The 144,179-nt window shown below is 38.4% G+C and overlaps 1 protein-coding gene and 1 non-coding gene across 2 annotated transcripts; both read left to right on the top strand.

The window, feature by feature from the left end:
* The first annotated feature begins 48,896 nt into the window (after positions 1 to 48,896).
* On the top strand, positions 48,897 to 139,197 carry CSRNP3 (cysteine and serine rich nuclear protein 3). The gene is made up of 5 exons (XM_037044559.1): positions 48,897 to 49,054; positions 64,273 to 64,443; positions 112,510 to 112,769; positions 127,332 to 127,628; positions 128,972 to 139,197. The coding sequence occupies exons 2-5, from the start codon at positions 64,296 to 64,298 to the stop codon at positions 130,028 to 130,030; spliced, it is 1,764 nt and encodes a 587-aa protein (XP_036900454.1). The 5' UTR covers positions 48,897 to 49,054; positions 64,273 to 64,295; the 3' UTR covers positions 130,031 to 139,197.
* Positions 124,470 to 124,601, top strand: LOC118986047 (small nucleolar RNA SNORA51). Its single transcript, XR_005066282.1, has one exon. It is a non-coding gene; the product is annotated as a small nucleolar RNA SNORA51 (small nucleolar RNA).
* Positions 139,198 to 144,179: the final 4,982 nt, after the last annotated feature.

The raw sequence follows: 144,179 nt of genomic DNA, 5'->3' as shown, positions 1-144,179 counted from the left end.
CTATGATGCTATTAATGCTCTTCAACGATGTGCATGTATGTGAGTATGTAAATACATGTGCACACATGTACACACATACATGTAGTAAAAGTGGTTGTGCCTGGGTGGTTAGTTGTAGATTTAATTTATTGGCTTCTTAGAGTTTTTCAGTAGTCTCCAAGTTTTCCCAAAATGTATCTTATTATTATAAAATAAAGTTAAAATATGAACTATGAAGGTATGAAAAATTATAAACTACTTAAACAAGTAGTCAACTATTTAAAACATTATTTCGCAGGTGACAGTGAAGGGTGATTGGCCTTTTATTTAAGAACATCTACAAATTAATAACGATAAGACTGCAGTAGAAAATGGGCTACAAGACATGAAAAAACAACTTGCATAAGAAAAATATAAGCAGCTAATAAACATAATGTTATTATTTTTGTGTATCTAATTAGCAAAGGTTGTTATTGCATAGCTGTTTCATTGTCATAGACTGTTGATGGAAATATGATAGTAGCAAAATATGTTAAGAAATTCACATGCTTATGCTCTTGTCTTAAACAAACAATAGATTTCCAGACAAAAAGAAAATCAATTATAGCCTTGTATATAATTGTTTGAAACATTGAAAGTAGCATATATGTTTTATATTAAGAAAATTGTCTTAAAATTTTTGGTACATTCAGAAGACATAGTATTACACAGCACTAAAATTTTATTTACTAGAAATTTTAATGACATAAAAATACTAAGAATATGTTACAGAATAAAAATTGAAAAGTGGAGATAATATAAACTATATAAAGGAAGCATTAAATAAATAAAAGTCTCAGAAATTAAACCAAAATTCTTGCAAATATTTTATAGTAATGTAAACATTATAAATAGTATTTGAAATACAAACATTTTCTTTCAAACAAATGAACAGCAAGTGATTTGTTCTGTTTTCTTTATTCATTTCTAAATGCTTATAATTTTCATGTAAATTTTCTTAATTTAAAAAATGGGAGGGAGGGGGGAGGATGGGGGTGGGATGGAATGGGAGTAATAGACAGAAAACTGTACTTGAAAAATAATTAAATTAAAAAATTGGAAAAAAATAAAAAATATACTGTTTCCTCCCTGTGCCCATTCTTTTCCTGCTACTGTGTTTACCACCTCAGTTCAAAGTAGCCAGTCATCTAAGTCAGGATGCTGCAAAGTAAATGAGATTATTCCTTCTCACTCATTGTTACTTCTGGAAAATCATGATCACATTCTCCTGATTTTTTTCTTTATGCTCCTTCTCATCCCCTCCTGGGAGTTGTATTGTCAGTACCACTGCTTGGATTCTGTTGCCCTTCATCTCTCACCTGGACAAAGTGAGAGCCTACTGATGTACTTTCTGATTCTATGTGTGTCCCTTCAAATCCATTCTCAATGCAGCTGCTCAGACATTCAATCTAAAACAAATATCTGACCATGACCTTCGTTCACTCTCTTAACTTTCTTCAAAGATTTCCCATACATTGATTAAAGCCAAGCTACTTTTCTCAATTGCATGCCTTCTGTATTCTTCAGCTTCTTCACTCACCATGCTTAACCTGGCTTCTACATTTCATCAGTCCTGAACTCTGTTATAGTAACCCCCTTGAATTCATATTTTGTGCCTTTACATAGATGCTTTTTCTGGTTGAAATGCTCTTCTTTTCATCTCTTCCTCTCTCTTCTTTGCTTCCTAAATCCTTTTTATTTTTAATTTAATTTTTATTTCTATTTTTAAATATCTTTTATTTATTTATCTTTAGAGGGGAAGGGAAGGAGAGAGGGAGAAAAATATCAATGTAGGGTTGCCTCTGGTGTGTCCCCTGCCAGGAACTGGCCTGCAACCCAGGCATGTGCCCTGACTGGGAATCGAACCGCGATCGTGTGGTTTGCATCTTTATTTTTAATTTTTAAAAATGTTATTAAATTTATTTGGGTGATGTTGATTAATAAAAGTATGTAGGTTTCAAGTGTACAGTTCTGTAATATATCACCTGTATATTGCATTGTGTGTTCACCATCCAAATCTCTCTTTATACTGGCTTAGAGCCCCCACCAGAACTTTCTCTGAGCTATTACCATCTTTTATTTAGCATCTTATGTTTACTGTGTATGAGATAATTGATCATGTTATTCAAATTATCTCTTTACATGTTATCTGCCCCTCAAGACCAGTGACCTCAAAAATATTATGCATATGACCTGTGGGGCGAACAACAATATCTTCTGAGAAACAAAGTAAAATACCACTATTTGTGTTTATGTTTCTTCATCATTTCCAACTTCTATGTTTAGATGATAATTTAGATATTATATGTATATAGTAATACATTATATTATATATAAATGCATGCGTGTATAGGAGTGGAATACATGTAGAGACATCTGTTTACTGGGGGGTGTATAATGAAAATGCTTGAAGATCACTACACTGAAGCTTCGGAAAGAATGGACAGCTTATTACCCAGAACATGCAGCAAAGTGCTGGCCACATGGGGGCTTTGTTGGATTTCACTGAGGTTAATTTTTTTAAACTATCCACATTTGTGAAGTTAGTTGTGAAGTGATTTAAATTTGGATTAAGGTGGAACTTGTCTTTCATTTTCTAAATTTAAATGTATATGAGAATTAGAGGGAATTTGATAGAGAAAAAATGCAATAGAGAAAAAGTCTATACCGAAACAATTTTCATGATTGCTAATGGTTTTAAACAGTGAGGAATAAGAACGATGCATGCTTATAGTTTCCCAAAGGTACCTGAAAATGCATCATTGTCCTAGACTAGAAAATCTACGAGTATTTATAAAAGGGAGTATGCATTTTCAAACTAATGAAATTTTGATGATACAATGCGTTTGTTGACCCCAGTTCTAAAAGCTCAGAACTCAGAAGTCCTTTAAAAATTCCTTTTATAAGGAGCTGCTCAATTCATATAACATTATGATAGTTGTCAATTAGTTCCACTACTAATCTGGTAGAAGGGCCATAGTCTCAAACAGAAAAATTCCATTAAAAAAAGTTTGATTATCTTACATTGAATGTCTCTCCTGAATTTCATAAAATTATAGTTCTAGTTATCTATAATTACAAAGATGTAGGAAAAATTGTATCAGATATCTCACATATGGCCTCATATATTAAGAAAAAATAAAACAGATGGAACCTATTTCAGAACACCTTTAAAAATCTCTTACTATTGAAGTTATTTTTCTCATCAAAATGATTTTTCATCACAGGATCATATGCCCCTGATTGGTATGGCTGAGTGGATTGAGTGCCCAGCCTGTGAGCCAAAGAGTCACCAGTTCAATTCCTAGTGAGGGCACGTGCCTGGTCTGTTGTTGGGGGCATGTGGGAGACAAGCAATCAGTGTCTCTCTCCCTCTCTTTTTTCCTCCCTTTCTCTTTGTCTAAAAGAAAATAAAAATCTTTATTTTAAAAAAGGATAATATGACATGCATTGAACGCAAACACTTAAGAAATTGTCTTTAACATAGGTTGGGTTTCCAGTTGTCAATATAATATAACTATTTCTTCTACCTCCAGCCAGGAAAACTTTATTTTTTTTAAATACAATGTAAATTATTAAGGGTTGAAAAATTGACTGCACTTTGATACTTTACTTTATTTCTAGATATCTTACTTTTTGGATCTTTAAAGAAAGAAATGTGCTGTAAATAACAGTCAACAGTACAGAAGTACATTTAGAATAACATAACTGACTCATTTCCAAACTCTCCGTCCTGGTCATCATCGCCTGAATCTCAACTGAAGAAGCGTTCTGCTCTGAGATCCATTTTTCAGTGCAGTCCATAGTAATGGGAATCCCTTACTTAGCATCTTACTTGACATCTCATAAGGCGAAAGGGCAGAACAAGTGCTGAGGGGCCAAGCTGCCGCGTGCTCCCATTCTGTGCTCTGTGTCGAATGTCCGGAGATTTATTGATGCAGTGGGACTGGCAAAATGAGAGAAGCACCAATTTTCTCCATGGCCTTCACCCTTTCTCACAGCCCACAGAGAACCGCTACTATCAAAAGGAAACTAGAATTTGCCTCTTCTGTGTTCTTGTCAAGCCAAAATAATAGCCTTTTTTCTTCTTCTCAAGGACGGTTTACTAGGTTAAATTATAAATCTTAAGGGGATATTGCTTTTAATCAAAACATGTAGTGTATTTCCATTTTTTCTGTTTACTGATATGTGAATAATGATTATCAGTAATATCAGTAATAAATATCAGTAAATATCAGTAATAAGGATTATTCACATATCAGTAACAGCTGTCAGCTTTATGTTTGAAGTTGAAGGCTTTATACTAACTTGACAAGAATTAGAAATTGTGTTTATAAATAGGCAAAATATAAGACAATATCTTTCATTGTTTTTAACATACCTATTATAGTGGTTTCTGTTTATAAGATCAATACAACATACAATGAACCCTAAATCTATGCAAGAATAATTCTCCCAACTGTAAAATTTGGAAAGTATATAAAAATGCCTGTAGTAAAATTAATTAGCTCATCAAAGGTTATACTGCTTTTCCCGGTAAAGGAACATCTGTGATTTAAGATGAAAGAACCAAAACTAAGTGTATTCCATTTAGACAAGGCCTGAAAACTTGTTGTCTGAACACTGAAGATGTATTTTGTTTGGCCCTCATAGGTTTCTTTGTTTGTGTGTTTGTTTCTTCTAATTACATTTGCTGAACTTCTACCCACTGTCTTACTCTGTGCTATTTCACTTTTGTTAGTTGTCTGCTCCTAAAGTCATCTGAGTTTGTTACCCAGCTTTAAAAAGTTGTTATGGCATGATTTTAAAACCACTGACAAGTGTATACGGCAGATTTTCTTTTCTTTTTTTTTTTTAGATTTTATTGACTTATTTTTAGAGAGAGGAGAAGTCAGGGAGAAAGAGAGGGAGCGAAACATCAATGTGCGAGAGAAACATGGATTGGTTGCCTTTGGCAGAGGATAATACCTGCATCGCAGGCATGTGCCCTGACCAAGAGTTGAACCAGTGACCTTTCACTTTGTGGGACATACTCAACTCACTTGGGTCAGGGCCAGCGCAGGTTTTCTTTCTTTTTTTTTCTTTTTAAAGATTTTACTTATTTATCTTTAAAGAGAGGGCAGGGGAGATAGAAAGAGAGGAAGAGAAATATTGATATAAGAGAGGTACATGCATCAGTTGCCTCTCACACACTCTCAGCTGGGGATCTGACCTGCAACCCAGGCATGTGCCTTGACTGGAAATCGAACCTACAGCCTTTTGGTTGCAGGCCGGCACTCAGTGTGCCACACCAGTTAGGACAGATTTACTTATATACTATAGACATGTAAAATACTCTTGGAGGTATTTGACAATATTTACTACAATATAATTCCTTTGATCTTGTATCTTTCTGAAGTTATTCTACAGAAACATTAATATAGTAGCATAAAGGATGTTCACTGAGAAGAGTAAAAAATTAAAAATTTTCCAAATGCCTGTAAATAATTTATTAGTTTAATAATAAATTATAGTAAACCTATATAATGAAGTGTTATATAGCTCTTTAATAAAAGAATGAGATAGTTCTAATATACACTGATATGGAAAGACATCAAATAAATATTAAATTGTAAAAGAGTGGCGGATAGTTTTATTTTTCTGTAACTAATTATCTCATTAAAATAAAAATAAATTATTATATGGTTAATGTACACCAAATGGGTGATGGTAGCTCTCCTTGATGGGGTGGGATTATGGTTTGCTTCTTATATCCTAAACACGTATTTTCATAAAATTCAAATTATAGAACAAGAATATATGATACAATAAAAAGCTAAACTGCAGACACCCAAAACACTAAAATTTTCTATAAAATATATATAGCACAATATTCCATTTTCCTATATTTATACCTGAGACATATATTGGCTATTGATACAGTAAGAATGATGGTATATATAATACAGTTCAAATTGTAAATACTCAGTGGATTAGATTTAGTAGCTTTTTGGTACTTTTATATAAAGGAATAAAATTCATCTTAAATGTGTAAGTGAAATGGTTAAAATCTGATTCATTCTCAGGAAGAAGAAGAAGACTTCCATATTTAGGTAGGTATTTTTCATAGACATGAGAGTTGAGACACATTTGGATATTTGTGAAAAGCTTTACGCTGGGAATCAGGTCCACTCTAAATGCTTTAGATATCTCTCTGTCTGACGCGCCTTTAAAAATTCTGGAGTAATCTGTTTTGAAAGGTAAGAAGAAATGTATTCTTCCTACTGTTGAGAAGACAAATTTGCTACCTCTGCCTTAATCATGAACCAGACACTGGGTTGCAAAATAAACTTGGCAAAATTTAGAAGCCCTGTCCTTGTAGACCATTTCGTCTGCAAATGGACACATGATATACAAGATGGCCCTCCCATCATCAAGGATAGAATCGAGAATGAGGCTAGCTTGCATACAGGAGAAGACATTCGTGTGCTAGCCTTGGAAAATTTTATGTCTGACCTGATCACAGTGACAGGTTTACTGCCATGATGAGAGAGAATTAAAACCTTGCTGGCCTGGAGAGGAACTTGACGATGAGGAGCAGATCACAGTCTGGAAAAATGAGATCATGGCTTGGACTATTTTCATCATTATCAACAGCAAACATATACTGAGCACCCAGCAGATGAAAGACATTGAATTAAGTGTGGTGAGGCTGATGTTATGAAACCCACATGAGAAGCTGACAGATTAATACATATATATGCAGTTGGTCCAGTGAGATATTTAGTCAGTGTGCCCATCACCAGAATTGGTAACATTCGAAAGTTTCTGTTTCCTATGAAACTACAACTCCTCCGAAAAGTACACACAAAACTTTGCATGTTAAATCAAAGATCCACTCATCCATAGATCCCTGGTTTTACATTAAATTGATTTTCTCAGGTTAACACTAGAGATGAAAAAAACAGTCGCATTCTGAACTCCAGGGTATACACACATTTGTGTGCTGGTAATATGCTTCCAAAGTTCAGTTTGATTAAATGACCAGAATATTTCGATAACCTTTACGAGCATTTGTCACTTTAAATACAAAGTATCGTATATTGTAGTTGCTTGTTAAGTGGTAGTAGTTCTGTTGTTGTTGTTCTAATGTTAGTTAAGGACAGACAGTCTCAAAGTTTTAAAATGCAAGTTCATTTGTGCCCAAATTGCTGATGTTTACTTATTATTAATCACGCTGAAGCAGTTTCCTTCAAAGTGCATCTGAGAATGCATTCTACTTCTTCCCTAAATGTCCACTGACTAAGATTTCCACGTCTTCCTAAATTTTAGCTGAATATGGTTTTCACATGGTTCCAACTATCAGGGAGCCTGCCAATATGCAATGAACACGTGAAAATCAGACTTATCACCTTAAAGGTGACAGATAATAACTGTCTTTAAGTCTTCTATGTTTTTCCCAGGCTTTTATTGGCCTTGCCTTTATGAATTTATGCTTAGAATTTCTCGCGTGTCTAATGTTAAACATGTGTTAAGCCTTTCATTCAGTTCAGTACAGTAAGCAGAAATGTGTGTGAGGTTGTTTGAGCTCAGATAGTGCTACAGGGACACAGGTACAGATGCAGATTCTAGCAGAATCTACTCATCCTTCCAAAATTACACATTTAACGGAGACCCACTATATGGAGTTCTTTCATGTGTGTCAGTAATGGGACACATGAAATGTTACACTACAGGAGATCAAGATTTTAAATTGTGTTTCCAACTACATAGTGAATACACAATATCCCTTAATATTAGTTAGTGTGTATTAATTTAATATTCGAAATAAGATCATATGTTGTTATCCTGGCTATAGCCGTTGGTTCGATATCGTATCAGATGTATGGTGGTCCCCAAAGGGAAATTAAAAACAGTCAAACAGGGAACTCTGCCTTCCCTTTTCTCTATCTGTCTCAACGGACTCTCTGAAAGAGCTATCCCTAGCATCCCGATCTCCATTTTTCACATGGCACTGTCCCTGGTGCCCAGGGCAGAAGATAAATCAACTTATTCAAATGTCAGGAGAGAAGGATGGTGGTTAACAAACTCGACCACTGCTGACCCAATGAGCTCCCTGCTGCTTTTTCATTACTGTGGGGAAGGGGAGAAGCAAGGGGTGAAAAGCTGCACACTGAATGCAAGTGGTTTACAGATCCTGACTCGGGAATACTCAGCTTCAGGGATTTGATGGCCCCGTGGTAAAAACAGTCAGAGACTGAATAACTTGGTATCCACAGGCCCAAATGCCAGAAACCCCACCTTTTCCGAATGGAAATATTCCTGGAGCCTAGACAGATAATGAATGGCATCTGTCTGCTCTTTCACATCGACGTTGTATTATGAGCAGCTGAAAGGAAGACTTTCATTATTAACAACGAATGCCTTCTGTCAGTATTAAAAGTGTAAATATGAGAAAACATTATTATTGCTAACTTTAAACTCATTTGTTATGAATGATTTGCAATTACCCAGAATGCAACACTTCCTCTTGGGCGCTCATGACTCTTTTTCTCCTTTTACATTTCATCAGGGGTACCTCAAAGCAACAATCATGATGTTGCTCGCTCAGAACTGCCTTTTCTGTACCCTGTTTCTTTTGCTTTTCCTTTTCTCCACTCGCCCCTTTCTGTTTTCTTCTCGTCTGACTGATCTTGGGGTATTTTTTCTCTCTCACCTTAATTAAATTTACGACCGAGAACCTCTGTGTGCCTTCCATTCTTATTTTTGATTTGTTCAGGGCAGAAAGCGCTTATTATCTCCCACGGGTGCGGGCACCGAGGATTCTCGGTGAATAAGCAATAGCTTCTGCCTTGAGCAAACTACAGATCTTTTTCCCTTTGGCTCCTGAAAAGGAGCAAGAAAGCAAAGCTAGAATGGTTGAGGATAGAGGAGGAGGACAATGTCGACCTTTATTTTTAGCATTATTAGCAAGGGCCCAGTGCTCTAGCAGTATTCCCAGCAGTCGTGGGGGCTACAATTCCTTTAAGGGGCACAGTCTTTCATTGGATACTATAGGAATGCCAAGAAATACAAACACCCCTGAGAGAGATCTAGTTAATTAAGCTCTTCCTATTTGGGAGTCCCATGGTGCATTGTTTAATTTCTTTTATTATTATTATCTTTATATACCACCCTGCCTCTAATTGTGTGATTTCCCCCAAAACCAGTAGGAGAAAAGTGGGACAGGCAGGCCATTTTGAGGCTGGGACTCCAATTTCTGGTGACACTTTCATTGATCCTTTCAGTAGCATTCTTGCTTCTTTGAGGATGATATTAGCTGCCTCTACCTTCCCATATTCTTTTTTTAAAGATTTTTATTTATTTATTTTAGAGAGATGAGGAAGGGAGAGAGAAAGAGAGGGAGTGAAACATCAATGTATGGTTGCCTCTAGCACACCCCATAGTGGGGATATGGCCTGCAACCCAGGCATGTGCCCTGACTGGGAATCAAACCGGCGATCCTTTGGTTCACAGGCCTGCGCTCAATCCACAGAGCTACACCAGCCAGGGCCATCTTCTTCATAAAATAATTATCTCTGTGATCTCTGCCACTTTCTCACTGAATCCATTTTCTTTTTTTCATTTTGTTTTTATTTTTGATATTAGAGAGAGGGGAAGGGAGGGAGAAGTAGAGGGAGAGAGACATTGATGTGAGAGAAACATCTATCAGTTGCCTCTCGAACGCTCTCCAATGCGTACTGAACCTGTAACCCAGGCTGTACCCTGACTGGGAATTGAACTGGCAGCCTTGCAGTTTGTGGGATGATGCCCAGCCAACTAAACCACACCAGCCGGGGCCTCATTTTCACTCTGTCTCTTCTTTTCTGACTCTTAAGGAAGAGGGGTCATTCCTAGTCTTTCATTATTTCCATATAGCCTTAAAGAGCCATTTTGTGGAATTGCTTTTAAAATGGATCATTGACATTTTCAGTGACATCCTTGTCAGCATCTTGCCTTAACATTTCTTTAATTTTTTTTACATAATCAGGTCCATGGATAGAAGTAGATATTTTATTTATTTGCTTCAGAATAATTAATTAAATAATAATGAAAGGGTTTCTCTTTGCATTGAGTCTTGAAACATTTTCTGGAATGTGACAGTACAATTGTGAATACTATTTTAGGGACACACTCATTTGTGGAGGATCTAGTATCTGTCATCATTGTTAGGTGGCCTTACCAGCTTATCAAGTACAAACTCTTATGTATGACATTTCTATCACCTCTTACTTATAGTTACCCCAGAATACAGTTAGGGATTTTCCCAAATTTGGTGAGGAAATATTCTTATGATGGACTGTAGCAAGCATGATCATGGGGTAGCAGGCTTAGAGGGTGAGGTGTTATTTAAGCAACCGTGACAGGCATCGATTTTCCTGGAGTCTTGTCCTTTTTCTTTAAAATGCATGCAGTTCTTTGCATTCAACTCCATCGTGTATTTACATTTATCAAAATGCGATAGAATGCTTTGATTACTTAAAACATTTTCTCTATTTTCAGTAAAACCAACAGGTCAACATGCACAGTTTTTACTCTGGGTTTATGTTAATTCCAATATGCCTCCCCTGATAGAGAAGCAGGAATTGACAAGAATTCACCTTTTCCCTCACCCTGTTCGGCTAGGACACTGAGTGTTTTCAAGGCTAACATACTGGACTTTCTCCTTGTCATGTACTCACCCACTTTTCTCTCACTCCTAAATAACTGACAGTTGACCTGACATTCTATAGAAGCCTCACCTGCTTGTGCAAGATGTGATTATGTTCCCCTAACGCTTGTGTACTTAAAATATTTTTCATAGCTCGTCTACACTGAGGTCTCTAAGAGAATAAAGACTTTGTTCTACCTATAATTTATAGTGTGACTTGCATAGCTAGTGTATGTTTAATAACTGCATCTTGATGATGATTTTTAAATATTTTATTTATTTATCTTTAGAGGGGAAGGGAAGGAGAGAGGAAGGAAACATCAATGTATGGTTGCTTCTCGTGCATTCCCTGCAGGAACTGGCCCCTGCCGGGAACTGGCCTGCAACCCAAGCATGTGCCCTGACTGGGAATCGAACCGTGATCGTCTGGTTCGCAGGCCCGCGCTCAATCCACTGAGCTACACCATCCAGGGCTTTGATGATGATTTTTAAATTTTTGACACCTTTCTTTATAGGACCTTCTTGCTTGAATTAATGTGGGTTGATGGCACTTCAGGTGGTTGCCTCCTAGTGATTGGGTTAACGGTGAGGAAGTAGGCAATGATAACAAATGGCATAAATGTTAAAAATAAATTTAATTTGTACCTTAGCTTTTTTTGTTGGTGGTGAGACCAATGCCTAATTAGGAGTGTCAGAGATTATGCTCTGACAAAGATTATGGAGCAAATTGTAAGAAACTTTCTGAACTTAAAAGTTGAGGTGTCTATTTCAGATTATGGAGCAAATTGTAAGAAACTTTCTGAACTTAAAAGTTGAGGTGTCTATTTCAGATGAAATCAACAGGCAAAGCCTCGTTCTTGAACTTAAGAGATCTCCAGAGTTGCTGGTGTAACATCAGTAAACCAAAAGGATGGAATGCCAAAAGTGATTGACCTGTAGACCATCTTCCAATAAAACAACATGAAATGACAATACTGTGCTGTCCCAGCCTCCATGCTATTACTATTCCTGAAGAGCACAGTGCACTGTCTCCCTGAGGCAAGGTGTTGGCTGGCAACCAGTTCTCCCTCTCTTGTTGCTCTACAGTGCATTGACTAGGCTGTTAAACTTGTTTATATCATTTGCTTCAGCGGCTTGCCCTGGCAAATTACTCCCTGCCTTTATTGTTAAATTCAGTGCCCTAGTAGTGTTTTAATTTTGGTTTGTAGCCCAGTGTTTAACATTTCCATTCGTGTAAACAATATTGGATAAGTTGATATTCTCTCTGAGACAGAAGCTTGTAACACTCATCTCGTCTTCTATTTGGATGTCTTTTACTTAGAAAACTCTTTATTTTTGCACTTAAAATTATCTTAATTCTATGGGAAACATAATTAATACCTACGTTTTCATTCTTTGTTCTATTGCTGGGCCAGGCACTCTCTTCGTTATCTTCTTGGAATGCTTAACTGTGAAGTCAGCTTCTCACTATTCTCTGCTCACGAAGCTCTGGAGACGCGTGCAGACTTTCCTCCACTATTCCACAAGACACCTCATTGATCTTTCCGGTTTTATCTCACCAGTTCATTGTTTTCCCCAGGAATCCCTGCTGGCTTGTTCCTACAGTACTCTGCCTGCATTCTGAATTACATACTTTGTCTAAATCTCTGAAGCCTGAACTCTGGATTCCAGAAATGTAAAGGGGAACTCAGCTGCCCGGTGCTGCCTGCAAGGAACAATCTATTTTCATTGGTGGTTGTTTGGTAGTCTTTCCCTATTTATCTTTAACAGGGTTTCTGAATAATTTTTGTAATTTATGCATCTAGAAATAACATCACAGGAACACTCTGCATATATTTTAAAAACTTAAATAATTTTATGTGGCAGGGTTTTCTCTGAAAAGCATACCTCTCCAAAGAAAATGTTCTAAGTCAGTATTTCATATGCCATCAATCCATCAACCTCTTGTACTTGAATATCCACCTGAAGGGTTAGTTACCCCTCAGAGTTGAAATTCTAGTTCAATCAGTGTCTAAAGCTTCTGGCCTCCATCTCATCGCCTGCCCAGTTATCACATCCTTTCTACCAGCTGTTTTTAGACAGTGAGGAGGGGCTGTCAGGTTCATTTACTTCTTGTGTAATTCACGTGCTGGAGATTTCATTTTTAATCTCAGTGATGGACTAAAAGAGGTTGATTAGTTGATGGAATATAAAAATACTGACTTCAAATTCTAGTAGTCAGGACTGTACAAGATGTTATTATATAACATTGTCTTTGGAAAGACATAATTTTCAGAGAAAATTATGGACTGTATAGGCAAGGGCCCGTTTGCCTTATTCTCTCAATGTGATGGCTTTTCACATTGCTTCTAGAATTTGTGTTCTCAGTATTCATGAGCACATTACAGGTTTTCCGAGGTCAGCCATTGCCCCAAGGCCTCTCCCCTCTGTCTTTTGCAATTTCAGAACGTCCTGAATAGAGATCTGCCTACCACATAATGGGTAGTGCCTGCCATCAAAGTTTTCTGCACGTTTTGTCACAGATCCTTCTCCCTACACATCTAGAACACTGTGAGGCATCCAGCCCAGGTGACACCCACAGGGGACAGGAAGATGAATGAGATCATCTATGCCTATAGAGACCACAAATCTAGATGCAATGTCTAAACTCCCATATTGGCAGTAGACACCTCTTACCCCTCAGCAGCTGCTGCTTCTCCACCCTGAGCGGTTGTGTAGCACCCTTCCACTGTGCACTCAGTAAAGACACAGGTCTCCAGTGACCCCATGTTTAAGATGCGTGTTTGTATTTGCCAAACTAATGGAGTATCAAGTCCACTGGTCTCTTCTACAGATTTTGTATTTTTCAAAAATCTTTATGTAGTGTCATAAAAGCAAGTTCACTTAGGTAGTGAGCAAAATCACCCTCGTACCAAGAAGAAAACCGAGACTCCGTGTGATCCAGTGATCCGTCCAAAGTTGTGGCCGGGGATAGAACTTGAAAGTCTGGTCTCTTTGCAGTGTTGTTGCTGGGAGTTTCCAGATACAGCTATCACAGCCTGGAGCACTAATTCGAATTTTCAAAGACCATTTTTCAAATTGCCTGTTCCTTTCCAGAACTTTTGATACATCATCTTAATACTCCTTGCTTTCTACGCCCTCCTTTTAAAATTAGTTTACTTAATTCAGAATATCATTGATGAGATTGTTCTGTATAAGCGAATGGTATGGAAAAAATAAAAATGTTTAGAACCGATCCTTTGAGAGTTGGATGAAACATTCTAAGGAGAAAAAAAGCCCATACACAGAAATTTTTGCATATAATATTCTTGGACTCAGGTGTCTTAAAACTCACTATTACAACCAAGTGTGATCCTGTCAATATTAATAAATATATACACATATACATACACATATATTATTTATATGATGTATACACTATGAAACACAAGTGCACATATGCATAAGCATGTAAGTATGTATGTATGTATATAAAATATAACACTTAAAAGACTCCAACAATTAATAATGTAACATTAACTACTTTTTTCACTTGTCGGTATATTATGAATTTCTTTTCATGTAATTAAACATTGAATAATTGCATAATAATATGTTTATCCCATATGGCTGTATCAAATTGCATGATGAATTCTAAATAGTGAAATTGTTTATATTTTCCCACTATTTATAATGATTCTTACTTAGAGTTAAATTTTTTTTTAAAAACAGTCTTTTGGACTTGCTAATTTGTAATTTTTTTAAAGATTTTATTTATTTATGTATCTTTAGAGGGGAAGGAGAGAGGGAGAGAAACATCAATGTATGGTTGCCTTTCGTTGGTCCCCTGCTGGGAGTTGGCCTGCAGGAAACTGGCCTGCAACCCAGGCATGTGCTCTGACTGGGAATTGAACTGCGATCTTCTGGTTTGCAGGCCCGCGCTCAATCCACTGAGCTACACCAGCCAGGGCTTACTTAGAGTTAAATTTTTGAATATATATATGATTATTCTTTCTGCATAAACACCTAGAATGAATCTAAACATCTTTGATAAGAAATGCCAAATTGATGAACATTTATGTCTCTTGTACATTCTAGTTTCAAAGGATTGTAGTGTTTTCTCTTAGTTATAGATTTGTGCAATGGAATAGAGTGATCATTTAGGAGTACTCATACCCTTTAAGATCTCTTCGGACAAGTTTTTATGGCATATCCATGAGTACGTCTGAATGGTATTTTTCTAAACTTATCAAGAATCTGTGCTTTAGTAAACAGCAGCGGACCCTCAAACTCCTCTCAAACAGATCAAACGACAGTTGTTTCTTATTAACCATTGCAATGTGTTCTGGAGCTGTGTCTTCTCCCAAAGAGGCTGAGGCTGACAGTTACCTGGTTCTCTAGGAGACCTGAACCATCAGTTGACTCACATTTAATTTCAGGCCTTGGACCAGTTTGTTTCATTTGTCTTCCTTCACTGCGCCATACATCTACCTCGACCGCAGGTGTTTAGCTGCCCTTTATCACTAAGACCTTCCTAGATTCTTATATTTGTTATCATTTTGATTAATGGAATTTTTATTTATTTAATTGTTCTGCTTTTTTATAATAGAACACAATGTTTTAACAAGGACTGACTACTCAAGACATGCAACTTAAAAGTACACTTAGCTCATAAAGATAGAACTAAAAGTTTGTTAAAAATAATTCACCTAAGATCTTGTGAAAATTTAAGTTGTTTTAATCAAAATTTGAAACTAGAAATGAGAATATATCACATCTTCAATATCATTTAGTTAGATCTTGAAAAGGTCAAATACGTTATTTTCAAATATTAAAAAAAGCTGATTTACTCAAGAAAAGGGCGGGGACTTCACAGTCATCAAACTCTATTGTTTTCTTCCTGTTCAGAATTTTGTTGACGTTCTGCGGAGAAAGGTAGAAGTTGATTCAAATAGTAACATTTATCTTATTTTGAAGCGGCAATAAATATCAGTGGTTTTAAATCATTAATTCAATAAATATTGACTGAATTTTTACTATGTGCAAGTTACAATTCTATTACACATCAATAAAAAAAGAGATCAAAATACCTGCCCTCCAGAAGCTTACTTACTTTCTAGTGAAGGAAGATAAACTCTTAAGCAATTAAAGTAATACTATGTTATGCCTGTATCTTCTATATATCATCTATGCATATTATATAAAATATATCTTCTGCCTATTAGAATACACAGACTGTCTTCTAGTACTTTAAAAAGTGATGTGGGAAAGAGAAAAATAGACCTTGGATGTGTGATCTGCAGTATCACACATAAAAGTGTGGGGGCAGATTGTGGTATGAAATACAGTAGATAGTTTAGGCCTTACTGAGAGAAGGGAAGAATTGAAAGAAGTGGAGGAGGTCACCAAGGGTTACTTGAGTGAACAGTGTCCCAGGCAAGGGGGAGAATCGGAATAGAAGCCCTCAGGCGGATCTCCCCGGATTCAAAGGCAGCAGTGAAGTCATGACTGGGATGATTAAGGTGAGTGACTAAGGAAAAAGTTGTCAGAGATAAACTCAGAGTAGGAAAAGGGGCTGTTTATATGGGCCCTTTTAACTAATGAAAGACATTATTACTCTGAGTTAATGGAGAAACAAGCTTTTGATGACTTTGAGAAGAGGGTGACATGATCTGACTTATATATTTAAAAGGATCTGCCAGGGCACTGTGTTAAAAATTAATGTTAAAGCCCTGGCTGGTGGATTGAGCGCAGGCCTCTGAACCAAAGAACCGCGGTTTGAATATCAATGCCTAGGTTGCAGGCCAGTTCCCAGCAGGGGGTGCACAAGAGGCAACCATACATTGATATTTCTCTCCCTCTCTCCTTCCCTTCCCCTCTAAAGATAAATAAATAAAATCTTTTTAAAAAGTAATGGTAAAAAAAGAAAAAGTGAAAAAGAAAAAAAGGCAGAAGAAGGAAGACCTCTTAGGAGGCTTGGACCAGAATGATAGCAGCGTAGGCGTAAAATGTCTATTTTTGGATGTGTTTTGAAGGTAGTTCCAGTGGGAGTTATTGCCAGGTTATGAGTGCTACAAAAAGAGAAGAGACAAAAAAATGGAGCAAGTAGGATCAAAAATCAGCAGGTATGGAGAAAGCTGTAGATGGCAAGACTGATTGAAAAATCAGAAGTTCAGGTTAGAATATCATTTAAAATATCAGTTATACATTCAAGTAGAGAGGCAGTTAGATATTGGGGCATGGAGTTCAGGAAAAGAGTCTGGACAAAATAAGTTGTGGATTATAGATCCACAAGTTCAGATTATAGAGGGTATGCAAACCCTAAGAGAACGAGAGATAACAAAAGCTGTAAATATAAACCCAGAGAAGAGTAAAAAACTGAGACCTGATCTTCTCCACTTTAATTAAGGTGTTGGGGAGGTGTGCTGGCAAAGGAGACTGAGAAGGACCAATCAGTGAAGTGGGAGGGAACCAAAACTGTGGCACCAGATGAAGAATGCACATCAGTGAGAAGTGATTGGTTTTCTCACTTGCTTCTGATGTGTCGAAGTAAAAGGCAGATTGAGAATTTCCGGTTTCATTTATCATTATGGAGTCCACTGATGGCCTTGATAAGAGCAGTTTACATGAGTCAGTGGGATGAAAGCCCAATTTAAGTGGGTTTAAGAGTGCTCGGATAGAGATTTAGCGTGTATGAGTAGATAATTATTTCAAGAACTTTTGCCGTGAAGGGGAGGAGTAACCAGAGGGGAAACAGTGTCAGCAGAAAGTTGTGTGTTTTTGAAGAGGAGAAATAACAGCATATTTATATAAAGATGCTTTAGTGGAGAGGGGAGAACTAATGATGTGAGAGTAGAAAAGCAAGTCTGGCTCAGTGGCCTCGAGCAATGAAGATGGAATGGGATCTAGTGTGTAAAGGAAAAGGAGAATACTGGGGAAATTTTAATATATCTTGGCACTGTATTATGATAAGGTCACTATAAATAATTCAAGAAGTACAAGATTCAGAGTGCTGGTGAGAGGGATGTGGGTAGGTATCTGAGGTTATTATTACTTCTTTCTGGTTATTAATTCTTAACCAGAGTTCTTGAGAATAGCAACCACATTTATCTTATCTACCCTTCGTGCCTGGTGCCTAGGGTAGGTCCTGGCACATTGAATAAGTGCTAAATAAATATTTTCTGAGTGGAAAAACAACATATTTTCTTTTCTTCTTCTTTACCTGTATTTCTTAAATTTAACATAATGAGTATTTGCTAACTTTTAATCTGAAAGAAAGAAATGGATCCAGGAATCTTTAATTGGTGATTTAAACTGAAATGCAATATTGGGAAAACAGTCTACACTGAGTGATTCGCTAAATACTGTATAATTCTGAACCCAAAAAAATAATATGTATTGACCCTGGCTGGTGAGGCTCAGTGGATTGAGTGCCAGCCTATGAACCAAAGGGTCGCTGGTTTGATTCCCAGTCAGGGCACATGCCTGGGTTGTGAGCGAGGTCTTCAGCTGGGGGCAGGCGAGAGGCAACAGATTGATTGATGTTTCTCTCCCTGCCTTTCTCCCTTCCTTCCCCTTGCTCAAAAAATAAATAAATAAAAACTTTTAGTAAAAAAAAATATAATATGTGTTGGATGCCAGGAATGTGGTGGGGTTTCACATTTATGTAGTACGATATTAGCCCCATTTTAAGGATGAGGAAACCCGGACTCAGAGATGTTAAATATCTTGCCTGAAATCACACCTTGAAATGAAAGACCTGAACTCAACATGGGGCTGACTGACTCCCTCAGTCCCCACCACCTTTCAATGCCCTACTTCACGAACCTCTATTTTGCAATTCTGGTCGCCTGCAAAAAATATTACCTCAAAACCTAATGCAAAGTTTTCTTTGAATCAGATTCCTCCTAAGCAGTTTCTTCAACACATAAATTTAGAACTATTTTTTCTAAAAATTTTATCTTGGCTTAAAGAGTATATTTAATTAGTGGTCTTTTAAGAAATGTGGAAGTATATTTGAATTAGTTCAGAAAAACTTCCTCAAATACAGGTGTAGTCAGATTACTTTTTATATTTATAACCCAGTTGAGAGAGCAGGAGCTTATAATATTGAAATGCATCCATAATTTGGGACCCTGGAAAACATTATAAATTAGAAACTGAATTAGTTGTGCCTTTTTCAAAAATAAAATCCAACTGACTTAGAGGAAAGTACAGAATTTGTCATTTTTAGCTATGTTCTGATTTTTAAACAATTTGAGGTATATTAATAAACATTGTAAAAATCTTTTCAAATAATATTACATGTAGTAAGCAAAAAAAAAAAAATGCAGTTTCCTCCATCTCTTGCTTTGATTTACTCCCTTCCTAATTGGTAAGCACATCCAATGTTGAGTGCATCTCCTTCCAAGCCTTCTTCTGTGTCTAGTAAAAAATGTTATCTTCACGTTCTCTGATTTGGGACATACTGACAAATCACACTCATTTTTACATCTGCGGAGCGTCTCGTATTACGCATGCATCATTAGTCATTTAACTATTTCCATATGGAAGTACATTTGAAATTCCTTTCAAATGGTCACTATCACCAATGGTGCTACAGCAAGCACCTATGTATCAGTGCTTCCACAGATCTGTTCCTAGACATGGAATTACTAATGAAAAGATTTGGGTATTTGATAATTTCGATAGATAACGCCAAGTTCCTGAACAAAAGGCTGCCTTTCCAGTGATGTTAGGAAAAGCCTGCTATCACAGCGCTTTGCCAACACTGAATATTATCAGTCCTGAATTCTGCCAATCTGGGTGTGTGTGTGTGATCTGTTGGCATCTCTGGGTTTTAATTTGCATTTCCATGACTATTAAGAGAGGTTAAGCATCTTTTCCAAAGTAAACTGGCAGTTGTGATTTCTTTTGTATAGAATTCAAAACATGACCTGTTTCTCAATATTTTAAATTTTAGTGAACTACTACTCTACAGGGTACCTGAATTCCACCCTGGGAATAACAGTATATGTGCAGGTCATTATTTTCAAAATGGAAAATTTTTCTTTTTGTGGACAATTTTTCTTGACTGTACAAGTAAATCATGATAATGGTAAGAACAAAAGACCCAGGTATGCAGAAAACGAATTTACAAACTATCAAGAACACCATTAAGAAAAATGTTAAAACCAGTTACAGTAACAACAGAGGGCCCACTGTTAACACTTAGAGATTATATGTATACATGCATATATATATTTTCACATGGTTTCATAGTATGCCATTTTACAAAACTGACAAAGGACATATTGGTTTTGAAAACTGAAGTATTATTTAAATTTTTTAAATTTATTTTGTTTTTATTGTCTAATTGACTTTATTAAAAAACTGTCTTATTATTTTGGCATTGAGACCCGTTTAGAAAGCCTCCTTAAGTAATACTGAAGTAGAAAGTCCCTTGATATGTGCAGTAGTAATAATTAAAAATGAAGTTTTGCTTTTACTGAAGGGTCATGGATAAAACGTAGCCCAGGGATTTGAAGACGGGACTATGGTCCCATCTCTGCTGTGTACTAACAGTCCGGCACTCAAAACCACTTCACTCCTCCTCAGTTGTAAATGGGGTTAGTCACACATATCTTTCTAAAATACCCTGAGGATTAAATGACAATACAGGCAGATTTCCTGTCACATGGGAAAGTGCCCAATAAATATAATTTGAATTTGAATCCAAACTACTCCATATAACTATATTTCGTAACTAGATTTAAACAGGGAACATATTCCTTTTCCCTCAGTCATTGATAACTAAAAATCTTTGTCTTATCACAAAGATGGCAAAAAAGACTTCTTTTACTAGGTCATGACATTTGTTATTTTGAAACAAAGAGAGTCTAAATTGTTTGGACGTTGTTATGTCCTAAAAATTAAGAAAACAATAAACATGGGCAAGTGCATAAAACCTACCAGTTATCTCTGTGTTTTTCATTTGTTTGTTTGTTTGTTTAGGGACATCAGAGTGATGTATTTAATCTTACTATGTCAATACTTCTGTAAAGAATCTGCTGTGGAAAGGATAAAGAAAGTTTAGCCAGAATTATTTTAAAAGTTAATACATTGCATATTTGTGGCATTTTTCAGAACTACTCCTTGAAGAATTTCTACTCCAGTCTAAATAAAAAGAGTTAGCTTTAAAAAAAATATTTTTCCACTGCTTATTTTCCTATTCTTTTAACTTTTTAAAAAATTGTTTTACTGAGGTAATGTCTGAATTTTTTTTTATTTTAAGTAGTAAAGATTTTATGGCTTACTTAAGGAAAACCACTTTTGAATTCTTCAATTCTTTGAAGCTGTCTACTTAATCTACTCTTAGCTATACTGAGATTGCCTCAAAGGCCTTGAAGGAACCTGAGCTGGTGTTTCATATGGCAAAGATGATTCTTTTTATAATCTGTGCTAACAGAGACTGCATTGTTGTGAAGTCTACATCTTAGAACAATATTAAATTTGGTAAAGACCAGAAATGGTTGGCATTTTTTCAATGTGAAAATATAGCGTTACCAAATTTACAACCGAAATCTACTCATTTAATTGGGTGAATTGAAAGTCAGAGTAGGAAATGCAAATTTAAATTTGAGACTAATTTTAAAGTTTACTCCTGTAGTCAATTAATCCAAGCAAATAGCAAGGGTCAGCTTATAAAACTAGGCTGATATTGAACTTGGGCTCTCTAGCACAGAAAAGTACTGGTGTTTAGTCAGATTTTTGCTTTGCTTAAGCAATAGACCCTCATTACTTACTCAAGCTTAATTTAAGCTTAAATGTGGTAGCTCTCGATTATATATACCATTATTGTTCTCAATGAACTGTTGCATTTTCCTTCTATATTATTCCGTTTAAATCTTTACAAAATTGCTGTAAGACATCTCTTCAGTAGGACTCAAATTGGAAAGCATTGAAGGGGTGGGGAATATGACACAATTTAGCGTGTCAAGGAGATGGAGACTGTTCTGTTTCGTTTTGGTTTGTTTTACCCATTAACACCCCCCCAGCAACACAAGGCCATGCCATGTAAGCTCTAGAATACAATGAAGATTCATTGTTATGGCAGCCTGAAGGAGCTTTCAGTCTTTCAGTAGACCATGTGGTACAGATGATACATCCTTTCATATTTGTATTGATGCCTAGGGATAATAATCCAAAATGACCTTGGAAGTGTTTCGGAGGAAATAAAAAATGATCAGATCAGCCCACATCTTTCCTATATCTGTGGCTCCTCATGGAAGAATCATAACAGATTAGAGTGCAAAGCATATCAAGTCTTTTGCAATTCAACTGCCATTATTTTTATAGGACCTTGAATAATTTAAGATCTAGCTAAACACTCTAGCCTTAGCAAGGAATTCAAGATGTAGTAAAATAATAAATATTATTCCAAGACCACACTGATCATTGTTAATGATTTGAGGGCAAAAACAAAGATATTAATAAAAAGCCACCAAATTTCCATGTAATTGGCAATGCATAAACAAAAAAATAAATGGATGCCAACCGAAAAGGCAAAATGTTGCTTTGATAGTATAGAATATCATTGACCTTATTTTAGAGGACAATTCAATACATCAGTAGTTCTGTGCATGAATTACTATGTGGTCCTGTGGGAGAAAGGAAGTCCAGGAGGAACAGAGTGGACAATTTATTTTGGATAGCGTGGGANAATTTAAGATCTGGCTAAACACTCTAGCCTTAGCAAGGAATTCAAGATGTAGTAAAATAATAAATATGATTCCAAGACCACACTGATCATTGTTAATGATTTGAGGGCAAAACCAAAGATATTAATAAAAAGCCACCAAATTTCCATGTAATTGGCAATGCATAAACAAAAAAATAAATGGATGCCAACCGAAAAGGCAAAATGTTGCTTTGGTAGTATAGAATATCATTGACCTTATTTTAGAGGACAATTCAATACATCAGTAGTTCTGTGCATGAATTACTATGTGGTCCTGTGGGAGAAAGGAAGTCCAGGAGGAACAGAGTGGACAATTTATTTTGGATAGCGTGGGAATGGTATTAACAGCTCAGTTAAGTGCCAACAGTTTGAAATTAGCTAAGAGTCATTGTCTTCCTGGGACGAATAAAGTGTAGCTGTTCTAACTTGCTTTATGTCTCACATAGATGTGTGCTTTCATCATTCCTGTTGAAAAGAGAACAAATCAGAAAAGGCTTCATTTGCTGAGTAGAAATAAAGATTTACCCACCCTTGTTTTGTAGAACACAGTCAAGGAACAACTTCTTTTACTGTATTTAGACTAACGTAGATAAATGTTCACTGGAGAAGTGTGGCTGGCCTGTGCTGAACGTTTTCCATTCCTCGCTGCCCAGCTTTCCGGTCTTGCCTCCGGCATGTGTTCGCTGTGTCTTAGGAGGCCACCCTCACTCTGCAGGTGAATTATGATTTCTCCTCCATTCTGCACTGGGTTTAAGGCTCTGACAAAAACCGTTGTTTGATAAAATGACAGTGGCCAGCTTTTCCTCAAACACGGTTTCTTTGTATTTTTAATTTTATCGCGTAGCCTCTCGCTCTCTCCCTTTCACCTCCTGAGGAAGACCTCTTTTCTTCCACCTCTGAAGCTTCTCTTTCAGATCTGCCTTCTCTTGCATTTTCCTATCATCTGCTTGCAGAAGTAGACAGCTTTTACAGTCCCTTTCTATGTGATCATTCTTTGATTCCAGATCTACCCGAGCTTTCGGTGTAATTCCAAGGTCATTCCCACACAGAGTGTTGATGCTCATGTCAATACCCCTAGTCCTTTCATGTCTATTCAGAGCCCTGGGATAGACATACTATTATGTCTTCCTCCCGCTTGATATGAGCTCTATACAAGGATATTAAATTGGACATACAAAAAATTCCCATTAAGAGAAAACGAAATATCCTTCACACCTTATTTCCTAGTGCCTTATTGCCCTCAAAATCTTTTAGTCTCCCCAAGACCCAAGTGAATAACGGGAATTCCCACCATCTGTCTGTCTGCTATTTCTCTACTGTTGCTAAGTGCTAAATCACAAGTAGAGATGGAGAAATTACACACTGAAAACTCTTACCTGTACCCAGCAATGGCAAAAGTCAGTTTCACAAGCTCCTGCAGGTCTTGAAAATAGTGATTCCTTTCTAATTCTAGCTATTGATTGCTAAAATCAAAAGTTGGGAGCCAAGAAAAGTTGTATTCCCAGAGGAATCTAACCAGTAGCACTTCATAACAAAGTAAAAATTGTGTTTACTAAAGTGCTGACGTGCAAACTCTATGGCTATACCGTAAAATATTGCGTTATCAATCTGCATCTGAGAGCAAAATAGGAATATGTAGATTATTTCAAAGAGAGCATTCAAGTTCAGAACTCCATAAGTTAAAGATGTAATGTCAGCTGGTTCTCAAATGAGCCAGATACATAGAAGGAAGTCTGCAGAAAGCATTTTAAGAGTCACTGAAGAAATACAGAAATTCAGTAAATATAAAACATTTGAAAAAGCATTCATATTTTTAATGAAGAATCGGGCATTCATTTTCATGATAGGATGCTAAACCAACAAGAGAGCCTGCATCCTTGGTTTTTGGATTCTCCGTGAAGAGCACCATCCTCCCAGGTTTGGGTACACATGCTGCTGGGAAGGCCAGTGTTCTGGCATCAAATCACTTCCCTTGGCTCACATCTTTAATTTATAAGCATGGTGGGTGTGGGGATTCAAGTAAAGAGGAACTTAACAAGGAAAAGAGCTATTTGTTGTCCTGCTAATAGGTAGATCATAATTGTATGGAATTCCTTGTTAATATATGTGTATTATTTATCAGAATATTCTCATCACAGGAATTACACTTCCAGTACTTTCAAGCCCACCCCCTTCAGACCCCTGCAGCAATCTCGGTCAGTAATCTGGATAGAAAACCAACCATCCCTTCTGACACAAAGCTCATCCTCAGTCATAATATTAAGGTGACTTATTCTTTGATGTTGGCAACATAGTTGCCAGTAGTATAATAAAAGTTGATCTCCTTTAAGTCTCAGCAACCTGAAAGGCACAAATTACCATGATCTCCCTATACAGTCATCTGCAGACCACATAACACCTCCTCCTTCCTTGATAATTTTAGCTCTTGTCTCACTGTCACTCTCCCTAACATCACACCTTCATAATTCTTGAATATCCATATAGATGATTCTTCCAGTGGTAGTTTTATGACTATCTCCTCCAACAGAGTTATCTTTCCCTTTCCTTCAGTGTACAAACAATACAAATCTTCATAACCAATCATTGTAACTCTTCCAATAATCTCTTTCCCAAGGAACCCACTCCCCAACCACTACTACCTTCTATCTACCTCTCTCCCTCGGGCAATCTGATTCTTCTAACCCTTCCCCCTACTGGGACCTACCACGCATTGATATCACCACCTGTCACTCACATCTCCCATTCTTCCTGAGATAAACTGGGTTCCATGTTTATCACTGTAATTGTTTCCCTGTATTTCCCCTCACCTCCCTTTGCCCACCGCTCCTGCTTTATAGTGCATACCTGGCTTGACCCCAGTCCAGGTTCAGTCAAACCCTCTGCCTATTGGACACTGATTTCCAGCTGAACATGTACAACGATGCTGATTTATTTGTACTTGAATTCGTAGCCCCTAATTTCAACTGAGCCTGCCTTATTCCCATCATCCATCGAGTCTCTCTCTATCCAGAAAACATATGCTCTCTCTTAAAATGAATCTCCAAGACCTCTCCCCACGATCTTCATGGTCAATTTGTTGTCTTTTTTCTCAATTCCTTGAGAAAATGATGACAGAAGAAAACGCACGTACGTTCTCCCTGCCATGTCTCTGCTTTCTGTTTGTCATGAAGAATAAACTGCTCTGTTCCTATTCAAGGCCTGATACTGAGTTTCAGCACTTAATCTCATTCCTTGTTGCCTACCCAAAGACATTGCTCCAGTGGATATCCCTTTCCTATATCAGCAGTATTTCACTCTACTATATCATTTCTATCAGCATGTAAGTGTACCTTTTTCCCATACCACCTTCCATTTGCTATACCATTCCTATCCACTCCCTTAGCAAAATTCTTCAAAAGAGCTGCCTATACTCTGGCAAGGCACTGCCCCTATCACTTCATCCAAACCGTTCATCTAGGTCACAGTGCCCTCCAGGTTTCTATACCTAATTGTAAATTCTTAGTCTCCCACTTACTTGATCCATCAGTAGCTTTTCAGACAGTTGATCACAACCTCCTATGTGCTTCCCTATTTGTTGTTTTTATTTGGACTTTTATTTTACTTTGCTCCCAGAAAAAACACAACTCTCCTATTTACTTCTGTCAAAATTTCAGGAAGAACAGAAGTAAAACCAACAAATCACCAGAGGAGTAATCAGTAAAAGTTAGTTGTTGTATACACATCAAAAGGACAGTTTGTGAGCCAGAAGCTCTCAGACCGAATTGGAATGAGGCTCGGGGGTAAATTGTTATAAAGCAGCTTGTATAGTGAGAACACAGTGACAGTTTTCTTCACAGTGATTGGTTATAACATTAGAATTTTCAGTGATTACCTCATATTAACCTTGGAAACGGATCAAGTTTTGCTTATGATTTCCAGAGGCACCAGCAAGAAATGCCCCAGGTCAAGTTATTCCTGCCAAATAAGCTAAAGTGAACTTTGCTTATATCACTGAAATGGATTTGTCTGCTCAAGGAGTTTTCAAGGTGGGCCTCCGTTTTGTTTTGTTTTTAATGCCTCTTGCCAGGTTTGTTGCTGCTTTTTAGTTTTCTGTGCCGGTTCTTACTCATCTCCCCAATCACGAGACACAGGACTCAGTCCTCAGACTGTCTCTGGAAAGTCCTCAGACTGTCTCTGTCTCTATTATCTTTAATAGAAAATTTTTATTGTTTGCTTAAAATCCTATCATGAACTTCATCTCACACGGAGAGCTAGAACTGCCCCTTTGTCATCCCTACTCTAACAGACACCTAACAGCTAATTTGAGATTACCTGCGCTTTTGCAGTCTTCCCAAACACGAAGGGCTAATGCCCTCCTTGTAATTGAACCAGGGAGATTTGGGGAGTCAAGGTCGTCTCCTCTCTTTTTCTTCACCCAACACCATCAGAACTTTTTGGTTCTACTCTAAGACATTTTCAGAATAAACCATGGTTTACCACCTTCACCTGATCCAAGTCGCCATCATCTTTCATTCAGATTATTGTAATGGCCTCTCGATTTAGTCCCTCTTTCCACCCCACTCTCCCACGCTGTATTTTCAACCCAGCAACTCAGAGTCACCTTTAACTTTATTCAGATCATTCCCTCTTCTGCTCAAGACCCTCCACTGACTCTCTGTCTGCTCCACTCAGAGTGAAAGTCAAAGTCCTGACCGGTGAGCCGCACATGAGAGCACTGTCTGCTGGGTTTCTCACTCCTGAGCTGCCCCCGTCTCTGACATCGTCTCCTCCTCGCTCCTTTCCTGGCTCATTCTTTTCTAACATTCTCTTTCCCTTGCTATTCCTAGAACATGCTAGTTCCTTTGCATTTGCTATTTCTTTTTTCCAAAATTCTCTGCACTCCAGATGTTCTCCTGCATTACTCCCTTGCCTCCTTCAGGTGTTTGCTCAAGTATTGTTTTTCAGTGAGGCCTCCTCTGACCACTCTGTTGAAAATTTGCTGGCCACTTCCTAGGACCCTTTACTCCTACGTCCCACCTCTATTCTCTGTGCACTTGTCGCTGTATAATATACTGTATGTTTTATTTAGTTACTCCTTTACTTATTTGTTTTCTTTGTTCTTTTCTTCTCCTACTTCTACTAGAATAAAAGGAATTTTTTTCTGTGCCTAGAAAAATGCCTGAGACATAGTATATATTCAACATGTATTTATTTTTTATAAAGGAATTGAGTTTTCATTTTTAAAGATGAGACTTAGAAAGTATAAGCCCCAAACCATACAGCAAGCAAGGCTGTGCTGCTAGGAATGAAATCCAGTCCATCTGACTTCTGTGCTTGGCACGCTTTCTTCATCTAGGCCTGTTTACCGGATGCTGGAATGGACCGGAGTGGCAATGACTAACCACCCCATACTTACTCATTAATGGTGAACCTGGGATAGTAACAGAGGAGAGAAGTTGTACTTTCAAAATGATTTGGTAAATGAAATGGAAGCCACCAGGAAACGGCCTTAGACCACTCTTTAAATTCAGAGGCTGAATCTTAATGGATGAGTAGGCATTAGAGAAAAGAAGAGATATATTGGATGGTAGGAATAGCATGTGGAAAGACATGGAGGTTTATGGTTGCATTCTATATCCAGTTCTCTATTACTGGGGAATAAAAAAACACGTGATTTGATAGAAGATAAGACTGAGATGGGAAGCAGATGGTGGAGGGTCTCACTGTCATGCTAAATATTCTGATAGGGAGTCATCCAGGAGTTCAGCAGGGGAATTCCTTGATTACCTTTGTGTTTTTAGATTGTTCGCCTACATCTAGAGGGTGAAGAGAGAGACTGGTAAGTAGACCAGCGCAGTAATCCAGCTGAACAAAGAAGGTCTGGACTTAGCAGCAATGGCAGTGATGCTGCTGGGGAAGCGGAACAGAAAAACTTGTGGAGGAAAAGTCAATGATTCTTCGTCCTGCTTTTACGTTACAACAACAGAGTTAAGTAGTTGTGAATGCTGCCATGTGTCTAGTAAAAGTCTAACATATTTACTACCTGGTCTATCACAGAAAACACTCGGTGACCACTGATTTATAGTACAGTCTCCGAGAAGAGAGAAGGAGCCGCTGGGATCAAGGGCACAGGCAGAGGGTGTTGGCCCCGACAGAAAAAAAGGGTAGTTTATCCTGTGAAACTGGAGGGAGGGGTGATAGGACTATGCAAATATCAACAGCTTTGTAGGTGCCAGAAGAGAAAGAGGAAGGAGCTCTGCCCCCACCACACACTCCGCACTCAAGGTGAAGTGTGTTGGTGGCCATTGATCATGACATTCTGGAGGACAAAAACTGTGTCGTGTTCATCTCCATCTCTCCCCTGGCTTTCAGCACAGTGCCTTTCAGCCACTCTCACTAAATATTTAATTGAATCCCAGGTGAAACTCTATTATAAGCACATTCCTAGAAACCTCTGCCCTCAGGGCCTTGCATTTAATTCTCTTACTATCTGGGCCCACATTTATTAAAGTTTGATGTTATGTTTAGATGTGGAACAAAAATGGAAACTGGCTTCTTATTTAGTTAATTTCTAGTTCACTAAATGGAGTCACTATACTCAGAGTTAATATTCTTACTAAAATTGGCCTGTTTTTTTTTTCTTTTTTTTCAGCCTGAATAGTTCTGTAAGTCACTAAGGGGTTTTGAGAATAACCAGTGTACAAATAAAAGGTACTAATAGTTTTTTAAAGCCACTAACAATATAAAGAAAAAATAAGAACAAAAAAAGAAAGTTGAAAATTTAGTTGAAAGAGGAAAAATGACTGTGAAGTAGCAAATGTAGCGCCTGTTATTTTCTTTTCCCAACACGGTGAGTTTTCAATTTGAATTTAACATGCTTGGCCATGCTTGGCCCTTCACGGCCATTGTCACAATGTCTTTGTCACAACGTCTACTGTCTACACCTGCTCACACAAATATATTGCCAGCCTGGACCTATTGAAGTTTGTAATTTCTAGTGAGGAGTTATCTGAAAGCATGAGAACAGTCCAGAGGATCAGCTTGAGGTTTACTTTCATCATAGCTTAAATAGGCACGTGCGCAAGCACATATGTTTAAAGAAATATACGTATATGCACCCTGATTATTCAAGTCACCAGGTATTTTTTCTTAAAACGGAATGGCATGACTGATACTGATAATCATAAAAATATAGTAAACCAACATTTTGTGCACCTTAAAGTTACACAATGTTATGTCAGTTGTATCTCAATAAATAAGCACCAGAAATTTTTAAAAGTAACAACCTGTATGAGAAAGTATCAGTGATTTTACCTATTACTCAGTCTATTTATTGTGAATACAAAAATTACTTTTCTAATCACTTAGTTATCTAATGTTCTTTAGTCCCCCCGATAAATCTTTGCATCTCTAAAGAGAGTTTTATACACGTGATGACCTATAAAGATATTTATCTTGGCATGATTATCCTTATCATTAATCTTCCAGTAAGGCACGGATTGCTGAAAGGAATATTCTAAAGTGACTAATGATAGCATTATAGTGCTCAATGACAGAGAATGCATCTCTACAAGGATCATAATGGTAACTAGGCAACTGTGAATCTACAAACTAACTCATCTACAGCATAGCACAAACTTACAGTAAAGTGATGTGTCAGAAGCTGTAGAGAGAAAGGGAAGAAAATGCACAAATATACAAACAGCAAAATATTTTGCCTAATTCATATGGGAACAAGGATGTTATAGATTCTTCTTTCTGATTGTATTGTTTTTCTACGTGTACAAAATTTTGGTTCTTTGTCACTTTTTTCAATAAGGCATTCCAGTACCAGCAAATGGAAGTGCTGTGAAGGTGAGAAAGATGACAATAAAAACAATCTCTCAATGACTGATGTCTACTGATGGAGGTGCACCTTTAAGGTCACTTGTCCTTAAATGGTATTAAACTTCTCACAGATAAAGGCTGGGAGAAGCAGGATATGGTTGACAGTTGAACATGTTTTTTACTAAGTATCTTATTTTAGGCTTTCTAACTGAATAATATTTAAATGCATTAGACCAAGATATATGTTGGGAAGCTGATATTTTTTTTGAATGAACAAAACATATTTTATTAACAGACTATTCTTTGGAAGATTTCCCAGAGTCATAATGGGACCAATAGTTGTACTGATGAGGAACATCAGATTCTGTGCCACCATTTCACTTTAAAACATTAGAATTTGAGAATATGAATTAACAAATCTATAAGAACAAATAGGAAAAACATTAAATTTGTGTTTTATGTCATCTTCCTAGTCTCCTATGGATCCCATATTATGAAACTACTCTCTGTGAACAGACCATGTTTTATTTGGCGTTAATCCAAGGACAAAAGGTTACAAACTCTCATATTATTTTTTGTGTGAAAATTTCCTCTTTGTGCCCTGGCTGGCGTAGCTCAGTGGATTGAGCGCGGGCCTGCGAACCAGACGATCGCGGTTCGAGTCCCAGTCAGGGCACATGCCTGGGTTGCAGGCCGGTTCCTTGCAGGCTAACTACCAGCAGGGGATGCACAAAAAGACAACCACACATTGATGTTTCTCTCCCTCTCTCCTTCCCCTCTAAAGGTAAATAAACAAAATCTTTAAAAAAAAATTTCCTCTTTGTTAAATGGTGGAATTAATGAATTTACCTCCTGAAAATATTTTTTTAAAATATTTTATTTATTTATCTTTAGAGGGGAAGGGAAAGAGAAAGGAAGGAAACAGCAATGTATGGTTGCTTCTCATGCATCCCCTGCAGGGAACTGGCCCCTGCTGGAAACTGGCCTGCAACCCAAGCATGTGCCCTGACTGGGAATCGAACCGCGATCGTGTGGTTCGCAGGCCCGCGCTCAATCCACTGAGCTACACCAGCCAGGGCCTGAAAATATTTTTTAATGAGAATATCACTTCTAAAGAGCACAGATGCACTCCTAGAGGCAGAGGAAGTCGCTCGGGGATTCCTGTGGAGCCTGGGTGACAATGGTGCGGGACTGTGTAGTAAGAGCACTGGGTAGTTAAAGCCCATTGTTAACACTCACCTTGACCACACTTTCCATAATCACCTGTCCTTACCTGTCCATCTTTTTTTCTGAGCCTTCTTTATCCCTTTATGAACTTGGCTTTCAGATCTGTTAGTCGTCTATCTTTCTTTTTTTTAAATATATTTTATTGATTATACCATTGCAGCTGTTCTATTCCCCCCCTTCATTCCCCTCCACCCGCACACCCCCTCCCCCACCATTCCCCCTTTAGTTTATGACCACGTTCTTTAGATTCTTTAGATTCTATATTTCCCCTACTATTCTTGCCCTCCTCCCTATCTATTTTTTACCTACCATCTATGCTACTTATTTTCTGTGCCTTCTCCCCCCTTCTCCTCCTCCCACTCCCCTGTTGCTAACCCTCCATGTGTTCTTCATTTCTGTGGTTCTGCTCCTGATCTAGCTGTCCTCTTGGTTTGCTTTTTTTAGGTGTGGCTGTTAGTAACTGTGAGTTTGCTGTCCTTTCACTGTTCATATTTTTTAATCTTCTTTTTCTTAGATAAGTCCCTTTAACATTTCATATAATAAGGGCTTGGTGATGAACTCCTTGAATTTGATCTTATCTGAGAAGCAAAGCTTTGCTGGATAGAGCAGTCTTGGATGTAGGTCTTTGGATTTCATGACTTGGAATACTTCCTTCCAGCTCCTTCTTGCCTGTAAGGTCTCTTTTGAGAAATCTGCTGACAGCCTGATGGGTACTCCTTTGTAGGTGACTGTCCCCTTATCTCTTGCTGCTTCTAAGATTCTCTCCTTCATTTTAATCTTGGCTAATGTAATTATGATGTGCCTTGGTGTGTTCCTTCTTGGGTCCACCTTCTTTGGGACTCTCTGAGCTTCCTGGATTTCCTGGAAGTCTATTTTCTTTGCCAGACTGGGGAAGTTCTCCTTTATTATTTGTTCAAATAAGTTTTCCACTCGTGGCTGTTCCTTTTCCCCTTCTGGTACTCCTATAATTTGGATGTTGGAAGATTTAAAGATGTCCTGGAGGGGCTCACACTGGACCTGGAGGTCCTTCCCACTGCGCACGAATGTGCAACCATGGTCAGCCCGCTGCTGCTGAGTTCGCCGCTGAGTTTGCTGCTGAGTTCCCGCTGGGGCCCGTGTTCACTCCTCTGCTGGTTTATCTGCACACGAATGTGTGACCGCAGCCAGCCCGCCACCCCCAGCCCTCACTGGGTCAGCCCCACGTGGGGCTGCCTGGGTGCCTGGAGTCGGGGGATCTTTCCTGCCCATCCCCACTCTGCTGCTGGCTCTGCCCCTCTTACTGGTCCGGTTGAATGGTTGGTTGTTGTCAGACTTCCGTATAGTTCAATTTTCTGGTCTTTGGCTGCGTCTTTGTTCTCCAAACCTTTGTTGTATTCAGATTTGGTTGTGGGAGAAGGCACAGTGTTTCCACCTACGCTTCCATCTTGGCGGAAGTCTTGTTAGTCGTCTATCTTTCATTTCCAAGCTGTTTGTGTCACTAGTGTTTGTGATGTGATTTGCCTCATTGAAGCTTAAACATTCAAGAGATCAAAAATGCTATTATTTTTATACTTAGTTATATATTTTATATTCAGTAATGGTTCTTCTATTTATTTGGTGTTCTTGATATCCTACAAACATCCCTTTAAACACTACCCATTTATCTAACGTATAAAAGGAAATACTTTAATTCTTTATATTAGTTACTAAGAACTACTTGTCAGATACATTTCTCCAGTAAAATAATGAAAGAGCCAAAGTACTTGAGTGAACAGAGCATTAGTTTAAGCGAAGAAAGTGGCCACTTGAAATATGTATGCCTTACTTTTCCCATCAGTAAAATTAAATAAAGTTACAAGTGGTCCTTCTACCTTCCATGGCTCTTTAAGGATAAAGAAAATGTTTCAGATAACTCAGGAAAATGCAAGTCCATCAAAGGTTGAGTAAATTCGAGTCAGGCAGCACAAACCCCTTTAAAGGCCATGTGAAATTAAACTCATGAAGGGAGGATGGTTGGGATCTTTTTTCTTTCTCTCCAACAGTAGTTTTCCCAACTCACTAATGATTCTTCTGTTTGTTCTGTGTTCTTGATATTCTACAAAATGTCATTTCAATTTTGGCAGTATATTCACTGCATCCAAGAATGAACTGTTCATTTGGATTTTATTCTCTCTACAAATATTATCAAATAACATTTATTCTCTCTTCTATAAACTTAATGCCAGTGTTTCAAAGATGGCTGCAATACAGGCCACTTTATAATTTCTTTTGTCCCAGGAAATTGCCCACAACTAAACTGAAATCTTGCTATTTTCCACAGCACAGTGTGTCCCTTGCCTCAAGAGGAAAGAATAGACAAATGTGATAGACATAAACCGAGAAAAGAATTTGTACTTTGTAAACCCTTTTTCTTTCTCGTGCATCTGCTGTCAATTTATTGGTGGTGGGTGGTGAGAGCATTCTCAGTATCAATCATTGTCTCAGTAGCATTTCTTACGTTAATGACGGCTAAAGTCCAGTGAGATTAATGCCGAATAAATATAAATAAAAAGCTCTTCTATGTGTGATATTAACACATGGATATTTTAGTCTATATTCAGACAGTTTTATTTAGCATATGCCATGGATTGACAGAAAACTTCTGTTGACAGAAATAGTATTTATAGAATGGTTTACATGTTAGCAGATGTATTGATCCAAGATGTGAAAATGCTTGTGAAGGTCCAGTAGTGAACCTGAACACAACTGCCCTGGATGTGCAAGTGTCTGTGCTCTCAGAGAAATCTCCCTGTGACTGTTAGACACTGTTGGGTAAATGAGGATGTGCAAAATCATAGGGGCTGTGCTTGAATGTGAAAGGAAGGGGGAGAAAGTGCTGCCGAAGATGGTAGCACTGGTGATCGGTACCTGAGAAAAGGCCCAAGAAGTTTGACAAGTTGGAGGAATTTTTAACACGGCTGAAGAAATGTTATCAACTGTAGAATGGGGAAACATTTCAAGATACAGTGTCTGATCCAGTTCTCATTATGCTGTTGTAAGGAATGGGTGGAGGACGTGTGCACAATATCTCTAGCTTTTCATCTACAAGTCAGTGTTAAGCAATGACTCTGTCCTCTTCATAACAACAGTCTACATGTTACCAGCATTATCCAACATTCTAAAGGCAGCTATTGAAAGGCTTGTGCACCTCATGTCTGTGTTCTAAGAACACTTTCTCAAGGACTTGTTCAACAACATTCCACATCTCTAATGTGGAAGGCTTGTAGTAGCTCTAAGGATATACATGTGAGTAAGGCAGAGTTTTTACCTTTGTGATCCCACTTTATTGGTATCTTTCTAGAAATGCAAACCCCTTAATACAGTTTGATGTGTAATGTATAGTAGAGTAATAAAACATGGAATAAAGAGCAAGGAATGAGCTTTTTCTGCCCACATGTAAATGATACAAGGTTAAGGTTTCAAGGGAGGGCACATTTGAGCTAGGACTTAAAGAGGTATCAAGAGTTTACCTGATGATGAGACTTCCGATCAAGATGGAGGTGGTGTAGGTAGACATGATTCACCTCCTCACACACCATAGAAAGAATTACAACCAGATCTCAATACAGATAACACCCAGAAACATCAGAAAATCAAGCTGTATGGAAGTCCGACAACTGGATTTAAAGAAGCCTCATTCAGCCAGACTCCAGAAAGGGTGGAGTCATAGAGATGGATGGAGAGGTATTGAGGGGCAGAGAGATGGCAGAGGTGGTGATGAAGTTGATGGTCCCAGATTCACGTGTGGTGGATAAAAATCAGGAGGAATACCTTGGGAGTGAACAATCCCAGTCCCAGGCCAGATGACACAGCCCAGGGTACCAGCACCAGAAAGATAAATCCCCATTACCCCGGGCTGTAAAAATCAGTGGAGGTTGAGGAGGCAGAAGAAACTGCTGGATTTTGACCACTTAAAGAGCCCTCAAGGACTTAAAAAACATATGCAAACCTACCCACACTGGGTCTCACCACCAGGGCAGCAGATGAGAGGGCACCAGTCACATTCAGGAAGTAGATGAAGTGACTCAAAACAGAGTGAGCACCGGGCAAACCTCCAGAAGCCAGGCAGCAGCACTGCCCCTCTTCAAGCCCCTCCCACTAACAAGAGCCACAAAGATGTGAAACAGGTGTCCCAGCCCTGGCAATTACTTAAGGCTCCACCTCAAACAATTGACAGGTGCCTTTTTTACATAGGCCATGCTACTAAGGCAGAAACTAAAAGCAACTCTACCTATTCCACATAAACACATACAGAGACACTGCCAAATTAAGGAGACAAAGAAGTATGGCCCAAAGGAAAAGAACAGAACAAAAGCCCAGAAAAAGAACTAATCAAAATTAAGATAGCCAACTTATCAGATACAGAGCTCAAAACACTGGTGGTCAGAGTGCTCAGAGAACTCATTGAATATGGCAACAACCTAAAGGAAGAAATGAAGGTTACACTAAGTGAAATAAAGAAAAATCCACAGAGAACCAACAGGGAAGAGAAGGAAGTTGGGATTCAAATAAACAATTTGGAACACAAGGAAGAAATAAACATTCAATCAGAACAGAAAGAAAAAAAAAGAATTCAGAAAAAATGAGGATAGGCTTAGGAGCCTTTGGGACAACTTTAAATGTACCAACATCCTAAACATAGGGGTGCCACCAGAAGGAGAAGAGGAAGAGCAAGAAATTGAAGACTTATTTGAAAAAACAATAAAAGAAAACTTTCCTAATTTGCAAAGGAAATATACATACAAGTCCAGGAAGCACAGAGTCCCAAAGAAGTTGGATGCAAAGAAGACCACAATGAGACACATCATAATTAAAATGCCAAAGGTTAAAGATAGAGAGAATCTTAAAAGCAACAACAGAAAAGCTGAGTTACCTACAAAGGAGTGCCCATAAGATGATCAGCTGATTTCTCAAAAGAAAGTTTGCATGCTAGAAGGGACTAGCAAAAAGTATTCAAAGTGATGAAAAGCAAGGACACAACCTAGAGTACTCTGTCCAGCAAAGGTATCATTTAGAATGGAAGGGCAGATAAAGTGCTTCACAGACAAGATAAAGCTAAAGGAATTCAAACCTTTGTTACATGAAATGTTAAAGAGACAAAGGAAAAGAGGAAGATCAAATCCATGAACATTAAAAAGTCAATAAATTCACAACTATCAACAACTGAACCAAGCAACTAAACAAACAGCAAACAACAAGAAGTGGAACAGAATCACAAGTATGTAGATGGTTTGTAGGATTATTGGCTGGGAGAGAGAATAGAAGAATAGGGGAAATGGTGCAGGGATTAAGAATCATAATTCCTAGGTAAAAAATAGAAAGGATATGTAAAAATAGTATAGGAAATAGAGAAGCCAAAGAACTTACATGCATGACTCATGGAAAGAAACTAAGGTGGGGGATTGCTGGAGGGAAGAGGGGTATTGAGAAAAGAGGGGCATGGGGTGGGGGGAGTGGGAAAACTGTAGTAGCATAGCCAATAAAATAGACTAAAAAAAAGTTTACCTGATGAAGGAAAGAAATGAGTGTAAGAAATCAGAGAACCATTCTCCAGTTACCACTGTGCTAGGAATGGCATATGGGCGTCTATTCCAGTGTCTCCTAGTTATAGTCAAGGATTCATTGGTCAATGCATACTAAATGTTGCCCCTGAAATTGTTGCCTGAGAAATGCTCTCCGACTTGGTCATGTTTGGTTCTCTTCCAGTGTACAATTAATGACTTGAACAAAACCCACTGACAGTGTGTTCAGGTTCAGAAGTCTTCAGCATCATGTCTCTGGAATACCAAGAAAGCAAGAGTTCAACTGCTAGTTTGCATCACAGGCACCCTTCAAGTAAAAGGAAGGCCGGGTATGAAGACACTAATATTTTCCCAATTAGATGCTCTCACCTTAGGGCTTCCAATTTTTCTGCTGTTAAATTTCATCTGGGCCTACATAATGCAGGGCGCCACACACACACACACACACACACACACACACACACATATTTTAATTCTCAAGATCCTCTCCCAATTTTAACATTTATTACATTCCTCTAGTGCCACTGCCATTTTTTTTCTGGAAAAATACAATCTCTCTCCTCTAGTCAGGTAAAATATTTAATCATAAATATTAGGGCTCAGTGGTTGAATCAGAGTAGAGTTGCTGAGACTTTTGTGCCACCTCCAGTCACCCACTGTGGCCCACCACCATTTAGAGACAGTGAGAATACATATGTACGTCTCTTTTTAGTGCATCGAAAGCAAATCTAGAAAAGCAACATGGTATGTGGTTACTTGAAGAGAATGTTACAAAGGAGTCTGTTCCTCGTCAAAAGCAAGTCTGTTCATCATCATCCCGCCTTTAGGGAGCCTGACATGAAGCAGTAAATCCACCCCCAGGGTGGAGAGTGCGAGCAGAGCTCAATTTCCTTGTTATCTAAAAGATTAAGCTTACAATGATTACTTACGTTGATATTACTTGAATAATATTCTGATTTTAAAATGCTTTTTATTATTATATTTATTTTAGCATAATTAATTTCAATATAATAATAATTCTAATATTAATAAATTTTACATTGTACTAGAAACAGGAAACATAAATGTAGAGAAATCCAAAGTCAAAAATCAAAATTACCTATTACTTAATGTCTTTGTATAATTTTGATTCTGTATTTCTAACTGTTTTATGTGTGTGTACATTTAAAACATTGAGATCACAGTGTGTGTGTTGCTTTATACTCATATATAATTCCTTAATTCCTTTTAGTTTCTCTCCAGTCTTCTTCTATACATGTTAATTGTATTCATATTTGTTTTTATTTCTGCTAATTTTTTTCACTCATTATTATTTTGTGAACACTTTTATTGTTTTACATACTTGTAATGATTCTAATTGTAATGGCTGTTTGATAGTCTACTATGTTGATAAATGCATGTTAAAAATACTTTGGGGATTTCGAATTTTAGTTGTTATAAGTATGGTTCTTGAAATACCTTCGCATTTTAAATCCTCATTTTTCTTGTCGTCCATTAAACCATGAATTTACTGCTGCTAACTACTTTCACAACAGTCATAGAATATAGTTAATTAGAGTACCAAGAAAATGGAGTAATGTAGCCATTGCTTTTTAGGGGGAAAAAACTGTATAAATACAATGTAACAAACATATGTAGACCGTGTTGAAGTCATCTCACTGTGAATAGCTGGGAAACAGTAGTGATATAAGGCCCAATTTTTCTCAGCTGTCGTAACTGCACGTCCCATGGATAACTACAATTAAAGAGGTAAGGATCCAAAGCATGCTATACCCTCCAAAGAGTAGCAGTTGCTGTATGAAGACGGGCTTTAAAGGGCACTTTTGAGTTGAGACTTAAAGAGGAAGCAAGAGTTCACCTGTGTGTGTTGGAACACCTGCGTGTGAAGGAAAGCAGTGAGTGTAAGAAACCAGAGAACCACCTTACAGTAAATACCGCGCTAAGATGGAGAATAGGCTTCTCCTCCGGTCTCTGCTCTTTATGGTCTAGGACTTACTGGTCAGTACATATCAAAACACAATCGTCAGCTAATCTAATCAAGGGTCATAATGTTCAGATAAAATGTGTTTACACCCCGCTCCTTTCTTAATCCCTGATGGTCTGCTAGTCACTTAAGAAGTTCTTAGACCATCTAGATAGAGTTTTTTGAGACTGTGAGCAAAACTATATTTTACTAGTTTATTTACAAGACTAATGGCTTTTCTCCATGGAATGTTAATATTCTAAACTAAAAAACAGGTATGACCATATGACCACCTGAATTAAGTAGCAGCACAATCTAATATGAAAAAAACACATATGTACTACGATCACATGTGTACATAAAAATCATACCAGTGTAATAAAGGTACATAATTTCCTTCCCTCCATAGATAAAAATTGGAGTCAAACATGCTTGGATCATGCTTTCATGGAATAGAGCTCTTTGATAAAAATAGACATGAATAATGAATACTAAACAGGAAGCTGACTATATGAACAAGAGGGAAAATGCATGCCTCGTTTCAAAGAAGCCAGTCACTAGCATTAATATCAAGCCACAGGATTAAGCTCATTAAATCATGTGCCTAAAGGAGAAATCTAATTTATTTCTTGTATTTCCTCATGCTGTATGATTAGCATAAAACATGGGGGTGGATTTTGTGATCTGGATCATGACTTTAATCTGCACAGAACACTCTCACGTAATTTTCTTATATGAGCACCACAATTAAGTTCAATTGATAGTATTCCAGATTTGAACTGTTACTGTGAAAAAGGTAGTCACTCTTTGTTCTTTCTTAACCTTTAATCAGGTCAAATACTAGTTTGTCTATGAGCTTCTGTAGCAGGAGTTGAACATTCAGATGTCAAGATGGCATCTTTGTGTCCTTAGCTTCTTACGCTCTTGCTTGTGCCTGATAGGCATTCAGTGTTCACCACTGAATGCTCTGTGTCGAAGCTTCCTTTTATATTCCTCACCTTGGTTAATGGTATCATCCATGCTGTCTCTCAAACTAAAAATCCTAGATTCAGGGTTTTCCCTCACTCTCAGGCTAAGTATCTGTTGATGCACTTAGGATCTTTCCTCTCCATCGCCAGGGTTGCCATGTCTTTGTTCTTGCAGGGGTGTCCAACCTTTTAGCATCTCTGGGCCACACTGGAAGAAGAGTTGTCTTGAGCCACACATTAAATACACTGCAACACATAATCACCCCAAAATCTCATGTTTTAAGTAAATTTACAATTTCGTGTTGGGCCGCACTCTTAGCCATCCTGAGCTGCATGCAGCCTGTGGGCTGCAGGTAGGACACCCCTGATAGAGCTTTGTAACTTTTTTCCTCTGGGATATTTTGAAAATTTTATTTGGTCTCCCTTTCAGGGCTTCTCTCCCATTCCTTTTCCGGAGTTATGTAATTAAGACACAGTTGACACAGCTGTAATCAAACCACCTAAACACCTGCTATGAGTAGAAACTGACTCATAACAAATGTACAATCTCATCAAGATCAAATAACCTCACCATTTTCACAGTGAAATTTTTAGTTCCCTTCACACGTACATTAGTCATGCCTCAGAATCTGTATATATTTGAAACCTTCTGCTTTGAATACTCTTCTCCTTTTCCACAGAAGAACTCCTACTCAACTCTTAATATTTATTTCCCATGTCACCTCTTCTGTGAAGTCCACCATGACTGCCCTCAGTAGAGCCACCGTTCATTGAAGCCATACTACCTAGGTTTGCATACTGACTGTCATATTGGCAAGTCACTTGCTCAGTATGTCCCTCATTTGTCTCATCTTTGAAATGGAGATGGTAAAAGTAGCTACGCTTGTCATAATGGTTATGAGAGTTAATTAACACATGTAAAACATTTCAGTCTTAGCAAGTGCTTGATAACTATTTTCTATTTTTATATAGCATTATTCCCTCCTGCCTCTCTGTTCTTGTGTATTTTTCTATTATAGAACTTACCCCCAAATGCTGTATCTATCTCCTTGTATCTGTCTCTACTCTTGATAGAGAGTCACTAAGCTTGCAGACTGACTTACTCGTTTCTTCAACCTGTAAAAGCACTGAACATGTAAAATGAATGCATGTGTGAGGGAGCACATGGATGACTTGAATAGATAAACCTAGGCTGTTTCTGTATGTCTCTGTTACACAAATCAGAGTAGATTCAATCTGTCAGCCAAGTATTTGTAGAATTCTGCTGCAATAAAGTATAGGAAACTCTTTTTCTTGTGCCTTGACCCCCAAAGCTGTCTCATAGTCCTTTTACCTATCGTGCAGCTCTCCCATTGACATGGAAACGCCACTGGCCCTATTATATAAAAATTATATTTATTTATTTATTTATTTATTTAGTTAGTTAGTTAGTTATTTTTGCCTGCTTGGTTTGTGGTTGATTTTTGCATATGCTGTTTGACTCCGTATTTTCTGTCCCAAATTAGACACCTAGTTCAGCGGACAAAGAAATCATTGTAATCAACTTTGATGGTCACGAAGAAATAAATGTATCCTTTGTGTCCTCAGAAAGGAGATTTGCTTCATTGACTCTTTTCTCTCGATCAATGCTGTGTTCTAATGCCTTTGTGGTGATAAAGAGGCTGAAGGGTGGAGGGGAAATCGGGGTACTCTCCTCTCGGGGTCACGCTAGATAAAGGCTTCTTCACAGCCACGTTGGGATGATTTATGTACATATTGTGTGTGCAGTAGCAGCAATTACAGAACTACTCCTACCGTTTAACCTGTATCCTTCTAAGTGGTCATTCACCAGCCACTTAACATCTGCCACTTGGATAGCGCCATCTCCAGATCGGATGAAGCGTCAGAGGATGAATCTCCCATAGGCTTGTTTACTGTGGTAGGGGGTGGTGGGTGTGTGGGGGAGAGAGGTTAAGTTTGCATCATCCAGAATGATCTGTGTTTTATCATTATAGAACTAGGACGTATTTGTTGTTGTTCTACATCTTTTTCTAACTGAGAAATAAGGTAACAAAAAGAAATATAAATACTCTCGTCTTTGTACTTTATTTAGCGAAGGTCCTGTTCTTTACAACCTTTCCTAGCCTCCCAAACACAACATTTACAGTATTTGATACTATTTTTCAGAATATCTGAAACTTGACAAACGGAGGACAGTACAAATAAAAACACCTGCACACTCACTAAATCTGTCTGATAAAACTAGTTTAATGCTCTCTACTTGTCACGTATGATTCGTAAATGAATCATAGGACCATTGACTTCGAAGGTTATAAATGAGATCAGAGACCTGTTCATTCAACCAGGTTTAGCTTCTTTCTTTCTTCGTGACAGATTCCTTTCTCCTCATCCCTCGGCCGTTAGTTTTGGATCTCTTACTTCTTTGCATCTCCTCCTCTTCAGACCCTCTGCTGCTGCCTCAGTGCTCCTCCAGTCTCATCACTCCTAGTTGTCATGGCTGTGTTCTGTATGCATCACTGACCATTCTTGTTTTCTTATGCCTTAGTGACTTTCCAATGTCTTCTGTGTTGCAAAAATCTCCTCACCTCAAACTTCTGACTCTTTCAGGGAGGACAAGGCTTGCTTTTTCTCCTTCACCCTTTCAACACAAGCCTCAATTTCCTATTACCCAAATGTCCTCAAAGGTCCTCTCGTTTGGTACTGAAGCTCTTAGCCTGGATTCTGAACTTTTCCCAATGTATCATTTTGCAACCGGGAATCCCATTTTGTCCCAGCTAGTTATGCAATCTCTTAACTAATTCCTTCAGAGCCTCCATTCCTGCCATACAGACTTCTCAGGGAGCTCACTCTTCCTTTGCCTTAGACACGGCCTAAATTATTTTGCCTCTCTTTTCTGCCCTCCTTAGTTTCATTTTCTTTTAATGCATCCATAACATAAATCCATTTCATTAAATAAAATCCAGCAATTTCACTGAATATGCACATCAGACTGTCCTTTCATGTATTTTTTAGTTAATTATGCTGCATCTATCAGACACATGTAGGTATTTTTTAGTTATCAGTTGCTCAGTAACCACTGGAACAATTAGTGACAAAGCAGCAAGCTTTTTTTTTTTGTATTATAAATTCTATAGGACAAGAATTTGAGAAAATCTCAGCTAAGTGATTCTTCTTCACATAGTGACAGGTGTCCATTTGGTGGGTAGGTGGGTTTTGAGGATCTAAGATGGTTTTACTTACCTGTTAGGCATCAGAAACAGCTATAAAACTGGGCCAACTTGGGACTGTTGACCAGAAGGCCTATATATGGTCTCCCCATGGCGGTCTTAGCTCCTGGAGTGTTACAACAAGCTCAGGCAGAAGCTATAAGGCTTCTTAGGACCTAGCCATGGAATTTCCAGAACATTATTTCTGTAGCTTCTATTGGTTAAGCAAATTATTAACACTAGATTTGAACATAATTGAGGGAAATTAGACTCAACCTCCTCACGAGAAGGGTGGCAAAAAAGTTTGTAGTGCTCTCTTGCTGTCTTTCTCTGTGTGTCTCTGTCTTTCTGTAGCTCTCTCCTTCTATGTATATATTTACATATGTGACATTTTTATAATAATAGTATCCTAATTTTAGGAAACTATTGGAACTAAAGACATCATATTGATTATACATAAAATACACCTTAAGTCAATAAAATATTCAAACTTTTAAAAGCATTTCCCTACTTTAGTACCCTGCTGTAATATGCTTGGCCTTTTTTTTTTTAGCTAGTAGACTATAATCTTTTTGGAAACAATATATATTTTATTTTTATATCCCTAGCAACTGTCTCAGAGCTTAGTAAATGGGGTAGCCTCTCAATAAATATTTATTGTGGGTTGCCTCAAATGAGTCCTGGATTTTGTGGCCATCATGGCCAACTTACTGACTTCTCTGTAGGTATTGTAAGGTGGAGTGATACGTAATGAAATGACCCATCCAGCCTGATTGAGGGTTAAAGCCATTAGCAGATCTCAGTTCATGTGCCAACAACTATGGATCCAGGAAACACAGATCACAGTATTAGTAAATCTTCTCTGTCTTCCTTCATGCAATAGAATATTCAAGGGGTGATCCGTTTAGCAGGTCTATGCCCAAATTTACTGCGTGAGCTAAATAACAAACATTTCAGATTGCTCTGACAAGCTTTCATTATTTCATAGAAAAGGGAAACAAACAAAATGATTCTATTAATGGGTTCTTCTCATTAAAGAAAAACTAAGCTAATAGAAGTCAATAGTGAGAATCAAAGTATGTTTCGCAGTGCACAGCTTTTGGATATAACAGTAAATTAAAACATCTTTTTCATCTTGGAAGAAATTTGGTTCTTTAAACTGTGAACTCATGTTTCCCTGTTAATTTCAAATTTAAAGAACTCTTGGCTGATGGAAGCGGCACGTGAGCACAGGCGCCGTTGTGCATTGTGTGGTGAGAGAATCAGAAACTCTGCTGCAAGTCAGTTGTCATGTCACCGACAGAGGGTTCCAGAACTTTGATTGGAAAGATGGGTCTCTTTCGTAATCTGTTTTAATCCTGAAGCAATTTTATGAGCTTTGTTTTAAATTCCTAAATTTATTTGTATGTTTTCTGCATGTATTAGAAAAAAATCACTTCTTGTTTATAAAAGTCCTACCTACTTATATCAGTTTGCCTCTACTATTAGAGTAATGCATTTTAAATTATTTTGAACAATTATTAGGATTTACATCATTTTTCTCATGTTACTAATATTAGTTGACAATGCTTGGTTAAAGTCAGTGTAGGGAACTGGAGTATAAAATATTGCTGCATGTTTTCATGACTTGCTTCTGAAAGACTTTTCTCTTGCTGTTGCTGCAGACTTAAAAACTAAGGCATGAGATTTTAGAATAACTCACTGGGGCATGTGAGACAATAGTAGACCCGGGAAGATGATTAGTTTTTCACGATCATTCTGTCTCTTTCTGGACCTCTCCAGCTCTCTTATCCACCTTTAAATACCTTTTTCAACATTAATGAATTTAATAGGCTCTTACATTTCATACTTAAGTTTATATTCTATAGTCTTTTCCTTGGAGAGTTACTATTTTAGTGGTAACTTTTTTATTGCTAGCTATTTATATATTCCTTATATTTATAGTTTTTTTCTTATTTTAAATTATGTCTTTACATACATTCCTACAAACTAAAATTTGTGTATATGTAGTTTTTATTTCCAATTTTATACCTCTGACCCCGCCTTCTCTCTAGAATTTGGAAATAACTTAGTTTTCTGCTGATTCTTCCACTTGGCAACCATTTTATTTCATTGTTTTTGAAGTGATGCAGTAAGAGAAAAATGGCTGCCTTTTGTTTATTTCCTTGTACATTAACACAATGACATCATCAAAGATATCAGCTAGAATGCACATGTCTTTAAAAACCCAGAGGTGCACAATAAGTCAGGAACAGTCTGGTCTTTCCTTTTTTTCCCCCCTTTAATGTCCCAAGGTTTTGTAGCTTCAGCGTAGCTCTTGTCTGCAGAGGGAAAAATGAACACAAGCATTTGGGAACAAATACATGAAAATTGTGGTGCTTAAAACATACCTGAATGTTTTTCAATGTTAAGAACACCCACCAAAAGGCATGTACTTAAGTCATGAACCATTCTAAATCAATGCTAACCCTACAAAAATATCATAAAGAATGATATTACATCATTGTATTTAGAAACTGGACTTTAGAGCCATACTTGCCTATTCTGTCTTAAAATTATTCTTAAAAACTTCAACTGACACAAAAAATTTGTTATGTTTCTAAAAATAATTTATTAATGGAAGGCTTAAGCAGGTGTATATATTTACAGTTTTTAAGATTAACTGAATTATTTATAACCACTATTAAAATGCACTGTATATATATCCAACTGTACAGAAAATTTGTTTTTTGATCTTTATGTGTGGTGTCTCTGACTTTTCCTTGTATTTTCCTTGTTGCATGTTGCCTTGTTTATCATGAGATTTTCATTGAGATGAACAAGCAACAAGCTTTCAATTGCCAATTCAATTTTAGATAGATTATTATTAAATATATAAGAAATAGATTTTTTAAAATCAAATTCCAATAGCTAATTTTTTTTTAAATTTGGAAGTCCACAATCCATTTTCAAATTTTGAGGAGTAATTTTGTTACAGATATTTTAAGAAAGATGATCTGACTGTAGACCCACACATGGATCTGTTAATTCCATATTTATACAGCACGAAATTCCTGCATATGTGGAGTAGTGAGCTCTGAAACTACTTGTTAACACGGAAATCAGATAAGGTAAACCACATGCTTTATTGAGGTAAGCTGTCTAAAATAAGTTACTGTGATTTTAAGAATTATCACGAACCACATGTTCTTTAGATCTTTAAATTGAAATTTTCATTGTTCTTTTAAGTCAGCTGTTCTGAGAACGTGTCATCTTTTGAGACGATAAATTAATCATCTACCTCATTTATATACATCAGTAAGAGAGTCACCCTCTCATCTACTTTGTCAAAAGTAATTTGCAGATCTCTTTTTGTTAACGTATAGTCTATATGAGTAATTGAGATTGTCATAGAGGAGATTTCTGAGGGAAGCAGTCACTTATCCTTTTCAAAAATAACCTCTGCCAAGAAAAAGAAACACCAGCAATCTAAAGGTTAAAACACACTGCCAAATCATTCAGTTAAGCAAGGCTCTTTAATGACATTTGTACAAAAGTACTTTCAGAACGCAGAAGGTAGGGAACAGCTTTTTGCTAGTTCCCCTTCCTTAAATTATTATTCAGCCTCTTATTACAACAGAACATAGTTAGCTTCCTTTGAATGCTGCTGGCTCACACGTTTTCTATAATAAAATAAATTTGGTGAAGGGATTTCCTTAAGTTGTGCTGTATAAATGACTTAGAGCAGCCTCATAGTCTGTTATTCCGTCGTCCTAGCAGACCTCAGCTGATAAAAATATCCATAGACACAGTGAAGTCAGTGGCATGCCTGGCTTTCTCAGACAAAACTCCCATGTGATCACATATAGGCAGCCTCAGTGAGGCTGATGCCGTGCAGCCAGCAGTAGGTAATGAGTCTTTGTGCAGAGTGAAGCTCTTGTCGCTGAACAATAAAGCATACGGTACCAGCAATAAAACACAGGGCTGGCAAATTTAAGAAGATTCCGCTGAACCAGGAAGAACAGTGCCTTTGGTGATGCTGACACATATTATAAAATGATAATCAATCTATTTTGGATTCTAATGAATAAAGACTGCAAGGACTAAGACTACAGCTATTTGAACAGGTCAGTGATTTCATAAATTACTTCAACACATCCTTGTGTTTGATTGGAATTAAATTAGAATGGGCTGGTGTGTGTTTTGCCTTACACAAAAACTTTGCAAAATGTGTGCAGTGGTAATACGAAGGATGCACTTGAATCGACCCCATGTGATTAAATTGTTGATATCGTCAGATGTGATGGAGAAATGTTTATATGATCGTAGTAAACTGAAAACTTATGTATCCTATTTAAACATTCATGGGTAAGAGAAAAAAATCCCCCAGTAATCTTTAATCTTCTATATGCAAGAATAATGTAAAGCAGAGTACTACTAATAAATAGCTCAAATAAAAAGCTTCAAATTTATTTTCCCCCAGTATTGAAAAACATGATATTGCAATAGTTTACATGTCTTATAAATTGGAAGAAATATCATTCAGAATTTATTGATGTCTTTCGGTATGCTGCAAAAGGAAGGCTTGGAATATTTTAGCTATTTCAGTAAAAATATTTTAAATGAGAAGTTTGAAATGTTAATAAATGCTATCTATTAGAAAAATGCATTCTATCTTTAAATGTAGTAATACATATTTATAGGACTCTGTTATGGGCCTTTTATGTTTCGTGTTATATTTCCTCTGATAGATGGAAAATGTTGTTGTATAAAGCCTTTTATTTCAGATATTATTCACTCACTAATGAAAAAACAAATTAGCTTAATTGTTAAGAGAATGGATTAATTATGTGATGATGCCGATTTCCTTTGGCTCACCATTCAGAAAAGAAGAATATGTGCCTTCATGTGTATTTATGAAAATATGTACACACATGATGACCTCTGTATCTACAAAATAGCCACTTCCTAGGTTTATGATCAATAGGGAAGTTTATGTTTTAAATAGAGAGACTGCTGTGTGTAGGGGGACAAGGGAAGAAATAACTCTAGCAAATTACAGCACAACGCTGAACATCTTTGCCAAAAACAGACAAGCATCACTGCTATGTGAATCTTTAAATTTCAATACACAGTTTAACTTTGCTCTACATTTTTATTGCTGTATTGTTTTAGAGACATCCTGGGACCTAAATCCTTCCTATGTAATTTCCTGGACACCATTTAGGATGATCATCTTTAAGACACTAGGGCATATTTAATATTTTATATAATTATTATAGTAACTTCACATATTTGTATAGTGACTAAATAAATGTATGCCTATAAAATGCTGTTTAAACTCTAACAAAAAGAAATAATCCTATGTCCCTCAATTAGCCTTACAATACTATGTATTCCAATGGAAATAAAAATCAGCTATGTTTCAAAAACAAGGGCAGTTAATGAAAAATTTAAATTGGCCTTCCACACGTATTTAAATGAAGTATGTGCCTATGTGGGTTTCCTTAGTTACCGTAGTCGATGTGACAGCTTCTTCTGGGGGCAGCGGGGAGAGCAGGGCTCTGAAACAGTTAAAAGCCACTTAGCCATTAATAGACACGGGGGCTGTGACACTGCCAGCCCAGTGAAGTCCATGCCCACTCCCATCGCCTATTCCAGCTCTCCGGTGATTCAGGTAATTCTGGCAGAGCTGCAGCCCCACAATCCTTACCCAGCATTCCGTTTCAGCTGCTGGAGGGCTGCCTGAGCCTTATGCAAATGAGACCAGCTCAGAGGCTTTGACTGCAGAAGCAGAGGAGGGAGGTAGAGGGAGTTCAAAGGTCACAGGGCTGGTGGAAAGCTGGATCAGTTGCCTGAAAAAAAAAATGCATTGGGCTCCTCTGCAGCAGGGTTTTGCAGCAGTTAAATGAAGTGTGCTTTATTTCCCAGAGTGAAGATTTTACAGCGTGTGCGCCGTAGTCGTTTAAAGTGCATGCAGGTACGGTGATAGATTTCCTGATGCGCCTGATTTTATTTCTGTAAAGACACTTGAGGAGGATTGGCTACTTTAATTCATTGTGGAAATTAGCAGGGTATTCCCTGTTTTCAGACTTCCTTTAAGTAGTGTACTCTTATTTTAATGTTTTCTGGATTTGAAACATGGGTGTTTTGTTCGAATGGAATTAATTTTATATCAGAAAATACTGGATTTGAGCTTTGAATAATGACAATGTGGGGGAAAGTTTTTGATTGCAGAGAGATATCCGGGCTGAAACATCTTGATAAATGTCAGGGTTTACAACTTCAGGAGAATTTTCATATTCTTAAAAAACGCGTTTTAAGTAAGAACTGGGTTCCTAGCCTGTGATTCTTGTGAGATTATCTTGAATTAGGTAACAGAATTCTTTTGTTCATTTCCAATATGACATTGTGACAGTTTTAATAAGTTATATTCCATTTCATTTTAGGAGAGAGTGTCAGTTTTGAGAGTCTTTGTTGTGTATTTTATTGCTAAATGCCTTTTCAGATAAATAATTTCTTATTTTGGTGTTGCATCCTTTAACTTTCCTAATTGTTATTAATTTTCTTTGGGATTCTTTAGACTATGCTATTTTTAATTAAATATGTTCAGCTTCCTATGACATTTCCTTTTAGTTAATTCTGGATGGTAAAGTGAGCCCCATAAATGTCACTGGAAGGGCAGAAGTCATTTTTTTCTATGCACTAAAAATCCCACTTTTGTAAAATGTATGATTACATCATAGTAGAATCTGACCTGTAGCAAGCAAATGTGTATTCACTTTTATTGTTCATATTGCTTTTTTATTTCCAAAACATATTTTAAATAAAGCATGATCAAAGTGTGTTTATTCATATCATTAAAATTTAAAATATTTTAATGGTATTTTAGCAGTTACAGTGCTGATGGGAAATAATGTGATTTTAATTTGCATCAAGTCAGCATCTGTCTGCATCACAAGTTGTATGTTTATGAAAATATTTTGGAAACATGAAGAGGCGAAATAATGTTTAGCCATGAAATGACTGCTTTATGCTTCTATATTTGCATAAGATAATTTAAACTGAATTTTATAAAGTTTGCATACAAAGATCTAGCACATGTTTAGATAAACTTAATTACTTTCTCTGCACTGAAAAGATGGGGTTGATTTATTATCATGATTAAGACTTGGTAGTTTGGCAACAATATCTTTTACTTTAAAACTGGGGAGGGGATGCTAGAGGGTGGACCAAAGCAAGAAGTTGACCAAGGAAACAGTGAAGGACAGTTTATTTCAAATGTTTGTGAGGTCATTTGGTTGTAATCACTCACGTCCAGATTCTCACTCTTTATCACTCTGGGGACATTGTGACATTTATCTAGGATCCTGAAATTAATTTAGGAAAAGGAATTCATGTTTTGGGTGTTTCTTAAAAATACAAAGACTGCCAATTTTTTCTAAACTCTCTTTTGAAACTATCAATAATGACTGCAGCTAAAGGAGATGCAGTTCAAATAAAGTGTTTCTTATATTGAAGGGAATATGCTTTCTTCTACTTAAAATAACATTGTAAATGCTCGTCTTATATATGTGTATAGATATAATAATTATAAAATGCATGTATATACACATTATACATGTATTAAATTGTATAATATAATGTATATTTTATATATATTATCTATGCATATGTGTATTTTTTACAAACAGCCAAATAAAATCTTTCTGATGGTCAATAATATTTAATTCAATAATTTGTAAAAAAAATTTTGTATTTTACTTTTAACTTAGGTCATGTCCATAGTTTGGACATAACTAACCTCTGTGTGTGTTCTAGACAGACCACGGGAAGGAAGAAAGAAAGGACCAAGTTTAAAATTAATCCAGGCAGTCCAATACTATTAACTTTGTACATGCAACCGCTACCAGTTAGCACACTCTGAATGCAGAAATAAAATTAGTGTGGACAGAAAAGGAGAGCCTGTGAAGATTCTTAGAGGAAATGTGGTATTAGACAAATGTGAAATAAAGAGAACTGTTGTGCCTCCAGGAGCCAAAAGAGCATTTCATACAACCTAGGGCAATTATATGGCTTTGAATATCCTGGATAATTTATGCCTGTGCAAATTCACTCAAAACCTTGAAGTCTTTTTTGCATTTACTTCAGCCATACTACAGTACAAATCTCAGCAGTATGTACATGGTCTGGGTATTTAAATATATATGAAAATGTATTTGTGTAAATGCACCTCAAATCAAATTTGGAAAGTAGAGTAAATAGAGTGATGTAAAAACAAATCATGGAAGGATAAGCAGTTAGCATACTTGAAAAAATGGTCCTACATCAGACTTCAAAGGAATCTTTAAGGGCTTTTCAAAAATTAATTTCCTGGATTCATATTACCATTCTGTCTTTGTCATCTCTTGAAACTAGAGACCATATTGTAAGCCTGTAAACGATTTTAGGGCAAACATGTTGCACTCAGCCTAGCAGTATGGAAGAGAATCTAAACTCTACAAATAACTGTTATTTCAAAATTACAAGTGTAGGTTTTAAGTTGTACCATTACATGTGTCCTTCCCCTGAACTCCTGGTGTTTATGAAATGGAAAGAATAACAAAATTACTGATACAGAAAAAAAATGCCCAAAATAACTGAGTACTCAAGACAATCACATTTGTTTATGTTAACCTGTCATTTCTTAAGAAAGATTCAACACATTGCCTTTTTTAATTACTTACTCTGGAATTTATATAGAATCATACCAATTGTATTGAAAAGTATAAGTGTAATAAAATTGTAATTTTTTAAATTTTATTTTTATTCCATATTTCAGGCACATATCAATGCTATAAAAATAAATTGTCTAGAACAGTTGGAAAATAATCTGTGCTAAATAAACCCGTTTTCCAAATAAGTAAGGTTTTATAACTTTAATGTCCAGTTTTTTTTAGATGAATTGCTTTCATGGAAGCAAGATATAGTACAATCATTCTGCTTTGTTGAACAGAGTGGAAATCAGTTTAGGCTTTTCTTCATGGCATAAGAATCATTATTCCCACCGTTACACTGGTTTACTGCAAAGGGTAAAACTGTTCTCTAACACCAAGTGGCAATGCTCTTACATGCTTTTGCATAAAATTTTGCATGCTCTAATATATTTACACACTTTTTGACTCTTTTTTAATCCCAGCTTTATTAAAATATAACAATATGAATACTGTGTAAGTTTAAGGTATACAATGTAATAATTTGATATACATGTGTGTATTTAACTAAAAATGATTACCATTTACACACTTTTAATTTTACTATCTTTTCTCATGTTAATATTTATTTTAAATACAGTGAATAATTGCTCCTTATCTGAGAGCAATTAAAAAATCTAGTTTATGCATCTTGTGTTATATTAAATTCTAAATCATTTAGACTTTGGTGGGCAAAGGGAGAGAAATAAACATCCCTCCATACTTCTTTATACTAAACTTCTGACACATACACATAAGTAGTATATTGAGCATGCGAAAACAGAACATAAACAAAATTTATCTTAGTTTTTCTTATGTTCAGGATTTGGAAAATCATGTTCGACCTCCACATAAATTAGAAGTTGTTCTTGTTGCTGCAGTGAGACGCTGGTATTAAACCATCAACAGGAATTTGAAATTACTTTGTCTAGTAGGAAAATGAGGAGTTGCTAACAGGTGTAGCAAAGAAAACATACAGACTGTTTCTTTATTTGTGGCAATTGACTAATCATTGGTGTCATATACCTCCTCTTGCCAATTTTAGGAGTTGTGGTCTATTTCACTGTCAAATCCTGGAGCTCTGAGATTCTCCACCTCTCACCACCGTGCTAGCTGGGAAGAGTCATTACCTTGGCAAACCTTCAGCTCCATGCAAGCTTATGAATCTGCATATTCAGTTAGAATGCATTTAGTTATAAATGTGTGTGTTTGTGTGTGCACGCATACACATGCATACACATGCATACATTTTTAATTTCCCCCAAATCACACAAGAAAAATAGAATGACTGAGCTGTCAATCCCTCCTTCTTTGAAAATTTACTCATTAATTGCATGTTAGGATACACAAGGTAGCTCATGCCACACCCACTAATAGGTGTTCTTATCCACTCTGAAAAATTTTGAACATCTGAAACAATATTGATTCCATGAACTTAGTGTCAAAAGGTACTCTGTAAGAATGAGGACTAGTCCAAAATATTGGAGAAAAGCTTCTTATTCTGGACTTTGGTCCAACAGCATTTTGAAAGGCCTGAGAACTACATGAACAAAGCTGGGTTATATTGTTAAATACAATAAAATCTTGTAAATTTAGGGCAACTCATGAACAACTAAAAAACCAGGAAAATACTGTATATTGTTTTCTTGATAGCTAAGTGCTTTATTATGTATTGGATATGTGAGTTCAAGCTGTACAAGGGAGTGTGAAGAAGCTGAATAGGGTAGTGGTTAGGAGCTTAGGTTCAAGTTCAAGTTCCACACCTGGTGCCACTTCCAAGATATTATCTGCCTCTGAACAGTTCATGTGGCCTTGGACATGGTACTTGAAATCTGCAAGCTTCATCTTTTTTCACCTGAAAAGTAGGGATAATTGTGTTTATCTTATAGGTTGTTTACAAAAATGAAATGGCCTAATGCATGCCGGACACATAATAAGAGCATTATAAAAATGCTAATATTACTTTTTTTCAAACCATAGGAATTGATTCTCTTGTGTTGGTAAGACAAGTTCAGGTAAAGCCTCAAGTTGGAGAATCTTGATGAAATACATTAGATGTCAGTGGATGAAAAGGAGACATTTTCCAAAAATAAAAACTCATGAGGAGTTTATTGGAGGTCACAGTGCTCCAAAGTGCTGTGGTGGCATTGAGCAGCTGAGAAGTTGAGAAGGCAGCAGTCGCCTCACAGTCATCAGGGTTCAAACTGTATGTGGTATCATAGATGCCTTCAGTCTTTCCAGCTGGGAGAACGATAACCACAAAATCCTCACATAGGTGATAAGTGTAGTTTTCTGAGTTCTCTGATTTTATACCTTTGTTTTTGGCTTTTAAGTTTTTCATCTTTGTGCCTTTGCTCTACTGTTTTTCTATTTCCACAATGACTTTGTATCATCAAGGCGCTAGGCATTCATCTCTGCTCTATCTAGAGTTCTTTTCTCATCCACAGACTGTGGACTTTCTATTATGGAAGAAGTCTGGCTCAAGAGATACTCACTGAGCCAGTGCTGTTACAGAGCATAATGAATATAATTCTACCTAATGACTTAAAAGTACTAATTTGTCTGAATCATGAAACATTCTTTATGTCACAGATTTATTGCTATTTTAAACTTCCTCCGTATCAGAACAATGTTTAGGAATACTGAGTTAATTCATTTGGTCGAAAGTTTTTTCAAAAGAAATTTAGAAAATATATCTACATTTTTTTTTACTTAAAATGACTTTAATAACATACTTAGAAGTGCTTTTTGATTAATTTACATTGGTAACAAGTGTTGGTAAAATTGGTGGGGAGGGATATCATGATTCTCTGCTTTTGTGAAATTTGATTGTAATGGGAAAACCTCTGAATAGTGGGTTTCCGACTTTTAAAAGATTGTATGAGTTTGGTGTGTCTTATTTCTATTGTGAATACATTTTAATTTGTGCTAATAGAACTTTCACTGAGAGTTGAAAATCTAGGTATTTAATCTTATAGTCTCTGTCATATTTACTAAGTGTTGCTTAAGGCAATGTCAGCTGCAGGTTGAATAACTATGTACGGTTCTCTGTCTTAGATAGCAAAAACCTCTATCTTGGTTAAGGTGGTGATTTATTTTAAAGAAAGTCCAAAGTACTTTACTTATCTAATTCTAAAATCTCTTTTATTTTCTGCATGGTATTTTTGGCAGGAGCCCAGTACTTGGATGGGAATGGTCCTGAAGCTTGGTCATGTTTTATTTTGATGTCCACTTTAGAATACTTTATGAGGCAAATATTTTTAAAAGATCCTTTCCATTCAAACTATTCTGATGATTCTTCTGAAGGAAATGGATACCATATCTCTGAAATATCCTTCTATCTACACTGCTAGTCTACTTTATTGTGCAGTCCGAAACTTTCTAAAAGGCTGCAAAGACACTTGGGAGGAAAAAAAAAAGTATTACCTTCCAGTGTTTCAGTAATAATTCTAAATTCTTCATGTCTGTGTGGTCTTTTTTCCCATTAACGTGGTAAGTCTTGCAGTCATCTAAGAAATCAGGATAAGTATTGTTCTTTAGTCTTAACAGCAAGCATATCAAATAATTTTTTCATTGGTATTTTTGTTGGTAGAGTAGGAAACATAAGCTTACAACAAGCATTTGATCAACTTGCAACAGTTTTAAAAGGCTTATTATGGTTTTGGTTGATTTTTCTCTGGTCTTGCTAACTAAAAGAGCATCCTGAAAGTTAACTTTTGGGAAGGACTTTGGGCTCTCAGTCCATATGTACTTTATGATACTGTGTTTTCAAACTCCAAGTAGTGATCAATGTTTAGAGCTAAGAAGCATTAGACACCCAGTTCTGGCTATGTTTAATGCATACTAATCCCAATAGCAGGGAACAGAAACTTTCCTGGGGTCCCTCCAGCCAGAGTCATTGATAGCCCCTTCACCGTTAGTAAGTAGTCACCATCCATCCCTGTGTCAGCAGGACGTAAATTACCTTAGCTCCTGTAATTTGTGTACAGTGAGAAGAGGGTATGGGCAGTAGAGGCGACAGGAGGCTGCAGTTTTATCATTCACTCCCAGGTAGTGGAGACGGCACTGATTTAGAACCTGTCCTCTGGTTACGCTCTGCCCCTTATTTTGATAGACGTGGAAACTGAGAAGTGGAAAAAGAGAGGAAATCCTCTTACTTAAAATTAGGCCACTTGTTAGGAGCCGATCCAGGATTAGACCCCAAAGTGAAGACCATTCATTTACTAAGCAGGCTATGGAGTGCATATTCAGTCCGTGAAGAACCTTATGGTCAAGGGCAAGAAAATGTGATGTAAATCAGCAACTATGATACCAAATAAAAAGTACTGCAAACGTATCAAGCAGGTGCTATGAATGCAGAGGGGTCACTTAACCTAGTGGGGTGCTGGTCAGGGAATATTTCTTGGATAAAGTTTGGGTCAGAACTCTTGAGCAAATGATCTACATTTCTGAAACCTCGGTTTCCTTTGTTAAAACTACCTTATCCAGTTTGGGAAAAGATTGCAGAGAATGGGTACAAAGTATCTGGCCCTAGTAGGTACTCACTGAAGGCTGACTGGCATTGTTATAAATGGAGCGAGGCACTCTAACTATGTTTTTGGAAAGACAGACACTGTTTTGAGGAAAATGTACTCAACCCAGAACCAGTCTAGTCAAGTCTTCACCAAGTCACCAAGTTAACAGACAAGGCTAGTTTTGGCAACCAAGAGAGCACTGAAGAATGAAACCCTTAAAAGTGGTTGGGGATGTCCCCAGGAGATGCAGTAGGCTCTTTGGGACACTTGGCAGAAAAAACGGAGGGAGCCAGAAGGAAGCCTTCCCTATAGTGGACAACCTGGTGGCAAAGAGAACAGGCGGCGACAGCTGCCCACACTTCGGTGAATCACTTTTCCAATTCCTGAATATTCACTCAGGCTGGGGTGAGGGTAGAAGTCACCAGAGCGGGGTTTCTTAACCCAGTGTCCATGGATAGGTGGCATGCATTTGTGCTTCTCTGCACTTCTGTCCTGGCAAAAACATTCCTCTCATCGGAATTCTCCAACTACAAATCATCAAGCTGCAAAGTGTCAAAAGCCTAAGCACACCAAAACTCAAGGTCACAGGCAACTCTGGCACAAGGAAGACATACATAATGGGGGAACCCTGAATCATTTCTCAAACAAAAATGTTCATTAGGCAAGAGTGCTCCCAGGGTTCTTGGCTGAAGCAGACACCTGGACAAGAGGTGTATTTGGCCATCTTGTGCTTTGATTCTCACACTGGCAGGCGACCAGCAGCATTTTTCACATTGGTGGTACCCCATGGAAACACCTTGTGGGATTTTACTTTGTAAAACCATTGCCAAATCCCTATCCTCTTGGTGGCAGATATGTTCATTTCTTGCCAAGTGGATTAAGGCAGAAATGGCCCTCGTATTGTGGGAAAAGATATCTTTCTGTTGTTTAAAGTAATGCATAAGCATTCTGAGAATATGTGCAGTGGGTATGGTGCAGGACATTAAAATCTGAGACCAGCTTCTTAAAATAATGTGGTATTTAGCAGAGGCTACAGCTATAGTCAGTGTGTGGTAATATTGCCCTAAAGATATCACACCAAAAATAAAAATAAAAATAACGTATTTATTGTTTATTTTTAGCTCAGTTCTCCCTTCTTAAACATTGGAATAAAACCTATACACCATCGATTGAGCAATGTCCTCTTCATCCTCTCTCTGGCCCAGAGACAGTCTGTTTGATGAAGTGTGACATTGTGAATAACTTTGCTTTTGCCAGCTAAGCTCTCCCACCTGCTACCACAGATGTAGCTTCGCTAACTTGTTTGCAGTGCCTTTCATCTCATCATTTGAATTTGGTGAAGGCCCGGCCCATCACAAAGCCTTACCTAATCAAAGTCATTGGAATAGAGCTTTTATCTAGCTTCTCAGCTTTTTGTGCTTGCTGGAAGAATTGGATGAGAACACAGAATAAATCATTTTGTTCTTTGACAAGTGATGAAGAAATATCCCCCATGTCATGTTGCAATGCAGGGTGTTTAACATCCTGCCTTGCTGTCGTCCACCTCACCAGGTAGAAGGGTCTCGGTTAATGACCTTTGCAGTTAAAGGTCACTCTCACTTTTATTAACTATGAAAGTAGCAATTAAGCAACTCACAGGATAAACCCAGGCTCCCAGGTAAAAGTGAATGGAAGGTTGTATATGCCTCCTTTTGCTCCTGACAGAGTAGCACATGAGGCTCCTGGTTAAGCAGCCTCCGTAGAATAATGACCTACCAGGTCAAATGAGCCGGAACACACAGCTCCCTACCTTTTGCTCCCCATTATTATATAAGAAAAATTTTGCCATGCCAAAATTACCTCCTTTTAAATATGTATTTCCTGCATCAGTGAGAGGCCCAGCCTGCCCTACACCTATTAAACATCACCTACTTCTCACTTTTTTCCCATTGTTCGGTAAGTTCATTATGTACCTTCGTGATCTTTTTTATTCCTCTTGTGATACGTTTTATTTATTGGGTTTTATCTGATTGGCTGAGGGCAGACATATCCACGTATGGCCGTGGCAGTTACTAGGTGGCATTTCTCATGTAGATGTGTTTGTTGATTTCATAGTCATTCTCTTTTTCTCACCAAGAGCCAAGAGCACCAGCTAGGGTTGGCAGCGGAGGTGCAGGCTGCCCAGTTAAATTTGAATTTCAGATACACAGCAAACAATGTGTAAAAATACATCCCAAATGGAATTTATTGTATCTAAAATTCAGATTTAACTGGGTGTCCTGTATTTGTGTTTGGTAAATCTGGCAACCTTAAAGCGGTTCTGCATATCAGATAACTTATTCCTCAGAACTGTGGGATCCGTGATATTCTTAAGGCATTTCTTCTGTAGTCACTTCCTTCAAATATATAGCAAAACATCAGAAATAGGGACAGATGTAAGAAGAAAAAAGGATTAAACATGAAATGAATATGAATGCAGTGGTAAGAACTCAATGTGTTACCTATGGGAGCGGTGAAATGTTTGGGCGGTCAAGAGTGATATAAACAAGATTTCAGCAAATACCTAAAGTTTAGCTTCAGCGGTTCTTCTGAAGGCATTAAAATGTACATTCTTACCTGACTTCTCAATTTGGCATTCTGTGCCGTGCCCTCCCACACATCTTCACTCTCCATCCTTCTGGCTCTTTTCATTCTCTTGGGAAATATATTAAATAAAATAATTATAATTATAACCATAGGAAACCTGGTGTAGCTTATCGATATTTTTTTGAGGAAATGGAAACACACTTTTTTACTACTTTTTCATCAAATGTGTTGAGTAACAGTTACATCTAATACAAATATGAAGTAAATACTGTACGTTAGATATCCAAGATCACAGGATGTTTCTTAGAGTTTTTAAATAAAGTTGTTATTAATTAAATTTGACAATGGAAAGGGCATGCAGGAAAAAAGGCAACTGTTCGAGCAGTGAAAGAAATCATGGGCCGTATTAATAAATGAAAAAATAAGATAAATCCGTGTTAGCCAAGGAGAGAATATTGGCTTTGAAATATAATTGAATTTATCAAAGCCTCTGAGTGAGAGTCTCTGGAGTATTCCCTAATTGGGTGGCTCCCTGCCTTCTCGCCATGTAGTTGAATGATCAAAGGGCTGGCACCTGCCTCAAGATGGCTAAATCGTTGTTCACCCCTTGGAACATTAAACTTGAAATGTGAGACACAGAGAGCTGTTGCTGGGTTTAAACTTGGTAACAGTAGCGCTCTAGAGAATAGATCAAGGAATTTCTACAGCCATAATCCTAGAAACTGTCCTTATTCATACATTTCCTCAATTGAGGATTTAGCTCTCTCAGATTGCATGAACTAGTTCAGTATTTTTCCAACAGATGTCTTTGTGCTTAAGTTAGCTAGAATTGGCCTTTGGGTTGCTTGCAAGCCAAAAACAAAAAAAGTATGACATTTTGAGGTCAATTTCTCATTTTGATTCTCATTCAACCAGATACACCAGGTATTTTGTTAGTCAGGGGAGAGTGGTGGATGAGATGAACATGATTTCTGCTTCATGGGGGCTTCAGTCCGGCCGAGAAAACAGACGCTGATAGAGTAATTCAAGTATGAAAATGAAAGGGCTTCATTTACAAATATTTATTACATATCTATTATATATAAGGCATTTGTCTAGATCCCCTGGGACACCAGTAAAGAAAACAAAGATCTTTGCCCTTAATTATTTCAGCTGTGGATGAAAACAGTAAGTAATAACTTGTTTTTCTGTGCAAATACATATATAAATAATGTGAATTCAGAAGGTGGTAAGTGCTATGGGAAAATAAATTTAAAAAATGAACCAGAAGGAACAGTATATCAAAAGGCTTAGAGGCTCGAGAGAAATGACAGGGTGGAGAAACTGAAAGATTATTGGAGCTAAAATATTGACAGCAAGGTTAGTGGCTCAAAATGAAGAGGAGGAGGTTAGCCAAAATAGACTGTTAAGGACTTAATAAGCCATTTTGAGGATTTTGAACTTTATCCTAAGGCAATTCAAAGCCACTTAAGAGTTTTAAACTACAGACTGTCATGATCAGATTTGCATTTTAAATTTGTCATTCTGCCGGCAACCTGGAAAACTCATTGGAAACTACAGTAGAGGTTGAGAGAGAATAATGAGGAGGCTTTTGTCCTAGTCCGAGTGAGAAATGGTGATGCCCTTGACTAGCATGCCTTTCGTGAACTGGAAAACAGTAACTGTGTGAAAATGGCTGTTATCTAGGTTTACATTCTCAGCTATTCATATTTAGAATAAATGAATACTGACCCAGCTTTATCTTCTGCCTAAATTCCTGTATTCTTTACTTCCCTAGTGAGATAGCATAGATGATGCTATGGTTTTTGATGGCAAAAACCACGTGATCTTTTTACCACTCCACTGTTAGGTCTAGGTCAAGGGTACATACTGGTAAACAGTGGGTCATCTGATCCTGTAATTTGTTATGACATCTTTCACACTCACATTTTTTTAAGTCTGTAAAACTTGACAGGTGTTATGCTTGGTTGCTGCACAAGCAATTTATCACTTAACCAGTTTTATGGGTATATGTTGCAGTTATGCCCTCCTGTAATTATTTAACATTTTAATTTCAAGCATAGATATTAGTTCTACTCTAAGTGGTGAGTTCCTTCTTTTCATTGACCTGAGTCTAGCTCAGCCTCTTTCACTCCCAAAAATGTACATGGAAATGATATCCGACCTTCAGCTCCATTGTTTCAAGTCTTGCTTGTTCCAAATGTAATAACAAAGGGAATGAAAGACTTTTAATTCTTTTGTCATTACTCCAACGGTTTCTCCTCTTATTCTTGAGGAAGTGAGAAGGAAAAGTACCAAGTACCACCTTTTACCATATTGGAACATGGTTCCCTGTGGCTCAACAGAGTGTCTTTGGTTCTTGAGAAATCTGCCTTCCCTAAGGAAGCTGGGGGGAGGTGGAATGAAGGAGTGGAGCTTAAGGATGTGGTCTTTAATTGTTCCCATTGCAATATTTTTATTTAAAAATGTGCTTTTTGAAAAATTGGTTTCCATCTTGTATTACTTTGTATCTCGGAGTTTCTCCCTCATGAATTACTTTGCATCCTGTTTGAAGTGAACCATTTTAAAATTTATATTCCGTCCTACTTTTATTTCAAGAACTTACTTAAAATATCTTTCTCTTTGTCGTGCTCAGATATGCATGAACACTTTATGCATTTCACACTCTTAGATGGAGGAAATAATATGCTCATCTGAATAGTGGTAAAATCAGAGTCCAAATAAAGATTTTATTCTCAAAAGAGTGGACAATGCAACATCTTCTTATTGCTATCAGTTTTCTCCATTGTTAATACAAGGGCACAAAGACATGGATACTAAAATAGGCAGTCCAACATGAGCTTGGGAGTGTTCTCAAGTCATTGGAGCCCAGAATAATAGATGTTTGCCCCTTGAGGGCAGATAACATGTTCGACTCCCTTTTTGTCTCCCCTACTCCACCCAAGGAGTCAAGCATGTGTATCAGGTCTGTTCAGAAAGTATCCAGCTGTGTAATATGAAAAATAAAGACATTTATTGAAGACAATACAAGATACAAGAAACATTGTACATAGGACAATGATGCCTCAGTCCCTTTCGAAGCAGGCATCTTGGGACCTCATACAGTTCTCCCAGTTACCATCAGCTACCCCATCACATTTTCCTGAATCTCATTGATGATCTGAAATCTCGTCCCTCTTAAAGGTGACTTTGGTTTTGGGAAAAGCCAGAAGTTGCAGGGCACCAAATCTGGGCTGTAGGGGAGCTGAGTTACCTGGGTGATTTGATGTTTTCACCAAAAAACTTTGCACAAGATGTGATGCATGAGCAGGTACATTGTCATGATGAAGCTATCCATCACCAATCGCCCATAGCTGCAGCCTTCTGAATCAGCTGAATAGTTTTCACAGAGGAATGTTCAAGTTTAATGCAAAATTTGATGCAGGTCCATTGCTCTACACACTCAGTCATTTTGACTACAATGGCCACACTGTACACATGCTCACTCAGTGGCATCTACTACCCCCACTGACTAGTACAGTGAAGTTGTCATTGTTCACACATGCATATTCCAGTCCACACGTCTTGGCTGCCAGGTGACATCAGTGTTATGCAAACCATTCTCATTATATTAACAATGGTTGGACTTTTTCCAGACAGACCTTGTATACCAATTCCTCACCACATGCTTAGATGAATAGAGTAAATTGAAATTAAAGACTTAAGAGACATCTCGTACTATATTTAACTTTATTAGAAATCACACCAAAGACCACCAAAGAAGAGATTTTGATTAAGAATTGAATGCTGGGTTGTGCAACTCTCTCGGGCTAGTATATGGTCATACTCAAGAAAGGAAAAATCCAGAGAGAAGCTACTGGAGAGCAGACTAGAAATTAAACAAGCTGTCTTCCAATTTGAGTGTTAAGCAAGATCACCTAGACAGCTTCATGAAGCAGAGTGCTAGGCCTTACCTTCATGTGTCTCTGATTCAGGCAATCTGGAGAAAGGCCCGAGAATTTGCATTTCTAACAGTTCCCCCGCCCCCCACCCCCAAGATGATGCGGACTCTGCTAATCCAAGTAGCCCACTTTGAAAAAAAAAATAAAGAAATGACTGCATTAGACCTTGGAGAGCTGGCCCAGCTAAGGGGATCTGGGCAAGCTACTTGCTCTGTGATCTGTGCAGAGAAGGGGTGATTTCAGAGATTGTTAAGGGCAGTATCTGGATCATGTAACTAAGTGGACATCAGAATAGTTGTGTCTTGCTTCCTCCTGATTGAAGGATTGGTGGCTCTGCTCTGGCAGGTAAAGGAGAAAATGGGCTCAAGAGCTCAATTGAGAGTCAAACAAGCTGACAAATGAGTTGGAAGATGGAATGCATGGAATCGACTTAGTAATTCAGCTAAGAATCTAGTTTATCAATGTAAAAACAAGTCCATATATCTAAGCTAATTTATATAGGTTTTCCTGGTAATATCCTTACACTGCAAGGAAAGTTTATGTCCTTCAGCTGACTGTACATATGTCAAGGTAAATGGGGAAAGTGGAGAAAGCCCAAGGAGAAGGGAAAGCCCATTCATCCTACAGAAAGGATTTAGGAGAAACCATGCGCTCTCCCCACTCAGTATTACCTGCCAGGTAAAGAGCTTTAGCAACTAGGTATCCTGGGGACACATTTCGCCTTATTGTGAGCCTGCAGTATTGAAATGGAAACTACCCAAAATTTAGAACTGATTTCATATGCTTTACTGTGTTCAGCTAATTAGGGTTCTTACTTTAAAACTTGAGTATGATTTTTGTTGCATACTTCTCTGTGTTTTTTTTTCTGGATGAAAATTTTATAAGCAGTAGTCATTTAGGACTTTGGGGGACAATGGCATTTATTTTCATTACAGAATTTTATGGACTCAGGGTTTTTAAAAATATTTTTTTTATTTACTTATAGACAGAAGGGCAGGGAGGGAGAAAGAGAGCGATAAAAACATCAATGTGAGGTTGCCTCTTATGCACCCCCTACCAGGGACCTGGCCAACAACCCAGGCATGTGTTCTGACTGGGAATGGAACCCGTGACGCTTTGGTTCGCAGGCCTGCACTCAATCCACGGAGCCACACCAGCCAGGGCTGTTTTGTTTACCTTGTCAACAAAAATGAATGAAGGTATCACAATAAGATGAACCATGTCAAAAAATGATACCTTGTGGTAACCAAAGTGGTCCTTGCTTGTATTTAATCTAAAGTAATGTGTGCTGATTTGAAAATATTTTTGAGAAAAACTAGTTAGTGATCCTTTCAAGGTAAAGCTCAGCTCATGTATAAAAGCCACATAAAAATGACTCTGCAGACCTTGGCTACACATCCAGTGGTCAGACACTTCAATGCTTCGTTGCTCCTTTTCCCTTTCCAGGTACATGTGACAGGGCTGCAGCTATGAGTGGGATTTTAAAGAGGAAGTTTGAAGAAGTTGACGGCTCCTCACCCTGCTCCTCCCTGCGGGAATCAGACGATGAAGTGTCCAGCAGCGAAAGTGCCGACAGTGGGGACAGCGTCAACCCGTCCACCTCTAGTCATTTTCCCCGTGAGTACGGGTGCCATGCCTGAAGCTGGTTTTCTGGTTCTACAGGGGAAATAATTGCACCATCTTTATCATTTTTTCAAAAATGAAATCTGTTGGAGCCAACAGGGTATTCCTTTATTTAGGCTGCTTTTGGCAGTGGATTAATCAGTTGTATTAGCTGATGCAATGAAAAAGTGACATTATTATTATCATCATTATTATTATTATTACTTTTCAAAGGAAGCACCACTCTGGGAATGGATGGGAAAAGACTAGGACAGGCACAATACAATTTATCCTCCCCCAGCTGAAACAATATTCTGGGTATTCTGGGAGGGGAAAAAAGGGATGTATGTGGGAATTGAAGGTCTAGGTCAGGATGAGAAAGAGCTCAGCCAACCACGCATAAGAGATTTGTAAAAAGTGGCAAAACTCTCCTAGGTGTGCAAGCGCAGTCGGTCTCGACCTCTTTCCTACTGATCCTCTTATTCTCTCATCCCTAAGAATAATATTTAAAGCCCACAAAGAAGAAAGAAAAAAAAGGATGATTTCTCATTGATTCCTTTTTTTACAACACTGTAACAGCATCCCTTCCTACCAAAGTATTATGAGGTTAGAATGCATGATGAGAACAATTCATGAAATAATAGTCTACATACTAAAGAAAACTTACTAGTGATGACTGAGTAGTCTTCTTGAAAGTATGTCTGCAACAGAAAGATTGTAGCATGTCATGATATCATGATAGATAACTAGTTATAGTTTTCTAAAAAATTTTCAACTAAGTAATTGATTATATTGATCTATGATTCTATAATATAGAATTTATTTTGGAAATATGACAACCCAGAAAACCAGAAGAATTAATCATATTTTGAAGAGGTGGATAAAGAACTCAATAAAACTGTTGAGCATGAAACAAATATACTAAAATCAACAGCCTTCCTGTAAGCAAGCAAAACTGATAGAAATTATAATGAAGGGGCAATTACAACTGTTGTAGCAGAGAAGATCGTAAAATATTTAGGGACAAGGCTAGTGTGTGCTACTAGCTGATCTACAAATACGTTTACATGTGTTGTGATGATATGGTATGATCTTATGTTTTTTATTCCAAAGCAATATTTTTACCAATTTTATCTTAATATTAATAGTGACAATAACAAAGGCATTACCACGTAACAGAGTTTTGTGATGATCCACAGAGCAGGTGACATATTTCACATGAAAGAACATGATAAAATGTCAAGTCCACACGCTATGATAAGAATTATGATCGGAGCTATCACTTCCTGGGTACATAGTATGTTACAACAGTTCTCTATACAGTAATCCTTGAAGTACCAGTCCCTGCAGTTTACAGAGGCTCAGAGAGGCTAAACATCTTGCCCAAGATCACACAGGATTTGAGCCTAGAGATAAATATACTTGTTCTACTCCATAGTCTTCAACTTTTTAATTATCTCATTCTGCCCCTTAATTATATAATACTGGACATATCTTTAAAATATTACTCATTATAAGTTATAATAGAATGCTTGAATAAGAGAAGAGAGCTCATCTTTCTGGTTATTATGACAAATAAAGCTATTAAAGCTTTTTACATTATTTATAAATAAAATAGTATAAACTCCATAAAATCCTCAACTGACTTTTCTTAGAAGGTGATAGAATTATAAAAATATATTTGGAAAAATAAGCTCATGAGAATAAAAGAATATTTTTAAAAAGAAGCCATAAATGTTGAGAAGCCATTTTAGACATGAAATCATAATCTAAAATCATATAATTTAAAATTTTTGGTACTGGCCAGATCTAAGAAAGTATAGAAAATCTCAACATGTTATATACAAGAATTGAACGTATATAAGAATATAACAATAGAGTATCATAGAACAGTGGGAAAGGGAGGGGGGATTTAATAAATGGTTGTAGGATTAGAGTTTGAAAATGAAGTAACAGATATGCCAAACATACGCAAGTAAAAGTAAAACTATCTGTGTTGGAAAAAAAAATTGTGGTTAATATTGCATAGGGTTATTTTCTAGAAGGAGTTTTTTTAAAAATGTATAATTTTTTTAGATAAACACTAAGACACACTCTATAGAAAGTCTATATAATAGGAAATATGATTAGCAATTATTTTTAAGCATTTAACAACAATGGTAATAATGCAAATTAAAACAATATGAGATTTCATTAGTATGAAATCATGACAGTTTCATCTTCATGAAAGTAATGCTCCTCTGTCCAATGAAAAACACGAATACTTAAGTGCTGGTGAAGGTCACAGCACAAGTCATAGATACACACATTGCTGCTGGCGGTAGTGAAGTTTAGGAAGCACTTTGGAAATATAAGAGCCATGATATCCATATCTGTAAGTCTGTATTTCAGATCATTTATCTGAAGGGGAAAGCATCACAAATAAAAGGGAAAGATGCATGAAATGGAATGTGGGTGCTTGATGGTTGCGCCAAACAACATGGGTTGGGGTGGGGGAAAGAAGGCAGCAGGTCTAAGAGAGGGGGGTGATACATTAGGTTGTGGTAATGGATACCATTAATTCTTCTTCATGATACTTATGAAGACTTTCTGGCAATGTGTGAATGCTGCTGAGATAGTATTAAGAGAAGCAGAGCACAAGTCCCTGGCTGGCGTAGTTCAGTGGATTGAGCACAGGCCTGCGAACCAAAGGATCGCGGTTCGATTCCCAGTCAGGGCACATGCCTGGGTTGCAGGCTGGTTCCCTGCAGGCCAACTCCCAGCAGGGGATGCACGAAAGGCAACCATACATTGATGTTTCTCCCCCTCTCTCCTTCCCCTCTAAAGATAAATAAATACATTGAAAAAATCTAAAAAATAGAAGCAGAGCACAGATTTTACCTGTACCACCAGGAGCAGTCCGCATGTTACAAGGGCAAGGAATGGTAAAGTGCCCTAGAAACTGAAACTGACTTCACTTGTTTAAGTGTTAGAATGATGGATAAATTTTCATATTTATTGCTTTTTATTTCTGTATTATATGTATTCCCTAACAAATAAGTTTTAAATTTGAAATAACTTTAGTTCAGACTGTGAGTTCAATCAGGCAATACTTCAGCTAACTAGTAAAGGCTTTTGTGTTGTGACCAACAGAAATTCTTTTTCCCATTGAAAAAATAAACATATTTTATGATGTCCACAAAGTTTTTGAAATGTCTTAGCTCATTATTTATTGTCAGTGGTAGTTGGTAATGATTAGTTTTCTAAATTGCTGGCTTAACTTTGTATTAAATGAAACCTGACTGAGATTTTTTCATGATTTTTAAAGATAATTAAGATGCCTGCTTTACCAGAAAGTGCTGTTTTCATTAAATAGTTGGCTTAGCTCATCATATTTATATTATGAAGAGAAAGGAGAAAACAATGAATCAAAAGATTAAAGCCCTACCTAGAATATTTCCTGAATGAAAGATCTGAGCGTGTTGACCAGCGTGAGAGGAGTAAAGGCGTTTCTGTTTCTAGAAATGTATTTGTATTATTTGCTAGTGCAACAGGTGGTGACACATTTTTGGAAAATGTTTATTTATTTATCCATCAAGGTCCTTACCTGGAGTGGTCTTATCTGCATGTGAGTCCATGGGCATAGACTTTTGGAAATGTCATTATTGATGAATCCTCTTTCTTTAATATATTTTTGTACTTTCAGAAATAAAAATGATTGTTTTAGAATAAAGAAGGATTTTTTATGGCTATTTCAGTCTTACTCATCATGAACTCATCTTTCAAATTTAAAATATCCTGTGTCCTTAGTGCTTTAGAAGCACTAACATATTGTGTAACACAGCATTTTGTTATCTTTACAAATACAGGAACTGATAAAATTGCCTGGAACATGTCAGTAAGCTATGGTAGTAGAAAATTCCATGCTGTTCTAAGCTTTTTGTAAAGACATTCAATTTGCACCACAGCACATTATGATAATGAAAGCTTCAAAATATAAATCAGTAAAGGCGTATGCCTTTTTCCTTGGACTTCTGAGGTTTGCTAGGCAACTAAGCATACCTAAGAGAGACCAATCAAGGTCATATTTTATACTTCCCTTGAGACAGAAGCAGCTGGATTCTGTATTGCTACAGAACGCTTTGCTTCATCAAATCCCTGTGGCTTTGTAGCCAATCAGCCTGTGCTTGAGCCCTGTCAAAAGGAGAGCCTCAGAAAACATAGGGAGGACTGATTGTTTTGTCCTCTCAAGGTTCTTGGCGCTTCACATGAATAAAAGGAACACATTATTTTTTCTGAAACAGGATGCTTCTACAAATAAATGTATAGGGTTTAAGAAGTTAAAATGTCAAGAAGGGGAAGGATAGATATTCTAAATGCACGTAAAAGCAGGTCTTTCGCAAGGACGAGACTTTCTAATTTAAAATGCTTTCATATTCTTGAGTTCGTTTGATGTCAAAAAATCGTTGTGTATTAGGAGCCATTATGGTACCCATTTTATAAAAGTAAAAATCAACAGTCATATGTGTCTGTCACAGGCTTGGGGCTCGGTGCTTTCAGACAGGTCAAATTGATAAGCTACAAGTAACAAGTACAACTTGCAGATAACAGTGACAGATCGTGTCTACCCAGCATCGTGGTATTAATTTGAGAATTTACTATAGCAAAGACAGATGTAGCGATCTCCCCCTGAGTCAGTTAGTTTTCAGTATATGGGGGAATGTTCAGGCATATTTACATATTTTGGAAATTAACCTTTTATCAGATGTATCGTTGGCAAATATGTTCTCTCATACATACTTTGTTGATGGTTTCCTTCACTGTGCAGAAGCTTTTTAGTTTGATGTCATCCCATTTATTTTTTCCTTTGTTTTGTACTCAGTTTTACACTGTTATTAGCTCACACACCTTATATTTTCTGAAGATTTATAGAGCTTAAGCTTGTGTTCTTCTTAGTACTTAGACTAGTCTGGTATTAAATACTTGATGAATAACATTTAGCTATGTAAAGGACTGTCATTTTTTTGGTACAACTAAACCATTTAAATGAAAAAAGACACATTTATTGTGGGACTTCATAATGGCATGAACATTCGTGGAAATAAATACCAATTCACAAGGTAACACTAATTTATGAGTGTAATATATCAAGATTCTGACTTATTGGTTGTTATATTCAAATACATTGTATTCAAATACATTGTATTTCCAGTACTTTGTTTTTAATGTTCAACTGTGTTTTAGACGAGATCAGCCGCGTTCAGGATAGTATGGCTCAAGACTGAACTGTGTTTTAAACAGGGTCCCGCTGTAATTATATATTCCCAACATGTTCCTTTCAGGTTTCATTTCTTATACATAGCTTTCCCAGGCAGAAACACCACTGTCTAATTGGACACTATGCAACTCTTTATGCTGGAGCAGTATAACACACTTCAGGGCATCCAGGTTGCTTTCATCTTCACCATCCTTTGAATCAGCTAGGAAAACAGGCATCACCAAGGCAGATCACTAATATTATGCAGGCTCTGTGAAGAGGTATCTAGCCATGTAATATGAAAAATAAAGACATTTGTTGAAGAAGATACAAGCTACAAGAAAGACTGTACATAGGGCAATGACACCTCAGTCCCCTTCAAAGTAGGCACCTTGAGACCTCTCAGTTCTCCCAACCATCATCAGCTGCCCCATTGTATTTTTCTGAACTTATGGACAGTCTGAAATCTCTTCCCTTTCAAAGGTGATGTTAGTTGTAGGAAAAGCCAGAAGTTGCTGGGAGCCAAATCTGGGCTATAGGAGGACTGAGTCACCTGCATGATTTGATGTTTTCACCATAAAGCTCTGCATAAGATCTGATGCATGAATGGAAGTGTTGTCATGATGAAGCTGCCAATCACCATTCGCCCAGAGCTGAGTCTTCAGAATCATCTGAATGGTTTCCACAGAGGAACATCAGGCTTAATGAAAAATTTGATGCAGATTCGTTGCTCTACTTGCTCAGTCATTTTCACAGCCACACAGTACACATGCTCACTCAATGGCATCTGCCTCCCCCGACTGACTAGTACAGTGACGTCATCATTATTCATGCATGCACATTTCAGTCCACTTTCCTTAGCTGCCGGGTTACATTGACGTCATGCACCTTCTCGTTATATTAACAACAGCTGGACTTTCTCCAGATAGCCCTCATGTCAGTTCATTTAGTTGTCATTTGGTCTGGTTTAAATTCAGGAGCAGGATCTCATATTTAGCCTTTGTAAAAGGGAACTTGTTAATTTATCTCTGTTTCAGCCTGCAAAAATTTTTTAGTTCTCTTTGTCTTCTTACATATGTGCTTTCTCCCACAGTCATGTGCTATAGATATATGTCTTGAGTCTGTCCACTTCTCTCCATTTGTTTTGTACCACCCAAGTACATAACACGTTCATCTCTCCTGCTCTGCTGTAGGAGCCTTCCTGCTGCTTTCTCTGCTTTCTCTCTCTGGAGTCTCGGGTTCTTCTCTCTGCAGAAGTATATCGGATCACTTCATTTTCCTGTTTAAATGTGGGGGTTGGTATAACCCCCAGATATAAAGTGTGTAGGAATGGGTGGTGGGTCCTTTAACTGTACGTTCTTGCTTTTATTTATATTTAAAAGGAACAATCAGAAGTAAATATGGCAGAATATTAATATCCATTAAATATAGGTGGTAAGTGCATGTGTTGTCTGGAGGTTTAAAATATTTTATGATTTTTAACAAGTTCCCCATACCTTTCTTTCATTTGGGATAAAATCTATGTGTCATGCCTCCATTCCTGCCCAATTACTTTCTTTTCTTTCATACTACATTCCACAGTCTGCAACTCTTTTATAGTGTATTTGCCCGCTTTTATGTACCTGTCTCGTTTACCCATGTATTTCTAATAAAGAAAGGCACAAGAGGCCCGTAGCACGTTAGAAACTCCCAGGCTAGTTTTGCTCATTAAGTAGAACAAAATTTGATATATTTATTCAGAGCCTTCATCATGCGCACAGTGATTGATAGACCAGTGACACTGGCAAATATTTTCTGTAAACCCTTTTCCACAAACTCATTACCTCAGTTCCAGAATGTAGGAAGCACGTCTACCCTGGTATTAGGCTCTAGGCTGCCCAACAACGTTGAGAAAAATCAACACCGGACATTCCTTCTTGTGCTTCTGAAATACGATACACAGCAAACGACCCTTTCCCCTCCATTTGTGTTAAAGTAGAATATTGTTTCTTTAGTTGATTATCAGTGAAGTGGTTGCTTGTGTTTAGGAGCCACTGTGAAAGAAAAATATTTGGGTTTGCTATGACTTTTCTTTCCCTAGCACATCAGCTGATTGTCTGTGAATGGGACTTTACTGCAAATGCCTTCAACTTGTAACCATGAAAAAGCCAAAATCAAGGAGCCAGAGGATCCCCAATCTAGTTTTAGTTCTTAGTAGGTCCGACCATGGTTAAATCATTTAACTTGTTTCTCCATTTAGAAAATGTGAGGCTAGATGTTAGAATTTGCGTAAGCTTCAAGTAATCGTTCTTTTCTCCAACTATGCTATGCCTTTGATGGTCCTCCCATTTTGCTTGAGTTATTTATAGTAGTCCTATATTTGAAGACATCTCTGTGAGAACTGAATGCTTACGTACCATTAATGTACCTATGTATAAGGCCCCGTACAATACTTCATTTTATGCTTTTAGCTTGTAGATTTAACAGCAAAAAGAAAATTTTGTGAATTATTTTTATTGATTTTGTTTGGTGATGTTTCGTTGAAACAGATAATGCACTCAAAATATAGTATACTAGAACTATAAAAATACAGTTTAATAACGTAAGACAGCCCTGACTGATGTGTCTTGGTTGGGCATCATCCCACAAAGCACAAGGCCTCAGGGTTTGATTCCCAGTCAGGGCGCAAACCTAGGTTGTGGGTTTGGTCCCTCAGTCAGGGCACATATGGTAGGCAACCAATCAGTGCTTTTCTCCTGTGCTGACGTGTCTCTACCTCTCCTTTCTCCAGTCTCCTCTCTCTAAAACAAACAAACAAATAAAAGTAGGACTGAGTAAAAATAAATGACCATGGTTGGAGTAAGGAACTGTGTGTGTTGGTACATTGACAGTGAGATATTGGAAAAATAATTAGAATATTCATTTGCTTAATGACCTTTAAAAATTTATGTTCCAAGCTGTCGTTAGCTAAAAATTCTTTAGCTAAAATGTGTAAGTGAGCACTCTGGAATATCTCATCACTATAAAGGAATATTCTAACTCAAAATTTCAAAAGAAAGTCCTAAAAGAATGAAGATTGAGACTAAATGATTTATCTGAAACATTTCTAAAATGCAGTCATTCGATATCATGAAATGTTATTTATAAAACAAAATTTCTACATTTGTCTCATTTATGCACAAATTGTATTTTAATATTGGTGAGGTCAGCCCTACTTGTCAACAGAATATGCAGGCATTTAGGCAGCATATTTCAAGAGGCTTTTCTGTCCTAAAATGTTGTTTCAGCTACATGACTGGAATTCCCACCCATTAATGTAATCCCTTTGGGATGATTCCTTCGAGGTGACTCTTAAAAATCCACATATACATGGCCTGCCTAGTTCTCTCTAGTAGTTAAAATGTAATGTCAGGATTCAAAATGCCTAGTTTCTCAAGTGCCCATCAAAGACTGTCAACTCAGAGGCAAGTAATGGAACGTCTCTGACACTTGGTTTCCTCGGCTATAAGTATGTATTGAAAAATAGTACCTACATTATAAGTTTGATGTTGGCTTAAAAGAGTGAAGGCAGGCAACGTGTTTTGCATTTTACTTGATATTTAGTAAATGCCCCCAAAATGTTAGCTATGATGATGATGATGCTCTTGGTGATGGACAACGCAAACTTTGTTAACGCATTATTCTGGAAAGCTACCTATACAGAGAACAGCTCTGTTTTGGGTAGAGTGGGAGAGAAACCTGGCAGACATCTAGATTAAGGGCGCAATTCCAAACATCTTCAGATCTAGGCTAGTTATCACTGTGGGAAAGCTGCCAGGTGTATGACAAGGGGGTGTGGTGGACCTATACCTTCCCCAGGGCTTTGTAGTTACCAGTAGCAGTGATGACAATAAGCCTATCTAATGCAAGGGAATTCTTCTTGAATCTATGTTTAGTTTACCAAATACCTCTTTTCTACTCTCAGTCTAGGTAGTGGAACATTATTCAGAGGACATTCTGAGGTTCGGTCACAGTAACTATGGAAAATGTCTAGCCTGTACTCTCCATTTTTACAGGAATTATTCCTAAAATATTATAAGGGCTCAGAATAATAAGTGTAACAGTAATAACTGTCATTTATTGATCTTTCATTAAACATTCAGTGCTAGTTACTGCACTTACGTTTTACACATGATCTTACTTACTTAGCACAGCCTAGGAAACTAAATGATTTCAAGTAGCCACCCAGAATCATGAAGCTAATAAGTAGTGGGGCTAGTTTTGGATCTTTATGTCATTCTGACTCTGCATCCTATATTTTTGTAATATTATATTTTGTCTCACAATTATTGTTGAAAACAGCATTATTAGCCTTTCTCATTCTAGCATCAATTTTCACACTTCTGAAAACATCTCTTAACAGTTTGCATCCAATTCGGAAAATATAAAATCTGCTAACTAATAAAATAACACATCGATTCCATTTTAAATGAGAGAAGCTTGATGAACATTGAAGGCTCGGGTTCAAAGAATAAGCTGCATTTGCTTACTAAGTCTCTCATGCATACACCTTTTGTATCGGAGTCATAAACCTTTATATCCAGATGATATGGTCAATAGTCAGAACTTTGTCCCGTTAGGTTTTTTCTAAAGCTGAACCACTTAGTGTTTTTCTGAGTGGTATTTACCTGTTAGAGTGAAAGCACGAGGAAAGAAGAGATGCTGACATTGTTATGACTGAAGAAGTAAGTCTGGGGCTTGGGGCGCCTCTCCGCAAGGCCTCCTTCCCTGCAGGAAGAGCTTCAGAGCTGGGGAGAAGGGGCTGTCTTGGCAGCTGCCTCCCCTTTGATTGACCACATCAGGCTTTAAAAATATCCATAGACTCATTAGCATCAACCATTTGCAGAGAAGCTCTCTTGTAGACCATTTTAATGGAAACACGTGAGAGCTTTTATGAGTGCACTCCAAGATGAAATTTATGGGAAATAGTCACAGGAAGTGTTTGATGTCTTTTGGACTTATTCTCCTGAACTCTAGGCATTATCAGAACATCAATAAAGCATGACTTGTATGTAAATGCCAGGACAGAGAAATAAATGTTGGCACAGGTATTTCTGGAAATTTTCCTATAACATTAATCAAGGACAATTTACTAGAAGAAACAGTAACTTAAAGCTCAAATGTCTAAGAGAGGGAAGGAAGGAGGGGGGAAGAAAGGTCATGCAGTGGATTGGACTGAAATTGTATACGTATATGCTCCGAATACAGGATTAGGAAAGGGAAAGGGGTAGCAAGCAGGGAAAGCATTGCAGGGCGGAGGCCTACTTGATTAAGGCACACGGCACAGAGAGGAACCGAGTGCTAAAGAAAACTATGCATTATAGAACCAATTACTACTGTTGCAGTTAGCACCCCTTAACCTTTCCAGTTAAGAGATGGAGTCTATTATAACCTCATAAAAGGGGTAGAGTGTTTTCCAAATGGTAAAAGAGGTGTGAGATTTTTTTAAATGTTTACCAGTATTCTGGACATATAGTAACACACAGTTCAGACAGCAATCCTAGGAAATGGGTATTACTTTTAATCCTAATTCTCCAGATGATGAAACCGTATTTCTGAGGCAGTCACTGACTATTCCAGGGCTCTCTAAGTGGCAGAACCAAGTTCAAACTTGAGTCGGCCTGACTCCAGTGTTTGAACTCTCAACCATACATCATTCTTCTCTCTCTCTTTACTGTTGTTCAAGTATAGTTGTCTCTATTTTCCCACCACCATGCCCCACATCCCAGCCATCCCTACCCCCACCCTCAATCCTGACCCTCTTTGGCTTTGTCCCTGTGTCCTTTACCCATGTTCCTTGACAGCCCTTCGCACTTAACCATGCACCTTTCTATGGAAGCCTCCAAGGACCTGTTCAATGAAACTTTCTTTTCCACCCCCGATACATAGTTTTAAATCTAGGCTTGATCTAAACATTTTTACTATTTTTTTAATCCTCACCCTAGGATATGTTCATTGATTTTAGAGAGAGAAACACAAAGAGAGGAAGAGACAGGGAGAAACATCAGTGTGAGAAAGAAACATTGATCAGTTGCCTCCTGTACACACCCCAGCCCGTGACACAGTCTGCAATTTATATGGGGAATGAAAACCACAACCTTTTTTTTGGTGTGAGGGACAATGTTCCAACTAACTGAGCCACCTGGCCAGGGCTAAGCTTGATTTTAATACTTGCAGAAATCTATATGTGTGTGATTTCATTTTCTAAGTATGAAATCATTTAATTGAAGTCTTCATTTGTAGAGCTTTTATTTTTATTACCTAAAAAGTAAAAACACTTATATTTGCTCTTTAACTTTTTATTGTATGTTTTTAAATTATTTATTTATTTATTTTTAGAGAGAGGGGAAGGGAGGGAGAAAGAGAGGGAGAGAAACATTGATGTGTGAGAGAGACATCAATCAGTTGCCTCTGGCACGCTCCCAACTAGGGACCTGGCCTGCAATCCAGGCGTGTGCCCTGACTGGGAATCGAACAAGGGAACTCTTGGTTCCCAAGTGGAACTGAAGCTGCAAACCAAATCCGCTCAGTCCCCTGAGCCACCCCAGCCAGGGCTTAACTCTTTTTTAAAAAAAATAAAGATTACCTGTATATTTTCTGGGTAATGTTTACAAAAGTGCAAGATGCTTGTGAAAATATTACATGCTTTTTTCTATACATAAAAATTTTTTTAAAATATATTGTGGTTATTCTTGGTAATTGATTAGTTCTACAATTTCAAAACTGTTTTTTGTATAAAGCAGAAAAATCAATTACCTTAGAATTCTTGAACAATAAAATTATATGTGCCTACAAGATACTTTATAGGAGTACTATATGACCTGTATTCATTTTTCCAAATGTTTAAGGACATGTGAGTGAAAATATTAGTTATAAACTTGAAAACAGTGAAATCCTTTTCAACATGTTGTTTTAGAGATTTCAAATAGCTCTTTTGTTTTGTCTGTGTATTTATAGTGTGGAGCGAAAAAAGCAATAGAAAAATGTGAATAATACAAATTAAACTTAAAATTATGTCATTTCTGTAGATTTTTACATTGTGTATGGCACCAAAACAAACTGAATATGTATTTTTCTAGTAGTCAAATTACTATCCTACTTAGCAAAGAGGTCATTCACAAAGCATTGATGAACAAATGAAGTTTCTACATGTGTTTGATGTTTCATTTTCCTTTTAATCATTCACTTCAGTAAAAATATAAACCAATGCTCCTGTCCAAACCACAATCATTCTCACTCGCACTCAGGAGTTAGTGATGGATACACAAATTAGGCAAAAATCAATGAACAGCTGTTTCTTTGAGAATCAATAGATTAAATGGAATTACAATAAAGAGTATATTTTAACATTATTGATGTAATATGAGCTATGCATTTTTGTGGGGAGTCAGTTGTTAAACATTTCCCAGAATACTATTGGGTTAAGTTTATTGTTATTTTAAAACCCATTATTTTCTGTGTGTGTTTTAAATTTTTTGCACTTTATTCTTTTATAAAATGTTAGCATTAACTGATAAAATGATATTTTGTGTATTTTCATAAACATCTCATTACAAATTCTGAAAACTGTAAAAGTTTGGGTGGAAATTACATTATAATGAAATTTTAAAAGAATTTGAGTTCTAGTTTGTAAATACTTTCATTTAAGAATTTTTTTAACAGTCCTTTTTTTTTTACATTTCTCAACTATTTCCAGCCTTCTTCTGTTGCATGCTTTTGTCGGCTTTGTGGTCAGGTAGCTCAGTTGGTTAGAACCTGAGTATGAACATCAGGTTCCATCCCAGACTGACTGCTGATCAGTTTCTTTCTCGTCCATTGACACAGGCTGGCCCTAATCCTGAACAGATAGCCACAGTGGCCATTCTTTGATATTACAAAAACTGGCTAGAGGGCAAATAAGTAAATGAAAACATATATCAGTAACAGAAAAAAACAGTTCAGAGTGTGTGGCGCTCAATGATCTTTGCACACAGTGCATAATCACAGATGTTATGCCGACAAAAATATCCCACCTGTGATTGTCCAACATGGTGGTGGCAGGTCTTTTTGCCGTGTTGTCTTCAAGCAGTTGCTTGAGAAAACTATGAATATTGTTTGTACCTCTTGGAAATCAAAGTGTATTATCTCATTAATGTGGCTGTCAACATGAGCTAATATTTAACACCCAAATAGGATTGTCAATTAACTGGACTCAAATTCACAAAGTTAGGCACCCTTGCTGTTGGGGCACACCACACTGGTGTGCCCCAGGAATATTTAAAACATGCAATACCTGACTGTTTCATCAGGGACACTGACCTGTTTCCCCTTAGATTGTCAAATAAAAAATGACAACAGGCAACACAGCAATAGCTGCCTGGTGTGAATGAATCAAAATTACACCTATTTTCTTTCGGGGAGATTGGCAAAATACATGTATTTTTGGTGTGCCACAGAGGTTTAGTAATTAGTTTGTGTATTCCATGAGATGGAGAAGGTTGAGAAGGGCCGCATTCCAGGTTGGAAGAAGCATATAGCAGGGTTCTGCTGGCTTATCCTTACGAATATTGTTGTTTATGTGGTGTGAGTTTGGGAGGCTGTTCAAAAATGCTGCAACGTGTTAGGAACACATTCCTTTTCACTTAGACCCACACTTCTCATTCCTTCTTTTGGGATGGTTAATATTAGGGCTTTGAAGTCATAAAACTATCAGTCACACCCAAGATAGCATGAGTGACTTTCCCTCGAACTGGAGCTGCATGGTGCCATGGTAGTGTTCTGCATTATCTGAATTACAGAAGGACTGTTACAATAAAATCAAGAAAAAAGAGTGACAAAAAAAGAGAATTAAAGCCAAATCTCTTCCACTTTACAATTTTACCTAAAATTGTTCCAAGAAAGATACAGACTAGATGAAGGATTTCTTGTAGGAAAATCCTCTCTTCTGTGTCCTAATTTTTCATTTATTGAGGTACTTTTTCCTTCTTACCTAAACTCCTTTTGAGTCAAATTCACACAATCCAAACAGCACAAGTATGGACTCACATTGAGCCACGAAATATTTCATGACATTAGTAGTGAGCCTGGGAAGTGCACAGTGCTTCCTTGGTGAGTTAGGTTGTTGGGGTCCACATGTCATTTCTACCCCCATATTATACTTTATAGCTGCTGGCAAAAATGAGAAGATGGCAGAAATAGCAAGAGAGAAGAATTTTTTCACATCAATTATGAAGTTATACACGCAAAATATAAAGCATTATAAAAAAGAGAAGGGTTGGAAGCTCCGAAATCTCTGTCTCATGTCCTGGAGTTTATTCACTGGCAAATGTCCTGGTAGAGGTAACTTTGACCTGGGTTATTTTTCAACTTGCTCAATCTGATAAAGACACTGAATTTCTTATACAGTCACCTAAGGCAGAAAGACTTAGAAATTCCAAGGCTAAAAGGTTTAAAGAATTCTTTCAAACATTATGAAATCACTCATTAAATTATTAACTAGGCTATGCTTGTTATTCTGATTGTTGGGAATAAACTCTTACTAAGAGTAAGGCTTGGAAATCAAAGAAAATTCTCCGATAAAGGCATATATACGAGGCCTCTCCAGGAAGAATCCAGCCATATACTATGAAAAATAGAGACATTTGTTGAGGAAAATACAAAAAACATTGTACATAGGACCATGACACCTCAGTCCCCTTCAAGTAGACACCTTGAGGCCCCACACAGTTCTCCAAGCGTCTCTTCCCCAGTTCAAAACACTCTGCAAAACCCTTTGCTGGAATCACCATCAGCTGCCCCATAATTATTTTCCTGAATCTCATTGACAGTCTGAAATGTCTTCTCTTTCAAAGGTGATTTTAGTTTTGGGAGAAGGTAGAAATCGCAGGATGCCAAATCTGGGCTGTAGAGGGGCTGAGTCACCTGGGGGATTTGATATTTCAACATTCTCTGGTGTTCTGCTTGTTGCAGGCCTTCCAGAATATGGATCACTTTCAACAGATTCTCGACTACCTTTGAGGCACTTGTGCCATGCTTTTATTTGCACTGCACTCATTATCTCCCCCAAAAGCCTTTAGAATCATCCCAATAGTTTCGTGGAGAAATACTCAAGCTTAATGCAAAATTTGATGCAGATTGACTGCTCTAGTTGCTCAGTCATTTTGAAGGAGACAGCCACACAGTACACATGCTTATTCAACAGTGTCTACTGCCCCCACTGACTAGTACAGTGAAGTCATCATTATTCACACATGCGCATTCCAGTCCACTCTTCTTGGCTGCCAGGTTACATCAGTGTTGCACAAACCATTCTTGGTGTATTAACAATGGCTGGGCACCCAAAAGAATACGACCTTTTCTTTCTCTTGCTTTTCACGATTTTATATATCATATAAGCAAAAAAATAATAAATTGCAAAAAAGTAGTGTTAAAGGCAGCTTTGCAGTTAATAATTAATTGTTGCACAGCTTTCTATAAATGTTACAGTATAAAAGTATATAAGCACTTTAAAATTTTACAGTTTTTCTTTTTGATTAATTTGATCCTGCCACAGCTTATGCCTGTATAAACCTTCCAAAAATTATCTAAATTATCTGATCATTCACTGTTGAAAAATAGGAAAAAAGACTGAAATATAGTACAGTGACTTTTTAATTTTTTATTTTTGGAAATATATGCAGATGTTGTTATAATTACAATTCCAAAATAGCTTTTTCTGTGTATCATCCAGTTAAAATATCATGTAGGGGACCATGAAAACAATACCAACAGGGAACCTCAGTCTTAACAGTGAAACCCATTGCTCTCCATACTAAAATATGATTTATTCAGAAATAAGAATATGCCCAAGGGGGTTGATGAGGTAGACCATTCAGTACTTCTTAGTATCTCATATATGTCTCTCTATCACTTTGTCCAAATCAAAATTACATAAATGTTTATTTTGTTTAATGATTTTTCAGCAGGTAAATAAACCAGGAAAGATCTTATTTATATATTACCATAGAATTCATGAAATATTGCAAGCATATCCTATAATTTTCCACTAAATTCTGTAACGTAAGCCATCGGTACAGTAGTATTGCTATGCTGTAAATGCAGTGGCTAATATCTCACACTTGGCATTTCTAAGGTGCCTCCTCATTCAAAGGATACTCACACATTTTTGTAGAAGGCGTTTATCTGAAGAATATTACATTATAATTCCTGTTCTACAGGCAAAATGTCAGTGTTGTCTCTGGATTAAATGGCCTCAAGCTTTGTTTACCATCCCCCATTTTCATCCTCTCTTTCATACATATGTAGTGTATGATCTACGTGATATGTGCAAATGTATATATACATGAATTAATCATTATATATGTGTGTGTGTGTATATATGATTACATAATGATTAATCCTTTAATGATTCATTCTTTAGCTGACCTCTTTCTAGTCTGCTTTTCTTCAAATTTCCCCTGTAGGAGTAATATGAACACCGTATAGTAACCTCACTCTCTTACCTTATTTTAATTTCCTTCTCCATTTTAAAAGTACTTAAGAGTATGGTCACGTTAAGGTACGTCTTAAGCAGGAAATCAGGAACCAGACTAAACGCGCCTCAGTTCTTGGTAAGCAGTCTTGGATCACCGTAGTCCTGGGGGCCACGCTGAGTCTGTCCGACTACAGCTTCTGCTCTTGGCAGCTTCTACAGCAGGCGTCCTACCAAAATATTATTATTTGTGTTCTGCCTGTCTCCTTCCATCTTTTTATTGAAACACCATTTATGCCAACTCTGGCTTTCTGTTCTGGCTTTTCTTCTCACTTCCCTCCCAGCAGGCACAATTTTCCTCAAGTATTCTTCCACTTGCTATGCTCAGAATGAAAGACAAGGAAGCAAAACATGGCCTGGTCCTCAAGGAACTCCTGGTTTTACTGATGAGAAAGGAAGATGCAAATGATTTTTAATAGAGCATAAAATGGGTCAGTAGAAATAAGAAAAAATATGTGAAGCATCACAGAGGCAGGATATTACTGTTTAAAGGAGTCTGGACCAAGAAGGTTTTATAGAAGATGGGATGTTGGGCTGTTTTATTTGTATTTAATTACAAATAGTATTTCTTTATGAAAGAGAATTTAAGACAAGTTCTCATAATATTTTCTATCTTTTCTCATTCTTGTAAAATTTGTACCACTGAAAATATGAATCTTTTGCCCTGACTTACGAGGCTCAGTGGGTTGGGTGTCATCCAGCAAACTGAAAGGTCACTGGTTCAATTCCAGGTCAGGGCACATTCCTGGGTTGCAGGCCAGGTCCCTAGTTGGGGGTGTGCAAGAGGCAACCGATGGATGTTTCTCTTGCCTATCAATGTTTTTCACCCTCTCTTTCTCCCTTCTTCTCCTCTCTCTAAAAATAAGTAAAATCTTTTAAAATGTTCACCTTTCTTATAGCCTCACCACGTTTTAGTCTTCATACCTGTATGCACACGTGCACGTGCATTGCCTGGGCCTCCTTGACTCTCTGCTCTCGCTGTTGTGACTCCCCACTTGATATTTCTACATGTGCCATTAACTGTTTCTACAGAGGAGAATGTTTATTTTGCTCTTCAGAGCTTTCAGCTTTACCACTTAGAGAATGTTCTTCCGATCGTTCAACACATCCCCTACTCTTACACATCTTGAAAGGCAAGCAGACTACTCTCTGCTGGTCTTCCTCTTCTACTTTAAAACGTCTCCTAATATCCATCTTACTGCACTTCTACCGTGTTTTCCACGTTAAGAAGATAATGTCTGAAGTTACTGTGACAGTCAGAAAAAAGAGCGTATCTCAAATTGAATGCAGAAAACCTTTTCTTTGCAAATAAATATATATATTTTTACATTCTAATAGCCCACTCACATTCTTTTGTACTTGCGCTTTCTACCGTGTCATCTCCTGGCTAAACCTTCCTCAGTCTCCTTTGGCTTTATTGATCTCTCCATTGGTTAGTTCTGGGTTCCCGCATATTTGTAAGAATCAAAATACGTACTTTTAAAAATAATATACGTTAAAGGGAAACATATTTATATAGCTTTTTCTTTGGTATCTATATATTAGTTTGACTATAACAAAATAATAGTAGCTTTAGCTACATTAAAGAATACAGCTTATTCTTAAGCTTATAATGTACCTTAAACAAAGTAGAAGTTTATTTCTCTCTAAATATAAGGGTGTAATCCTAGGCAGCCCCCTGCTGAGCTGGTGGGTCCCTGGTTTGGGGAACTCGGCTAATTCCGTCCTGCAGGTCTGCTATACTGAACACGCAGTTTTCCTCCTGTGCACCAGGTTGGCTCTTTGGTACCCTGTCACCAGGATGTTCACGTGTCTGACAGTGGGTAAGGACAAGAAGGAAACAGGGAAAAGATACTTTTAAAAACAAGACCCATGAGTTGCACATACTGTTTTTACTCAGACCTGTTGGTCAGAATCAGGTCAATTCATGACCACACTGAAGTGCCTGCGAGGCTGGGTAACTAGCTAAAAATGACATCAAGATGTCGGAGGCAGAATCTTCAGCCTCTATGATAGTCTAACTCATAGGTCCCACCTTCTTCTCCCCCGGCCCAGGCCTCCTGTCTTCAAATTCATTTGCACTTCTTGTTCCTGAAGAGTCTCCATCCCTGGGCCTTTTGATATGAACAGACTTCTGTGTTACATTGCATTTATTGGTTCTTTGATGTCCCTATTCAGCAGAGTCATCAGCTATCAGATACTATCTTTCAGTGGTGTGTAGTCACTGGTGGTGTCTTTCCCTCCCTCCTACATTCCCTCTCGGGGGACTTGCATTCCCTCTCTAGGTAGCTGTTGTCTAAACTTTTTGTCTCTTGCCATCACATTTTTAAAACTCTTACCTTCCCTTTTAGAGCAACCCCAAGTAACATGGCTCATGCTTGTCTCCTCTCCACAAAAGCTGCTGCCTTCTTACCTGGCTTTTCCCTGCACAGGAAATCTGTCAGCTTCAGTTTTCTATCCTTCTTTGGAGCTTCCTCTTGCCACCCCTTAAGCCCCACAGACAGTAAGGAAAGGGTCCCAGCCACCCTACGCTGCTACTGCAGCTGGCTTACCTTGTGTCTTCTTTCATCCTGTGTCCTAGTGGTGATGCAGAAAAAGCATTCTGAAATTTTGTAAGGAGAGAAGGAAAATAGTCCTTATTTTACATAATTGTGGCTTTTTAATAGAGGAATTTTATTACACATTTTCATTTATTTTAAGTTTTTCTATGTACATTTGGGAGCTAAAGAGTAAAATAGCCTCAATCAAAACACAGATCCAGCTTTCGGACTCAGAGTAAGTGCCCCCGAGCTGGTTCCATGGGACGTCCCAAGGGAGCGAACAGAGGCCTCGGTGCCTGCTCCGTGGAGTCAGCACGAAAGACTTGCAACAGGCCAGTCCAGTCTTTCTGAAATGCTCTCCAAAGGCAGTCTTTTTTTTTTAAACTTTGATGTAAACTCCTGTTTTTTTTCATTTTTAGGGAGTAAAATTACTTCAAATGTTCTGTGGGGTCATCCATTTTTTTCTTGCGTTTTTTTTTCATTGAGGTGAAATTCGCATAAAATAAAATCAATGTCTTTTAAGTGTTTATTCAATATAGAATATAATTCTAAATAGAATATATTTTTGAAATTTAACCTTGATTTTCTTCCTTTTTTCATGAAAGATCAAGATACATGTTTTGTTACTATTTTTTAGTAAATGTCTATATTTAGGATATAAAACATGATGTTTGATTGTTTGATATACATAAACATAGTGAAATGATTACTACAGTCAGGCTAAAGAATGTATCCATCTCCTCACATAGTCATGGTGTGTGTGTGTGTGTGTGCGTGTGTGTGCGTGTGTGTGTGTGAGTGTAAAAGAGAGAGAGAGAGGGAACACCTGAAATCAACTCTCAGCAAATTTCTCATCTACAATACAGTATTATGGACTGAGGTCATCTTCTGTACATTACCTTTCTAGACTCATTCGCCCTACATAACTGCAACTTTATAAGGGCTCGTCTATTTTGAGATTCTACAGAGTCCCTTGCTGACCAGCTGCTCTCAGGCAGCGTTACCCCGGCATATCATAAATTTCCCCATAGAGGTGCTCCCTCTCCACAAAAGCTGCCTGAGTTTTCTTCCCCAAACTAAAGGGCTTTTTGTTCATCCGACAGAAATGCTCTGTCATTCCTGCAAGGAATGCCAGATATACTTTGGGGAGCCCAAGTTCTTACCTTTCCTTCTCTTGCTCTCTTCGTTCCCTCTTCCTTCCCAATTCCTCATCCCTTTATTCTGTCCACTCCAGTAGCCTCTCCTGCCATTCACTAGGATTGGCTAAGGTGCCAGACTTTTGTTAATCTCCACAACCCAGTGGGGTAGATATTCTCAGTTTACAAAGAGGAAACAGGCACAGAGGGGTTATAAAGCCTGAAGATAGTGGCTGAGCCAAGATGGAAATGCCATTCTGACTCTGAAGTCAACACCACATCTCACTGCCTATCAGACACTTGGGGTATTTAGAGAAGTCCTATGGAATAAATGAAATAATGTGAAGTCCAAAAGATCCCATTTCAAAGCCTGGCTCCATCTCTTTGGTTGTATCCTAGGCAAGTCACTAAACTTCCGACTTAATTTCCTCACCTGTAAAATGGGGGCAGTGATTCATTCCTTCACTCACTAAATATTCACTAAGCATTTTTTATTTTATTTTATTTTTCACTAAGCGTATTTGCTGTGCCAGCCACAGTTCCCAGCATTGGGTTATGGCAGTGACTAAGACCCACACGGCCATGCTCTCAAGGAGCCCACGTATTAGTGGGAAGACATTAAAAATATTCATATCACATAGTTGTAAGTATTCTAAAAAAACAAGGAAGGGGAAAGAAGGAAAAAGAAGAGCAAAAAAGGCTTTTCAGGGCACATGCCTGGGTTGCAGGCCAGTTCCCAGCAGGGGACTCACGAGAGGCAACTCTACATTGATGTTTCTCTCCCTCTCTCCTTCCCTTCCCCTCTAAAGATAAATAGATAAAATCTTAAAAAAAAAAGAATAGGCTTTTCTAAGAAGGTAAAATTTAAGCAGAGACACAAAGTAAGGGAGGGAACCACGGGAACATCTGGGTTAAGAATATCCCAGGCAAAAGGAAAGTGCAGAGCTGGATTGAATAGCAACTAAATGTCTTCTTTCCACCTTTAAAGCTTCCATGTATTGCCAACACTCAGTAGGGCCTTGTGTGGATCACATTTGAGAGCTGAGCACATTTAAACACTTGCTGTGATGTGGTTTCCTTCACCACCCTCCTAACCAGTCAGCCCGGAGTCTGCTGGTGTCACCGTCAGGCTCTGCCACCCTCCACTGCCACTGCTCTTTCCTCTTTGTGCTCAGTGGCCAAGGGGCTTCCCCTCAGTGTGCACCAGTCTCCCACAGGGGCCAACTCTGATCTACACTTTTTAACAAAACGATAAATTTACTTACATTTATTCCCAAACCAGAGCAAAGCCTCATTCCTGCCTCCAGTTTTCCATGCCCTCGATTACATCCCACTTCCCCATAAACGGAATGAAAAATTCTTTCTTCCTTTTCCCGTTGCACTGCCTTCACCACTGGGTGGCCCGTGTGGCTGGCCTCCGTCTCAGGTGCTGTATGTTGTTTTTTCTAGGGTTATGCCTTTGTGTAATTCAGAGCTTATGTCTTCATGTCTCCTGTTCCATTCTTCTCTTTTAGCCCCTGCTGGTTCTGTCCGATCTTCAATGAGTGACTCTTCTTCCTGCCCAGTATCGGACTACCCGGGGCGCTTGTGGGAGCCATTTAACAGGGCTTGATATTTCCCCTCCATGTTCTTGCTCCATGTGCTCTGGGCCCTGGCCAGAGAAGGTGGTTACCTCTGAAGCAAGTCACCCGTCTCCTCTCACTAGCAGGTGCAGTAATTTTCCTTCCATTTTCTTGATTCCTCTATTGTCCATTCTGGGCCAGTTTGCTTTTCTTTCCATCATCTAAAATTCTTTGCCATTTTCCCTGTGAGCCTTTTTGCACTGGCTGCTGCTCTGTCTATTATAGCCACGGGTAGCTTTCCCGAGGTCTTGTCTCTCTCATTCTGGGTCCTTGCGGTGGGTGTAGCCTATCTTCACTGAGAAATGATTTGTGGCCATCTATTCAGAATAGCCTTTTCTACTTCTTTTGAAAGAACACATTGATAGTCTCTCCTCTTTGAAACCCCTCTTCTCCCCTCGCATTGCACTGATTGCTTGAACCACATGCAGACTCCTTTTTCAGAACCACTCCCTATTAGTTATAAACACTTCCTACCTAAAAGAAAACTCTGTCAAGTAACACTTTCTTCCTCTTGACACATGACTTTGCACCTTACTTTGCACAAATGCTGCCCTACCCATTAGTGTATGTGATTGAACAAATGCTTTTTTGTGATCATCTCTGCCCAGAGACGTGGTCAGGGCATTTGTTCTTTTAGAGATGAAAGACTATGATCAGAGAGGTCATGCGACCTCCCTCCCAGCACACAGCCAACGAACAGGGTTGCCACTTGGACCCTCTTTTCGGTAGTCCCCTTCTCTCTCCAGTGTCCCGTAGCACATGTCCCTGCCAGTTGTACTGGAGCTGCTAATACCTCACCAGGCTTGATGAAACTAACAACTTATCTTGGAGCCTTTCTTGAATTTCTGAAGAAAACGAATGAGTGGTTTTTAGCATCAACCCTTTCAGTGGAATTGCCTTCAAATGGCTTCCACCAACCCTATACTTGATTTGCGGGTGATTGCACCTTGATTTGTGGGTGATTTCACCTATTCTTGTTTAGTAAAGTCACATCCCAAATCAGCCCTAAAGGGTAGACTCCAGGGTCTTCCCTACTCCCAACCGTAAGCAGACTGTTCTTTCAGAACTGCTCTGTTCTTGGTATGCTGTTTTCTGCCCTTACCTTCGCACCCCATTCTGCTTCTCTTGTCCTCTTCGCTTACCCCTGTGCTACTCACTGCTTTTCCCTTTCTGTACTGTCTGCAAGGTTTCTCTTTGTAGACCAGTGGCTCTCAAAGTGCGGTGCCCAAGTTAGAAGCATCAGCATCATGGAAGAACCACTGAGTCAGAACCACTGAGGGTAAGGCCCAGCAGGCTGTGTTTTAAGAAGCCCTCCAAGGGGGGTTGAGCATATTAGAGCCAGTGTGAGCTGGTACAGACACCTTTGTCACCTCTTCCTATGTCCATGTTTAGTGACGCTACCTTCATAGCTCAAGATTGGCCATGCTGGGAATGTTTACACCACGGAAATTGGCAAACAATACAAATCAGAGCTTTTTATCCGAACAGCCATTCATTAAATATTTTTCAGCTTACTACTGCCCCTGGGTGATTCTCACACACACTAAAGTTTGAGAACTTTAGGATTTACGTAGATTATATCTGAAACCCTGCTCAGGAGGATTAGTCTGTGCTCTACTTCTTCAGACTCTTAACCAAGTTATTCTCCTGACATTCCTTCTCCTTCAAGTTTTAGGTTCCGGGGATACATACAGGACGACTGTGTGTGCTCACTATCTGCCCCTTCTTGTCTCATTAAATAATGTGCAGCAACAGCAGATTCTGTGACCCTGAAACTCTCCCACATCCATCTCTCTTGTCGTCGCCATACTTTCATTTCCTGGTCTATGCACTTTATTCACGCAGGTAAAGCCATCATGATTTTTATTCCAAATGCTGTGAATTCAGGAGCGCACCTATGATCCCCTCTGCCTGTGAAGTGGCTGAAACATCATAGGTATAAGACGTGTCCAGGGTTATCTGGTTACGTGTCAAGTCAGGAGAGAGGCCAAAATCAGAAGCAAGGTGTAATCTTCCTCCAGGATTGCTAGTGAAAGAGTTTACCAAGTGATACATGAAAATGCCCCTAGACACGTGTTATTCAGAAATTAAATTAGTAAACATTAAACTACAGAATCATCAAATGACTGAAAATCTAGCAGCCTAGCATTAATCTTATTCGATCGCCCTCTTTTCTTCCCTTTAAGAGTCTTCATTTTTATTTATCTTCATTTTGCACTCTATCTTTCATTGATTCCCTCTTTAATTCCCGGATGCCATTCAGCAAACTGTTTCTTCTCTCAAATCTAGATGACTCCAGGCTGGTTTCCTGGGGCTCAGTGCTCAACCACTTAAAAGGAAGGTTGCAGCATTTTCTTTTGTAGTCAGGTGGATTTGATTGTTTAAAACAAGCTTTCTTTCAAAGACTCTCACAGACTGTACAAAAGCTTAATCATTGTATCAGTGTGTAGACTAAAATAAAACCTAGGGTGCACCATACAAGGGTGCCTGTTCTCTGATTTTTTTAAGAAATAAAAAAGCTTCTTTTGTCTCCTTTTCTATATGACAAATTAAACTCTAGTGTTCTTGGTGAACAATGAATTACTTCTAAAATTATGCATATGTATTTTGAAATGGTCTTTTCATTTTCTACTGAGACAGCATTTAGAATTGTGAGTTTTATTTCTTCTATACTTAGATCCGACTCCCTTTCCTCCAAGCATTTACTTGTCCTGCTTGGTTGCCTTTCCTCCTCTCCCCATTTGTAATAACTTCTTCTTAACCACGTTGAAATCTACCATATTTTCCCTTGTTTCTTGGCCCCTGATCTCCCCAGGGCATTAACTGCGGTGAGGGGCGGACGCATTTTGGGGTCTGCTATAGACTTTTGTGCCTTCAGCTGGGTCGCAACAACTTGCCCAGGCTGGGTTTGGGGTTCTTTCCAGAACTGCTCTCACATGCATCGCTTCCTCTCCCAGGCAGCAGATGAAAGACACTATAAACATTTTATATTGACCCTTTACAATTCATTGTGAATTCCAGCACCATTTTAGGAAACACTTGACCTTGTACAGTTATTCTTTATCAGTAATTTTTTCAGAAATTATTTTATTACACATATCATAAAATTGCTAATATTCAACATGTTCAAAGTTAGCTCTTTGATTCTTCAGAACTGGTGGAGCAAAGGCCTGTTACCCTCACTCATTCAACATTTATTACAAGCCTGCCCGGGGATACCCAAGGACATGTGGATACCCTGGCAAAGCTGGTTATTTGTTCAGCGTTTTCTCATTAGGGCCAGGGTTTTCAGTTATTGTATACCTTTCTCATCATGTTGAAAATAAGAGATTTATTACCTGCACTAAATATCATGTAACATTATAGCTTAATCGTAATTGCCTTGCTATTGCAATTTTCTGAACCAGATAACTTCTGAGGAGGTATGTAAGAGGACTTGAAATTTAAATGATACATTAAATCACACATTCCCAGTAAACAAAAGATATGCCATGCGTCACACATGTTCGGAATTTCAGCTCCTGGTGACTGTGACTTCAGGCAACTGACTAGAGGCTGGAGGCAGCGTGTGTGCAGGTGAGTGGCTCTCCCTGCCAGTGCAAGGAGCAGCTTGCGTGCACACCATGCGTGTCCTCAACAGATGAGTGGTGTCGGGGAAGACTTTTATATTCTCACTCATGGGAGCTGTTTACTTTGGTGGGAACAAGACCAATTTACAAGCTGCCAGTCTCCTGTGGAAATCCAGCTTTACTGGCACACATCTTTTATTTATTCCAGTGATATTAAGTAACCTATTATGGATGCCCTTAGAGGAGCCCTTGGCAAGTGCCCAGCTATCCTGACCTTAATGTATTCAAGATATTAAGGAAAAGCAAGATGTGTGCCCTGCCCCCAGAGGACATCTACCAGATGAGACAAAAGTAAAACCAGATCAATTGCAAAACTCAGTTAATTAGACAATCAGAATATATCATTGTGTTTAAATATTTTTTTTACTTTTTAAAATATTTTATTTATTTATTTTTAGAGAGAGAGGAAGGGAAGGGGAAAGAGTGGGAGAGAAACATCAGTGTGTGGTTGCCTCTCATGTGTCCGCTACTGGGGACCTGGCCTGCAACCCAGGCATGTGCCCTGACTGGGAATCAAACCGGCGACCCTTTGCTTCACTGGCCCATGCTCAATCCACTGAGCTGTACCAGCCAGGGCTAAATATTTTTTATAATAATAATGTATTTTAACATATCAGAGTCCAGCAAACTACAGTAGCTGTAGTTTGGCAGGCCAAGCCCATCTTGTCTCCAGTTTTTATAAGTTTTATTGGAATACAGCCACAGTCACTGATTTACATATTACACATTGCCTGTCGCTGTTTTTGCGCTATGACAGAGTTAAATATTTGCAAGAGCCCAAATGACCCACAGAGCCAACAAGTTTACTCTCTGGCTTTTGACAGAAAAGGCTTGTTGACCTCTGCAACAAACTATGTATGAACCTGTATCAAAGGGACGAGTCCAAATACTCATGGCACTTAAAGTACTGACTCAAGGTACTGTAGTATTTTCCCAATATCTGTGCTCTGTGGCCAGGCCTGGAAAGGGTAGTGAAATACGACCACCATCATACTAATGACAACAGAAAACCATTAAGCATTTTATGAGTGCTTGGAACATAGCATAGGTATCGATTCTGAATTTAGTGAGAAAATGTTCTTTTCTTCTTCTTATCAATGCCACAAATCTGTCATCGTATTATATAAAAAAAGTGAAAGGGGGGAAACCAAACCAAAACCAAAAGAGTTTTCCCTCTTTTCCTTAACAGTCTGTCCCTGTAATGGGACTTCAGAACCTTACTTTTACATTTTAAAAATCTAAGTCTAGGAATCAACAAATATAAAACCATTTATATTTTAAATAAATTCCCCACTAGAATACTTCCTTTTGATTCATAAAAAAAATAAGGTGGATTAAATGACTATTTCTTCATGAGATATTTCCAATCAGTATAGTCAGGGCATGCTCCACAATTCACCCACATCTTTATTTGGCTACTGTTTTTATCAGAACTTCGCACTCTCCAGTTTTAGTTGAACAACATGGGCTAAGCAACCTACCAGCTGTCAGTTTCCATTTCCGATCTGCATAATTGAAGCCCTTCATCTCATCTGGAGGGCTGTGCCAAGAATTAATGAGATAAAACCTGAAAACCACTTAGCGCTGTGGTACACATGTGAAAAAGGTTAGTTTTCTTCCCTTTTGATACATTCTGTAATAGTTGAACATTTTTCATGTCATACTTAATGCAAACGTTCCTGTCAACTTAAACTTAGCAAAAGGACCACCTGAGTGAACTCGACACTGATATGTGGTTCAGCCTATTAAACGTCTCTTAAAGCATTCATCCCAGTCATTACCTGATAACGCCATTTCAAGGTATTGAACCTAGGGGTGCTGTACTGTACAGGGCTGATAATGCAATAATATTGTCATAGGAAGGCAGTCGGGACTGTCTTGTATTTTTTTCCTACCACTTAAGTCATTTGTAACTGTGTTGGAATAGTTGCCTTAATGCCCACATTAACCTTTGGAAGCCTGCAGATATTGAGTCTCTGTCTTTAAGAAAGAGTGTAATGGCCTGTCATGAGGCCTCAAATTCTGGCATCCATTAGTATTTTTATCTTATTTTATTTTTCTAGGATTTTCTGTGAAGGTGCATGGACATGTTTAGATACTTTTTAATTACAAAAAGAAAGCAATCACTTTTGAGAATGGCAGCTTCTTTAGCCTTGCTTTATTCAACATTTGAATGCCTTCCTTTGCTCCCCCCTGCCCCCCCCCACAAGCTTTCCACGACTCCCTACTGAATACAGAATAAAACTCCATTTCCTGACCACAGGACTTAAGTTTAAAATTAAGCTAGCCTATTTCCCTATTTCTTGTTGAATACTACTAGGTCATATTCCTTTGTTCGTTGCCTCAGTGCTGAGAATAGTGACTAGCACATAGTGGATGCTCCAAAAATATCTGTTAACTCTAATTAGTAACCAAAGTATAAACAGAACCTCCTCCACAACCACCCACTATTCGTGGCTCCCTGAATGTGCTCTGCCCCTTACAACTTCGGGGTACTTCTCAGAACTATTGAACACTACCCATACTTTCAAAGCTGCTCTTGTAGATAGAGAAGTTAGAGAAAAAGGCATGTGAGTAGAGACCTGGATTACTCAAAGAAGTATGCTAGGCCCTGTGCTAGGGGCTGAGGATATAAGACCCATGAAGCATGATCCTTGCTCCTATCATGAAGAGACGTACCAGTTAGATGACAAAAATTGCACTTTACGGTGTGGAAAGCACACTGATATAACCTGTGGGGGAAAGTCATTCTAACACTGGTATGGTTGCCTTGCTGTTTCATGTGCCTCTCTGTTCTTTACTCTATTGTCATCGCAACCAGGAAGGAACCGTGTGTTCACCTTGGTATGCCCCGGGATGCTTTGAGTCTCCGTGTGTTCTATTCCCAGCAGGCTGTCGGGCCCAGCCAGTGCAGCCCTGAGGAGAGGCATCCCAGCACTTCAGCTGGAGCTGGGGGAAAAGCATCTGGAGCTCCTGTCTTGGTTCTCAGCAGAGGCAGCTGATTTTTCTCTCCCTGTGAATTACTGTACACACTGCTGAAACCCCTGAAGCCCAGCTGATAAGTGGGACAGCTGCCAAAGCCAAGCGGCCAGGCTCGGCCCCTGTGAGGTCATCCTTTTCCTTCTGTTGGAAAACTTTTCTGTGATCATAGTGGAGATAAATGGTGGAAGCTGGAGAAACTCTTACTTTTCCTCTTGCATCTATTAAAAATGTTCCCCAAGACCACACAGGACAGCTTGATTTATCTTGGTTAACAAACACCTGTCTCTGTTTTCTTCTCAGGAAAAGAAGGCATTTTTAAATGGAAGGTTTAAATTCCAAAGTCTTCAGACACCCTGTTCTCATTCTCAGAGGCATATCTGAGACTTTCCTCCGTTCGATAATCAGCTGTTTTGATAAGGACATTGGTGTTCGGTGAGGCAGAAAGAACGAGCAGGGAAGGAGAAAACAGGACATTGTGTGCTGCTCCAGAATCATGGAGGGCATCATAGGATAAACAGATACCTATTCTGAATCCCTAATTCTATCATATTATTTCCATAGAAGACAGTATTGTCTTGCCTGCACATATGCCTTACCCAATGTTAACACTAATCTAGACTGGCCTGGATTTCATGTTAGATGACAGTAGTAGACATGTAGATGGTGTGGTCATGGCCCAGGGCAGCTCACCAGGGTCACAGAGCAGAACCGCATGATTCTGGAGAATAGAACATCTAGTTCAGAGTCGTGGGTAATCATTATGTGACAGAATGCACAACCTTCCTCTGTCCCCCTGGCTCTACTCCTTACCCACTCTCTCTTTCCACCGAAGCCCTCCCCTGAGAGCTGTAAGTCCTCGCCATCCATTATGCACATCCCTTTAACCCCCTCCAGACTTTACTCTTAAACTCACATCCCCAAACAGAGCATGGAGAGTGGCAGCTCCACGGGTAAAGAAACCTGCTTTTTATTGTGACCCAGTTTTCTGGGTCCATGTAAACAGATGGCACTTTGTTTTAATAGTATTCCTACTAACATTAAGAGGAATGGTGCCTTTCATTGGGCCAAATAATCTTCCTTGTCCTTTTCAGCTGCAAATTAGCATTTTATGCAGAAACCACTTAGAAATTTCCTGGGTTCCGGGTATTTAAAACATACTTATTCAGTGAGTGAATAAATATGAATGTATTCATGTGTAATTTGAATTATTCATGCATGACTAATGGATCAATGAGGAGTGGATAGGTGAGGAACTCTTCGAAGGAGTGAATCATGTAGAAAGATAATCGGTGTGATTTTAGAGATATGTGAATGAGGATAACAGTTCTAATTTCATCAGTAAGATGTGTGTTGAGAAGCTTTCCCAGTAATGTTGCATTAGTGGTATTCAAATTCATCTTTTATTTAGTTCACATGTCTAATAGCACTGATATGCAAGACGGGATGAGTGATCACTATTACCATGTACGACCTTGGCTTCACTAGAACGGAATTAGCAAATTGGCCAGATACCATATTTATCATAAATGGGTGCATGCTTTAAAAACATAAATATATGATATTTGTATATGTAACCCAAACGTATATTAAATTCCATCAAAACTTAGATTTTATGAAATATTTTTCCACCCAGTCCAAAATTCCATCATACTAAAGCTGCTACGCTTTTATTATTTTTTAAATAACTAGAGTACTAAGCCTTAGTTGGCTCATTGGCTTTAAATTCATTCTCCTGTTCCCAGTACTGAAGCAGTGCCCATTGATACCTGCTTTATGATTGGTTGACTGAGGGCCATCACTGGGAACTAGGGTTGACCTGTATGTAAGATGACCAGTAGCAGCCTCACTCTCAATACGGCTGCTCTCATAGCGTATACAGTTCCGATCTAAGTCAGTTGTTTTCCTATTCAGCTGTTTTGTTTTTAACTAAATATGTGATACAGTGGGAAAAAGTGTGACAGAAGACATTGTTGGATCAAATAAATAGGCAGGTCACAGAGGTATTCTAGGTTAAATAAACAAGGCTGTAGCAGGAACTCATCAAATAGCTTGGAAAAGGAAGAAGAACAAGTCCTGGGTAGGATAAGAGGGCTGAACACGGTGAGGGCTCTGCTAGAAAAGCTTGAATTCTAACAGGGGCGTGGAATCAAATCTAGAACCTGGAATCAGGTTTTTTCAAACTGTGTGGGTCTTTAAATAGAGATGTAGCAGAAATGTTACTATCCAGTGGATTTGAGTCTGCCTTGAAAGGAAGAACAAACTAATTGTATACCTGGCATGCTAATGGGGGCTATTAATATATTTTCAGGCTCATTCTCATTGGTTTAGAATTAGCTGGGATTGGTACTCACATTGGCTGTGATGGGCCCAGCAAGAAATGATACATTCACAACCACTATGGAGTGTTTTGTGTTCTTTAAACATATATGGAATTTTATGATAGCAATTGTGCTTATATTAAATGAATTTTGAAAATGCGAAACATATGGTCATGAGTGTTAGGGTATAAGATGACTCATTTATAGTAATTCCACTTCATGAATGCATTAAACATTTTATTGTCTTATGTTCAGAAAACTGTATGTTTCTTAGTACAAAACAGAATTTACAATGTTTGTAAGTTTTCTGCTTTTTGTGATGTTCATTGCATAGAAATTGGAAAGTTCAAAAGAGTGTAAATATTTTTAATTGTAATGCTCTCATCACCAAGACAACCAATATTATTATTTTTAAAGTATATGTTATTGATTATGCTATTACAGTTATCCCAGTTTTTTTCTCCCCTTTATCCCCCTTTCACCCTGCTTACCCCCTACCCTCCAGCATCCCCGCCTTAGTTCATGTCCATGGGTTGTATATGTAAGTTCTTTGACTTCTCTATTTCCTATACTATTCTTAACCTTCCCCTGTCTATTTTATGCCTACCAATTATGCTTCTTCTTCCTTGTACCTTTTCCTGAATTCTCCCCCTCCCATTCCCCATTGATAATCCTCCATGTGAACTCCATTTCTGAAATTCCGTTCCTATTCTGATTGCTTAGTTTTTTTTAGGTTCAGTTTTTGATAGTTATGAGTTTGTAGTCATTTTACTCTTCATAGTGTTTGGTTTTCTTCTATTTCTTAGATAAGTCCCTTTAACATTTTTTATAATAAGAGCTTGGTGATGCTGAACTCCTTTAACTTGACCTTATCTGGGAAACACTTTTTTTGTCCTTTCATTCTAAATGATAGCTTTGATGGATAGAGTAATCTTGGATTTAGGTCCTTGCCTTTCATGACTTAAAATACTTCTCTCCATCCCCTTCTTGCCTGAAAGATTTCTTTTGAGAAACTGATAGTCTTATGGGAACTCCTTTGTAGGTAATTCTCTCATTTCCTCTTGCTGCTTTTAAGATTCTCTCCTTATCTTTAATCTCGGGTAACTTAATGATGGTGTGTCTTGGTGTGTTCCTCCTTGGGTCCAATTTCTTTGGGACTTTCTGAGCTTCCTGGATTTCCTGGAATTCTATCACCCTCACCAGATTTGGGAAGTTTTCCTGCATTATTTGTTCAAATGAGTTTTCAGTTTCTTACTCTTCTTCTCCTTCTGGAACCCCTATCATTCATATCTTGGACTGCTTCAAGTTGTCCCAGAGTTTCCTAAGCCTCTTCTCACTTTTTTAAATTCTTGTTTCTTCATTTTGTTCCACTTAGATGTTTATTTCTTCCTTTTGTTCCAAATCATTGATTTGAGTCCCAATTTCTGTCCCTTCACTGTTGCTTCTCTGCATATTTTGTTTTCATTTGTTGTAGCCTTCATTTCTTCCTTCATTTTTGCAACTGAACTCAATCAATTCTGTTAGCATCCAGATTACCAGTGTTTTTAACTCCGCATCAGATAAGTTGTCTATCTCCTTGTTGCTTAGCTCTTTTTTGGAGTTTTGCTCTGTTCTTTCACTTGAGCCATATTTCTTTGTCTCAGTGCACCTATTATGTTGTAAGGGGGCGGGGCCTTAGGTATTCACCAGGGTGGGGCCACCCTCTTTGCTGTATTGTGGCGCTGTCTGTAGGGGAAAGGTCAGAGAGAGAATAGTGCCACTCACTCGCTTCACTGTAGTTCCACGTTCCAATGCACTCTCCTGTGAGACTGGGAGTTTCTCCCGCTTTTGCAACACCTTCAGAATATTTTACAGCTAGAGGTTTTGAGTCTTTAGTTCCACATTCAGCCAGCCCTGCCTCACCCACCCACATAGTCCACTGCCTTGCCCCATGTCCTCTCCCGCCGGCTGCCCATCTCTGACTCTCCTTCTGGTCTGGGTGAATGTTTCTTTAACTCCTTGGTTGTCAGAGTTCCATGCAGTTCAATTTTCTGCCAGTTCTAGTTGTTTATTGTTTTTAAATTGATTGTTATCCTTCTTTCGGTTGTGTGAGGGAGCAAAGCATTTCTACCTATGCTGCCATCTTTGCCCTGAACAAGACAAAGAACATTAGCCTTGTGGTTTTTGTCCCAGTATTTCTGTACATATTATATATTTACTACATATCATTAAACATTTTTTCTAATCTGTTCTTTTTTTTCACTGAATACTGTACTAGGCATTTTCTAGTATTATTAAAATATCTACAAAATTTTATTAATTTTATTGGGTACAAAAATATCCCTCTGTATAGAGACAGTCTCATTTTACTCAGTTGTACAGTGTTGAACATTTAGGTAGTTGTCAATTTGTCATTGTTCCCTGTAACTTAATAAGGAACATCTGTGAATATAAATAATTTTCTACATTTCCAACTATATCTTTAAGGTTTATTTATAGATTCAGAATAATTTTTATTCAAAAAAGATAAAGATTTTTTAAGGTTTTTGCTCTACATTAAGAAATTGCTTTCTGAAAATGTTATAAGTATAACATTTAGTAGTATAATAAAGTACCAATTAGTAGTATAGAAAAGTACACCTTTTTGTACTGTTGCCACCACTTAAGATTATTATAATTTTATATTACTTGCTAATTAGCTGGGAGAAAATTGTATTTTGCTATTGTGTTGATTTTATTTATTTGTTTACTAGTGAGGTTGGACATTTGTGTTTTTTTCTTTTTTTTTAAAGATTTTATTTATTTATTTATTTTTTAGAGGGGAAGGAGAGAGGGAGAGAAACATCAATGCAATGTATGGTTGCCTTTTGTGCGTCCCCTGCTGGTAGTTAGCCTGCAAGGAACCGGTCTGCAACCCAGGCATGTGCCCTGACTGGGAATCGAACCGCGATCGTCTGGTTCGCAGGCCCGAGCTCAATCCACTGAGCTACGCCAGCCAGGGCTGACATTTGTTTTTTACATACATTAAACATTTGAACATCATTTTCTGTCATCTTTCTATTTTTGAACTTTGGTCATCAACTAATTGTTAGAAACGTGTTCCATGAACAGAGAAAAATACAGTCAGCTCTCACTCTTCCTGGTCGTTATTTTCTGTGAACACTAAAGTAGCAAACACCGAAGCATTCTTCCTGGGGAGAGGCAGCACTAGGTTTCTGGGAGCCTCTGGTCATAACATTTGCATTCACCAATCAATATGTACCTTGTTTTGTGTGTGTTTATTTAAAGACAACTTATTTAATATATCTTGTTGATTGATTAACATTGAACGCATGGCCAACAGCACTGTAACTCATGCCTGAACAAAGCTTATCTGACACACGAGTTTTCTCTGTAAGGCCCATCGCAGCCTTTGTGCGCTTAGCAACACTGCGCAGCACTCCAGCGCTATGCTTTGGGCCATTTTAAATAGCAAAATGACCTACAAAAAGCACAGAAGTGCAAATACTGTGGCACCAAACACACCACACTAAAGAGGTTTGTGTATTTATACTGCGAGAGCTAAACCGAGAAGGCGGGCATTCACCTTGTTCAGCTTCAGCTGGGAATGGGAGGCAACTCAAATTTGCCCCCACTCTGCCCATGTCTCTGAGACACTGTGACAGGGTCACGAGTATGGATTTGGGGGTTCACTGTAAGTTTAGATGAGGAGGCAAACCCACAAACACAGAATGCATGAATCATGAACATTGTATCTTCACGTTTTAGTGGATGGGCTATAGGGAGATGGTGATGAATATGGGTGAATAAAAGAAGTGAATGAATAGGCAGGTAAAGATAAATCAATTCATTTTATAGGACAACAATAAAAATAAAAAATGTTCTTTAAAGCCTGTAATTTTGAAATGTAGATAGGAGTTGCCATAGCCAAAACAAAAAAAGAGCAAAACCGAGAAAGACGAAGTCCATGTGCTGCCACTTGAGGAGAGCGAGCAGGCAGGAAGTGGAAAGGCCACCAGCGCAGAGCCAGACGGTGGCGAATGTGAGTCTCATTTACCGTTTCATGACCTTGAATCAGAACAACTGCGAGCTTCCATTTTCTCTTCCACAAAATCAAGATTAAGATATCCCCCTTAGACTGCAATGTTTCATACAGGTACTTTTCATCTCGTATTCACAATTGTAGCCCTAGGACTTTGCACAGTTCCCAATATGTGTGTCACGTATCTGTCAGATATAATATTATGTCAGATACTCAGTGTCCAAACTGTACCAGGAATAAATGTAAGAACAAAAAAAGTGAAGTGCAGAATACTGTACATTTAAAGTGCAGAGTAAAGCATTTTAATTGTAAAACCCTTGTCTCATGAGACTAGTCACTGCCGATAAATAGTTAACACCTATTGATCTCTGTATCTCAAGCACTCTGCTGCTTTATTTAAATGATTCATGTGTATTCAAATGATATGAGTGATTTATTGATTTATTTATTTTTACTTAGCAAACACTTACATAGTAATGCTTTACAAGTACTAATTTACTTAAGCCTTGTAACAACACTATGTAGTAGGTATTATTTTTACAACCGTTTTGTGCATGAGGCAGAGTGAAATTAAGTTTTCCAAGGTCGCACAGCAAGTAAATGGTAGAATCAGGATTTTAGTTCCGTGCCTTGGCTCCAGAGTTCATGTTTATAAATTCTATTTCGTCACAACATTTCTAGGAAATTTCAGATAAAGAAACGAGGATTAAGTAACTGACCTCATGTGGCAATGAACCTACTGGTGTGTCATTAGGATTTATAGCTCCAGGCCACAGGCACTCTGGTAATAAAACTGCAGAGGCTTCACTGGTTTCTTATGCTGCTGCTAAGTGCTTCTAAGAATGAGGCCACTTGCTTTCTCTCTTCCTGTTTTAATAATGAAGCCAGATTGTCATTGCCACAATTCTAGATTTTGTTTGGGTTCTGGGAGCAGGTACTTGTAGAATGTAAGAAGAAAGCAGAAAGAGTATTAGAACATTCCAGAACTAAGAAAGGGAGACACTATACGTTGTCAGGATTAACAGCTTGAGCTATGGACTGACGCCATCTGCATTCAAATCAGGCTGTTCTGTTGCCAACTGTGAGGTGCTGGTAAAGTGCTTCACCTCCTAGAGACCTCGGTGCCATTTATCAATCTGGTACAGTTCTTCCTAACCAGACTATGATCATATTGATATGAGGATTCAAAAATTAGTAGCTATAAAGCACTAAAGAGAGGACCTTGGAACATAGTAAACATACAAATGAAATTTCACTAATAAAAGTGGTACTTTAAAATTATCCACTTCCTATGTACTAGTAGCTTTCCAAACATTTGTGATCACACCTCTATCACTAAAATTGGCATGCATACCAATATCCTCATTTTATGTATAAATTGCAAAGTATATTGCTGTGATGATATGTTCTGTGTAGTTTTAAACAAGGCCACAGAAATGATTCACCAAGTCCTAGTGTATCTCTCTCCAATACCCTGGAGCTTCCCTCGACACCCCAATCACTGTATTCCCTTCCCTAAAGAGTTCTTTGCTCGAAGGTACCTATGACCTCCTCCAGTCTTTCTCAGTTCCCGTGACATACTAAAGAAAAAGGGCGACTTCTGCTGAAGAACAGTAACGACATCCATTACCATCTGAGAATAGTAATAGTCCCTTAACTCTCCCAGTATTATTCACACACTCAACATTCTGTGTTATCTCTACAGAACCCTTTATCAAAGGTCAAAGGTCTGGTGGCCAAGGCAAAGCCTACCTTAAATTGATTTAGCTTTTCACTTTTTCCCCAGCTCTAAAGTCCAAGAGCATCTTTGGAGATTAAATTGGTTTCTATCAAGGGTCTGAGATGAATATTTTGCTTGTGCAAGTCCCTTAAGAATCAAATTTAGAGGCATCGAAGACTGTGTACATGAGAGGGAGGTCCAAGGAACGGGTTAATGGAGATGGCTGCGAGCCAAAATTCAGAATTTGAGTTTGCTCCAGATGATAAAAGAAACAAATCAGTTGTCAAGAAGTGATGCTCTTTAAGATGGAAGAAGCTGAATTCTGCTTTTCAAAAATACGGTGTACTCTTTATTCTGCTTATCTGTTTTTCTTTTCTATCCCAAGGAATATACACCTTAAATGTAGGGAAAAAAAGACAAAGAAACCCTTCCCTTATACATTCCAAACCTGGGGTTACTTTGGCTTTGAAAAAATATTTTTATAACAAATAACCCATTTATCATATGAGTAGCATAGAAAAAGGCAAACATAGATCCTTTGGGACTCTTTCTACGTGTCCAGAATGTACCTTAGGAGAAAAACATACATATATCACAGATGTGATAGGCGAGCTATTGCTGATACCGCTCGGTGGAACTCCTAAAATCACTCCAGAGGTCTTTAGATTGATTTTTCTCTTTGGGCAACATGTTTGCAAAGGGAAATATCCACGAGCTATGAAGAGACCTAGAGGAAAAATCCTGTACCTCACAGTAATAAAAATACCTCATTAAGCATTCTGTAAGAACTATTTTAGTTTGTAGACTCTTTCTGGGAAAAGATTATGTATGTATTTTTTAATATAGCTTACACATACTAAATGATGATTGTGACATCGTTTGCCATGATGTCATGGCTATGAAATCATTTTCCAAGTATTACAGTATTTAATAAATTATAAACCTATCAATCAATCTCATTTGTTTTTTAGAGACCTATGCATTGAATATTTACTCTCTGGTATACCATTCCAGGTTTCTGGGATATATGAATGCACAAAATAAATAAAAATTCTACTGGGGGACGGAATTCCCACATGTCCTCCTGAGGATGCCAAGAATGCACTAACCTGACCCCTCATACCTGAGCCAGTTCACATTGTGTTTGTAGCAAGCAACATTGAGAGATGAGGTAACGTCTCCTTCTAGGACAAAAAATAAAAACATAAAACAGGCTAGCTTACTCACTCATTGAAAAACAGTGGTTTCCCACACTCACTGTGCCTTCTGCACAATGCAAACCTACTGCGTGTGTAGTGTCCGTCTGCACCCCCCACACACACAATCGCCCCAGTAGAATTTGCGGGACGAAAAATACCGGCAAACACATGATGCTCGTGGCAGTTGATGTGCCGTGAATAATAAAGCAGTTTGTTCTGACCTGGGAAGCTCATGTCTTTTGCCCCATCCACGAAACATTAACAGGACAACTTTTTTGCTGTAGGGTAAATTCAGTCCTAGACATGACAGATCTCTGCCCTCATTCAATTTTCATTCCAGCCCACATTGTTCGGAGGTCAATAAAATTTTAACAATCCCCCTTGCTTATTTCTTCACCTTGTCTCAGGATTTCATCAGTTAGGCCTTTTTCCTATCGCTCATCACCACCCCCACCAAAAGAAGGGTGATCTGTTATAGAGTGTGCCTGTGTGTTATATTTCATAGGAAATTAATAAACTTTGAGCAGTGTGATTTTATTTTTATAGGACAGTCACTGCTCTAAGGCAAAGAAGACGATTTAAATACTAAGAGACAATTATTTTGTAGATCTATTACTAATGGATTGCTAAAGGCAGAAATTTCAGTCATGGTTTTTGCTGTCAGTCTACACCAATTAGTGATACTGTATCAGCAGGATTTCTGGTACCTGTGTCTCCAAACAACTGCTTGGGTTTTAAAGATGGGTTTACAAGCTCATTATTGATGGATTATATGGAGGTTTATTATGATGCCATCATTGGTGGGTTATGTCTGATCTTCTGGTATGTAAAATAGAGCATATTTCAAATGGTTTCTAATACAAAAGTTATATGTACCCTCTAACCATGAGGGTGATATGTTCTCTTCAATACATTTTTTTTTTCATTGAAAATTACCCCAGGAAAATAAAGTGTCTAGAAATTAGTGAGGAAAGAAGATACGTTGACCTTGAGGCTTCAGGGGAAAGCTGTCAAATGTCCTCTTATCATTTAAAATTAAGGAGAATATATTTAGGGAATGTAAATATTTATTTAGCCAATAGTTATATATTCATTCATGGAACTTAGTTAAATTCTTACCACATGAGTTCTAGGTGCCCAGCTGTATGCCTTTTGCTGAGGGTTCCCCAAGGGGTAAGATGCAGTCCCCAGCTTCCAGGTCTTACTTGAATGCTGGTAGAGAGACACACACTGATTTTTTCAATGTCAAGGCAAGGATGCTCTGGAAGTAGAGCACTCACCTTATCCTAAGGGTTGTATGAAAGGCTTTCTGGAGTTGACATTGAAGCTGAGTCTCAGTTTTATTTTTCTAATAGATATTGGGTAACAATTCCCTACTAGACGTGCTGTGTAAGCAATTTCTTTATTCATAGTTTGGAGAAGTATTAAACACAGACAATAAAAATTAGCACAAAGACTAAGCATATGGTCAATTAAAAATAGGTATGTTTGTAGAAAAATCATAGTGTGTCTTTGATTTAAAAGTGTATCTTTTTGTTTTTTATCATGCATTGAATAGTCATTGATTTTAATGAGTAATTCCCAGATTATTCATTGTAACCCTGGCTGCCCCCCTCCCACCTGCTACCCCAACATCTGCTTTCATCCTGACTCCCCATCGCCAGACTCCTTTTCAGAATTTAGAGTTTCTAACATATGGAGCCAGTAACACAGCATTGATTAATTTCTTCCTTTTCATATTGTTCAAGGATTTGTATTTTTATTGGACATAAATATAGTAAAGGTGTTTTCAGCTTAAGGATAAAAAGAGAAATCAAGCTTCCAGATTTCATCCTTCCTGACCAAATTCAAAGTTCAAGTGTGATATCTTTGACTGGGTCTTGCTCTCCAGGATGATGGGAGCTTAGAGCAGTTTTATCGCTCTCATTATTGAGGATTTTGTATTTGTTGCTTTTGTCATTAAGTGATGTTCTGACCTGGATATTATGATATATTAGGCTTGATGGGGCTGTATTGTTGCACCAGATGAAATGTGTGGGAAAGTCATTGAGCAGGTGGAACGTGCTATTTAATCCTTCTAACAGGAAGGCTCCTGGTGGCATTGAGAAAATGTGAAAAGCAGCAAAACTGGTTAGTAGAGCTGAAGAATAGCAAATGTCTCCTTCTGTCATTGTGAGGGACTTTTAATCAAATGGCCTGCCTCATGCAGCTTTATTTTGCATTGAGCCATTCCATGTCCTCCAAATATTTCTCCGATGGTGGTAATGAATTGCATTGCCCTCTCGGCTGTAAGAGCGCGGGGATTCTGCTGAGGAACCATATGGTTCCCATTTATTTTAATGTGTCTTTGACATCAGGAGAATTGCTGAGACAGCAGAGGAAAGTGCTTATACCTTGGACTGCAGCCAGAACTGCGATTATTTATGTTTAGTAACGACTACCCTTTTCCCCTATAAGTAATGGTATGTTCTTAAGATGATATCCACGTTGAGATTTTAATAAAATAAGAGTATAGGTTTATGTATTTTGAAAATAGCTATTACTTTAGTAGCAGTGAAATGCTGATTTTTAGCAAGGAGTTTTAGGGTTAAATTGCACATATGAAAGATTAAGGAAACAAGCTGGGAAGTAGGTGGTACTTATTTTCTCACACTTTTTATATGGTTTAACAGCGTCACCAAGATAGTAGTCTGCATATGTAATGCTTTCCATCTGTGATTTTTAAGGCATTTCATAAAGGTAATTACTGGTATCACTGATACTATTCCTGTGAGGTAGATAAACATAATTCTGAAAATATGGGTGCAGGAACTGAGAAATGCAGATGCTCATTATTATAATCTGTATAATGGATCTTAGCAAATATTAGAATTCAGGTTTTAATTGATTATATTATTTTGCAATTTATCATTTTCTCTGTATCAGGACCGAACAGTATTTTTCTCTAATCCATTAGTTCCATGATATGCTTACAATGAAGAAGCATTTTTTAAAGTGAAAAGACAATGAAATACCTCAGTAATTATGTATGTTCCATATGTAAATGTTAACAGTAACTGTAGAAATCTTAAGGATTCCATGGGAAAGAGTAATGTTATCTAAAGAAAGGTACAGAGTGTGAAAAGTGAAAGAGCTGGTAACATTGATCTGTAAAATGGTTCTTACCAGCAATAATATCAGATGGCTAGATATATGAGTATATATGGAACAGGAAAACAGTTGCCAACTATGAGCCTGCTTTTGGCAGAACTGATTAGAATACAGGGTGTAGATTTAGCAAAATATTTTGATATTACATTGTGTTTCAAAATATTTTGCTCAGGGATCTTAATGTATAAACTCTATTTAAGTGATGTGTCTTACAAAGACAAAACTGAGCCAGAAGGAAGACTACATGTGAAACACAGAATTGGAACACCAAAATTCTTGATGCCTAGTACTATAAATTTGATGGATGGATGAACTGATGAAAAAGGAGAATTAGGATGAAAGTCAGTAGACAACTCAGTTGTATTACTATTTTAATCTGTAGCTCAGTCTAAACTTGTTTTAGTTTAACAACTCACCATCACCAATGGTAATTGCATGTTATGTTGAAGGCCAGGACTTTCTGTAGCCATATCATGTTCCATGGGAACGTCAATTTAATGTAAGATATAGGAGGCCTAGTCCTAAGTCAATTATATATTAAGATTATATGTAAAATAGAACATGTTTTCTTTTTTAATTTTTGCTTTTTCAGTTTCTCAATTTCAATTTTATAACATTAAAATATAGTATTTGTTCCTTGTGTCCTAATAAGGGTAAAAACAAAATGACTCCCTTTACTCCCCACCTTTTTTCAAAAATTACTGACAAGAATTAGAAAGTGTAGGGAGCACCGTTAATAAGTTGAAATGTGTAGATGAAAAATAGCTAGTTCTGAAAATGGTTACTCTTTGTGAGTTAATCATTTTGATTATTTATGACATCAAAGCTGGAAGGTCATAGTTTACACTTGATTTTTAGATGCAGCTTTCTAAATGTACATCAGAATCCTGGGTGGTAAACCTTACTTTTTTTCAAGCTGAGAATTGCAAAGAGATGATTGTGCTTTTCATGTCAAATTCAGCGTGCAGTGTGCCGTGCAGCCTGGGTTGGAGCTGTCTGGTGGAGTCAGGAGAGAGCTGGTTTCCTCCAGGCAGCTCTCTCGCTTGCTAGTGAGATGCAGCCGACAGACGGAATGGGTGCCGACGTGACATGCATGTTTATGATCCAAAACAAAGCTTTAGTCATCCAGCCTCAACGGTCATCTTTTATATTATTTCTATTCTTGCTAAATTTTTTTTTGTTTAAATTCATATGCATTACTTGTACATCTCTTGATAGAATACTTATTATTTCACATACTCTTATATGAGAGGGTTTATTTTTGGTTTTGTTTTTATACACTAGTGACTTAAACAAAAGAGTGTCATCTTAAATTATTTCATTCAGAAGCTGCAATACACGAAAGATGTTATTAGTCCTGAGGGCAAGGCATCTTGAACATTTTGAAAGAATGGAAAATACAGCGAAATGGTTAAACTACCTAATTTTGTCTAATTTTTGCCTTTCGTTCACCCAAGCCCCAAGAGGACCAGTCTTTTGGCATCTCTCCCACTGTGATGACTTACAACTGGCCTGAACACCTCACTTGAGCAAAACAACAAAAGACACAATTGGGGCAATGATATGCAGGAAACTTGAGGGTGTAAGTTAATGGAAAAGGAATGACAATTAAAACAAGGATGGCCCTGTCTGGTGTAGCTCAGTGGATTGAGCGCAGGCCCGCAAACCAGATGATCGCAGTTCGATTCCCAGTCGGGGCACATGCCTGGGTTGCAGGCCAGTTCCCAGCAGGGGACACATGAGAGGCAACCATACATTGGTATTTCTCTCCCTCTCTTCTTCCCTTCCCCTCTAAAGATAAGTAAATAAAATTTATAAAAATAAAATAAAACCAGGATGAATTGCTTTCTATATTAAACTAAACTTCATTTTCAAAGGAACTACTACTGTATTTCTAAGTTCTTAGATAGATTTTCGCTCCTCACTTACGGTGAAGATTTGAGACCATGTAGGTGACACCCTCACCAAGAGGGGCAAACCCTGTAAGTCATGTCGAGGTTGATAAAATGTGAGAATGTGATCAAAGGAAATTTGCAGAAGTCCCTTGTAAAGATTAGGATTTTTTTAAGGTTTAATAATTTTAACCATTGGAAACTGACTTACTATCTAAGCTATTAGGCTGACTTCTAGATTAAGTAATTCCTGATAAAAGTAGATTTTTGGTTTGTAAGCTACACCTAAATACTTCATTAGTCGATTTGATCTTGGTTTATTCTTCAAAAGGTAAGAGACAACATGCACACTTTCAGAGCCTCTGATTAATTTGGTCTGCATGTTTAAAAACACAAGTTTTAATAGCCCAGAATTTACCAAAATAAACAAGTTAATTTGAGTAACCTTACTTTGCTTCTAAGAAACTTCTCCCAGATAAATGAAAAAAACTCCAAATACAGATGAACAAATCACTTGATATTTTCCTTTTGTGCACAGCAATAGGAGAGAGAAGTATACTACTGACTTTAGACCCAGATAGTAGAGTTACTATGTCCCATAATTTAGCTCCTGTTTAACATCAGCCTGGATCATGAACTCTCAATTTCCATGCGCCAAATTTAGTGCTAAAATACTTAGCTTTGTTTACTGCTGTCCACCTTCCTGGTTATGCCAGGGTATCACTGATAGTTGTGGGTACAGAAAGGAACAGGTGTGCACTGAGGGTGACTGGCATGCTGTGCCCACGTGAGATCCAGGCTGCACTGTGGGGGGACCAGTGATCTGGAATCCGGACTTCAATCTGACAGGCCCACATCCATGATGGCCCCTGTACGTGCCGAGAAGGCAGTTTCAGATGACATGATACCCACTAGCCACATTCACTAATGGCTAAAGTATACACTCAAAACACATTTGATTATTTTTAGTAAGAAATACAGTGAATGAGTCAAGTCGTCAGTCTTATTGACTTGAAAGTATTTTCCAATTTATATGAACAGAGTGGTCTCTGAGTGGAAGTGGAGCAAAATCAGCTGAATTTTCATAGAGTTCAGTGGAAGTCTACTCTGCTGCCCTGATACCCTTCCTCCCCTCTGTGGGATCAGAATATTCCGAATATTGGCATCATCAACACACTGGCTCACCCAGGTGGCCCTGGAAACACAATGGCCCCATTTCTAGTGTTGCCTTCCATTTTTAATTCACTGTCCATGAACTTGATACATAATTTGTGATACAGATTATTTTATTTTATCTAATTAAATTCATACCCTGGCATTATGAATGAGTTAGTTTCCCAATTTTCCATTCATTTCTAAAGCATTTTTGGGAGTATAACTTCTTTCAATAAACTAATATCAGTTACTGTGAAATTTATTTTTTAATTCATAAAGACCAACATTATCTTCATAATATGTGATCATTTTACAGTAGCACCAGTGTGCCCTAATCTGGTAACCATAATGGTGTTCCCAAGAGCTGTGTCCTAGGCAGTATATGTTGAGCCCTATTGCATTAGATACTTCTGCTTCAGGGAAGGGAGGTGGTAACTGTGAATGGGATAAAAGAAAAGGGTCAGAAAGACACACACAAAAAATAGTATTGTGCATGGCAACAGACTAATTATTCTTTAGAGCAATGATGAAACACGCTTTCTCCTCCCCCCTTTTTTCTTGCTCTTGACCTCTCAGTAGTAAACTGAACACTAACTAAACTCTCTAGAAAGGCAAAGTTGAGTTCAGTTGTTCTACAAGGGCACAAATGACTACATAGGTACATTGGGAAGGTTTCGGATTCCCGAAGGCAGATGTGTTGAGTGAATGTGTCTGTTTTTCCCAGGCTTGAAGAACACAGAATCTTTTTTGATGACTTCATTTTGTGATGTTAGTCAAATTGGAGCCTGGAGGGAGAAGATAGCCCAGAAAGACCATTCTAGTGTTCTAATTCAATCCAAAGGTGGTTCGTAAAGTTGATCTTACAGTTTTCAAAGCCTTCCATCTAAAAATATTTTGTAGGCTTTTTAATTATCCTTTTGGCAGTGCTATTTATAATATGCAAATGCTAAAACAAGCATAAGCACAGGCTTGACTTTGCAAACCCTTGTGCAGTAGGAAGCAGAACAAAATCTAGCACAATTCGATAATGCTGGCAACTCCAAGAGCCCAGGTAAAGGGCCCCTGCTCTGCTGTTAGAAAATCCTCTCTAAAACGAGTTTTTGAAAAGGATAATCTGTTTTTTTTAGAAAATGGTGGGGCAATACATTCATGCAGAAGGTTCAAGTGTTCTTATAATCTAAAAGTATAGGTACAAGATCTAAATAAATTTCCTTTTTAAGAAGGGAATTTGTCTAGAGTACTGTGAATTGTCTGAGAAGAAATAAGTAATAAAATTGTCAGAGGTGTTTACAATAATTACCTTAAATTAGTACATTAATTTTCTTCTTATCTGTAAATGTATGGCCTTGAAAGATAATGGCTTCAGGACATCATTTCTATGACACCAGGGGTGTAAAGATTGAAGGTTATCACCCCAAAACCAGAAAAGCTCTAGCCTGCCGTAAGGGGTGACAGATGAGGTTGTCTGATTACTTATGCAGATTGTTGAATTTTTCTTTCTAGTTAGTGGCAAAACTAATCTTAAACCTAAAAGCTCCCAGTCTGGTGCTGTATTATATGGTAATCTTTTACATTTTTTACAAATTCTTTTCTTTTTTGAGATGATATAAACATATAGTTCTGAAGCAGATCGGAGTTTTTAAATCAAAGTTGAAAACTGTTGCTGCGCCGGAAGTACACATTGCAGTGACCATACACATAAATATTATAGATGGGAGAATCACATGCACATTTGAAAGCATTTGCTTTCCAGCAATCTCCTTGGGAGAAATACGACAGTAGGGAGGAGGGGAAGTTGGGAAAGGTAAATTCCTGCCCACATGTCATATTTCTCTCAGTCTGTACTCTTCAGAGTCTGTTCACTGTGTCTGAGCTTCTCATCACTAGAAATGAAAGTTTCATGGTCACAGATCACCATCTGGTTTATTCTCCAGTGTATCCAGATGTCTAGTGCCTGGCACATAGTAGGCCCTTGGTTTGTACTTACTGAATAAATAAATCTATGAAATGAGATCAACCATAGCAGCCTCTCTGTACTTGGATTGAATATTTGGTGGGGCAGGGTGGGAGAATGAGAAAGTAAAACCTTGAGCTCACCTGGAAAAAGATTCTTATATAAATCCAACGTGATATTGTAGTCTCTCTCTTTTATAATTGCTTACTCAACGCTACAAATCAAAATCATCTCCAAAGACAGTAACAGTTAACATCTCTCAGCTTTATGCAACTCCCTTAGAATGGCTTCAGCTCTCACTGTGACATGATGTTTGAAATCCTAGGCTCAAGAATAACAAATCCCAACTTCATACTGGGTTATATGACCTTAGCCATGTTGTTTGACCTTTGATGACTCGGCTTCTTCAAAATGGAGACTTCTTCAGTAATATCAACCGAAGGAGTTGTACAGATAAAATTAGATAACTTGTGTGAAGTTCTTTGCATAATACAGAACTTGGAAAGTACTCCATAAATGTTACTTTATATTATTTTTTGCTATCCAAGGATTTCTTCTCAGTGCATTGTTTCTTCTTGTTTGTTGTTCTATTTGAGCATGTTTATTATTTTACTAGTGTTGCTGTAACAAAATGCGACCAACTCAGTGGCTTAGGACAACAGAAATTTCTTGTCTCACAGTTCTGAAGACTAGAAGATCAAAGTCAAGATTGGCTGGGCCATGCTCCCTTTGCAAGTTGTAAGGGAAGACCCCTTCCTGGCCCTTTCTGGTAGCCCCAGACATTCCTTGGCTTCGGCAGCGTAATCCCCACCTCTAGCCATCCTCACACAGGCTCCTCCCTTGCTGTTTAGATCATCCTGCTGTGTGCATCTGTGTCCAAATGTCCCCTTTGTACCTGGACACCAGGTGTATTAGGTTAAGTCCTACCCTAAAGAAGTCTCTGTAACTGGATCACCTCTGTAAAGACCGTATTCCCCAATAAGGGTACATTATGGGGTGCTGAGGGGGAGAGTTTCAACATATTGGGGGGATAGGTGAGCACAATTCAAGCAAAACAGGATGATTCTATATATTTCAATTCATTGTATCCTTTCTTACCCAGTGAAGAAATATCATATAATACCGCACCAGACTGGGAGCTTTTAGGCTTAAGATTAGTTTTGCCACTAACTAGACGGAAAGAAATCCCTCAAATTCTGCAAGCCTAGGTCACTTCACCCTAAAATAAAAGGGCTGGGCTAGACGGCATCCAGCATGTCTTCAACTCCAAAAGGCCCTGGTTACAATGTGTGCCTTTCTTTGTGTTAACTACAGTGCGTATCTCCCCCCTCCACGATGCTCTGTGTATCCCGATGTTGCCGTAACTAATATAAAATGTCCCATGGCATTTCCAATGGTCTCGATGCCACTTGATGAAAATCCCACTGTCCATAAGGCTGGTGAGAAAGATTCACATCAAATAAAAGCTTTTTTTAGATTTAGATTGTAAAAATATCTAAACAGTGCCAGTGAACTTTTTTTGTGATTTTTTTTTTTTTTTTTTTTGCTTCTTGGAGTTTTCTAAAATTTTTCAATATACATGTATTTTATGCCAGGTGCCCTCAATATAAAAATAAGATCCAAAATGTGAAGGTTTGTAGTGTGTGTCTTTTCTAATTATAGTATGATACAACTTACTTGAAAACCATAAAACCCAAATGTCAGGGGTTAGGGGAAATGAAAAATCAAATTCTGCTACTAATTCATAGACTACTGGCAACTTTCCTAAAAGTTGGTTTAGACTACTACTATTTATAGGACTCAAAAGGGCTCCTCCACTACAGCTAGAAAAAGATTTAAGAAAAGAAAGAGCAATCTGGGCTAACTCTGAGATAATGCCATTTCTTGTGTCTCCCAGTCAGAAACAATTAAGTAAAGATTCAGGTGACAGTTTCTAACGCTTCACCTCATCTAAAAACTGCTGCCCTAGGTCTTCACTGTGTCGTTTCCTTCTCTTCCAGCTTCCTCCATTCTCAAAAGAGAGAAGCGGCTACGGACGAAGAATGTGCACTTCAGCTGTGTCACCGTGTACTACTTCACCAGGAGGCAAGGCTTCACGAGCGTGCCCAGCCAGGGCGGCAGCACCCTGGGCATGTCCAGCCGCCACAACAGCGTGCGCCAGTACACTCTGGGCGAATTTGCCCGAGAGCAGGAGAGGCTCCACCGGGAGATGTTACGAGAACACCTCAGGGAGGAAAAGCTGAACTCTTTAAAACTAAAGGTAAACTGCATCTGAAACTCACTGTTTGCCAAACCCCACCTCCTTTCTTCAATTTGGTTGCATTAACCATTTTCCTACTTATATTCACAAGCCAAACTGGGTGTTTTACACAACAGACTGCCTGCTGAGGCTTTTTTAAAAAAAGATTTTATTTATTTATCTTCAGAGGGGAAGGGAAGGAGAGAAGGAAGGAGAAATATCAATGTATGGTTGCCTCTCATGGATCCGCTGCTGGGAACCTGCCTGCAACCCAGACATGTGCCCTGACTGGGAATCAAACTACAATCCCTGTTTTTGCAGGCCCGAGCTCAGTCCACTGAGCTACATCAGCCAGGGCCTTTTTTTTTTTAAAGCAAAAACAATATAGTGTCTTCTCTGAAAACAATGTGGAAACTTTACCTCACGTTGTTTATTCATAATTCACTTTATAAATGTATATTATTGAGCAATGCTAGGTTGTAGACGTGCTTAGGCTAGGGCTAACTGATATCAAAATAGATAGGATCCCTTTCCTCCCAGAACTTACATATTAATAGGAAAGAAAAATATTAGTTGTGTAGACAAAGTAGGATCACAGCTTCATAAAGTAATATGAAGGAGAGCTACAAAGTGCCCTGAAAGTGTATGAAGGAATTGACGTGATCCGAAGGTCAAAGAAGGTGTCCTCCAGGAAATAACAACTGACCTGAAATCTGAGCAGGGAGCTGGGCGCTAAGGGCTGGCAAGCATGGGTCAGGCAGCAGGAGGACCGGGCGCAGCCTTGTGGCAGGAGGAAGGAAGTACAGTGAGCACACGGAGGCCCGTGTGGCTGGAGCTGAGGCAGAAAGATTGGAGTGGCGTGGAGGAGTTGGGATAGGGCTTTGTAGATCATGTGAAAGCATTCCTTTTCTCTCTTCATCCTAAGGCCATCAGGAATAATCCAAGAGTTTTCAGCATGGGAGTGGGTGCCATGATGTGAGGATATTTTTGGAGTAGAAAGAGCCATGTTGTGGTAGGAGGTAGGGGGTGGCATGTGGAGTTAGACCGGGTGAGAGGCTATTGCAATGGTCCGGGGGAAAGATAATGGTAAGTGAGATTAGATGGATGGTAAGGGAGATGAAAAAGGATGGACTGAGGGAGAAATTTAGGAAGGCAAATCCACAGTCCTTGATGGTGCATGGGTTCAGAAGGAAAACAATGACTCCTAAATGTCTGGCTTACAAAAGTGAATGGGTTGTGGGTGATAGTCCCTTTGTCTATGACAAGGATATGACAGGGAATGCAAGAATAGGTGCAGCTTGGGTCTGGGGCTGTTTGGGGGGGGCGGGGGATAGATGATGAGATCATTTTGGACATACTGATTTTCAGAGAATCTCTAGTTTTTAAAGAGATGTCAGGGAGTTATCCCATAGAGATACCTATTCTTTGGCCACATTAGAGATTAAGTCAAGAGAAACACAGCTCAGAAAACTTTCATCAACCAAAGGCACTTTTTATATTTGCATTGATTCATCAACCTATCACTTTATAGGAAATGCTCCCCCATCATTATCTAATGACAAAAAAAAATCTTTGCAGGTCATCCAGAGTACTTAATATAAAGGGTTACTCTTTACATCGCTGAAGCACCGTAAGCATACCTTTGTTACTTGTGTCTTTAGTTTCCAGTGTAAAGTCAGTTGGCAAAAGTGTCACGTGTGTTTCAAAAGACCTTGTTTTCATGCATTTTGCAATTCATCTACATGCCTTGCTCCCAGTTGCAGAAGACATCAGTTACTTAAATTAAACTGGATACAATCAACCAAGAGCATGTTTCACATTTCCTTTGGAGGCATTTCTGACAGATTTCCTTGAAATTCCCTTAAGATTTTTTTATAACAATCCACTGCTAATGTTGTTCTTGTTCATGATTACCTTACCTATAGCTTAATTTAATAATAATTTTCAGATTTGCTTCTGAAACCTACCCCCTGCCTTTCTGATGCACTGCAAACCAACAATGCCCCTACCCAAAGAGAGAAGTCATTCTTCAAACTCGAATATTAGAGGAACAGTAGTAATCACTGCCATTCATTCAGTGGTTTTTATTTGCCAGGCATTTTGTAAGTATTATTTAATTTTATCCTACCAAAGACCCCAGTGGAATAGGTACCTTATGTGACTGTGTATACAACTAAAGATAAAGAAGCATAGAGATATTATATTGCCGACTCGCTAACAGAAAACTGGTTATGTTATTGAATTACTTCCTCTTCTAAAATTAATTGATTAGCCCCTATAGGCATTGGGAAAGACAGTCTGTGTACCTATGGGGAGTCGTCCCTATCCGAGGTCTAGTACTGTGTGCAGTAGTGTTTAACAGCTGGGGAGCTATAATTCTCTCTGAAAACCAGAAGATTTATTGTGGTGAACTTTGAAGCACATTTTACATGTGATGAATATTAGGGGGAGCCACACAATGCAGGGACCTTCCTCCACATCAGGCTGTGATATATTCTGTTACTGTAATTTGTATTCAGCTACTTGTACACCTTTTTTTATACAGGCTGAAGAAGAAAAGAAGCAAAAATAGCATTCTATTATTGATTCTTCTTTTTCATCATGCTTAGTGTTGCAACTTGGAGAGTCAATCATCCCAGTGGGTGTCAGTCTAGGTTTGTCGTTGATCAGTGCAGAAGTGAAAATATGCAGCTGTCTCTTTTGGTGAAGGTATAAACAAAAATGATCTGGATAGCGTAGCTTCTTCCAAATGAATACCAAGCAAGATGATACTGGGATTCTAGGGTGATGGGATCTTAGCCTCACTGTACTGCAAGTATTCAGAAACCTGCATCACATGAACCTGATAAAATATCACAGCAATACAACAATGTGGACCAATTTCCTAAAAAAAAAAAGCCTGAGGAGAATTAATGGAAGAAAACTTTTGTGTGTGTGTGTATGTGTGTAACATATATGTGTATTATTTACATATACAGGGTCTGTCTGGAAAATGTCTAGCCATTGTTAATATAACAAGAACAGTTTCTGTGATGTGGATGTAACCTGGCAGCCAGGGAGAGTGGACTGGAGTGCGCGTGTATGAACGATGATGACTTTACTGTAGTAATCAGTGGGGGTGGGACGTGCCATTGAGTGAGCATGTGTATGGTGTGGCTTTTGCATTCAAAATGACTGAGTGAGTAGAGCAATGAATCTGCCTCAGATTTTGCATGAAGATTGAACATTCCTATGTGGAAGCTGTTTAGGCGATTCAGAAGGCCACAGCTATGGGCAACTGGTGACTGGTGGCTTCATCATGACAGTGCGCCTGCGTGTGCATCACGTCTCGTGCCGAGTGTCTTGGCAAAACATCCAATCACCCAGGTGACTCAGCCTTCCACTACAGCCCAGACACGGCACCCTGTGACTTCTGGCTTTTCCCCAAATTAAAATCACCCTTGAAAGGGAAGGGATTTCAGGCCAACCATCAATGAGATTCAGTAAAATACAATGGGGCGGCTGATGGTGATTCCAACAAAGGATTTTGCGGGGTTTTGAACAGTGTCAGAGAGGCTGGGAGAACTGTGTGAAGTCCCAAGGTGTCTACTTTGAAGGCAACTGAGGTGGCGTTGTCCTCCATACAAGGTTTCTTATAGCTTGTATCTTCTTCAATAAATGTCCCTATTTTTTTCACAATACATTGCTGGATACTTTTGGACAGACTATATGTATATATAGACTATATGTATGTATGTGTGTGTGTATATATATATATATATATGTATATATGTATATATAGTCTGTGGGTATATATAGTGGGTACATATATACATGTATACTCACCCATACATACATATATAAAAATTCAAATATATTATTTTTATTGCATTTTTCCCATTACCATTTATCCCCCCTATAACCTCCTTTGCCTCCACCCACCTCCCACCCCTCTGCAATTTCCAAACTGCTGTCCATGTCCATGAGTTCTTTCTACTTTTTCTTTTTTGCTCGAGTCCTTATGTTTTACTTCATCTAGTATATTAATGTTTATGATTTTTGAATATTGACTCTGCTGGTTTAGATACCAAAAATCTAAAATGAACTGTCCAAAAATTTTCTGATACTTGAAATTTTCATACTTTTAATATGAATAGCATTTGTTTTGAAATATAAACCCCTCTGAGGTAAGTAGCAAAATAAACAACTAAATCAATTTTGTTATTTTCATTGGGGCAGCAGAAAAGTCACCAGCACAGGAAGGAGCCCGAAGGGTTGCTGAAAGCCAGGGTTGTTGAAAACACACTTTGCCACTCTGGTTTTTCCGGGAGGAGTTCGTCAGTGGGAGGCGATAAAGAGAAGGCAGCCTCTGGCAAGAGACAACGCCTTTCCAAACTCCTCACTATGGAGACCAGGAAAAACACCACGGGGAATTTGCTGGGCTTGGAGCTGCGGAGTTTCCCCCCTACTTATCTGAGAACCAGCAGCCCGAAAAGAGGAAAGAGAAGTTTCTCTTCTCACTGTGCCTCCGTTTCTTTCTAGGGTGTCCTCTGGGTTCCAAACAGAGCACCCAGTGTATACAATGAATGGCACTTCTCCCAGTGGGGTCTTAAAGTGGAAAATTCGTAAAAAGATAGATACACACTTCCTGGTGTTTCTTTATAATACATATTTTGAGAACAAATTAAGAATAGAAACTAATTTTTCATTGTAAAATATCTTACTTGGTAAATCATCTCTTAAATTATGAGATAGATAGATTGAGGAAAAATATGTGCAATTAGATTTGTAGAACAAACTTATTTTTATTTTGGAGGTTCGTGTTCCAAACATTGTCTAAAAACAATTAATAAAGAAAGTTGATTAATAAAATACATGTTCCTAAAAGACATAACTACCTTTAGATTCCTAAATGACAGATCATAGTTCTTTTTCTCTGTCAAGCTCATTCAGATCTGTCAGACTCTTCACAGCAATCAATGCAGTTATCTGAATACTATATTCTATTGCAAATTAAGTGCTTAGGTTTCATCCTCTGCACCACACTGTTGAACAATTGCATAAGCCTTTATTCACGTTTCACACTCATCTGTAAAATGCATTAGGCAGCCACTCGCACATTTCAAAGGGCCTTGGCTTTCCAATTGCCTTTGGGTTATATCTTACTGGATTCTACTACCCTCTTCTAGGAAATTTAATTCAGCTCTCACAGCTTCGACGGCCCCTCCTTCTCAGTGTTTTTGCAAACTTAATTGTTCTCCTTTCTGAGATCAAGGCTATCTTCAATCTGGTATCATTTCCAATGGCTTTCCAGGGTTATTCACTCTTCTCAATTTCTTGGTCATGTGTTCCTTGAAGAATACTTGATTGTTTGCACTCTTTCCTCATAAAAAGAGTTGCCAGATGGTAACTCTACCTTTAATCATCAACCTTTAAAAAGTCTCTATCTAAATCTTCTTCCCCCCAAATCTTGCACTTATGCTTGGGTTTTACTCCTTTAGTGACTTACCCATGCAATGATACAGTTCTTCATGTTCACCCCAGCCATGTCCCCTTGTGTCCCTTCAACAGTTCTGTGATTTGACTAACCTGAAGGTAAAGATCCTAAATACCCCAGGAAATGTAAAGGGTTAGAGGTTTGTGAGAGATGGGAGACACAGGCTATTATCTCAAACCTATACTTTCCAAATTTTTGGATGTGCTTTTTAACTATTTCCCCATCCTACAGTTCTTTACCGAATGGCTTAAAGTCTATTGTCATGGTATTTTTAACACCACTTATCCCTACAGACGTTCTCTGTTAAATACCATAGAGATTACTGAAGAGCATACTTGCTGCCTTTGCTTTGAGAATACATCCCCAAATGAACACCTGGTCCAACACCAAATGGGGAACTAATACCCCAAGTATGTCCCATGTCATACGCACAATCTATTTTGACAAGGACAGAGAAAATGTGCTTAAGCAAAGTGATGGAGACTGAGAGACTGGCCATCAGCCCCGGGCAAATGGAGTATATTTAAAAATATGTTCTTTCATAATGTTTCTGGTATTTTAATTTAAATGGAACAATTAAGCATATTTAATAAAATCTTTACATGCTTCATATGTAATAAACATGGGTTTTAAAGTGGAAAAAGTTTTAGTCTGAAACCAATTGAGCTGATTCTGCTGACTAAAATGGGAGGTGCATCCAGTGGTATACTAGAGCCAGGTTGCAAAAGGTGCTCACTAAAGTATATTGGATACCTGACATATCTCCCCAACGGTAGCCTACAATCTGCCATGACGGAGTATTATTCACACCATGGGCCTTGACAAACATAACAAGTAGATGTCCCTTCTTAAAGAGAAAAACCCAGCTGCTAAATATTTACCAGCGCACTGTTGGATTTATTTGACTTATCAGCCACTGCTAAAGAAAGCCCTGTTTGTCTAAACCAGAAAGGAAGATAAAGGAATGTATGAAAAATTTATGGGTCTTATATGTTGATATTATTCTTCTTTCTGGTGTCTTTTGTGGTGATATGTAAGCCACGTACTCATTGAAAATTCTGGTTGTTAAAATTCCTGTAAGGTGACAAAAAAACCAAACATTCCCGGTTCATTGAGGCATAATTAAATTGGTTCCAGTTTGCCACCTGCATTTAACAACTAATGAACTGAAGAATTATATTGTAAGATTTGACTGAGTAGCCAAATGATACGAGACCTGCTTTTTGAGATAGCCCATTCCATTTGTGCAGTTTCCATGGTTAGAAAGTTGTTCTTTACATGGACCAACCTGCTACCATCTAATTATACCTTTTCACACTTATTCTGCCCTCTAGGTACATAGAATAAATTTTGTCCCTGTTCTTCAGACCTTCAAGGTTCAAGAACAGTGTTGAAGCCCTGGCTGGTGTGGCTCAGTAGATTGAGTGCAGGGCTGCAAACCAAAAGGTCACCAGTGTGATTCCTGGTCAGGGCACATGCCTGGGTTGCGGGCCAGGCCCTCTACTGGGGACATGTGAGAGGCAACCAAATAATGTTTCTCTGCACATTGATATTTCTCTCCCTCTCTTTGTCCCTCTCTTCCTCTCTCTCTAAAAATAGAATAAAAACAAAATCTTTTAAAAAAGGCAATGTTGATGGACATGCAAATGTGTTTAACAGCAAGTTATATGGGTTCCATGTGTTTCTGTTCTACAGGATTAAACATCCCTAGGTCTTTCCACTAATCTTCCTAGGGCATGGTTTTCAGACGCTTTTTTGCCCTGGTTACCCTCCTCTGGTTAGAATGCTGGATATTTATGTCCATCTCAAAATATGGTGCTGGATCTAGACTTGGTACTCCAGATGGGATCTGTCCAGCATATAGGAATGTTCCATTATCCTGCCCAAAGTTGCGGCTGCCCTATGTGTGGATATACACTAAAGTTACTGTAGATTTCAGGAACTTGATTAATTTGTTTGTTCACATTAAGATGGTAGTAAGTAAAAGAAAGCAGACAAAAAACAAGAAGCCAAACAAAATCCAGATAAGGCGGGTGTGAATTACTATATATGAGTAAATTGAGTTTTGTAATCGCTCCAGGGCAAGAATCCTCTTTAGTGCTGGACATGGTGTACAGATAGCAATCAATTAAAGTTTTGGGTTTTGTGATTTTTTAATTTAAACAAACCTGATCTTGTCATTTGAAGATGCAGTCAAATGTGCCTCCTAGGTATTCATCCAAGACAGGATTTTAAAACTATACCTCCCATTACAAGGCAAAGTTCAGGAAGTCCTCTCAGAAGAGTGATCCTCGGGGGGCGGGGGGGAGGGGGTAGGGAGCTTTGCCTTCACTACCCCCCTCCCAGCCTCCATTGAGACTCATTGCCAGGCAAGGCACTGCTGCTGACAGGTGTATGTGAGCCACATCCCTCATTCCCACCTCCCTGGACAAAGAGCTCGGCACCACTGTTTTTAGACATATTTTCAATTATTCAGCTATCTGAAAATTCGTGTACCCATCCATCTCCTCATTATTCATCTCACATTCCTTTGTTCCACGTGCAGGCCGCAAGGAATTCTGTCTGAGAGTCTCAGGGCCAGATCAGTGGTTCCCAGCTGCGTTCCCTGGGGTCAGGGCTCTGTGCGCCACACGCTCTGCTTTATCTCTTATCTGGCTTTTATATTTCATATTTATATGTTAAGGTTCCACATGGACTCTAACATAATATATGGCCATCCTCTGCTGAGCCCAAGCAATATTCCACTAGTCACTCTTCACTTTTCCAGGTATACAGAGACCATCTGTTTAAACAATCTCTTCTAGAATATTATCTAGAATTAGATCTTTAAAAACTTTACTCTCATGGCAGTTACCTTTTTATTCTTTCTCCGTGACTTTTGACACATATTAGACTGAGCTTTTTCACTGTTGTATGACAGATTTCCTGGGCCTAGGGATTCTGACATAAAACAGTTGGGTGCTCTTTCACTGCCTCCGCCTCCTCTTTGCATTAAATCCTTCCTAACTTACACATTCACCTGTCACTGTTTTGAAGGCTTTTGTCCTTGATAGGACTATAAAGTCAGAATAGAAAGAAGGTAATTCTGCTTTTTGCCTTTATGTCTACTCTTCCATTTAATTTGTCTATCATTTCCTCCTCCCAGTTAATTCCATAATTTACACATACATTTTGTTGTACTTAACCATGCTACATCATATTTATTAACTGATCATCTCCCTAGCAGACTGGAGGTGCCTTAGATGACAGAGCTGTCATGCATATGTAAACTTTAATATCTAGTATACAGGGGCTGGCAATATAGCATGGTGATTGGAGGGTCATCTCATACACCAAAGGTTGTGGGTTCGATCCCCAGTTGAAGTGTGTACCTGAAGTCAACTGATTGATGTTTCTCTCTCTCTCTCTCTCTCCCCTAACCCACCCTTCCTCACTCTCTAAAATCAATAAACATATCCTCAGGTGAAGATTTTTTAAAAAGAATATTCATTCAAAAATATTTATTAATCAGTTACTTTGGGGGTTGCAATTAACAAGGTGCTGAGGATACAGTGGTAACCAAAACATATGTGGTCTCTATTCTTATTGTGTTCCCATTACAATGGAAAATATATACATGAATCCAATCACCAAAACTGATATATGATTACATAATTAGGCAACATACTATGCTGACTAAATGAAGCCCAGGGCTTATATGTAAAAGTCAGCTGAGAAAATGAAGAGGAACACACTAGTTCGACAGTGGTAGCTGTCAGTTGGACCACCTTCTTCTGGTGTCTCTTATTAGCAAGGCCATTTCCACGTGCCCACAAATTAAGTAGCCAAAAGAAACGCCGACTGGTGAGCTGGTCATATCTTCCTCTCACTTCCCATCTTCTTCGCTCTGAGCTCTTTTTCTCTGTGTCTGAATCATGTTTTTCACTTCTGAATGAGCTAATTCTAAGGGAGCTCACACTGCTCGTTTGCCCCACAACACTGGGATGAACCCCGGGAGTTTGGCTGTGACCCTGTCCTTCCTTGTAAACAGCTGTCCTTTAAGGGCTTTCACTCCAAACGTGTCTTGCAAAACTTGCTCGAGCTTTGGCATCAAATAGTCCTGATTCTCAGTACAACCACCGACTGGCTATGTAGCTGGATAGACTTTGGCAAATTATCTTCTCAAGACTCCAGTTTTCTCATCTATTAAAAAAATGCTTCATAAAATTGCAAAGTAGATGAGGTAGTTTATGTAAAGCACAGGAGATTTTATTAATGAGAGTACCTTTTTACTGCTAAAAATACATGTTTTGTTTTAATTTTAGCATTTTCATCATTCCACGTTTTCAGTATTGTTTCTCTCTCACAATCATCTTGCATTATTTTCAGAATTCACCAAAGATTGCCTTGCATTGAAATTCGTAGTGGAATTCACCCATTGCATGATATGAGATAAAAAAGATTGAAAGTTTGTTTTCATTTGAGCCTCTCTTGTACTTGACCCAAAAGAGTTTCAGAATCACCTCCCTGATTCTGACAGTAATGTGTCCCATCCCTCAAGTGTATTTAAACGCACAAAGACTTTACTTTGTTGGCCTTTGGAGACTGCTTACTCATACTTACCAGTGCACATCAGACAGATTTGGAAAACTAAGATGTTTCCATTCTATCTGTTTTTTTTAAAGTTACAGTCTTTGTAGAGTGAGTCTGGACAAATTTATACAGTCCCATGTTCAGTATCATCACTGAACAAAAAATAAGCACACACACACACACACACAGAGGCCAGAGCCCATGACCTTGAGATCCTTCCGATACAACATAAATAAATGTACACATATATAGGATAGGCATGTAATACAATAAAGATCACTGAATTAAATCTCAAATTGTTCTTATCACCTGTAAGATGGCTAAAGCAGTGGAACCGAGGAGCTACTCATGGCAGATCTGCTCTTTACATGCTTTTTATTTTATTCTTTGCTTATGGACCAAGACAAGAGGGATCCCATACAAGTCCAGTCATCTGAATAAGCCGGAGGCCAGTGAATGCCTCATGCTCTGACTCACCTGAGGCCTTTGAAATTATCGCTGCTCCGTGTGGAATGCCTTCTGCCTCCACTAGTTCATCTAACTGTTATTCCATCTTCAGAGTTAAGCTTAGATGTGAGTGTCTTTCCTCCTCACCCCACCACCAGCCTCACCTTTAGGTACCCCTTCTACATACTCTCAAATGTCCTGTGTTTACCCTCAGCTAAGAAATCCTCATGAACTGGATTGAAATTTACTTGATTTCTCATCTCCTTACTCCAGTACCTTGAGCTCAAAGCTTGTGTCTTGGGCACTGATCTGCCTAATGCCTAGTATAACATAAGCACGGCAGACTATTCAGTATGTATCAAATATAGCAAAACAGTGTGTGTATGTAATTAGCATGGCAGGTAAGGATATGAGTTGTAGAGTCAGATATCTAGGTTGTGACTTTGTGCATGTCCTCATGATTGCAATCTTAGGCAAGTTATTTAGCATTCCTATGCCTAGCTTTTCTCATCAGTTAAATGGATATAATGATAATGTGTATCTCATGAGATTTTTGTGATGCTAAATGAGTTAATACAGGTAAAGTCTTCAGAGCAGTGCCTAGCACACACGTCCAAAACTGTTACCAACATTATTCTTGTGTTACGTCGGTTCCTCCCACACTCTTTCACCCCTACCTCCCCCCTCTATTTCCCCCAAACACATATTCACAGGAATAAAAGCAGATTTGAAGGCCAGGATGACTTGGCCATCTCCTTAAACACCATTTTTTTGGCAAGCTTTCTTTGAGCTATTAGGAAGACAGCATTATTTGGAGGAAAGAGTACTGAACTAGATATGGTCCAAGTGCCAAGTTGCCTTCCAAAATATCTGTCTCAAAAGAGAGCATTCCTGTGAATGTGCTGGTTACTCTGTATGCTTTTATTTTATAAACACAAGAGTTTTTTGGACACATTGCATTGGATTTCAAGTTAGAGTCCCTCAGCACTACATTAGGTACTGTCAGAAACTTGGAATCTATCTGTGAGATACAGGGGAAAGTGCATTCAAATAGGGGTGAGAGAATCTAAGCATGTTTTGGAGCGGTCACACTTAATCTGATCTTTGTTAATGCATAAAATAAGGAGGCTGCATCTAATGCACTAAGGTATAAAAATTCAACGACTCTGTTTTGAGATAGGGTAAAGACATTGAAAGGCAACACTCATGTCAAAAGAAAAATTGTGGGCCTCCCGGTGCTTACCACAGGCTGTGTTCTTACACTACAGGAAGAGGAAGAGGAGGCAGAGTAAACCCACCCCATATACACCTCAGCCCAGGCCCTTTGCCTGGTCTGTATTGTGAATGGGGGGACATGGAGGAAAAAAAAAGAGAAAAAAAAAAGAAAAAATTGTGTGATATATAATGGAATATTATTCAGCCCTAAGGAGGTCTGTCTTGCCATTTGCAATATGGATGGACCTTGAGGGCATTATGCTAAGTGAAATATGCCAGACAGAAAAAGACGAATACTGTATGATTTCACTTATATGAGGCATCTAAAAAAGCAGAACTTGCAGAAATAGAGGGTAAAGTGGTGGTGACCAGGGGCTGAAGTTCGTTCTGGACATCTACCTTACAGCAGGGTGGTTACAGTATTATGTGCTTTGAAGTTGCTAAGAAAAGTCTTTGCTCTTCTCACTACACACACACACACACAGCATGGTAACTATGGGATGTTTTGCTATAGTGCTTATGTAATATATGTGTATCAAATCAACACGTTGTACACCTTACACTTACACAATGTTATATGTCAATTATTTTTCAATAAAGTTGAAAGGGAAAGAAGAAAATGTAAAAAACAAATATTCTTGTGAAAATGGGGTATGGAGTGAGGGAGTCAGCAAAAGGAGATGAGGCAACCTCAGGGGACTCCCAGCTTCTCTGCGCTAGTTCTCGGGCGGGCTGTGTTGTAATTTAAGTATGTGAGAATTAGAGATGTGGATTTTATTTCAAAGGGCACTTGTATTTGGAATAAGAAGCATCTGTAGTTTATTTGAGTGCAATTTTTAAAAAAATTCTTAGGTTCCAGTTACTCATGATACCCTATAATTTTTTTTATATTCTTAAATGTTTCCTAAAACCTTGTGGGTTTTTTGTTGTTGACTTTTTAAAAACAAATCAAACCCCTTTGATATAAAATGGAGTTTTTCGTGATGTTAGCAGTTACACAAGAGGGCATAAATATTATAAAACACGGAGATTAAGTAAGAAGGACACGTCGAAACGGGTCATGCTAACCGAGGTGGAGGTACTCTGAGTGTGCTGTGGAGTCCCAACCTTGATGCAAGTCACCTCGGCAAGCCAAGAACTCATGGAAATAAATGTCAGTTCCAGAGGTGACCAGATGGGAAAGGTAACTTCCTGTTCGTTAATGCAGCTTTTCCTGTCAGAGAACTGGCAGTTACACACCTGAATTCCTTAGCAAATCAGATCTTCACAGATGGAAAGATGCTTCTGTTTACAAATAAGTGTTAAGAAATAAGAAGTAAGAATTAACACTTCTTGGCGGTAACAGCAACCAATCAGAGCAACATCCTAATAGCGGACATTCAAAAACATGAAAAACGGTTTAACCAATACCTTTATAAAGAAATGCCAAGGAAGGAAGTAATTTGCAGATCACACTGAGAAACAAAACCTAATAAAGGGGAATACCTACCTTTATAAGAACACAGATTTAAGCTCTGAGATATTAAAAAAATACAATTTAGCAGCTTTTGAAAATGCATCGCGGGGACCTTTTGTAATATATTTTAATATACACTTGCTACTGTGTTGTTCCTGTACTTGAGGGCGAAGGTCAGTTTTGTATTTGTTTTTCAGTACATTCAGAGTAATGCAGTTTGAGATTTCAGATCAATAATTAATATTCTTATCTAAATTATTATCTCAACCTTTCTAAGAAGTGGAGAGAATATCTGATATCACCAAAGTATTTTAACTGTGCAATGACTGAGCCATTGTTAAGATTAAAAAGCATGGTACTAATTACAATTAATGACATTTAAGAATAAGTTGAAAAATTAAGGAATCAAAAAGCTTCAGTATTTAGCACTTCTTTCTGAATAATCCCTTACAGAGTTTTGGCATTTGATCCTGTGCGACTCCTCAAAATACATTTCTTGCTCTTATTCAGAAAAAAAAAAAAAGTCTCTTTCTAAATGCTCCTTTACAAAAGAAACAGTATGTGGTGGTAAAACAGTATGAAGTAAAATACTGATTCAGGGTTTACTGATGGATGAAATTAATTTAGAGAAGAAATATAAATAGAAGCAGAATGGTTATGGGTACATAGTTGTCCACATGAGCTATAATGAGGAAGGTACTGCTTCGGGCACAGGGCCGTGTGAACTCCTTTGAGGGCCGAGGTGATCGTTTCCTTGGCCCACTGGCGAGATCCTCCCAGCACTGCCCTCTGCTCCTTGTCTTCCTGAGAGCACATGGACCCGACTGATTGCTTCATTATCAAGCCCGCATTCTTGGAATGTTCTGTCGGGCAGCTCTGTTTGTCATCCCAATAGCACAACGCAGCACAACTTCATTCCCTCCTATGTGGTTTTGCTGGATACCGAAAGGCAGGGTGGTTATTTCAAGGACAGCGCGTTTGCTGATTTAGGTGACATGGGCTCCCACTAAGATGCTATCAGGTCTGAACAAGGACATATTTATTCCAACATCAGAGCTGCCCATCACGAACCAAGTCTAAAAATAGCTTTCACTGATGGGCATCTGTAACCTTTGGTCCTTTTCACATTGCACTGGCTAAAACCTCAGCGACTCTAGCTTTAACATTAGGAGGTTAAGAGAGCCAATTAACAGCCTCCTGTTAACAGTGTATTTTAAAGGCTATCATTTTGATGCCTTCATTTTCCTCACTGTGACTTCTCTAAAGAGAAAAATAAATGAAAATGATGTGACCCACAAACACTTATTGATTATGGGGACATGATGTCGTGCAACAGTTTTATTCTTACCAACGATAAAAGTAAAGATGTTGGACCCTGCACATGCGAAGTCCTTGATTTGCTGCTTTGTATGTCTAGATGACCAAGAATGGCACAGTGGAATCTGAAGAAGCGGGCACTCTCACAGTGGATGACATTTCTGATGATGATATTGACTTAGACAACACAGAGGTGGATGAGTACTTCTTCCTACAACCCCTGCCGACAAAAAAACGGAGAGCACTGCTGCGGGCGTCTGGAGTGAAAAAGATTGACGTTGAAGAAAAGCACGAGCTGCGAGCCATCCGCCTCTCGAGGGAGGACTGTGGCTGTGACTGCCGCGTGTTCTGTGATCCAGAAACATGCACCTGCAGCCTGGCGGGCATCAAGTGTCAGGTAAGGATTCACCTTCCAGGGAATCCAGAGACGAGAGTTAATACACCATCCTCTAAAGATGCCGTTGTTTTCCATGCAACAAAATGTCTGACGTGTGGAAGAAAGCTTTGGGTGGGGCAAGACATTATTAAAGACTAGTTTAAAAACTAGGTGTCATTATTTTAGGCAGAAATTTGGCCTTTTTAATAAGGAGAACCCCTTGGGCAGGCAGAAGAGGCTAGTTCTCATTAGCTGAACAGCTGTTCGAGGTAGATTGACAGAAAAAGGATTCCAGAGTAAGAAAACAGCTATGGAATCTGGTCTTGACATCTGGTACTGCTTTTTATTGGGACCCGGGTGATTGTGTGAGAGTCTGCCTTCTCCTCTGTAGCACAGGAAATTGCCCGTGTTTGGATAAGGTAGCCAACAGGACAAGTCCTTTCTGATTACCTGTGCTCTGGTCTGCATATAGGTTGGAGGAATGAGTACCCTTGGATTGCCCAGAGTTCTACATATCACTTGAGTCAAACGTTCAGCCCAGCAATGCTAGCTGGATCTCACTACTCTATTTAGAGACTCCAGTTACTAAATTAATTTTAAGATGTTGATTAAAGGAGCATCCCCTTTACTCCAGAAGCTTGTGGTCTAATGGAGTGGGGAGGGGAAGGAGGGAGCCAGGACCTAAACATGTGAGTCCACCAGATAAAGTCACGAGTGCACATGCCCATCACAGCCCTGTCCTGCACATCACACACTGTGTGCAAGGATCCGAAAGAATGAGAAGATAAAGCAAGGAGAGTGAATTACCAGGCTACGTGATACCAAGTGGTGTCAATCTGGACACCTTGGACAAAGATGTTCATTTTACAGTAAAGAAAAAAGGAGATGGCTAGTATGGGAATGCCATATAATTCAGATTAAAAATAGCAGCTGGAGATGAAGCAGTACGTTTGCTTAAACTTGGGTGTGTGAGTTGACATGTATCAGAAGGAAACAGAGCTTGGAGGAAGGACAGAGGCATTGGAAAAGGGGAGCAAAGGTAATGAGATGAAGAGATGGACAGAAAGGGAGGACGGAGCAAGAAGCGAAGAAAGCACAGGAGGGTCAGCACACTAAAAAATACACACCGTATTTTTAGTATATCACTGTAACTCACTTTTATTTTGAATATAGGTTTCAAAACTAGGTTGACTCGTGTTTTAAGCCTTCCCTTTCCCTTTTCATTTTTATTTGCAGTTTAATTGTCACTTGTAATGGGCCAAGTGAAATTAAGTAATCCCAGATTCAAAGGTTGCTGAAAGGTACTGGATTTTTATTGGGTTTCTAAGAGTTCCCTGGGGCTAATCTGTGTCCTTCCTTCCAAGGTGGATCGCATGTCTTTCCCATGTGGCTGCACTAAAGAAGGATGTAGTAACACAGCAGGTAGAATTGAATTTAATCCTATCCGTGTCCGGACCCACTTTTTGCACACAATAATGAAACTCGAACTGGAGAAAAACCGAGAGCAGCAAATCCCCACGCTGAATGGCTGCCACGGTGAGATAAGTGCTCACGGTAGTTCCATGGGCCCCGTCGCTCACTCCGTGGAATATTCCATCGCAGACAATTTTGAGATTGAGACTGACCCCCAGGCTGCGGTGCTGCACCTGCAGTCTGCTGAGGAGTTAGATTGCCAAGGAGAGGAGGAGGAAGAAGAGGAGGAGGATGGGAGTAGTTTCTGCAGTGGAGTCACCGATTCTAGCACGCAGAGCTTGGCACCTAGTGAGTCAGATGAGGAGGAGGAAGAGGAAGAGGAGGAAGAGGAAGAGGAGGAGGAAGAGGAGGATGAGAAAGGGGACAGTTTCGTGGACGGCTTGGGTACACATGCTGAAGTTGTTCCTCTCCCTTCCGTCCTTTGTTATTCTGATGGCACTGCTGTTCACGAAAGCCACGCGAAAAACGCTTCTTTTTATGCCAACTCTTCAACTCTGTATTACCAAATAGACAGCCACATTCCTGGAACGCCCAACCAGATCTCTGAGAACTATGCTGAAAGAGAGACTGTCAAAAATGGTACCCTCTCGCTGGTGCCTTACACCATGACCCCAGAGCAGTTCGTTGACTATGCCCGACAAGCGGAAGAGGCCTACGGCGCCTCCCATTACCCAGCTGCCAACCCCTCTGTCATCGTTTGCTGCTCCTCTTCAGAAAATGACAGTGGCGTGCCCTGCAGTAGCTTATATCCCGAACACAGGTCCAATCATCCTCAAATGGAATTTCACTCATACTTGAAAGGCCCCTCCCAGGAAGGGTTTGTGTCTACATTGCATGGTGACAGTCACATTTCAGAGCATTCTGCTGAGAATTCTTTGAGCCTTGCGGAAAAGAGCAGACTGCACGAAGAATGCATCAAACCCCCTGTGGTTGAGACCGTCCCTGTCTAGGGTCGTATGTTATTCCAGGACCAGCTCTTCTATTTAAAACACTGCATTTGATTGGATTTCCTGGGCTCATAGTTGTGTAAACTGAGGACCAAGCAAACTTGGACTGAATCTTCCAGACTGTGTTTTGTTTTCTCCTTTCTAGCTGCGTGTCTGTGGCATTGCACAAATACAGTCTATATGCGGATTTAAAAAGATTTCAGACCGTTTTGATAGAAAAATGCTAATTTAAAAAAAGCATATCTCACAATTGCCTACCTGTCAAACTGTGTGAAACCTGCCAAGTTGTGTAGATCAGAGCTCCAAGTGTTGGATTATCGGGCCTGTGCAAAATTGTTAACTAAGACTGGGAAATAATAAGATTTAGAGTCCTACTTTTCAATATTATCTGAAGATGATGGTGACTTTTTAAATGTAAAAGTAATTATTGTAAGAAAAAGATTTCATCGTTCCCTGTGTATTTTATTTATGGTAGTTAGAAGTCATGCTTTGATGAAAATGAACAGCAGCATGTTCTTTTAAGCTGAAGATGCATAGTTAGGACCACCAAGCATGTCCCCATGGATTGCATCTGGAATCCATTTACGTTTTTATGATCATAACTGATCAGATTTGCAAATACTTTCTTAAGGGTGAAATAGGCCTATTTTTGCTATTTCGGACAAATAAATGAATCTATATGTGCAGGTCCTTACACAGTTTTCTCTAAAGTTAAGAGTTAGGACAATCCTTTGACGAGGGTCTAGTTCATTGCCCTCCTTCAGTTGACTCCAGAGATGGAGGTAGAAGGAATTGCCTTTCTTTTTTAAACAGCATCATCTCGGTTCTTAGCTTGGACGGCACCTTTACACTCTACTCCCCTACACCAAAATGCACTTTAGTGCCCCTTCATGGTAACTTGTGAGGGGTGGGGACTGAGAACTCTTTGAGATGAAAATTTTTTTAAAAAAAATTTTAAATCTGTAACTATTATAAGGTTCATATAATTAATGCAGAGGAATCGTCCAGTGATACTTAATGAAGGAAAAATGACCTGTTTTCCTTCGCCACTCTGAAGACCTAACTCGGTAAGAGCAGAGGAGGCTGAGGAACATGGAAGAGACACAGTCTCAGCAACCAGCCTTTTCCACAGCGGGATCAATCTGTCTCTACAGAGTGTATGAAATTTCCATTTAGTGACCAGCTGATTGAAGGGGGGGCCTCTACCCAAATACTCAACTAGGCCTTACTTTTCTGAAGCATTGTGAGTGATCTTGCCTGGGACATTTAGCAGAACAGTCCAGAATGCATTGAATACTTTCTAATTACCTCACGTTCTCTCGTTAAAGGGGACAGATAGAAACAAAACATGCATTCCCCACCTTTAGGTTATCTGCACTTGGTTTGTCGGAGGACTTCTAAGTTCCCGTGTTCCTGTAAATTAATTTAGGCAACGAAATAGTGTGTTTTATCTTCCTCTTTCAATACAATATGACTATGCTAAATCTTATTTTCTATTTTTGACCTGTTGTTATGTCCTTTCACATTTTATGCCTCTTTGAAATGTGGACATGCCTTGCTACTCAGTGACTGCATTGCTACTTATTTTTTATGTTTTTTAGACTTGGATGTTTAGCAATATGGATATAAATATATTCTAGACGTCAGTTCCTTAGAAAAATACTATTTTCTTCACCTGAACTTAGAAATGATCGATCTAAAGAAAGTCCTCCATTGGAAAAGTTTCTACTAAAACTTGACTTGGCGAAAATGTGTTTCTGTGGTGGCTCCCCCACTGCGCAGTGTGTTGCTGCCCCTTCTCTGCTCCATCACTGGGCCAAATTTATAACCATGACTGTTAGCATTAAAGGTTCTGTGGGTTCATCCTTACAGAGGTAGCAATAATGAGGGCAGGGATGTGTCTTTTAAAAGATGAGGAATTAGCCCTTTGGGCTCATCAGATTGGGGTTCTGCTCAAATCTCAGTAGTATATCTGGTATTGTCTACAAAGTTACAGGTTTTAGTGCTTGATCTCCCAAAATTTTCCCCCTACTGACACAATCTAAAGAGCACAGGTCCAAAGAGAAGATAATAAAAGGCTATTGTTCTTCATTCAAGCACAGGAAAGAATCACGTGTTCCACATTTGCTGGACTGTTACAAACAATTGAAGTATTTACAAGTGAAGTGCGTGGCTTCTTGGAACACAGAGCATGGCAGAGTGGGGAAGAGGTGGCCCTGGGTGGGGCAGAGTTGACAGGTAGAATGTCAGTCCAGTTTCTGAAAGGATAGATATTTAGTTCAGTTCAGCTTCATTTTCCAAAGAAGGCTGACGCCTACTTGTTTATGTTTGGCTGGTCTCTGTTTTGTAGCTTCATTTCCTAAATGCTTAACCCAGAAACAGGTGAACAGGCAGACAGACAAAAAAACCAGAGCTTATGTACCTGTCTGTCCAACTGGGGATAAAAGTCACTGCTACACAGAAGCATTAACCTTCCCACCAAGACAGCTTCCATTCCAAAGTTTCATATACTCAACCTAACCCCTAAACATTTACTACAAACTACATACAGAGGTCACCTGTTAAAACACATCCATATACCATACATGCACATAAACACACACACATACAAATAGATGTATAACACTCACTGGAGAATGACAGATTGTTTCTCAATGGCCAATAATAAGTACTGAATTTTTCCTACCTTAGAATCTGGTTGGGTTTTCTGGCCCAAAAATGTGGTTTAGAAAAGAGTATAATTTTTAAAGCCATAGTTTGAAAATATTGGGTCAAAGTTGCAAATAACACTAAGGGTGCCATCATTTCATTGTTATTTCTGTTCCCAGAAAAGCTGAGAAAGCACAGTGTTCCATCTGACTTTTTTCCCTGTTAATAGCCCTTCTATTCAAAAAATACTTCCCACATGCCAGGAAAGCACTACAGTTTTTCTAAGTGTTTTAAAATGAGGATCAAGCTAGATGCAGCCAGTCGGGACACTTAAGATCTTTATACCAAGACACAATGACCGGCCCTGAGGCTCTTACATTGCCCACTGTAGTGTATCTAACCAAATTATGGTCTTTTTCAACACACAGCTCTTCAGTTATTCACTGTCAATGGCAAAGCTTCCTGCTTAGGTCCCTGTTGTTTTAGCACCAGCCCTCTACCTTTTATTGGAGCTTAATTCCCAGTTAGAATCCGGGCCAAATTGATTTGCAAGTCAGGAGGCTGGAACAATGTGCATTTCCTTTGTCATTCTAGGTTTCCTTTGGGAAAAAGAAGTCAATGAAAGAAATTTACCTAAGGTCTAGCCACCCCCCCCCCCCAACCTCCTGAACGTTGATTATTAAGACATAAGTAAAATCTGTTTGTCTCATGTTTTTGGTTAATTGAATAATATTTTAAAAGGACTTTTCTTTCTTTGTGGTGAACCTATATTTTTCCTATTCTGCCAGCCACATATAGAATGTGGAATTAATATTTATTAGAATGATAAAATCTTGACAATTATATATAACTCAGCAATAAACAACAATGCATTACAAATTAATTGAGAAGCAAAGAGATTATAAATGATTCTGTTCTTTAAAATTTTACATTCAGATGACTTCTGAACAAAATTTTGGTTTGTTTATCATTAAACAGAAAATACAATTTTTTAAATATATTTCTGGTTCTTTGATTAAACTTCTGATATTGTTGTACACGTTTATAACCCTTTGGTTGTAATATCTAGAATTTATTAAGTAACAATTCTTTCTTCCAACAAATATTTATTAGACACCTACTGTGTTAGAGGAACTGTCTGTCCTAGCTGGTAAAAATGAGGGGTGACTCGAATTTCTAAGGGGTTATGATGATGAAGAGTGTCATGGAATAATCAAGCCTCATTATAATCCTTTTAATTTGTGATTTTAGAAAGTGACATTAGAAAGCGTGACATCAATTCTTGTCTAACTATATGCAAACTGCAGCCAAAAGGATACTTCTTTTTTTTCTAAATTAATGTGACTTCCTGTATCTTCCTTGTTTCCTCTGCACCTATCTGAAATTTATGAATTAAATCTGGACCCAGCTAGAATAACTGAATCTAACAAAAAAGACATATTTCAGCTAATTGCGTCTTCAGTGTGAGACCTGTATAAGTGATGCTAAATTTATAGCAATCTCCTACCAGCAATCTCCTACCAGACAATTTCAAAGGCTGGTTGACTCATGCATAACCCAGGAAACATTTCAGGAAACCTTTGAAACAACAATGGGGAACACAATCACTCTTCCATTTATAAACAGCCTATCAAAGTAGCCAAACCCTAGTTCCAAGTTTCAAAGGTATCGCCTTGCAGCCTGTAGGAAACAGAAGAGGTCATTCTGCCCTCTCACTTAGCCGGGGTTACAAACCATCAAATTAGCAGGTGGAAAATTGACATCCTCAGAAGTCAACAGGAGACTGCCTATTTAAAAGGTGGCACAAAGCCTTCCATTTCTTCAAATATGACTTAATCTTTCTCTTTCAAATGGCATCTGCTCCTTATTCTCGCCCAAAAAGCTCAGAGTGTCATTATTATCGTCGGTATATAAAATACCAACCTTAAAAGGAAAGCACTGGCATGTTTTCAAAGGCAAGATTTTACTGTCATTGAAACTGGAGCTGTTTAGATCCTTCCCACAACCAATGCCAAAAGTTTAAAGTCTTCATCACTCTTAATTCTAACACAAATTTGTGACTACTGGTTACATTATTCTTTCTGAGATGTGCTCACTTGGACTGGAGTAACTTAAATGCCTAAGCGTAATGCTCCAGCTTTGCACAAATAGCACAGGTTGTCAGGTGTTTGCTGTGGCATTCAATAATTTAATTGACTCAATTTAACCTAGTATCTGCCATTTGAGACCTCACTAGAATTATGGAAGCATCAGGGTGCGGCAAGGATGGGATATAAGCTTAAAAAGTGACGATGTCTTCCTTGGAACCATTAAGTTTCAGCAGAGCTGAAAAACTAAAATTTTATTATAGGAGGAAATAGTAGATTCACAAATGGCAGCTCCAATCCCAGAAGAGGCAGTTACGACACCCTCACAGCCCTGCAGGTGCTCACAATTGGCTGGCTGCCCACTTGCACCAGTCACACCTCATTATCTAAAAAATTATTTGATGCTTAAAAAAATAAAAACAGCTGTAACAAGCTGAAAGAGACTATTTTTAAGATTTAACCCCAATTTATATTATAGTAGTCCATCGACTGTTGTCAGAAGTAACAAATATGGAAATCAAGGAACTCTTTAATATTTTACTTGCCAATCTGTGTATTCAATGTGACTCTTCAAAAAAAACAAAAAAAAAAACAGTCACTTCTAAGTTTGACTTTAACTTTTTTCCTGTCTTTCAACCCAGACCATGAGATGCCCCTTCCTAACCAATGCTGGTGCTTTGTTTTGTTTTCTTTCTTATCAAAATTTCAAACTGAAAAGTTTGATGTGAGCTGGATTTTACCTGGTGGGCAGTTCTGGAGTTAGTCTAACTCTGTCCCAGTCTGGAGAGCAAATACCAAGGCCTGGGTTTTTTATCCTGACAGTGGTGACTCAGGAAGAATGATGGAAGCAGGAAGGTATGTACGGCCAGATTTGAAGCCTAAACCAGTCCATGTGCTACATGCAACTTGTGTGATCTAATTAACTGTAGCCTGGAATTTAGTAAATACAGATGCTTCTTACATTCACGGAAAATGGGGTAATTTCAAAGATTTAAGTCACATTGACTACTTTTGCTTGTGATAAATACATCACTATACAGGGTAATTTTTTATTTGATATCTTACATTTAAAATTCAAGGAAATCCAATTCTAGCGTGTCATTTTATTGCATCTCATAAAAATTTCTGGCAGAACTAAAGTTTCAAAAATATGATAGAATTTATTTTGGACCACATTTGTATTCAATATGCTAATGAGGCCATTCCTCCCTTTGCATTACTTGTTACCATGGTGATAGTCCAGTCAGTTCAATAACTTTCATCTTAGTGATGTGCGAGGTCACTCAGATATTTTTAAGATAATGTATATTGATTAGAAGAATTTAGGAGAAGGCAAATTTATGGTAGAGATTAGTCTTGGCCTTTGTCTAAGTTAGTTATGTGACCTAATTGATTTCCCTTGTAATTTTGAAATGGCTTGTTAGGTATACCCCTCTTTTTTATTTTGGCTTTCTCCTGATATATTTTAATCTGGATCAGGAGTATCTTAAAAGTTATTTGTTAATGAGTATCTGGAAGAAAGTTGAATTGGAAAATATCTCTTTAAAAATTATCTAGGGATTTCTGTGACAGACACCTTCACCAAGCCCTAGTGCCACAGTGAGACGCCTTCTCGGAGGTCTGGCTTCCTGACTTAAAGGAAATGATTTCACAAGTCTCCTAAGAAATGAGAGTTTGAAATTTCTAACTACATAGCAAAATTATCTAATTTTGTTTTGCTCATTTTTATGCTGGCAACTAATCTTACCTCCTTAGCCATAAATAAAGCCAGCCATGTTTAAAACAAATTCAAAGATCTATGTATCATTTTGAAATTTTACTTAAATAGGAAAGAGAAAGAAGATGTGAAATAAAATTCAAATCTGAGTTCTAAACAGGAGAAATTTAAATACCTAATTTGTCTGAGGTTTTATGTTTGTTTTGGTTTGAGGTTTTTTTAAACTTATTTGTTGATCCTTAGGTGGTTTAATAATACCAAAATGATATCTGAACTTCATAAACTTTAAATTTTGGTAGTTAGCAAAGTCATTTCCTTAATACCATAATCAAATAGGGTTCACTGTCAAAAGTTGCTGTCTGAATCTTGATTCATTAGGCACTAGCCATGCCAAACGGGTATCTCAGAATAGTTTAATCTTTTCAAAGATACTCACAACGGCCAACTGCATGAACAACGGAAAACTTGAGATTCTTCTGTATTCTCCAAAGTTTATAGTTGTGAGACCAGTGGAGATCTCCAGAGGTCGTCTGGCTCATCCATCTCCCTCCAGGGAAGACTGTCGCTCAGTCAAGCCCAACAGAATAGCTACCCATCTATTCTTCACATCTCTAGGGAAGGCGGTTTCCTTGGCAACACAATCCAGATCTCTTAGGTTTTTCTCACAATAAGAAAATATCTTGGCCAGTTGTGGTGAGCTAGGCACCTGGCAACAGTTGTGGTGATTTGGGCCATTGTACTGAGAGACGTAAAGTTGGGTCTCCCCTACCTTTGATAATGACTATATTTAATGATTCGGTTAGTATCCTTAGAAATTATATTTTTAAAAATAAAGATATGGGTATTGAGACAATGCCTAGTAACATGACTTCCTCTTAACAAATAATGACTTTAGTTGGATTTCCTATTTTGTTTTTGTTTTGTGTTATCTGTGGTGTCAGTAGGCAATTTCAGGAAAAGTGACTTTCTGAGAAGTTAAAATGTTTTTAAAAAGCATTTTTAACTCCGTGCTTCTAAATAAATACCTTCTCATTCATTTTTCTTTACCCTAAAATGACAAATGAGAAACGCAAGTTTTCCCCTTCTTCTGGGGGAATCAGGACTAGCTGTGGGGAGTCTGATGTGGAATAAAATTACTCCAGACAATTACTTGCCCACCATTTGATCCCAGCCTTTGTCTCCCTGCTATTTAAACAATAGCTGCTTGCCTTATCAGGGATTGGCAAAGGAATTTAAAATTGATAACCCTGAGAAGGCCCGAAAACGAACGAAGGCATCCGGGAGGGCAGCTGTTTTTTTCTGATTGCATCACTTGACCCAATCACTGCCTGCAGCTTTCAAAAAAATGCTTGGATTTTTTTTTTTGTTTGTTTGATTAGTTGCTTCCAACTCAGAGTCAGAACTAACCTGAAGATGAGGAACACCCCTGAAATGTTTCCTTTCTCCATGGGATTTTTAAAATCTAGGTACAGCTGCTTGTCTCCCCAATTTGGATGCTCTTGCCAAATGACAGCCGCAACAGCGTGATTGACCACCATAAACGACACAAAGGGAAATAACCTCTCGTGCTTTAAAATAAAAAGCTATAGAATCGTCTGTAAAGAATGTTGAATCATTTGGCCCATGTTTTAATTGACTTTAGGCACCTCTATGGAAGTAAGTCTAAGGTGTAGTTTGTGAAACATGTTTCAGAAGTGTTTGATGTAAAATAAACGCTAGACATTTGCAGTACAGAAATAGTTTTAAAAAATTAAAAGCCTGTAGATGATGACACTGTTCCTAAGAACCTCAGCCTTTATTGTGTCTTAGTAAAGTTGATATGCTTTTATTTTAGTTTATTGCATTTCTGGTGTAATAATAGCCTCTTAAGATAGAACTATTAATACATATGTACTGGTTATGCCTGTTAATGCAGAAAATGGCACTTTGTTATTTCAATGTGTTTCCCTCAATGTCACAGGGTATATCAATTTGATAGGAAAAGGTCACTTGACATTGGTCAAAAATGCATTTTCCCCATTTAAGATGTATGTGTATAATCAGTTGCATAGACAAATGTAACCTTTTGCAGTATCTTTATCTTGATCACAATCTTACACATCACTGTGTCTCCACTTTCCAGCTGCCATAGAAATTTAATGCATTTGCAAATTCTGGTGAAATCTAGTGAGCTGAATGTAACGGTGGATCGGGTGATCCAGAGCACCTGGTTGTTATCTTCTAGTCTGTACTGAACCATTCGGACATTGGGAATGGGCTTTACACAAGGGAAGTCTTTTGAGATTATTTTGTTTTGCTTTGTTCTTCTTTGTTTCTACTGCGGACAAAAAAGTAATTTAAAAACTCAGATCCACTCACTGTAACATTTCTGACATTGTGATCGGTTTCATCTTTTAGTTGATTTCTGCTATTGTGTTTACTCAATTTCAGTAGTAATCTAATCACGTAGAAAGGTCAGAAGAGGAGAAAGTCAGACTTTAATTCATACACAGAATCACTCACTGTGGTGAGAATCACTCATTCACTGTACGCTAAGATGCCATGTTAAATGTCACACAGTTTGTAGACTGATTTCTCTTGTGTATAAGTTATAACATCAAAGATGCCAAAGGGTATATGAAATAAGCTACAATAATATTCGACAGAACTTAACCTGGACCTTATGTTATAATAATTTATTCATATTAGCTGTAATCTTCTGTATTTATATTTTTCAGTATTTATTATGAATGACATGGAAATTTGTGTATTTATTGTGGCTTTTTATTGCAGTGTGTATATATATATACATATATTACAAATAAGCATTTTTAAGTCTTATCCTTAAGTTTCTTTTATTAGTGGCACTTGTACTGTGCTGTACTTTTTATTCTATATTGTACAATATCTTGTCCATTTGTTCGCAGCAGAGTAAAACTGGTTTCTAAGTTGTATCTACTGTTGCATTTTTGTTTCCTTCTGTGTAAACCCTTTGCTCTGACACTCTGAGCTGTCACAACACAGGCAAGAATACCCCCCTCCCTCCGTGTAACAGACATTCTTAAAAAAACCTGTGACGCCACCTCCTGTGAAAGGACTCGTGTCACCATCTCAAAGTTCCGTTAACGTCATGATGTTTGATCCCGAAGTGGAGATGCTTGTTAACATTTTCCTTCTCCGACTATTCCGCTCCTTTATCAAGTGATGATGTAGAAGGAAATATGAGGCCCGGGAACCCCTTATGCAACTGAAATTGAGGAGGATATTTTTACAAAGACATCCAGCCTCTTTAAGTCACACCCTGTAATTCACCTGGCCAGTAGTATTTGTGTTTTGTTTTGCTTCAAGGAGGATCTGTGTGATTTGATGTCTAGAATATGTGTGTACACACAGGGACCTACATATGTCCACCTGTTTAGTAATGCTGACTTAAGGTAACCAAGCTTATTTTTATTGGCAGTACAATGAAGAGAGAAGAAAATGGATACTTCCTAAACTATTACATGCAGGTCACTGTCCTCAGTCAACTTGTTTTCTTACATCTGGACACTGGTTTCATATTTTTGACAGTTAAATAATATGTGATTGTGTCATTATGGCAAAACTCAAATTTGATTGTTTCGGTCACTTAAAAAACTGTTCTGTGGCGCTCCTCCCTCCTCGCCAACAAGATAAAATCCAGGCTCTTTGGGGTGCCTCACGAGATCTGGGTACTACAAACCTCTCTCGCCTAGTTTTGCTCAGCAAGCTCCCCTGTTGCTTCCCAGGGCCTGCCGTGCCCACAGGAAAGCCTGCCGGGACTTCCCTGCCATTCCATTTCCCCTGCCTCTGCCTGCCCCCTTCGCCCAGAGTGCACACCCCGCAACCCCATTCTGACAGCACAGTTCCAATGAGCATCTACTTGCTTTTAAAGAGAAACCTCAAATGCCCATTTCTGAGTCTCCAGAGATTTGATTACCTGCTCTTTTATGCTCAATCTGAAGACATTTGTCTCACTAGAGCCCAAGTCTCACTGGATTCACTTATGTATGTGTCTCCTCCCTCTCCAGGACTTCTTGAGAACAGAAAACGTCTGCTTTTACCCTCCATGTCCTCCTCCTCCAGCTTAATGCCTGGAACACGGCAGATGCTTAAAATATATTTGCTGATATATGCGCAGTACAGAAATGAGTAGTGCATTGATAGGAGTTCAGATGAGGGAAAGACAGCTGGCTGAAAGGGAGGAGAAGGTGCCCGATTCTGAGGGAGAGGGCATTTCAGCTGGTAGGGGACATTCTATATTCAACATGATGGGACAGCTTGAGGACAGGCTGAGTCACGACTAAGTCACCCTCTTCTATGCAAGGCACTAAGGTGGCTAAGAGCAGGCAATTTACCTTCAGGAAGAAATGAGCAATCAGATGAGGAGAATCTATTCAAAGATTGCAGAGTTTTAAAGAACCAGTCCAAAGAGTTTCCCCTGTATCCTCAGAGAACTGTGAATATCTTGAGGTATTAAAAGAGAAAGTTCAACCAAGAAAGAGTGATGTTTAGTCGTGTGGAATCTGGTTTGCAATACACAGACTGCTTGGGAAGATGGGATTGCCAAAGTAAAAGTCCTCCTATTGCAATCACTATTCACTTAAAAGTAACTGAAGAACATATATAAAGGACGCATGGACAAAGCCAAAGGTGGATAGGATCGAGGGTGGGAGATGGGGAAGTGATGGGGTGGTGGGAGGGAAATGGAGACAACTGTACTTGAACAACAATAAACAATAATAATAATCATCATAATAATAATCATTGCCCAGGACCTATTCTGTTTAGGGCACTATGCTAGAGAACCAGAAGGCTGCAGTGAGCAAGACAGATAGGGTCCCTCCAGACATGTAAGTGTAGAAGTCTAGGGATTACGGTAAAGAAAGGGCAGCTATCTGAAGGCCTACTTAAATATGAGAGATTAATCACAACAAGATTATCCTCTTAAAATACTGTAGGGGGAGCCCTGGCCAGGTGGCTCAGTTAGTGGGAACATCAGCTCATGCACCAAAAGGGTGTCAGTTTGATCCCCAGTCAGAGCACATATCTAGGTATTGGGTTTGATCCTTGGTCGAAGCATGTATGGGAAGCAACCGATCAATGTTTTTCTCACACATTGATGTTTCTCTCTCTCTCTCTCTCTCTCTCTCTCTGTCTCTCTGTCTCTCTGTCTCTCTCTCTCTCCCCTTTCACTCTAAAATCAACAAACATATCCTCGGATGAGGATTTTTAAAAAATACCATAGGTGGAGTTGGGGAAGGAGTTAACACAATAGATGTATCATTAAAATTGATGCTGTATCCCTGGCCGGTGTGCTGGCCTGTGAATCAAAGGGTCGCTGGTTCAATTCCCAGTCAGGGCATATGCATTGGTTGCAGGCCAGGTCCCCAATAAGGGGTGTGTGAGAGGTAACCACACATTGATGTTTTTCTCCTTCTCTTTCTCCTTCCCTCTCCCTCTGTCTAAAAATAAATAATTTTTTTAAATTGATGCTAGAATACTCAATAAAAATAACAAATGGATAGAAAGAAATGTGAGTCTAGAGCTCAGATACGGATATAAGGTTTGGAGTGAATGAGCACTTTAAGAGGAGACTGTAGAGAGAGGGCATAAAGGACAGAACTGAATCCTTGAAACCTGGATTCTCCAGAAGCAGTTGGTGAGGCGAAGTTTAGCAAGTGGGGTTTTAATTAGTGATCAATACTGTGGAAGTTGGAGGACAGGGAGAAACCAACCTGTGATGCAGACCCCACACAGCCACTCCAATCATCCCAACCTGGATTCTCTGCAGTATAAAGGGCTCTTCAGAGGCTGATGGGCTGAAAGTGGCTGGGCCTTAGTGCCGCCCCCCCATCAGCCACTGGGTGCAATGCACCCCAGGAAGGGAGTGCTCTGGGGTGAGTTTCACTCCGTAGTAGAGGAGATACCTGAGTAAAGCTGAAAGCTGGGGGCTGTTTGCTGACAGCACTCCCAGAAGCCAAGGATGTTCTTGAAGGTGGCACAGCTCCATGTCTTCCACTCCATCTCTCAGATCTACTTCTTTATTTAAATTTCAAGGAGCAGAACCTCCAGGATTCTGGAAGACTTAAAAAAGTCTAATTAGTAGAACAGACTATGACCTCTGCCCCTCCAACTGGTCTTAGAACCACAACTGACACTCACCATCTCCGTCTTTCACTATAAATTCTACATTCTCTTCAACTTCAGCAACCACTTCTGCTCACCTCAGTGATTTGCATTGTGATTTGACCCAGACCCAAGACACATCTAAGTGGATATTCCCTCCGGTTCTCATTGTCCAACAGTAGACCCATCTCTTCCTGACCATCAGGTCAATTACCTTTGCCGAAGCGGTGGCTCCTTTTCCTGCCAAAAATGCCCAGGGTGCAGTACTTAGCTTAAGTTCGATGGGGATCTTTGGGCTCCTGCTAACAGTGTTCTCTCTCTGGGAACTAGGACTCCTGGTCCAGCAGAGAGTGGTGGGGCAGAAGCACAGTTTTCCCCGTTGGGTCATATTACAGGGGGCCACTACTGCTTCCCCCCCCAGGGAAGGAACACATGGGTTCCCACTGGAAACATAACACCATAGGAAGGTTTTTGATCCACTATGTGTACTGTGCCCTGAAACATGGTAGGTACCCCATTCCGCAGCGTACCACCTTCACACTTGCACTTCTACTGTGTTTTCAGCAGGCCAGGCATCACTGTCAGGCCACCAGCTTCTGAGTCCATGATATGAGCAGCGGGGTCTCACAGTCATGGGCCCCCTTCCATACCTTTGTTCCTGTAAGTTAGTTCACCTGTTCTGATAATGTTGTGTGAGATTCCATATGGGTAGATCAAATACATCATAAACCCTGCAGCTAAAAAAGATAAAATTAGACTTGGGAAAAAATAGAGAGAGAGAGAGGGTGGGCAAATGTTGGTTTACAGTATATGTGAAACACACAGTTCTTGTGCTATTTTTAATTGAATTATTTTTCACACAAATGACTGTAAACATACTTTTGCATATATACATTTTCCGTATATATATTTAAGACCCCTGGTGGTGCCAGGATGGAAGAAGTCTCGCGGGGTCAACCCACCCAGTGCCCAGTTGTGCTCCAGAGGAACATGCTGTACCGAGGGCTCAGCATTGCTCTCTGCTGTGGGCAGTCTGTGCATTTGGCAGCAGCAGTCATTTTATCAACCTTGGTAGACGGGAGGCCACGTTCATGGGCGTGGGCTTAGTCTTCATGTTGTCACCAGCTGCCACCCAATTAATATGACTGTCAGGGCAGCACTGGATTGATTAGCTAATGGCTAAGACCGGCCTCTATCATCTGACCAAGTTATTCTGTCTATACCCATACTTTCCAAAACAGTTTGAAACACAGGAGTGAGTTGCATTTTCTAGTAGTTACTTTAAAAATAGTTTTTTAAACAGGTGATATTAACTTTAATATATTTTAACATAATGTTAACCTTAACCTAAAATAAAAATATTATTTTTACATATAATCAATAGAAAAATTATTATTATTTCCCATTTTTTTGAACCACTAAACTTTGCAATCCAGTGTGTATGTTACACTTAACAGCATGTTTCAATCTGGACTAGCCCATGTGGCTGGTGAATACAGGATTGGACAGCAAAGGGCCGTCCTGTTCTTCAGTGTCTCTTCTGTGGTGGGTGCCTTCTGGTGGGCGTTAACAT

Source organism: Sturnira hondurensis, unplaced genomic scaffold, assembly GCF_014824575.4.
Source record: "Sturnira hondurensis isolate 20B ecotype Veracruz unplaced genomic scaffold, ASM1482457v3 Scaffold0004136, whole genome shotgun sequence".
Lineage (NCBI taxonomy): Eukaryota > Metazoa > Chordata > Mammalia > Chiroptera > Phyllostomidae > Sturnira > Sturnira hondurensis.
This window is presented reverse-complemented; position numbering and strand designations above follow the sequence as displayed.

Coding starts and splice junctions, on each gene's coding strand:
- CSRNP3 (XM_037044559.1), top strand. CDS start 64,296: ATGAGTGGGATTTTAAAGAGGAAGTTTGAAGAAGTTGACGGCTCCTCA. Junction 64,444..112,509: donor CACCTCTAGTCATTTTCCCC/GTGAGTACGGGT, acceptor CTTCTCTTCCAG/CTTCCTCCATTCTCAAAAGA. Junction 112,770..127,331: donor TGAACTCTTTAAAACTAAAG/GTAAACTGCATC, acceptor TTGTATGTCTAG/ATGACCAAGAATGGCACAGT.